We start from the raw sequence: 109,393 nt of genomic DNA, 5'->3' as shown, positions 1-109,393 counted from the left end.
TAAGACTGCATAATGTGGCGCAAACTGTAGAGAAAATGAGACGGTGTTGAAATGAGACATACTTTCTTATCCTCAAAAATCCTTACAACCTGCTTATGACACACATGACCAGACTGACCTAGTTAGGAGGCCCCGGGGCAAAAATGTTCGCCCCCTCCTGTCTTCCCTTTGAGCAATGTGTATGCACCCTGTCACCTCCACCATTAAAGCTTGTGCAACAAGTAATCCTACGCTGGAATACCTTCTGTTAGCTTCTGGTAATTGTGATTATTTTACACAGAAATTACGATTTGATGCACGATTAGTGGGAATGATCATTTTGGCATCACAATTTTTATTTAAAAAACTATGAAGATCCTGATGTTGTGACACTTGTTGGAGTCTGTAGCAAACAAACATATTGTGTTACATGTGGATAACAAGATTTGTAGGTCAGATCTTTTCTACAGTACCACAGTACTGCATTATGCTGTTCTGTCACACATTTGACCTTTAGCAAAAAATTGCAGCTTCTGCAGTTTGGATACTGCATCAGGCCATACTGTGATTTCAGTAATATTTTGGTTAATTATGCTGCCCTGCTTGCACTGTAATTCCTTTTTTAACTTAGGGACTTGGTTTAGATGACGTTGTACTTTAGTGGTTCAAATACCTCAACATATTTGTTTTGTAAAGTTGCTTAAAATAATAAGCATGCAGTCCTGATGTGTGCAGGACTCACTCCAGCTGGGCAGTTATGGATATTAACCCTTGTGTTTTGTTGAAATTGGTTCCCCTTCCTGATTGTTTGCAGTCCCACAGACCAAACTGCAGCAGACATTTTTATCAGAAAATAAAGATCTTCATTGACTGCTTTTTTTTTTAAAGCCTAAAATAAACAAACTGACAAGACAATTTCATACTGTTTTACAGTTTTCTTTGGAGCTTATTTCCCACTGAGAACAGCTTGTTTATTCACTTATGGCACAAATTATTATTTCTGAGTTTGTTTTAGTACCTTATTAATATTGTAAATATTACATTTCCTCTCCAAAACTACATGGTGCCCCTTTAAACCTGATTACAATCCAGTATGTGGAAAGGTATTGAAAAGGGAAGTCGTTCCTTTCCCACAAACTGGGCATGCAAAATATGAAAATCAGCATATTGTACTGTTATCACACCAAACAAAGAAACATGTTATGTGTTATATGTTGTAATTGTTAGGCGTGAACAAAAATATACATTAATTATGTTTGCCATAAAGTCATTCACAGACAAAGTATCCTGAAAAGTACTGTCCCCACAAATCACAGATTAAGAGCGTAAGAAGATGCACTGTAGTCATCATCATGTTTTCTGAGAGCCCGAACAGGAGCAACAAAAGTAATGGATGTGATGAACATCAGATTTATAAAGCACAGACCTCCTCCAGCATGAAGCTGATGGGAGGATGGAAGAATGATCTGGGAGGTGTGTTATTAGAGCTGTTACTGAGTTCATGGCACATAATGTGATTTACATATGAGTTATGAACTTATCTCGCAGCACTGACTCACAGTAACTGGCTCCTCATGGAAGAGACGGAGAGGCGCAACATTACCTAATTGTTATCCTGTCAGAGGGGGGCGGGGCGACGGAGGTCAGATGATGACGATGGTGGTGGTGATGATGATGATGATGCCTGAACTGCTATGTTATGAGGCAGCCGATAGGAGCTCTCCTTTGGATGGCAGAGGGGGAGGGGAGGGGTGTCACAGAGGGAGGCGGTCCCAGGAACACACACACACAAAAAGGGCCCCGCTGGTTCAAGTGAGGATAGGGACCGTCCTGAGCTGAACTCAACGTTACAAATAGGAGCTGCGGTATTCCAAGTGGAGCAGAGTGGAGGTGCGCCACACCGATGATAATATTAAGTAACAGCGCCGAGTGGAGCCGCAGTGTTACAGCGCAGAGAGACACGGAGCACAGCCTCTTCCTGAAGCGGACAGAGACGCGTGGAGTGAACTGATCATTTCTTCACAGGTAAAAAAAAACGAGCTTTCTAAAAAATAGACTTTTCAATATTTTGATGTCTTTCAAAAGTTTCTTTTGTATTTCTTTTGCTTGAATATCATTTCGCTAAATAAAACAACAATATGAGAGATGGTGCATGAGAAGAAGCGCACCTCTCTGAGCACTTTATATCACAAATAGCCTTTATAACTCACTTATAATGGCATGAATATTAAATACAACTGCGGTTCTTAATAGTGTTTTACTCCTGTGTTCAGTTGTAATTTAAAGCTGATGTTGGATAAGTTATTTTGCATCATGTTGTGTGTTTTCGCTCATGCTATTCTTTATACCGTGTTTTACTCTGGACCTGTAGAAAAAAGTTCCGGTCTAAGTTTTTATTTTATTATCTATTTATTTTATTTTATTATTTTTTTTAATAAATAAAGCATCTAAGACGTAAGTTGCAACTTGTTAGGAACAATGTTTCACTTGTCAGATGGCAGTGATGCTGCTGAGAGTTAAAGAACAGTCGGGTCAGCTCACACATTTAAAAGCAGCCAACAGGAGATCAGCCTGTTCCTGTCAAACATGTGGGTCAGTGCTGATGGAGCACGTAAAACATGCAGACCGGAAACCGATCATGAATGACTTGAATTGGCCTAAATAAAGACACAGGTAGATTATAATGAAGGACAAGAAACGCCCCAGAGATGAACCCATAAGTAGGTCCACAAATGTAGGTTATGGTCTAAGCAGGTTAATGTCGCACAGTAATCTGGATTACTACATCTTGTATTTAAAACGGCTGCTGTGGGATCATACTGATGCCTAAAGTCTGGCATGGCTGATAAGTTTTGTTTTTACTACACCTATTGGCCCATATTGAATGTACAATGAGGCTGGCAGGGTTATGGTACAAGTCGCTCCCGTTTTATTGGAGAGATGTAATGGGGTTACATAATATTGTGTTGTAATGGCTCTTGCATAACCGCTAAATCCCTCTTCTTCTTCCATCACTGTGATCACTAGGTGGCACTGTTGCTGCATCCTGAGAGTCCAGCGAGTACCCGGCACCACACAGCTCTCCACTCCTGAAAACAAGGAAAGACTCACTTAACCTCTGACAGGCGTGATGTATGAGGAGGAGGTCCAGCCAATGAGGGGGCAGCAGGAAGTGTCAGTGCTCCAGTCTCTGGACTCACCTGCAGCAGTCAGTCCAGGTGGAGGAGGAGGAGGAGGAGGGCCGATGTCCTTCACAGATGAAGCTGTCTCCATCCTGACCTCCAGCAGCATGCTGGCGCGCTCCCTCCTCGGCCGCACCTCTGCCGTCAAACGCAAAGAGAGCCCTTCCTCCAGCATCCGACGCAAGCGTGAGTTCATCCCCGTTGACAAGAAGGACGAGGGCTACTGGGACAAGAGGAAGAAGAACAACGAGGCAGCTAAGCGCTCGCGCGAGAAGCGCCGTGTGAACGACATGGTCCTGGAGAGCCGTGTTCTGGCCCTGCTGGAGGAAAACGCTCGTCTCAGGGCCGAGCTGTTGGCTCTCAAGTTCCGCTTTGGCCTGGTCAAAGACCCCTCCAACGCCCCCATTCTGCCCCTCACTACAGCTCCTCACCACACCTCTCAGACCATGACTCCTCACTATTATCTCCACAGAGGGGACGCAGGCCTCCCCAGTTCCTCAGCCTCACACACCAGCAACCAAACAGGCCAGCTGAGCACCAGGGGCTCCAGGGACGGTGGCAACATGTCGGAGGACTCAGGGTTCTCTACGCCAGGTGGCTCCAGCGTGGGCAGTCCGATCTTCTTTGAAGACCGGCTGAGCGACCATGGGAAACTATCACCACACAGGGCGGAGGAGCTGAGCTACGACCTCCACCACTCCCCTGCTGATGTCCACCACACTACAGGGAGGTTGGACCAAGCTGAGATGATGAAAAATCTGCCACACAAGCTACGTTTCAAGACGCCATGCAACGGGGACACGGGTGACGCCGCAGGGGACAGACGCAGCCCCGCGCTGTCGACGGCAGGGCGGGAAGGTCCCAGAGAGGCCCCTAAAGGACTGAGCGGAGGTGAAACTGGAGCAGGGCACTGCACCGGCTCCTGGCTCCAGCAGCTGGAGGGGGAGGAAGGCAGGAGGGGGAGACAGTCCCCTCAGTACAACGCCTCAGCTGGCGCCTGCAGCCTCCAGCCTCCTCTGACGCAAGGACAAACTGAGGTCCAGGGTGAGAACATTCACCTGAAGTCGCAGCTCAACTCTCTGAGCGAGGAGGTGGCTCAGCTGAAGAAGCTTTTCACAGAGCAGCTCCTGGCCAAAGTCAACTGAGGAGCAGTTTGCCAACGTCTGGACTTTTATGGACAAAGAGTTGCTGTAAGTGAGCCTCGAAGTTCAAACACAGGAGTTCATGCAGGACTTTTAAAACTCAACCTTCAAGTCTAACAAACGTTTAACAATGTTTTGTTTTCATTTTAAAGACTGTATTATACTGTAATAAATGTCTATAAACATTCATCTCATAACCTTCTGTTTCAAAACAACAATCTGTACTACTGTTGACTGTGTACTAGTTTCTCAACTCCATACACTGTGACAACTACACACAACCTAACACTGTTTACATCACTCATTACAATGCAAGCTTGGATTTACCGCCTCAGACGACAAGTTTCTGTGGTTCTGAAGCCACATTCAATTCAATTGGGAGTGAGCCAGCAGTTTGTTAACACAGCGAGAAGGAGGAAGTGTTTGCAGTATTATAGCTAAGAGTGGTATGACTTACTGCAAGTTTCCCACCGCTGAGACCGGTCTGTCAACACAAGCAGAGACAGACAGTAAATACACACAGAAGTAAAACTATTAGCCGTCCAAAACCCTCTCGTGGTCTGAAGGCTTAAAGAAAGGTCTGTTCTGCATCGCACCCAAAACACACGTTAGGCTTGTTTATCATTGTAATGGCTCACACGGTTAAGAAGCTCCTTTTAGACGTACTGTAATGTACTGTTTCGGTGTTCAACAACTCACTCTAGTCCCTGTTCACGCCCAGTTTGAACACATTTTATTACTGTCATGTTATCTGTACTGAGGTGATGACACATTTAATGTCTGCTGTCTTTCTGTACATTTTTCATATTAAAAATAAAGACGTGAAAGATTCAACATCATGCTGGTGAGTCGATCATTACTCGAGGAAACAAAGTTTTTAGGAGTAACAGAAAGCCTCTGTTACAAACCTGAGTTGCTGGTTGAAAGTAATGGGCATTTAGGAGGCAATGGAGGTCTAATCAAAGGTGCTACTGAGTTGCATTATGGGAAGTGTAGTTCTTTTGAGCTCGATCCATACAAGAGAATAAAAGTCGCTTTGATTTTGGCTACTCTTTTTTTTAAAAAATACTTCTCTTGTGAGTCATTAAAACTTTTCAGAGGTAAAATACTGAACCACTGGAGCACAACTGTAAACCCTAACGGAACAATGCCAAACTGCTATCTCTTAAGTAGCATACAGCAAAAAAGCCAAACATAAATAGAGCCTGGAGTCCGGATATCTTTTCACAGATAGTGAGAGAATAAGTGAAAGAGTACAAGAGATGGGTAAGGCCTGGCTGACAAGTGCTGACAAATGCAGGCGTTGAGCAGAGGAGATGAGCACTTGGCAGGGTTGTCTCCCACAGTCCCTGCAGGCGTCAAGACAGTCTGACAGACAGAGACAGAGACGGTGGGTGTGTCTGCTATTACTCAACAGTTCTATTAGAAACCTTCAACACACCAGAGCCTTAATTATAACAGCTGGAGGGGAATTCTTGTAAATTGAAGAATGGATGGTATGAACTTGATGAGGCGACATTCAGATTCTTGTTGTTCTCTTTGCAACATATCTATTGTCATCAGATTTCTATACAGTTTTAGGTCAGCTCAAAACCAGTTAGCGTTCATTCACCTTCCCCGAGTTGGGAATGTGTAAAAATCATGATGCTTCAGAGTCAGCAGGGGGCAGCAAAGACAACATCTTCAGCGTCACCATGGAGCCCAGGAGTCTGTGTTTAAACATCAACCACAAGATATGAATCATGCCATGGATCACTGCTATTTGTATTGTTCCTGCAGGTTAGCAAGTAAATGGGCATGGAGATGAGTAATAGTTAAATTAAGCAACTGTACACGTGAATTTCTTCTGTGTGCGTATGCAGGCAGAGGCGTGAGGAAGCAGAGGCTCAAGCCTGAAAAGGTCAACTGAATTAAGAGGAGAAAAAAATGTTTGATGCAATATGCATGTCACTAATTCAGGTCATTGCCATTTTGTTATGAGAAATCTTCTAATAATGTATTCAGCTTGGTATGTTTAATCATCATGTTGTTACTAGAAAGATTTTTTTCAACCGCTTATGCTTAAAAAAGGTTTAAATTTGATCTTTTAATGCCTTTTGTAGGGGAAAAAACTGATTTAGACTGTAATTAGATGACCTGTTTGCAACTCCCCAAGAATTTAGAAACACAAACATTCATTCTGGCTGCAGTTCTTTCCAAAATATTGATTATAAAAGCAACATTTTGCAAGTATAAACAGGCTGCGAGTAAATTGGACAAGCCTGTGGTGAAATGGAGTGGTAACAAGGTAGAGGCGAGGCACACGCTGCAGGTGTGGAGCGGAGGGAAGAAGAGAGTCTGATTTAATGAATCTACTGCAACATGCTGCTGTTACGCTACCGTCCTCACTCACATCCATGCATCCATAAAAAACCCCCACAACCCCCTCATCCCCCCATGTTCTGTTCCCCCCTTATTTTTTTTTTTCCTCCAGTGAAAGGATAAAGCCTGTTGCTAGGCAGGCAGTGCGACAGTTGCCATGGGAACGCTTGCAGACATAGCTGGAAGGGGGAAAAAACGTTGGGCAGGGTGGGGGTAAAGGATGGGGTGCAAAAAGAGAGGGAGCGATGCGGAGACAGAGAGAGTGCGTGTGTGCTTTTATGGGGGGAGGGGGATCCAAGTTCACGGCCAATGCCTCAGTGCTGTTTGTCTCCTCCAGCTAGAGGAGGGAACAAAGAGGTGCAAAGGAATGGTGATTCATATTTAGTTCACATTTGAGGCACCACATTTCGGGGTTACCCTCTGGTAATGCAGTGTCACAGGATGTAGGTGTGAAGTGGATCCTGGAAGGAATGAATCGAAGGCACCGCACACATCATTTGCTTTGTCTCTTTTGAGGTGCAGGGAACCAAATCCACCCCGAAATCTTTTTCTCAAAGAAAAGTCAATCCCACTCACGCTCAATCACAAGTATCACCTGATGAAGTGAAGTGGACATTGAAAAAAAATAGCAGCAGCAACTTGACAGATCTGGACTGATGTCGGCTTTGACATCAGAAAACTGCTCTATAATAGAAAACTAAATCAAGAACTGGCAAAGAAGGCCACTTAGCATAATTGAGGCAGACAGTTATTCAGTGTACTGAACAAATTGCAGCACAAGAACAAGAAAGTACTGCAGCGTCAAAGGTGAAAAGTCCAGTTATTCAAAATAAATGCTTCAATTAATGCACTAAACGCACAAATGTTACTTTAACAAGGTAAGATGTGGAAAAAGATAGCTGAGAAAAAATAAGACTTCATGGGGGATGCAGGAGACACATCCCCCTCAATAATTAGAGCACATGCAGTTGTCCCTCCCAAAAACAACATGAACGTAACAGAAGGCATTTGTTTTTGTGATTATTTTCCATTATATTTTGTGTTGTCTTTGTGGTTTTTTATTGTTTTGTAGTTTGTGGCAGAGCCTGTCCTCATCAGAAAAACAACCATGTGGGTTGAAATTGAAAGCAGCATATTACGACCCACCTTGACCTTTGTTGTTAGGCAACGACCTTGAGCAGCTGTGGTAATTACAAGTAGTATAAAGAATGACAAGTCCGTAAAGGGAAGAGGTCGGGGATGGACGGTCAGGAGACCCAAAGCCCCTTTCACATATGCACTGTAACTCTGGATCTATCCAGAGTTTAGCCATAGGAGATGTATGTGTGAACACAAATGTCTGCATTATCTGCCCCAGACTTTACCCTGCCAGCTCCCTAGTCCTAAGTCCGGGTGAGCAACATGTGGGAATAAAGCAGACACTTGTCCTAGTGAATCAAAGCAAATGTGGACGATATCCTGATCTAATTCTCTGGATATTGTCCGGAGTTCATATGTGAAAGGGGTGAAAGTTAAGTCACATCCATAACGTGACGTAAGCTAATTAGGTAATGTAGATACATTTGTAATGGAATTTACCGAAGCAAAGTCATGATTTTTCTTTTGGCCTTTGTATGGCTTTATTGAAAGGGACAGCTCCAGAGAGATGACAGAAAACAGACTGAGAGAGAGGGGGGAGAGCCTCTGCACATGGGACACCCGCTCTACCAACTGAGCTAATGGGCGCCCCCAACGTTGTGACTTTAACCCAAATGACAAGGTTTCCCCAAACCTAACCAAACTGCAACTGTATGACGAACATGGTGATATATGTTGTTTTGGGTGACACTGACAATCAACCTTTTCAGTTGTTTAGGTACGATGTCTTCTCATTTTCTGAACTTACCAGACTGTTCTTCTTGTTCTAATACTTGCCTTAACCCACGTAATTGATCAAAAATGTCATTGTGTTAATAGACTGTTAAAACAAATTTAGGGAACAATCGATCGTCACATTATAACGCCAGTGTGAATCAATTTTACCTGCTTTGGTGCAAATGAATGTGACAACAGGTGCAATGGAGAGGCAAAAGCAAGATAACCCCTAAAAGGGAATGGTTTTGCATGTGGTGGCCACAGACAATTGCTCTCTGCTTAACCATCCTGACTGATTCTTCTCCAGTTTTGTGTTCTGCTAGTGTCCTTGTCACTACTGGTAGCATGAGGCGGTACCTGCAGCCCAATTAGGTTGCACAGGTAGTCCAGCTCCCCCAGGGTGATGTGCGATCGCAAGAAGGTTTGCTGCGTCTCCCAGCACAGTCTCAAGAGCATGGAGGAGATACCAGGAGACCGGGCGTTACATGACAAGAGCTGGATAGGACCCAGGACTGGTATCTGCTCCTTTGTGCAAGGAGGAACAGGAGGAGCACTGCCAGAACCCTACAAAATGACCTCCAGCAGGCTACTGGTGTGCATGATTCTGACCAAACTGTCAGAAACAGACTCCATGAGGGTGGCATGAGAGCCTAATGTCCTCTAGTTGGACCTGTGCTCACAGCCCAGCACCATGCGGCTCGATTGGCGAGACAACACCAGAATTGGCAGGTTTGCCATTGGCACCCCGTTCTCTTCACAGATGCGAGCAGGTTCACACTGAGCACATGTGACAGGCGTGAAAGAGTCTGGAGACGCCGTGGTGGACATTGTCCTGCCTGTACATAATCTAGCATAACCAGTTTGGCGGTGGGTCAGTGATGGTCTGGGGAGGCATATCCTTGAAGGGTCGCACAGACCTCCATGTTATAGCCAACGGTACCCTGACTGCTGTTAGGTACCGGGATTAAATCCTCAGAGCGATTGTCAGACCTTACGCTGCTGCACTGGGCCCTGGGTTCCTCCTGGTGCAGGACAATGCCCAACCTCATGTGGCCAGAGTGTGTAGGCGTTTCCTGGATGATGTAGGCATTGATGCCATTGACTGGCCCTCTCCTTCCCCTGACCTAAATCCAATTGAGCACCTACGTTATGTATTGGTGCAGGCTGTCCAGGAGCTCACTGATGCCCTGATCCAGGTCTGGGAGGAGATCCCCCAGGACACCATCTGTCGACTCATGAGGAGCATGCCCAGACGTTGTCGGGAGTGCATACAGTCACGGGCCATTCACACTACTGAGTCACATTATAAGTTGCCTTGATAAAATTCAGATGGATCAGCCTGTGATTTCATTTTTTTACTTTGATTTTCGTTGTGATTTTGAATCCAGCCCTCAATGGGTTGATGATTTTGGTTTCCACTGACCGTTGTTTTGTTATGTCATTTTGTTCACAACAAATGACATCAGAGATCAAGGGTTTTCAACTTGAATAATCTGTTCATCAAGATCGGACGTGTGATCGAAGTGTCTGAACTTTTTTGAGCAGTATATTTTGTGAAAGTACCAATATTGTTGCAATATATTTATGAAGTGCTTTTGAGAAGATGTCAAAATATCAAGATATAAATCATGTAGCACAATATAACCTAAAAATATTGCAATATTATTTTACAAATCATAGGCCATAAATTAAAAAGGCACAATTTGACACATAAGAATTCACCAGAAAGCAGGAAATAAAGTGCTAAACGCTAAAAATCTCCTGGATGGGGTCCCCCAGCCCCCACTGAATATATGTCTGCTCCAAATGTTTAAAAAAAAAACTCGACCTTGCACTTACTCATACACACCCACCCCTTTCAGTCCAATGCCAAAGATAGATTTTTAAAAAAGAGGAAATAATGAACACATCCGCAGCAGACGTCAGCCTTCCAGGCATCCATTCAAGCCCTTTTTTCTCCAGTTTAAAATCAAAGTGCACTTTGCTGCACATTTACTGAGACACTGAGCAGGCCTTCACCATCCCTGAGTCAGGAGCGGGATGGAGGAAGACGGGTATCTGTTGCTATTGTCTAAATCGCTAAGTGCACATGCAAATTATAATCTGCTTTCCTCCCTGCAGCAAAAAGGGAGCTGTCCAACTCTTTTTGAAACTATCACTAAGCACATTGGTCTCTCTGGTGCACTCCCCTGCATGCCACGGTGACAGATACCCATTCAACTGTTTGAGCTTATTTAAAAGCCTGCTCTTTATTTACCTGAAGGATGGTGTGAAACCAGACGAGTGACATTAACAGAACAGTTTGCTCCCTTGCTCTTTGTGTGAGTCTCTTCCATGCTTCATGCCTGCCAGCATGACACACATTCCTGCTTGTGATCAAGATGAATCAAAACACAATGTGCTTCAATTACACAATACGGTTGCATTGTGGCCAGAGGAGCTCGCTCTATTAGTTTATTCAACACTGTGTGGCGGAAGTAGATTCAGATTATTGCAACAATACAATGACAGGCATGTGAGTGCCAGGAAAGCTTCCTGACTATTAAACCAAAATGTTCCACTTTGCAGTCATGCGCTTACAACAATGACAATAGTGCCTGTGGTTTCCTCTGGAGTACCACTGTCACAGTAGCTGAAAACACAATAAGTCTTTACTTGGTGGTCCATTAGTGCAGCGTGTAGGGGCCGTGGGGCAAGGGGTGATAAGGCAGAAAAAACCCTCCAACAAACACATGTTGATGAGTAGTTACTGTACAGGATGTGGGCCCACGTCAGTACTGATCCATACTTCTACTCTATTACATTTCTGTGGGATATATTGTACCTTTTACTCCACTACCATTATTTGCAAATATGATGATTTTTATTTCATACAAAACATAAACTTTGTCTAAATTAATATGATAGTTATTTCTAAACTGCATTCATTTGAATATATGTATTCATCAGCAACTTGGCAAATTAAAGTATAAAACCTAAAAGTAGATGAAAAGATGAATAAAGGCAGTCAAATTGTGTGTGTGTGTGTGTGTGTGTGTGTGTGTGTGTGTGTGTGTGTGTGTGTGTGTGTGTGTGTGTGTGTGTGTGTGTGTGTCTGTACATACTTGGCCAATAAGCCAATTCTGATTTTATAAGTAGCATTTCATGTGTGAAATTGGTTGAGCTGGAGCTTATCTTATTAAGTGTGTAGTTTGCATTCGGCTGGGAAGTTTAATCTTTAACAATATATCATATTCTACAACCTCATATTTCAAAAGCTGAAGCATCAATTGTATTTAATGGGTAAAAGTAGTGGGTAATTACAACTATCAGACTAATGTAGTGGAGTAATAAGTACACAAACTCCCTGTGAAATGCAGTGGAAGTAGAAGTACAAGAAGGAAATACTCAAGTAAAGTGAGAGTACCTCAAACATCTCAAGTCCAGTAATTGAGAATATGTACTTACCTTTTTTCACTGGTCCAGCAGTGACAGTCTGGTAGTCTGAGCCCTTTAACCTGTAGGAAAAGAGAGTATTAGAGTATTAATGTTACACTTTGTCACAAGAGAAGAGGACCCAAACGCAGACAACACACAGGAGGCAGGAAATAGGGGAACCAAAAGTGAGCTTTAATAAAATAAAGGCTGAAAATACAAAACACAAGAAATCAAACGGGAAACAAGAAACCAAACTCAGAAACATACCAAAACAGGAGGCACGAGGAAACACTGGAGGAAACACAGTTTAATGCTGTGGCTGGTGTTTTTGCAGTCCAGGCCCTGTTGGGAGAATTGCCGAGAGCGGTGACTGTATAGTTGTGACATCATAACCAGTGGCGTACTCAGGATGTTTGAGGGGTTAGGGGCGAAAAAAATAAAAAGGGCACCAGTTGTATGAGGTGGGGCACCTCGTGCAGAAAGTTGTTACGCATTTACAGTGAAGAGAAGCCATGTTATCATGTTTTGTCCCTTGGGAAAGGCACCCTATGGAGAACTTTATCACATTTTATTTACCATAGGTGCATCCAATAGGGCAGGGGAAAACAAGATGATTTGGCACGCAGTTACTCAGAAAGTCACATGGGTCTGTTGGACAGACTCTGGTTCAGTACAACCTGCACAAACAATGAGAATCTGCTTTTCCCAAAGCACCGGCTGTGGTGGGTGAAACAGCTTATTTTTATATTTCTTTGCTCACGGCTCGCCTCTATGTGTGTTTCCACTGTGCTGCTGTTTGTAATGTCTAGTAACCTTATTATGGGTATCACAGGCCCTCATCTGACTGAGTCTGGCTTTGAGCCTAGTCCCTCCCCCTCCAGGCCTCTCTCCTCCCCCTGCATCTCCTCTCCTGCAACGGGATTTGAAGGCGAGGAGAGAGGGAGGGGGCAGAGCCGAGAGAGAAACAAAAAACGTGACTAGGCACCCAAAGCGTCCTGTTATGCAACAACTGACCTACTAACATACATTTAGAGACTCTGAGAGAGAAGCAGAGACAGAGAGAGAGAGAGGGAAGGAAATAGAGAGAGACAGAGAGAGAGAGAGAGAGAAAGAGAGAGAGAGAGCAAACATGACATGAGGAGCGCACTGAGCACAAGAAGCACAGTGTTCACACTCTCGCATATACCTGCACTAATCGCAGAGCTGGTGTTTTGAAAGTGACGGACAGTGTGTGTATGAGTGTGTGAGGGCAGCAGCCGATGCGCAAAGCGGATTGTTGGACAGGAGCAAGGCTGTGTGTACCCCTGTGGACTCAGCTGTAGAAACCGGTAAGTTTGGCTTATTTTTATACCTGCATCATATATCAGTGATGTTAATTTAAATGTGTTGGATATAGTGCTACACATTGTACTTTGAATATTTTTTATCTGCATTTTTGCATCTATTTTTTTTCCTTCTTTTTGCTCTACTCCCTGAGTGTTTGTTTTGGTGCCTGGGCGCATCTTCTCAATGTCAAGGCGAGGCTGCTTCCCCAATGTGGAGACTGTGTGAGGGTCTGCGTGTGTGTGTGAGGAGGGGGGGAGGGGGGTATCCAGAGGTTATGGGATTCCTTCAGAAAAAGGTGCGGTGTGTCTGGTGGAAAACAGAGGCGAGTGTGGATGAATTGGAGCGGTGGCATGGTTGTAATGAGGCAGGGGCAGCACATCCGCGCTGTTTGTGTTATGGTAGATTTAATCAGTCATATACTCACGACTTGTTGTGGTGCGTTTAGGGGCTAGTTTAGTCTGTTATACCAGAGTCGGTTAAATGATACACCTGCTTTCAGATAATTTTTTTTTTAACACGAATTATAAAGGTAAGAAAATGTTATAAACTGATCCCATAGAGGGGAAATATTATATTATTATAAGCCTATTATTATGAGGAGGCATAAAGAGAATATTCCATATAAGTAACGTTCAATGTCAGGTTTATATTTACACTGCGCTTGTTCTGGGTTAGTAGGCTATATGCAGACAACTGGAAAAATCCCATGCAGGCTCCGAGGACACACTTCTCTCTGTCACGTGTAGCAGCTCTTTGTAAAGGTTAACGCGGCTGTGCAGCCCTCCGGGTTAACCCTTTAGTAGGCTAGCAGTCTGAAGGAGCACAAAACAATCCAGAGCAGGCAGACAGGCATGATCATCCGTCCCGGATACATGTGGACATTTCGGTGTGACTTCTTTCGCTTTGTTTCACGACCTCGGCTCGGACCGACGGGAGCCTAAAATAGAAAGACGGGATGAAGAATGGTGAAGTTCACGAGCTCTGATTGCAGCCGCGTGCCAGGTGAGGTGTGGAAACCAGAACATCTGGATCAAATGTGGGTCAGACGTGTCCCGGTGTTGCCGAGGAGCTCAGTTGACAGCTACTATAGAAATGTACATTTATTGAAACAGGCGGATGAAAATGTGGAGATGTTTTTTTTTTTTTAGGCGCATATCTTTGTGAGTCAGTGGGGGAATTTCATGGCATGGATGGATCCTTGCAGTCGCCTCGGATGACTGAGGATCCGATTAAATATGCATGAAGACGATTTGTCAGACAGGGCAACAAAGGAGGCATGCGGGGTAACATATTTATCACAATGTGCTGCTATGTAAATGATAAGCCGTATTTTTTGCTTTTTTGTTTTTTGGCTTTGCGCTCAACATACTCAAAGGCGCATTAAAACAATACATCATGTTCTTTAAATTGACTTGAGCCGCTGTTTGGCCGCAGTCAGCATTGGTCCAGTAGTGCTGTGAAATGTTGCCATAACTTGTAGGCACATAGATGACAAAGAAGGGGCATTTGATGTGATATTTTACTCTTTGTTTTGAAAGGGAAAACTCCCCTTGGCTTCATTTTCCACACCGGCTTTGTGGCTTACAGACCGCACGTGGGCACGGTCACCCCCTTCCTTGTATTGCAGCTTCACCGTGCATTGAGCATCGGATGCAATAATTCATGTAATTCACACATAACAGGAGTGTGAACAAGCAATTTTCTAGGTGAAAGAATAATTTCAGATTTGTTGTGAAGTGCCCAGGACAGCCTGTCTCTCCTCAGGGAGCGTGCCTGTGAGCATTTTACGCACTGTAAGTTGTGCGTGTGCCGCACCTGTACTTTAATGCGATGTAGGGAACATTGAAGAGGTTACTCAGGTTGCATAATAAATGAATTAAATAATTAAAATGGATTAAAGAATGGGGCAGATTATGCAATCGGTGGAAACCCATAGTCTGTGGCTATGCAGCGTTGCGCTTTGCAGCGGAGCGACCGCTGCCAATTGGTTGGCGCACACACTGGGTCTCTATGCCAGCGATGAATGTAGGTCACATTAGTCCTGTGGGAGGGGGGGCGGCTGAGGCGCACCACCGCCGCTGACTAGAAAGGCAGAATCAAAACCCCACCAAAATAAATCCTCGCCCCGCCATAACAAAGAAACGAGGCAGGCATGCAGAAATAGAAGATTGGCACACTGATAAGAGTCCCGCATGACCTAAATAAATATCATCTAGCTCATCAAAACTTATAGAATTTTGATAATAAATCCCCTAAAATCTTGTTTTGTCAAGTATTTTTTATCCTATTGCATCACTGAAATGGGCTGCTGAGAGAACCGTGATTATTTGGGTTTAGATTAAACCCAGTCTGTGTCCACCTTTACTAAATAAAACCCGAGAGGGGAGTTCACACCCAGGAGCATGGACTTGGTCTTCATTCTGGCCTACTTTGTGGCCTCTTGACTTCTCGGGGTTTCCTGGCACATGTAAGATGATAAAAGATGAGGGCCGTGCTTTGTTATTGTGCTGTGGTTTTGAGCCAGCACAGAGGCGAATTACAGCATTTAGTAGGCCACGGGAGCACATGTGACTGGTGCAACACATGGACTGAGTCACTCTGCTGTTTTTTTTCCTTTTCCAGAGAGGGGTTATATGGCAGTGTGTTCGTGGAACAAGGATAGGACTCCGCCTTGCTGGCAGGCTGCCTGATTTCTTGGCCCCCCTCTCTCCTTCTCTTTCTTGGGAAGAAAAAAAGTCAGCTCTCAGACTTGGAATTCAAGCGGACCCCACCCATGACCCCCAACTCTGCACCACGTGCCATCCATAGCATACTTCCCAGGGGTGGGGGGGGGGGGCAATAGTTTCATCATTACCCTCTTTCCTCTGAAGCATGAGGCCCCCCCTCCCCTGCTTTTTTTATTTTAGACCTGCTCCCATTTCCTGAAACTCTCCACAGGAACACGTGCCGGGGTTTGAACTCAGTCCACTGTTTCCAAAGCTCATTGCCACATTTAGACTCGCCCGGGCCCTGTGGTCGTGTGAGCGGGTGCAACTTGGATTCTTTTACTGTGCTATCATTCCACAAGTGCCACAGAGACCTGGTGATGACACGTGGAGAATATATGATAAATTGGAAACGACTAATCTAGGTCAGGGAGATGTGTGCAGAGCTAGGTTCGCTTCCTTCAGTGGGATCTATTTGTGTATTTGAGCCGGAAAATTTGATTTATGCGTGCATATAATGGCTGTATTTTAAGTTTTCCTCTTGGCTGCTGTGATTCATTCGTCATGTCCCTGCTGTTGTGGCTTTAAGCATATCCGAAAATGTAAATCAGCAGTAATTTTGGTGACAAAGAGGGTGAATGAAATGGGTTTCCAGGCTGAGCTGTGAGGCACAGTCAGAACGTGCTGCAGGTTGGTGTGATTCACGCTCATTCATACAGTTGGAAATTGAGGGGTGCAGACAAACAGCAAGAAGCAAGAGCCTCCACTGTGAGTTAATTAAACCGAAATATGCAATATTACGCACTCGGTGACGTCAATCACCCTCCTTTTGTTGCTGAACGATGTTTTCTCACCATCTGCTTTTGGCCGTGTCAAGCCACTGGTTCAGAGGAAGGGAGAGAGAGTCTGATATGATTGGCTGTTTCCCCCCTTTTGTTGCTATGGGTGACACATTCCTTCTATTGATGCAATACCAACATTGTCGCAATTGCCTCTGGTCCCCCCCCCTACCAAGCTACAGTATAATCTTATCTCCAGCCCTTTCTCTTTGTTTTAAGTCTCCCTCATTGATTCCCTCCATTTCTTTGTCTCCACTCCACTTGCACACACCTCTGTCTATATTTAGACAATGCTCTAATTCTCTGCGCCTCCTTGTTCTTTTTTGTCTTTCCATCTCTTTTTGTCCTTTTTCCCCCTGATCTCTCTCCCGTCTCTCGCCGCCTCACCTCTCCGCAGCTCGGTTGACCTATATTCTAGAGAGCCGTACAGTGGAGACAGCCAGACTTGTGTTTACAGAGTGCGGTCGGTCCCCAGTTTCTGGGTCAGTGGGACATGCTGAGAAAAAAGTCTCTCACTTCGTTCTTTCTCTCTCCCGTGCCCAGCAGCCACATGTCAAAGGCTCACAAGGATAACCTCAAACCATTTAGTCAGGCAGACGGGGAAAATCCAGACACTTCCAAACAAATATGGTGTTAATGTGATGTAGATTGTCCAATTAGTTATGATTCTTTAGATATAATTTTTCAAAACAGTCTGCCTTTGTCTGGATTTTAGATGCAAAAACCTCCTTTTGCTAGAATCTGGGCTCAAATCCATATTCGTAGCAAGGATACGCCTGTAGTTACGTAATGGTGTCAGATCCTGACGAAGAGCAGAATATAACCAGTGCAAACACCTTGCCAGATTATGAGATAACAGATTCAGACAGTGTAATAGTGCTTATACAGTTTAACCTAGGAGCGCAGATGTTGAGTAATACACAGTTAATGCAGCTGGTAAGAATGGATGGGATCTACTGTGACTATTATTATGCATACATTTAGATAGAGAACACCAGTACATAAGTGAGGAAATAATGTTGCGCACTATTTCGATACGTTTGACCTACAATACTCGAGTCCACAGTCACAATCTGACTGTAGGTTAGTTACAATCTAAAAGAGAGAGATAGGGAGAGACAGAGGGAGGGGAAGAGTCATTTGTTTGCCTTTGTCATGCACTAAAAGTACAAGTCATGTGGAAGCACGGCAACAACACGTGTGACCTAATTATTTTTACAGAGCGAGTCTAACCTGTGATATTAACAAGAAGCAGGTCATTGCCACATATCCTGTTATTTGGGTCTCTGCTGTTGGAACTAGAGGAAAAGTCAGGAATATACCAAAGATATTAGGATTCATTCTCAGGGAACCATTGATATCTGCACCTAATTTTATTGTAGTTGAGATAGTTCATCTTATGCCACGCTGCCCTACATGGCTAAAAACAGAATATTGCATTTAAAAAGATTTTCTTTTTAATCCATTGGTGTTATGCCCTAATAAGTACATCGTTCTGGTTTTGTCTGGAGGCCCACCTGTTCAGGTCATTACAGTGGGTTCCCTGCTGTATTTGAGCTCTGAGTCACCTATTTCCATAGTTATGAGACTTTTCCAACCACCCTCGTGTTTTACCCAAATGTTAATAGGACATGTTATTCCTGCCCGTGTCCCGCCTCCCGCCTCCTTTCTTTCCAGCGGCCCTTGACCTATATTTATCAATGCCCCACCTCCCAGCTGCCCCCACACCTCCAAATCTCCTGCCTCAGTCTCAGCCTCTTTATCCTTGACCTGCACTGGCTGCTGCCTTTGTCTGCCTTATCTGCTCACTCTGCATCATTGATTTGGCATTGAGTTTTCCTGGCAAAAGAATGCTGCCACATTCCTCCACGGATGAACACACAGGGGGGCAGCTGTGTTTCACCAGTGTTTGTGGAAAAGGGGTTGGATGTACCTCACAGAGGGGTTTTTCTTTTCAGGAAATGTTCTAAAACTGATCCTGGGTGGGAACCCCATCAGCCCTGCATCTGACTCAATGCTTGCTCGGTCTGGCCCAGATACTCATCAGGCAAACAAAAGGAGCTAATCCATAAACAGTCCAGTTTTGTGCTCTCAGCATGTGTCAGACTGATGCAATTTATGTGGTGTGACACTATTTCATGTGTGCACTTGCCCCATTTGCCCCATAAGTCCTTTTTAATTACCAGTCTTTCATTTGTGCCTTCAACTGCCTCAAAAAATGTGTGCTCAGACATTTGCACATATGTAAAAAAAATAAATAAAAAAAAGATTATATGGACTCCTTCATAAATACTGGGTGACAAGATGAAAAAAGCCTTGCAGTGAACTCAACGCCCTCATTACATCACAAATGTCAACATCAGCATGGCAGGCTAAGGGTCAGGGGTCATAGGTTGCAGACGGAGCAGATCAATAGCTGGGCCAAGAGGTCAGACAGTGGGGTCTAGCAACCATTTATTGGTTGCCATGGGTGACACTGCCAGTTGAAGCCAGACATCCTAAAACAGCAAAGGAAAGCTGTTAGGATGTAGAAACTTGTCTTTGATTACAATGCATGCTTAAAAGAATAACACCATTAGGAGAAATGACAAAGAATGCCTTAATAAAAACAACTTCTGTCTAAAGCCTGATGTGAGAAAATGCACAATGGAGCACTTGCAGTCCACATTGATTAACATATTTTTTGTCTGTTTTTATCTCTGCAGCCTTTCATCTTGCAGTCAACCGCAGAGAGAAGCGAGACAGACAGAGGGAGCGGGAACGAGGCTCCCCGAGAGACTGACAGGCTGAGGTAGACGGGCCGACCTACATCCTGCTGTTTGCATGGAGAACTAGGACACCTCTCCGCCAGCTTAGCTCAGTGTGCTGTTTTTATGCTAAACCTTCAAAAACCAACAGCAGAAAACCGAGAGGAAAAAAAGACATTTACCTCATCGGATCAGCTTTAAAGGACATTTGTGCTTTTTCAAGACTGGTCTGATCCATTGAGGGTCTATGATACTTTGAAGCGTCTGGACACTGAACCAAAAACCCTTCAAGTGGATAAATGAGGGTTGCTGTGCTGGCTAACTCGGGCACTTGAGTCCCCATCTGTCATAACCACACTGAATCTGCAATAAACAGACCAAGAACTTTGGGGGAAAACTTTCAAAGATTGTTTTCATCACCACCCCTCCTTCCCTTGACCTCTGACCTGGTTCTTCCCCAGTCACCCAAGAAACATTTAAAACTGGCTGCCACAAGACAAGAATGGAAAATCTGACTTCAGCTCTGAAAACTTTAAACAAAAACTCAGGGAATAACCTAAACTGCCTTGAGACCTTTGATGGTTACGAAGAATCTGATTCTGTTCAAGGGAGTCCAACTCGTCTAGGCCGCCTCAGCAAGCCCAAACCCAATATGACCTGCAGACGAAAGCGTGAGTTTATCTCTGATGAGAAAAAGGATGCCTCCTATTGGGAGAAACGCCGCAAAAACAACGAGGCTGCCAAGCGCTCCAGGGAGAAGCGACGTCTCAATGATATGGTTTTGGAGAACCGAGTCATTGCACTGAATGATGAAAATGTGAGGCTCAAGACAGAGCTGCTCCAGCTGAAGCTGCGTTTTGGCCTTATAAGCACTGCCTCCTACATTGAAAAGAGCCAGCAGATTGGTGGCAACAACACGGGAAGTGGAGGCTCCTCCTCTACCCCTTCAAATCAGTACTACTCCAGTGGTTACTCTAGTGGTTCTCAGGTGATGATGAACTCTGATTCCTCCGAAACAGAGCAGTCGGGACGCAGTGAGGGTCACAGGCAGATGGTGAAATACTCGCCACGAGGCTCCCTCTCTGACATGTCCGACGGCTCCTCCAGGGACAGCCCTGAGCCAATGCCTTTTGAGATCAAACAGGAAGGTGACAGGCTAGAGATGGACATTGCCAATGGCACCACTACCCAGATCATGTTTAATATCCACCGTGGTCTGGCCTCCGTGCCCACTCATCACCAGATCCAGCAGCATACTCAGGAGCTGGAGGCTGCATATCACAGCCAACACCAGCAGCAGCACCAACTTCACCAACAACCACCAGCCCATCAGGAGGCTGTTACGGCTATCAACACTGTCAGTCAGCCTGCCGCTCATCCACCTGCTGCCCAGAGGAGTGTCATTCTTTATGGCTCCAGCAGTGCCTCCTATCCTGTAGACACACTGACGAGGCCCAAGGACATTGATCTGCAGGCAGCCCAGAGGCAAAGCAGTGGCAGCAGCCAACTGTCCCAGGCCATTACAGAAAGCTCCACAGAGACACTGGCTGAGGTGACGAAACAGCTGGAGAGGAAGACATTAGACTCCCCGCCATATGAGCTGCCAGACAGTCGTAATGAGGCTGGAGAGAGACAGGTGTACAGAGTTTGCCAACTTCCCCAGCAACACCTGCAACAGGAGCAGCAGCAACTCCAGCAAGAGAGCGAGTCATCTGCAGAGCTCCTCCACAAACAAGTGGAGGGGGTCAACCACTCCCACCTATACCACCATCTCCAGCAGTCACATCATGCTTACCTCAGTGCCCAAGACGAGGAGCCACCTGTGCTTACCTATGAGGGTGGGCCCAGGAGAGAGCCTTACTACCAAGGCCAGTCAAGCTCCTCTGGCAAGGACACTTCATCCAGTGATGGTGATCCCCGCAGCTCTGACAAAGAGGCCTCCACGGATGACGATGAGTCCCCCTCCTCATCTTGCTCAGATATGGGCAGCTACAGTAACCAACATCTTACCGGCGTCCACCAGCCTGCCTCACCTCTGCCCTACTCCCAGCTGTGCTCTCGGTTCCAAGGCCGGGATCCCCACGGGGAGGTGAAAGGCACAGCATTGCCTCACAAACTCAGACTCAAACACCGTGCCATGAGCACCGGGAGCAGCGGCAACTGTTCCGGACAGGAGTCCCCGACAACCCCTCCCTCTGCAACGCCGCCTCCCCTGCCCCAGCACCCCTACCTGTCCCTCATGCCACAGCAGAACATTCAGAGCCCTGGTGTAGCCTGTAAACAGGCTGCCTCAGGGGAGGGGGCCAGGAAGGAGAGCGGGAAAAAGGACACAGGTGGACGACGAAACAAGAGGCGAGATTAGGTTACATTCTCTGAACTTGTCACAACTTAAAGGAAAGACATTTGTCCTCTAAGAACTACCCTGCCATCATGCCTTTGCCCTATAATCCAATCTCCTTCTTAAGCCCTCGGGACAGAAAGCTGGGCTTTTCTACTCCCCTACCCCTATATCACCAAAAAGGCTGGACATCTTGTAGGGCTGTATCATATTTGTATATATTGTACAGATTTGTCATTTCTTACATCCTTTACATACTTACAGAAGCACTTTTGTTTATGTGATGAGAGGAGGAATGGAACTGCCTGTTTTTCTACTTTTGTCATCCAACGTTATACAGCACAGTACATCAGCATACATCACCATTTTGATCACGTACAAACAAGAATGTAGGAAAAATGAAAAGTTTTGAGCTTTATCAGTACTATAAATTTGGTACATATCTGACTGTAGACAAACATACACGTGTATGGCTATCTGCCTTAATTAAAGTCAAATGCAAACGTACACTGGGGACATTCCCTCGACCAAAGAAGCACCAACACTACAAATATAAAGTTCCATACCTCTTCCCAGACCCTACCTCTACCAACCCATACTCTCCCCAACCATCTCCATTATTTCACAAAAGATCGCCATCACCTTTATTTTTTAAGCACTTGGTTTGTATATTACTGTGATATATGAATATATGTATCTATTATAAATATATATTTTACAAAGACATTTGAATACAAATCCAACAAAAATGCGACAAACATGCAATGGTAAAAGAGGGTTTTGAAAGTGACCATCATATTATGAATCACAATTACTGTACAGCCACATTGTCCACATTGTTGCTACAGGACCCATTTGAATAAAAACGCCTCTCTCTTGATTGTTAAGCTTTAGCATTAATCATTTGTTAATGCCCTGTTTACACAGAAATGGCCGTCCGCATTGGAGCGCCAACAGCACTGAATGGAGAACACATTGTTTCCTGAGGCCAGAGCCTCATTAAAATGTTTGGATTTCTTAACCTTTAACCAGCCTTTAAATATTTGGTGGAATTCACCAGCTGCAGGCTTTAAGCCTTTAGTTTATTTGAGCTTTATCAACCATATCTTGTTGTTGTTACCATTCACTGGCCCAATGTATTTATTTCCCTCTTCTCCACATGCCCATCACTGTAAAAAAGCCCACAGGAACATAGACGGAGAATGTGTACAGACCTTTTTAGATACATACCGCAGCCTTGAGTTTGAACTGTAATGTAGGCATGGGATGCTTGGGGGCAAATGCAGGAGATCGCATTCATGTAAACACACTACAGTGCACTGAGTTCTGAACAGGTTCCTCTTGTGTAAACCAAGACAGCGTTTACATGAAATGAGGTTTTGTAGTGTGACCAAACATGGCCCTTGAGATTTATATTAGCACCCAGATAATTGAGTCATTGTGAAATAAAAGCAAACTAAATTCTCTAACCCTCCAATGGACAGAGTTCAAATTCCCCAACAACAATTTGAGCTTAAATTAATCAAGAAAATGACCTCCCTTGTGTCCCATGTGCCTCCATTTATCATTTCAGGGGTTTTTCATCCCTTTCTCATTGTAGTTCTGCTTTTGGGCAGTGATGAATTGCCTGCACTGGATCTTAGTTTAACAAGTCTATGTACCATGTTTGGCTTTTTGGTGCTTGTGTATAAATGTAAAGCTCCCCCACCCTTGAACAACACTGTAATGTTTATTTCATTGGTTTTATATCCTCTTTTTTTCATCAAGGTGTTGTTCTGTTTTCCTCTATTCTGTGTTTTCTCTCCTATTGACTGTGATGACATGTATTTGCCTCATTCCTCCTCCCCTTCCCCCTTTTCTCAGTGTGTATTAATCAGTAATGTTTGTGGTTTTGCTGATGGTTTTATGAAAAAGACAAGAGAAAAAAAAAGAAACAGGCAAAGATAGCGTGGTGTGTAGAGATGGGTGGTGGTTGGTCTGGTTGGTCATTACCATCGCTTCCTTTTGACATGAATATGTATGTAAAGACACTAATGTTCATTGTGGAAGATGGGAGCATTTCAAGATCGAAAAATAAAATAAAAATAATGTTGACAATATCAACATATCATGAAACGGGCCTGTTTTTCTCCTTCTTTCACCAGTGTTTGTGTGGTTTAGCACAATGACACCTGTTTGGATGTTGCACACACGTATAAATGATTTATAAACTGACATTGAACTGGGCAGCCACTTCGATCTGTCGAAGACTCTTCGGTTTTGGCCAGCAATGACTGTCAACATAGCAATCAGTCCGTGGGCAGCACATGCACACTGGCAGCCTGGCTCGTCCTCTGTGGTGGTGTTCTATAAACCTTATGCCAGAACCAACAGTTAGGTAATATATTACTCACCGATCGACGTAACAGAATGAATCACCATCACTGACCAAACAGAATAAATGAGGGCAATAGAGAATATAGCCATACTCGGTTTTAATCTTCCATATTCCTTGCAAACAGTTAGAAAGTTTCTTGTAACCGTACGTCACATCATATAAAAATGTGCCAGTTTTCTATAATGTTTCAACTTTTCTTATAAACTGAAGATTTAGACAAAAGTGAAGCTTGACAGACACACCCTGTATCCATTACGCAGAATAGCCTTGTATAGAAACTTACCATTTCCCATGGGCGACACATTCTTTTTTGGCATCAGAGGTTAATCTGAAATGAGAGGCGCCTGCAGTGACACACTTTGCCCGGTGGGGCCTGCGGACTCCCTGGCAAGCTTGTCTGATGTAACAGTGGCCTACTTCTACGAATAGACATGAGCTTAACGCATGAACATACCATCAAATGTTGCACTCACGTTAGGCAGAACCCCTCACACATCTGATTATAGCCTCTGGACTTGAACACCATGGTTGTACCTCTTTGATGTCACACCACTTTTGACGCACTCCACATGACCTTCTCTGGACATTAAAGGGACAGTGTGAATGACTAGCTGAACATGAATAAAGTCCCTCAGCAGTGAGACATTCCTACAAGGCCAAAAGATCACTTCAGTTGTGACAACAATATTTAAAGCAGAAGAGCAACACAGACTGGACGATGTTTCCAACTAAACAGCCTACATCTGAACTGAGAGAGTCAGCTGTGTGTGATGTGCAGGACAAAGCCGGGGCAGAGACAGTCTGAGCCTCTGGCTGCTGCTGCCAGCTCAACTGTCCCGACAACCTCCTGGCCAAGTCCCACTGCATTCTTTGTACTGACACAGAAAAGTCTGCTGTTATCACACAGTCCACACCTCCAGGCTACATGGTACCATATTGTAGGAGTTTACAGCATGTATATGAATAGTTAATAATCAACTAACATCTGACCTTAGTGAGAATATAGAAATCAATTACAGCACATGTGCATTCCATTCCATAATTATGTGAGATAGTAGTGGTGTTATTACACAACTGCTCCCTAGATAAGGGTTAATTATCCCATAAGCACCTGCAGTCCATATTAAATAATAACTCATTCTCTTTGCCTCTCACCCTGTTATAAACCAAAACGGGGTCATGTTCATAACAACATAAAGGGCAAGGGGAGGAGCGGTGAAGGGGGACTGAGGAAGGAGGGGGGGATACGGGAGGGGAGGGAAGTTAACCCAGTGCACTAACTTGATCTAAGCCTGCAAACAAAGCACCTCTTTGAGGCTGACGCATCAATGCCCTTCACAATGCTCTCAGTCTCTCCCTCTCAAACACACACACACACATACCAGTGCACATTTCCTCACACACATGTGCAAAAAGAAAAAAAAAAAAAGCACTACCATCCCCATACCATAATGGCTTTCGGGGGAGTCAGTAAATGCTGAATTCCTTACAATGGCCACCCTACGCAGTACCCATGGGATCGTACCAAGGTGACACTCCTTGCAGCATTTTGCTGCGTCTCCCATTTTCCTGATGTGACTTGAACGGCTGCTGCACCGGAGCTTGCATAAACAGGTCAGGAGGAAAAGTAGGTCAGTGTGCGCGGCAAAGGGAGGAGAGAGGAAAAGGAGAAGTACAGAGAGGGAGAGGGAGCGCGCTGGTGGATGGATCGATGAAGGTTATGGCTCCATCCGTGTCACTCTTGTTTGTCTCTGGCAGCAGAGATGCACTTGGCAAACAGAGCAGAAACAGGGCTCTTGTGTTACCTGGTTCCCCCATCGCAGCACGGGGAAACTTTAGGTTAGTGGAGCAGGGGGAGGGAGGGGGGGCGCCTGGGACTGCAGAGATGGCACACTAGAAGCTTCTGACACATTTCTGGGGCAGGTTCCAGGATGCCTGCAGAGCCAGATCAGATTCAGGTAACATGACCGAAGAAATCCCCTGTATGTGTACTGGGAACTACAGCCGTGCTTTGTATGTCAAATCTGTTATGACATACTGTAACAGGTGTACAGTGACCTGCACTGGATGCTAATAAGAAGCAAACTGAGGAAACACACCTTAAATTTTTTTTTAAGTGTTTCCATCACTGACACCTTCTTATTTGAGCCTGTGGACATTATCAATAGCTTCTAAGCAAACACACCTGTGCAGGCAAACATGCAGTACATGTGTACATGCAAATATACTGCATACATACATTGTACATAAGAAGTGATGATGAACACAGTTTCATCACACTGCTGTTGACATGACCTACTTATTTATCATTCACAACCCTAGAGGCACGATTCCCAGCAGTCCACTGTCTGATGCTGGAAGTTCTCCGTACATGGCGCCCTAAACCTACAGTATTGTCAATTAAACATTATCATTACACAAACCGAACAAAACATAGTGGTTTCTTTACAAGCGAGGGTGCATTCTTGGAAAGCTATTCCAGTATTAAAAGCCTGTCAAAAGAAAAAGCAAATCAAAGAGTAAAGATCATGAATCTTTTCTGCTTACACAACTAGCGTATAGCTTGAGGCTCAGAACACATCTCACCCCTTATTTCGAAGAGGTTACAGGCAGAGGGAGCGTTGTCTGATCAGAGGCGGCAACAATAAAGAGGTTAAAATGTGAAGGAAGAGCGATGAGAAGTTAGAGGTTGAAAGAAGTGAGGGATGAGAGAAAGACACGAGGTAAGTGTTGAAAAGGGAGTGAAAATGGGAAATCTATTCAAGGTTTTTAAGTAAGCAGTTTGAGTTGGAGGTGAAGTGACAGTCTCTTTAGTTTGAGCAAAGAGCAGGAGGGAGCTCTGAGGTAACACATTAGATGCTAAGTGCAGTTGTTCACCGACATTCAAACTGGTCTGAAGCGGCTGCTGGACTGAATAGAGCTGGGGCAGGGAGTGGCCTTGCCCCGATTTAGCTTTGAGCCCACCGCCCCGCCCTCTCTTCACTGTCTTCATCATGCTCTCTGGGTCACGCACAAACACACACACACACAAAAGACCTTGTTGACCTGCAGCCTCAACTGCGACCCTCCCTCCGAAGTGTGAGTCGACTTAAAAAGTGATGTAAAAGGTACCGGAATGTCACAGACAAACAGGTTAGTGGCTTATTTTCCATGCATAAACAATCACAAGCTAAAAGCTCAGCAGATTTCCAATGGTGTTTGTGTGTGCATGCATGTGTGTAACATCATGTGATGAGAAAATGGGAGCAGTCTGAGTGAGGAGAGAGAATAAAACCTGACTCATCTAACAAGTAAGTTAATCCCCAACCTCTGATTCAGTTATCACTATATTTATATGACCCATATTTTAACAGCACTCACAGTCCTGATATCTGGTGTCGGAAAAAACCAAATGCCAGAATAAGCTCTCGCCACCCACACCTGCAGTGCAGCGGGATCCCCACGACTAGTCCTCCCCCCTTAGCAAAGCAAAATGCAAATGCAGCAGTGGACCTGCTGCTGACTGGCACATAGCGGCCGACCTGGGCAACGGCTGTTTAGCTGCAATGCCAGGCTCTGCCAGCTCCTATTAGACTGTAGGAGAAAACATCCCAGAGGGAGAGATGGAGAAAGAAAAGACAGGTGTACGAGCACGAATCTGCAATAAACAGATTTTAAAGGGGGCGTCAGTGAGGAGTCAAATGAAGAATGATGATGGAGGCCCAGAGGGCACGGAGAAGGGGTGGGAAAGCACTGCAGGGAGGAAAAACAAAGAGCCGACTGTGTAATACGCCTCATGGGCTTCCTTCCTGTTGGACCACAAGGCCATCGACTGACTGCAGCCATAGGGGAAGAAAACACACAAAAAAACAGAAAAATCTGCTAAGCATACCATCTCACTGCGGTCCCACCCAAACACACACACACACACAAACAGCATTCCCACCTGCACCTCTCTGCAAAACACTGGGTTAACTCACAGAAGTGATGTAAGAGGTGGGGGAGTGACACAAATACCGCAAATTCTGTTGTTTATGCATTCATCAGAGCTCCACCCGAGCCCTACACAGCCACCCACATACTCACTGCAACACCAGGTGCCACCTATCTAAGTTTTTCTTGGACTTTGGTATTTGTAACCCTGACAAGACGACTCACAAACGTGTACAGTGATCTACAAAAATGTTACTATGCACAACTTACTCTGTAAATGTGGATTTTAATTGAATGTAAAAATGATACAGGCTTTACAAATGTTAATAAAAATATATGTATGTATGACAAAAATATAGGTAAAGTCACATTTCACTGCACAGAGGAGATGCCTGGACTTGTGAGACTGATACAGACACACAATCTATCAGATGTCCTGAGAAGGGGTCTGTTGTGTAGTACTTATGCTTCACGAACGTCAAACATTTACAATGCAAATGCATGTTTAAACCAGCTGTGACTAACTGTGATTTCTAAAGGTCAAGAAGATAAAACAAAGAGTGAAAAACACTGTTCACCAACACTGGACGACTCCAATAACACTGAGCACTGATGCTGCCCAATGTCAAATGATATATATACAGAACAATAAAAGGTAAAAATAAGTTTAAGTCCATTAAATCTTTCGCTTTGTATTTAATACATAGTGACTTGATTTATTGATTGTAAATGTACTTGCACTTTTCCTCTCTAAATCTGAGCGGCTGAGCATTTATTATCATAACAACGTGATGGTTTATTGGTTTTTATAAGGAAAAAAGATTAAGTAACTGGAAAGGAATGTGTTTGTTTAGTGTGATGGTAAGTCATAATACATTTATTGCAAAATCCAGCAAAACACAACAATGACACTGTGACATTTTGCCAGAGTGGAGGAGAGCTGACATATAAAAGAGCCAGTGTCGTAAACGAAACTGTGCTAATCTTATCTAAATATTGACTTGATGGCTTTCAAAAGGTTTATGGGACACATCATAATGAAACTCTTACTGGTAATGTGTAATGAGTATTACACTACAACGGAAGTGCATGGAGCCACTTGCAAACAGATAAAACGTTTCCGTATCAAAGTCTTTCCTTTAACATGTGACACTTTTGAAAAACAACACTTTGGTTGTGATCAAATCCGTTGTGGGGTTTTTTAAGTTTTGTGTCTGTTATGAAACACACCTTTTTTTTTTCACAGATGGCATATCTACCATCAGTGTTGTGGTGTAGTTTCGAACACACTGGGGAAGGTATTACACAATATTAGGCAACCTGCAGCCTTTAGTTATACTTGAGTAACATACGGCTGCCTGTGTTACTGTGGGGTCCGGGCAGGGCGAGTGAGGAATGTTTGTTTTGATTTTAGAGGGCTCAGGCAGGGGGCCCAGGACTGTACGGTATGAGTGTGTGTATGTGTGTGTGTGTGTGTGTGTGTGTGTGAGTGTGTGCACGCGCGCCTGTACGTGAGGGGAGGGTTAACTCACGGCAAATTACCCTCACTTGCCTTGCCTCTGTTTTTGTTTTCAATTCCTCATCCATGGCTAAAAATTAGGTCAGCAGTCACATGTGATGTGTTTCAGCCAGGGGAGCAACGTGAGGCGGAAAAAGGAAAAAAATAAACACGAGGCATTCTTAACCTTTTTCACAGACATGTATATGTCAGTCTGTAGCTAAGCTTTACACTTAAAATCTCACAGCTTCACCAGCTATCTGCGAAATGTTTGAAGCCAAACCTTCCTTACCTCAAACATTTCTTTTGTCTTTTACCCGAGCTTCACAGAAATGGCAGTTGGCCATGTGTTATGCATACTGTTGACTTTGGAAGGGCTCCAGCCGTAGTGACCTTGTGGAAAGTCACAATCACAGGTGTTGCTGGTGTGTGTACAGGCTACACCTCTGATATGAGTGTTTACGGGCAATGGGAGTGTCAGGAACGAGGAAACAAAGAGAAGAGGACAGGAGATAAAGCGTCACAGACATCAAATCGGACATTCTTTAATGATGCATGTTTGAGATCAGTGTGAACAGCCGTCTATCTTGTCTGAAAGGAACGGCACAAACACTACTAAAATGACCCAGCATACATTCATTTGTTGTTATCTGTGAAATAGTCCCCCACATGGTTTGTGTTAAACTCAAGGATTATTTGCTATGGAGGCTGAATAGATGACATCTGCAAAGGGACAAAGAAAGAACAGTATAAATACAGTGACACAGTTGATTCAGAAGCTTTAGCTGACACTTATTCTGACACTTGTTCCAAAAACAATACAAAACTAAATTAAATGCCAATGGTCTTTTAACATTTCTTAATGTCAGTCAGCTAACTCGTGCTATATGTATTATTATGTGGGTGTAGAATACGTACATCATTGATATTTAGCATTCAGACCCACTCTTCATAAGGTGGCACGAGGCTCATCACAGCAGGGAGCAGGGAAGTGATGATAGAAGTGATGCACAGGGCAGAAGTGGGGCTTTTGAAATTGCATATATACCACCAAGTGACAGCATAACTTCCCCTTGCACTTTTCGGTCGCTGCATCTGACAATTTCTGAGAGTTAGCCTTTCAGCTGTGATGACACATGCACATGGCACCGCCTGGCTCCTTTTACCTGGAAGCAAAGATCTTCACCAAGAGGGGGTAACATACACGGGCGATTACGCAATCACTCTGATCACACCCGGCTTTACAGGAGTGACTGCTGCAGCAAACACATCCAGATCCCTCACTGGCTTCCCAACTTACAAACATGTTTTCTTAATGACGCTAACTTGATTATGATACCGAGTGAACTACCACTTTGTTTTACTTCATTCATTCAGCCTCGCATCGTGTTCATATTAGCTGCTTTCTTTGAGGGGGTATCTTTTTGTTCGGTTTTACTCTATAACCTATCAGTGGTGACTGACGTTCTTCAGTGGATAATGTTGGATAGCTGTAGCTAGTCCCACTTACTGTATCTCATAACTTTGTCAGAAAAAATAAGTTGATTTAGGAGTTTAAAACGACCTGTGCAGCTGTGTCCAACTCATCCATGCTTGTAGCCAATTTTATGTCACTATTTTGCACGATAGTTCGATAGCCAGCGAGCTATGTAGAAAGATGATGTGCCCATGTTTGATCCTGCCTACGAAGCTCAACTTTTTCTCCAACTGAGGGAAAAACAGCTTTCAAAAAATTTGAGATGTAAGCTTTGACCGTTTACATCCGATTGCCAGTCCCAACGAGGCTAGAAGTCTCGGCCCATCCTTGCTGCTCAGTGAGCGTGTACTTAGGAAGCATGCCAACATGCTTACAATGGCAATGTTACATGCTGATATTAAACAGGTATAATGACTACAATGTTCACCATCTTAGTTTATCAGTTAGCCAACATTTGCTAATTAGTACTAAACACAGAGGCTGATAGTGTAATTTGTTTTCCAGACTTTCTATCATAAACCAAAGGAACTTCATACTACTTCCGTCACATTACTCTTTCAGACATTAACGTTGTTCATTTTTAACGTTTGTAACTTTGTTACATCACATATGTTTGTCTGATTTTATCAATTGAATAAAAAAAGTTAAGTTGTTACATGCAAAAATATTTCTCAAGTTACCATCTGTGTAATCTCAACATCCAGTGATGCCTGACAGCCATCATTTCAACCAAAAATAGGTATTAGTAAATCAGCCCTTTGTGGATATCTACGCAACGCTAAAAGCCTGCACACTGGAAGCAGCTGTTAAAATGTAGGTCAGCTCCTCCCTCTTTCTTCAACACGGTCCCGCCTTGCTCTCACCAAATACATTTTCAAGCGACAGAGCCTTGAGTGAACCCAACACGCCATAGCAAAGTAGCTGAGGCTGTGGGGGTAACAGAGGGGGGGATAAAGGGGTTTACCGGGGGAGGTTGATCGGGCTCCCTCAAAGGAGGGCATGCCCAATATTCAGATTTGGCCCTCCCAACATGGCTCTGCCTTTCCGCGACCCCACCTCCTCCCTTTTTTCCGACACGACTTCTGAGGAAATCTCCCTTCTGCTCCAAGAATCCTGACCATATACAGCAGCCTGTGGGATAACAAACCAACAGACTAAACTGTAGTCACATGTCTCAGCTGGCTTTGATTCCGCCTCAACGGCCAACTACAGGAATGTCGTGTCTCTGCTGCGACCCCCTCTTAGGGGAGCGGCCGTTATCTATCAGCAGGTTCAGTTAGCTTTCCCCAGTGTTAACGCACAGCCATGACTGCACTTCTGTGAGGCAGGAACAAGGCCACCTTTTAAGGAGACAGAACAAAGGTGGTATTTGAGGTCTCATACAGGAGTGATGGGATGGAAAAGGAGCAGATGATGGGGTGCTTTTTATTTTCTCCTCAGACTGGAATGTGAGCAGAGACGCTGTTCGGGGCCCCCCGGCAGCAGCTGACTGCGCCAGTGTGGGTGGGTGACTACAGCCTTCCGTTATGAGTCTGCTGTTCAGGGCAGTGTGTCACATACTGGGGGAAGCACACTTTCTCTCCAGCACAGCACTGGCACAGAGTGCTGCAGCTGAGAACGTTCACGCAAACGGGGAAGTTAAATCATAGGTTATGCATCAACAGCTGAGCAGTATGAAAGTATGAAGGGGGAGGTGTGAGTCGCCGAAGCTGATGAGTCATTTTCTTTAAGATATAATATATGGTTTGTGGAGAATGAAAGTGTACGTAAATTTAAAGTTCAGTTGGACGCCGACAAAGCGGTCCATTATTAAACCTCACTGTTTCCTGACACGTTCAGTTATTTTAAAAAGTTTGGAAACAAAGCCAAGTGATTGACGGAGCACTAGAAGAACAGAAATCATCCTAGCAAGCATGAATCACATATTGGGGCCGCAGTGACAGAAGTGTCACACAAGGCAACAAGGCGACAGCATCACTGCGGTTCACAGTGGAAAGGAGATACATTGGGAGGGGAGACAAGATAAACTTCCAAGTAGGGTCTCCCAGAGAGATGACAAAATATGATCTGAAAGCAGAGAAGCTTAAATGCATTCAGTGGCCTGTTACGCAACGCAGAACAAAAAGAGCCCATTGTATTAGACTGACAGCACAGAATAGCGCTATCTAATCCACAGTGGCCTTTGCACAGAAAAAAGAGAGGCTCAGACAAATGCAGGTTGTTTACATTGTTGTGTGTGTCATATTGTTCCGTGGTTATAGTTCTTGGCTGACGGACAGGCTGCTGAGGCATGTGGTGTACAGCGTCTTATCCGATTCACATGCACACATACACCTTGACCTCCATCCAGTGACACACATCGCAGCCCAGTTGACATACATCTTTGGCTCACGTTGTCTGTTACATTGTTGTCGGATACAGACACACACGTCCACAGCTCCATAGTGTGTCAAAGTGTAACTGATGCTTCTTCCCACACACAAAGCCACTGAACCTAGTTTCTCATCCAGTACGATCCAGTTTGTCACAAAGCAGCAAACAACGGGCCTCAGGTGAGTGAGACCTGAGACGATCGTGAGAGGATATCCCAGAGACCCTAGTGTAAGATTGTGAGAGGATCAGGTGTCAGAGAAGAAAGACTTGGCCATTTCCTAACAGGGTCAGAGGTCAAAGCCAACACTCGACGAACATCACAGGAGGATTATAGGAGACACACTGGCCAAAGTTCTGCCTCAAAGCACAGAAATATTCACATACACAATAAATACAATCCACATACAAAATGTTTAAGCCGTGATGGAATGTATGTATATCAGCAGTCTGAGTTAGACAAATCAAGTTGGTATCTTCACAGACATAGACGCAACTACCAGCATGTATCTCTCTGACTATGAGTATCTCAGGAAATGTCTGCGCATTGCACATTTACATGAACATTGCACAGGTATATGCACACAGATCCATCTAGCGTATAAAGCATTTATTTTCTATTTAATCTAATTTATTTGAGTGTCTTTTTATTTTTGTTATATTTTTAATTTACCCCTTTCTGCATTTCTACACTCAGCTGCTGCTTCTGTTATTTTTTGCACGCTGTTCCCTTGTGCTGCTGTGTCGAATTGAAATGTCCCTATCAGGGATAATAAAGGAACATCTTACCTTATTTAAGAGAGTCATTTTGTAAGATATCCACTTGATTTGGCTAACTCACATAATAATGGCTGTAAACCTCTGGGCATTAGAGTCTAAAACTATGCTAGGTAGAGTCTAAAGCTACACTAGCCAGAGCTTAAAAGCTATACTTGCTAGTATATATATACAGGGCCCTAATGTGAGGAATGAATTGCCATCAAGACATGCAGGGGCCCATAAAGAAAGCCTTTGCACAGGCTCCTGAATTGAAATATATAATACATATAATATAATATGTAATGTGGAAGTAAAAAGAAAACACACACAAAAACTAATTCATAAACGTAGAAATAAAATATACTAAAATGTTATAATGTATTTTAGTTACAGTTGTAAAAATAGCACAGTCATCTATTGTCTCTAACTATGGTGGGATCTATATGAGCACATAATGGATGCAGGTGCAAAGAGAGTGTCTGACTGACATGTTTCAGGATATGTTATCCCTCCCCACAGTGGCGATGGCTTCCTGCCACAGACAAAGGACTGGGCCATGTGCCTGGATTCCTCGTAGGCCTCCATGTAGATCTGGTTTATTGTGCCAGCCAGGCACTATCTCGCAGACAATGACAGGCCTTGTGTTGCAGTCCATGTCTCTATAGCCCATCGTTCTTTATCACATGCTCTTCTTCTTCTCTCGCTCAGTCTTGGTCACTGTGATCAGCTTCCCCCTCACTAGTCCTCTTCCAAAAAAGAGATACGCTGTAACAACTGGTCATTGTTCACACAGACATCTGCAAGACCTTGGAGCACAGATGCATGTCAGTGTTTTGTAAGAGAAAGAAACAGGAAGGTCATAAATGTGCAAGGACTGTTTGTGCAATATGTAAAATATCTTGTAATATCTTGTTTGGTAATTTTGTTTTCAGTGGGTCTGTTTTGCAAAATTACTTAATGTGGTGAAATGTCAACACATGAAGCTTAAAGGTCCCATATTTTTCTCTTTTTCAGGTTCATATTTTAATTTTGGGTGGCTATGAGACGTTTGAATACTTAAGCAGTATTTATAGATCACCAAGACCTGCATTTTAATCAATAAAGCAAAGAAAATCTCACTTTCTACAATATGGGACCTAATCTATGACATTTTTAATATAACACACACAGGCACACACACACACACACTCACACACACACACAGTCACACATCCGGCTTCTTGAATGCACTTAAAGCATCTTTCCACTGACCAGAGCCTGAAAAACATGAATTACATGCTTTTAAAGAACACCCTGTGACTAACTGACATATTTAATTAATTTTCAATGACGTATATCAGGTCTGTATGAGAGTCCTCTGACATTCTGCTGATCCATTTAGCCATTCATCTGTTGAAAGTGTGCACACATTTCCTCATATAAAAGATGGGTTTAACATTTATATCAGCTTTAATTTATTATAATAAAGTCACCACATATGAATCTTTTGCACCAAGGTCTTGTTATATCTATGTATCACCACGTGTGGTAGGACCTTGGTGCACATACACAAGCATTTATTTGTAAAGATAAGAAATAAAAAAAGTAATAACGAGGGCACAAGGACTTTTTGATAACTGAGTAATAACAGCCTTGGTCAGCTTGGACAACAATTTCGTGGTGTATTAGTAGAAGACTTTATTCCTGCTCTAGTTTAATTAATTATGAATAAATGAATCACTGCATGAATGCACCCTTCCAGCCCCACACACACACTCATACAAACAAATCCAAGGAGAGAGCACACACCCAAAGAATTATCAAGGATCAATTCAGAGTCTTATCTCAACAAACTACTGTACTATGCTATATTAATAGCAGGTGTGGCATTGTATCCGGCACACACACTCATATTTAAACTGTATCTTACGGTCCCCTTAATTTCTGGGAAACAAACACCAAATATGTGTGGGCTTGTTTTAGTGCCACGTGAGTTGTTGGTTAAGTAGGTCAGTCAGTAAGTCAGGAGTGGCAGGGAAGGAGTGTACAAACTCCATTACCTCATGCAGTGGATTAGTGTCAACAGGTCCATCCATCTGTCTCGAGCCGTCCCGGTTCAAGTGACTGTAAGGAGAGCAGAGGGAACTGGTGTTCCTGCCCTCCTGTTTGTCCCCATAAAGCCACACAACCACCTGTAAGCAATGCACACAAAGATTTGAGTGTGTTGCTACCCGTACGAGAATGTGCACACACATACACGCACAGAACCTGTGGTTTACAGCACACTGGGTCAGGCCAGTAAGGTTACACCTGAAGCTCTCAATGCTGAATTAGTGCAAGCAGCCAGCAGCCAAAAGGAGTACTTCCTGTTTCTTGTATAGAGTGTCAGAGGACGAACTGAACTGAGAGACAACAACAAACGAGCAGGGGGGGGGGGGCTTCCTGGTGCAATAACCTCATAAACAACCCTTCAAGTGTGTGCTGGAAAACACATATACAGGAAGTGTACAGTTGCAACTTCTCTGGTTAAGCCAGTAAAATGATAAAAGTTGCAATGAGGAAGCTGTTGTCATAACTGAGTGTGATGATGGTGGTTTTTAACCACTTTGTAGCAGCACAAACAAACTGTAAACACAACACTAACAAAGGATCAGATGCGGTGCACGTGTCAGCAAACAGTTGCTTATTTTCATATCTAGCAGTAACCATTAATTTCGCTTCCTGTTTTGTCTCCATCAACCCAACTCTCCTTAAGCGATATTTTTGGTCTCCACCAACTTGTGAGGGTACTGACGTCAAATTGCTTGTTGCTTTGTCTACAAGAGACTGGAGTAGGCCTATGTCCTCGCCTCAGCTGGTTAATCTTTTTAGCGTCCTTAGTAAGGTTGCCACAGTAATGAAATTTTCCCCTACTAATAAGCAGCATTGCGTTTTAGCTTTTTGCTTTGACAACAAATCCTCCGCCATCATCGTGTCGGTCAACTCTCCTCACATTCGTCATGCTGTAAGTGAATCGGATTCCCGCTTCTGAGTGCCGCGACTCCGCTGCAGGTGCTGCCAAAAAGAGCAACCACCTTCAGCTGACAATTGTAGAATCCGTCGTCCGATTTACTGTTGTTAATCGGTGTACGCCCGAACACTGTGTAACACTGGTAACATCGAGTACCGCAACAAGCCTAATCCTCAATAGAGCTGCAACAATAAGTCAATTTATCGATTAGTCGATCGAAAGAAATATATTTTGATATATAATTAAGTCGGTCGTTTTTCAAGCAAAAATGTAAAACGGTTTCTTCCTATTTCTTTCTTAAATGCAAAGATTTTGCTGCTTTACTTTGTCATTTATGATAGTAAATGAAGAGTCTGACTGTCGGTTGGACAAAAGAAGCAATCTGAGGATGTCACTTTGGGCTGATGATGAGCGTTTTTCACAATTTTTCGACATCTTGTAGTCTTAATGAATTGATTAATCGTTAATGAAAATAATTGTTGATTGCAGCCCTAATCCTTCATAAAGAGCACATCACCTTGATATATACATGACAGAGAGACACCCCTACAATTACATAACTTGCATCAAAGATTAAAGAGGTGTCTCGGTTTCAAAATTAACAGATGTTTATGCCATGTTTGGAATTAACTGCTAAAGCTGCCTGTTAGCTGCCTGTAGAGATGTTTATGCAATATTGCCGTTAGCAGCACGGTGTCTCAGTGGTTGTCAGTAAAAAGCTGGAGCATGCTGGAGTGCTCACAGTAAAAAAAAAAGAAAGAAAGAACACAACACATAACATAACAGACACAGAAAAAAAAAATAGGTCACTGCCATCCAGTAAAAAAAACTGCACATAAAAGTCTGAGAGCCTTGAGACCAGTTGAGAGAAAGAAGGAAGTGAGCGGGCAGAAGTGGACTTTAAATGTACACAGTGACAGCAGAGGAGTCAGTTTACATTAAGGGCCTCCCTGCTCCTCCCCGCCACTCAATCCTTCCTTCTCTAATCCAAACACCTGGAGGGAGGAGGGAGGGAACAGCAGGCCCCATGTGAGCTGCTGCTCACATGCAGTCGGCAAGCAACGTGTTACAGTAACACCTTTACTGGGGCCAAGGCGGGCAGTTACATAAAGCACAGACACACACACACACACACACAGGCGCGCACACACAGACACAGATATATATACACAAGCACACTGCCAAGGAAATGGGATGAGGCGGTCGGGTTTGCAGGTGGGTATGGGAACAAATTGGAGCGGAGGGTTTATAGTATCAGCTGTTGTTTGTGTTTCCTGTTTCACTGCTTACATGCTGTTTTAAAGGGTGCCACCATAAGCTCCATCATTGTTAACACACCGAGATGGCTGCCAAGGCAACATAATGTGCGAGTAGTTTACATTCAACAGGTTTATTGGAAGTGAGATTGTTGCAGAGGAGGTGAAAAAAAATCCCAAAGTGTGATTACAAGAATTTAACACAAGTAAAAAAAAAAATGTAATTTTACAGTCCTAAAAAGATTGGGACATATTCTTATTAGAAAATAACAACTACAACTTCAAGTTGTAGTTCAAGTTCACTCTGTCTTACTATTATTGACACAACTGGAGTCAGGCAGACGGACAAACAGGAAAGAGACCAGAGGTAAACACACAGGCTGTATTTCCAAAAGGCTTCTGCGAGTGAGAAATATGGGTTAAGCAGGGATTTCAATTCGGTCACTGAACCTGTAACACCAGGTTCTGTCACAATGCTGCCCATGACAATGAACAGTACAGCTGAATCACTCCAGCCTCAGCCATGAGCAAATAAATGCTACAATACTAGTCTTCGTCACTGTCTGGGAACTAAAGACTGGCTGTAAAACTAAGGTCCAGTACGTGCGCTCAGTGAGAGGCCTCTCAAATTTGATTTGATGTGCGTTCCTGTCCTCACACTCACCCAAATTCTCAGAAGCCCTCTTGCACTGGAATTCGTGGCGCAAGTCTTCAAACAGACAGCGCCTTTATTAATAGTAGCCACAGCCAGAGCAGTTGGGACATGTTTACATTCAGCTCAAGCAAGCTGCGAGTTGCAACAGAGGCGTTGAAAAAAGCTCCAGCAGCAGATTAAGCTATACTTCATCTGGCGAGAAAGCAGCTAAATATAAATACAGCATGAAGAAAAATATGGTTGAAGAAAGGGGACATGATTTATGTGAAATGCAGAAGTGGGGAAAAAAACAGCCCACCTCTTGCATGTTAAGCTTGTTGTTTTTCAAAAGAAACTAGGTTATCGACACTTGAAACAGGGAATAATAATGGCTGCCATTGTCTGTGAAGCAACAGGCAGAGCTGAGGAAATGGGTGGATTCTTGGTAAAAGGGTAGAAAAAAGAGTGGGAGAGAGAGGGTGAAGGGCAGCACGTGAAGGCAGGGAGTGTGTTGACTGAGAGCCATGTGCTTGGGCCAGGCGTGTAAGTGACTGAAGCTGTTCGACGTCACTGAATGAGTCATACCGGAGGAGGCTGGTGCTCCACACGTCTCCATTCACATACACGTAAATCCATCCATAAAGGTAATGTGTGCAAGGACGCCGGCGGTCTAAAAATAGACAAGCACACACAGGCACATAAAATAACACATAGCACACGCTTGCAAAAAACACTCCAAACAAGCACACTAACCAGAGAAGCAAGAAAAGTACAGGAAGGACATTAAACTCTCCTTCGAGTCATAATGGTAGGAAATGCAGTGACGTCTCGACTGGCCACAATATGAAAGATGCATGTGAGAGAAGTCGCACATGTCTTAACAAGGACTCAAACATGACTGATGTAGATGTTACCAAAGAGCAGCAACATACAGTGTATACAGCATATATTACAGTGTACTGTAGTATATGAATGAATATTATCTTTATTCAAGTATCATTTACTTAAAGGTACCCAGGCCTCATGGGCTCTCATACAGTATATTACCTACAAAGGCAGGAGAAAACAAAAGGAAAGCAAGGCCATACATGGTACCATGTTGTTATTGTGTGTCTCTGCAAACCATGGGTCATATCACCTCTATATTATATGTATATTAGCTGACTCGCCAACCACTGCTTGGCATGGGCGTTTCAACATTTGTAAGTGTGAAACCACTGGGTATTTTTAAAGAGACGTCAGGAAGTTTTCCAGCCTTGTCTGCTTTGACAGAACCCGGTAAGCCAAAAACATGATCCCTAACTAAGAATGTTAATGATTAATCGATTAATCGCCATTAATAATTTAACTGATTAAAAATGTATGAACTGACAATCAGAGATGGGCAAAAACACAACTTATAAACACTTGCTTATAAAATATATCAAAATAAAACACAAAATACTGGTATGAGAAATGTATTTGATTAAAAAACAAGTAATTTGTAATCGAGCACAAACCATGTCATTGGTTAAAATAAATTAATATGTCATATATGATTAATAATTAACCAATAGCTGATTGTTAATGCAGCTGACTATTTATTAAAGAAATTACTTAACTTTCCGTAACCAAGTGGTTTTTGTGCCTAAACCTAACCACACCATAAAATTAAAGACTGAAACCTAAAGAAACGTTAAGATTCAACATATCTGTGGGTTGCAGAAACGTAAATTTATTCTGGCCAATGTGTTGACATTTAACACTAACTATGTTAAATGTATATACTGTAATCTAAATTTGTCAGTCAGTGTCCAGCAGACATTTTCACACAGGTGAAACTTCCTGTCCTCCTCTGGGACTGGATGGAAGAGTCCAATTGCCACAGCTAAAGCCTGAACTGAGCATAAATAGATCTCTGAGCTCTGGTCAGGCCGAGGGGCTTTTTTTTTTGCCCGGGATGGTGAGTGTGCTTGATAACACAATTTTCTATATAATCTTCCATTAGCACAGACTTAAAATAACTAACAGTACAACAACTTGTTTCCACAAATATACTGTAAACCAAATTTAGAAGATAATAAATCTGCTGCCCGCTCAGCTCCTGTCAGAAGAACTGCAAGTACCAACTGTAAAATTAGAAAGTCTGACCTCAGTGCCTGCTGGCTTGATTTCAACTATTAAATCGTTTATATAGAGTACAAGCAGAGTAAGGAAAAGAGCATATCCTCCTGTGTCACACCAAAAACAGTTGGAAACCAACCTGATCTGTAGTTCTTAATCAGCAAACATGCAACTGGAGCTTAATAGGGGGCTTAATCACTTAATAAGGCTTCCCACTGATACCAGATTTCAATAGTTTGAGGTTGAGAGGATCATCGGAAGTCCTCTTCTTCAGGAAGGATGGGTGCAGCTTAGCATTCAAAATAGTCAAAAAAGCATGAAGAGATAAGCTGCAGCACATCACTATAGTGACGTAAATGTATAAATCATGTGATTAAAATCTTCTCAGGCTGAACAGTAGCTGTTTTGGTGTGACAAGTGAACACTAGAAAAAAACACTTCTGCATTCATTTCAGAGGTGAGGGTGGAAAAAAGTGCGCAACTCACGTGGGTGGCAAAACATCTGTATGTGACTCTAAATATGCATGCAAAGACCTAAATGTCTGCCCGGCATGCATATGCATGAGCGTGTGCGCATATGGCACCACCAATCTGCGTCCTGCCAAGAATATCTAGGGGTGCAAACAGGCCCGACTGTCACTCATGGTGATTCAGTGTTTGTATACATGGTGTGAGTTTTTTTTTCTGTGTGTGTGTGTACGGGGTCGGTACCTTCCTTTTCTGAGAATGGGGAACAAGGTTTATCAACAGCGTGCAGAGGCAAATAGGGCCTTCGAGCAGGCCCTGTTACAGCTTTTACGACTTCTAGCACATGGGTAACATCTATATAAACGGTGAAAACATGGCAGTAACTCACTGACACCATCACACATGTAACACACAAGCTGCCGACACATGCCTCCTTCCTCTGGCTGTAAAAACAGCTGAATGCCTTTCTCTTCCACAGAGGGGGGAGCCAACCAGGCGAGGCATGGGGCAGCTGCACGTCGTCAGCTGTACGAGCTCAACTCGAGCACAGATCAGAGGAACCGGTTGCCTAATATTTTCATAGCTTCTACGGCCTCACATGTGTTTGCGATCAGCGTGGTTACGAAATAACTACAACAAAACAACAGGGATGTTTATAAAAGATAATGACAGTAATGGTTATGGAGGTAAAAATGGAGGATCATGAGCTACTACTAACAGAAGTGAAGCACGCACAGCTTTGTTTTGTTTTGAATAAGCTGCACTTCCTTCCTCCCACTTCCTTCTTACCTAATACACGCTCTGATGTCATCATACCTTGGATGAGCCTTTTAATACAGACGAGGCTCACCGATGCCAACATTTTATGACCATGTGTGGATCATTATATTACATTTATGAAGAAACAAAAGGCTCAACAGGCCAGAGACTACGTGTGACTTAACCACAAGACACACACCTCGCTTTAAGAATGCCAGCAGGCGTGAACCGAAACGTCTCTGACTTCCTCAAACACTCTTGGGGGTCAACAGAGGACAAGATCATTGATTTTAACGACAGCTAAAGTCCACGTCTCATCAATCCTCGTTAGAGACCTGCAACACCGATTTCCGGGACAAATGGAGATAAGACCTTGAACGTCCCCTTTGGCCTGCAGGCTGCAGATGAATACCAGTTTGGATCTCTCAGGAATAAGGACAGTATTGATACAGTGTGTACCATGCAGCTCACACACAGCCAAGATCACGGCCGGACATTGCAGGCATACATAATACATGAGAAAGTATGAGATGAGGGGCAGTGTCCTGTTTCTCCTCTAGAACTGCTGACCTGTGCATCCCCCCCTCTCACACACACACACCCACACATCATGAGGCAAGTCCTCGTCTAATGAATCCAAAGCCGTAGCCCTCTGCTGAGTGTGCGTCTGCTGCAGCCAAGAGTGGGTAAAAGGGCCAGCAGCACTCAATAGAGGACACACTCTTTACAGAAATCCCCTCCTGCACTGATCAAATGCTGGCAGCATGGAGCATGTGTCATTATGTTTTCTATTTAAAAGAGATGGGGTTACATGGGGTAATATTCAGCTTTAATGGAAGGAGGTGGAGGAAATGGTGCCCGGGGTTTCAAGTTATGTCACAACCACCTGATGTTGTTGCACAAAGTACCTCACAACTGCACTTTACTGCCACACATATATACACAGGGGCCAAGTGTGCTCAGGCTCAGCAGAGTCAGCTCAGACTGCCAACATGCTACTGCTCCCGAGTGGTGTCTGGATGCCAGTGCAGTTTATTGGTGAAATAGTTCACCAGGAGCTGAGCACACGGCTCTCCGGCGTCATCTGGTGGCAACATTTCATCGACTTTTGCTGCCATGGGGTCTGTACACATGGGCTGAACAATTTTTTAACTTAACTGGGGAAACAAAGAGAATTAAAGTTGCTGGAAATTTTAAAAAAAAAAGACTTCCTGGAGTTACCCTGAGGATATTTGAGTCTGTTCAGAAAATAAAAGCAGACACATAAAGGGTTTATTCACTCTCAGAACAGACTCAACCATTCAGGAAAATTGTATGCAGTTCTTTTTTTAAAAACGTAGATTGGAAAAAATGTGGCTGACACCCTGTAAACACTGGAAGAGGTTTCACAATATATCCTTGTAGCCTCAATCCCCTTCAACAAAATGTACTGACTTATCCGATATTTGTGTGTTATGTTTGAGAGAAACTGTTAATGATCTTTTTTATGTGTGTGTCTGGTTTTTTTTTGGTTTTTGTTTTTTTTTAGCTAAATGAATTGAGTCACTTTATTTAAATTAGATATATGATAGCTTGTATTTTATAGCTTGACATCATTATTGGTTAAGTTTCCATATTAATTGATTTTTTGAAAATGTATAAGCAAAAAGCAAAAAAAGAAAGTTTTTTTAATAATCTTCACCTCAGATTTGAAATACAAGCCATGAGATCCAACTGAAACACAACAAGGGGCCAAACAGGGCCGTGTGATATCTGTGTCGCTTGAGTGAAAACACTTTACCACAAAGAGAACACAGCCGACATTTTGGAAAAGAAATGTCATGATTGCTTCTGTACACAAACCTGTAATATCTGTATCAAACCCTGACCTAACCCTGTTTTAGTCATCGATTTATTTTATTTTTATCAAATGTTTTCTTTATTGGAACAGACCGGTGTAGTGAACATATGTCATGTTCTATGTTGCCTATTGTATTTGAGGTTCAATACAGAAAAGAAGACATAGAATTATTAATTGATTTGGTTGGTGTATTTTCAGGTCAGTTACAATAGAAAAATAACTTGTCCATGTGTGACAGTGTGTCATTATTATTATTTTTATACATATATTTTTATCACGGCTTTATTAATAGAGATGACAGGAATGAAGGATGAGAGAGAGGGGGATGACATGCAAGAAAGGGCTGCAGATGGGACTCAAACCCTGGACCGCTGCAGTGAGGACAGAGCCTCTGTATGTGTGATGCTTCCTCTACCAACTGAGCTACCAGGGCACCCAGACAGTGAGTCATTATTATGAAAAAATGTATTTCCCCACACGTACTAACTCAAAGATACACAATATCAATTTTGACTTTTTTGCATTTTTTTTAGCTTTGAAAAGTAAGCCACTCAATGACATTTCATAAAGGAAACACTTTACCCCTGACTGGCCACATCAGCCTTAACAGCAGAAACCATCTGAGTGAAAATGCACATCAGGCACTGGATTTTTTTTTTCAAAACTGTTTATTACACTTTGTTTTACAATTCTGACAGTCTCTTCATTAATCACAAGAGTGAACAAAAAACAGTTTTATTCATAAACCACGAGTACCAACCATTCAGATCTCAACTGCAGAGAGGATACTTCAGTGTGAGAAGTAATTCATGTTTCAGATCTGTAGGGACGGATCGGCAGGTAGAGGAGGTCACTGACACATTTGTTCCTCTCTTCAACACTCGAAGGAGACTTCCGAGTGATAACATTTTACAGAGTGTGTCTGTTCTTTGTATAACTTCTCTTTTCAAATGATTCCCGGAGCTTTAACTGTGTGAAGATATGATTATTATCTACGATATCACTTAAGTCTTGACGTCGATTGACGTCATTGAAATTATTCCATTCAAATTCCTCGGCTTTAAATCAAGCCATTTAAGCATCAGTTACATCCAGGCATTACAAGTCTGAACCTAATTTATTATTGGAATTTAAGTTAAAAAAAACCCTTTTCATTAACATTTTAAACATTCTCATCAGAAAATAAGACATCTCTACAATTAAAATCTCATTAATCACAGCTGTTTCAAAATAAACTTTGTTTTCATTTTTTCGAAAAAGTGTGTTCCTGCCAGTCAAGAGACAACTTAACACCACAGCGAGTCATCACATGTGTGAATTAAATGAAGGTGCAATCAGCAGTGGGATCACAGTGAGGGTGAAAATAAATAATCATAAATGTCAAACTTGCTTAGTCATGGCATGAACACCCTTATCTAAATACAGTAGCAATTTGCATGTGAACATCGTGTCCCATCCATCAAAGTCTCTGCTGCTGCCGCCATGGTTACCCAGGCTCAGGAATGCCATCCTTCCAGTCGGGGCAGCCAGTCGGACATGATGAGTATCACAGCAACGCCAAAGGAGGCGGCCTAATACTCCCCGGGAACACAGTGATCCCTGGTGAGAACGTCCCCGCCCACTCCTCAGATGGAACTGGCACGGCGACACACATGCACGCTGGGCGGTCTCATCTCGAGTGGCCGACAACCTGCCTGCCGACGGGTTCATTACAGACCGAACGCCCCTTCCCCTTTCCCTTTTCAACGCACAGGTTATTAATGGCACCCAGCTGCGTTGGGAAATGGCCATTTGTCAGTGTTCAGGTGACTGATGTTGGCACGTGTTGCTCTCTGGGGGGAGTGTGTGTGTGCGTTTGTATGTGTGTGTCTCCTCATGTCCATACAGCAATCAAAGGTGACATTTAGCAGCAGTGTCAGAGCTAAAATCATGTATTTGAACATGTATCCAATGCATTTAAAACAATGGGAGCTTTACCAACATAACAAAGGAATGGGTTGATTTTTTTTTCTTTTTCTTTTTTTAAGATTCATGCCTTCAAGTCTTTTCCAACAGGAAAGTTGGATGTTTCTCAAAGCTCCGTCAGTTTCTGCTGAGGCGAGCATTCTTCTTCATAAAGTGCTTTTGCATCATCTTGTCAGTTACCATAAAAATGTCTCTAAAAGTCATCTAATCTGTCTTAAAATTAAAGACCATTTCCAACGAGCGTCCCATCAGCTAAGTCCATCCTCCTGGTGCAGAACACAGCCACTACTTTGTGTATCGTCCGAGACTCGACGTTGCCCTCAGTGGCTTCTTCTGGCCTTTGGAGAACTGGCGCAAAATAAAGTCAAAGTTCGCCGTTGTTGACATGGCATAGAAGACGTTCGCTTTGTCTGGTATGAGCAACTCTGAAAACAGAAACACAAGATAAAGTGTCAGAGTGGTTTGAGTTTTGTTTCAGGACTATTTGAACAGTTCTTCTGATAGTAGAGTCATTCTGTCCTGACCTCTGTCCTGGGATATGAGCTGTGTCAGGGTGAAGTCCCGCCAGTTCATGTGCTCCAGGTGATGCTTCTCCAATGCCCTTTGGATCACCTGTGCAGTTTTGTCCTGGCTGGTCAACTATGAAAGATAAGGAATTATAAATCATGTTAAACACACTTGTTTAAAGTCACTTTTATATTCACTGCAGAATGATGTATGTGCATAGTTGGACACTAGATGGCTGCTTTCACCTTCATCTATTAAAAGAAGGAAAGTCTCTCAGTGTTCACATTAAAGGGCAATTTTGCAGGATTTATTGGCATCCAACTGTGAGGTTGCAGATTGAAACCAACTGAATACTACTAGTTTCATCCACTAAGTGACCGCTTTTATCACAAAAAAGTGAAAGGTCCTCTCTGGAAGCAATATTTGGTTTGTCCATTCTGGGCTACACAGTGGATCCACTCCCTCTGTAGATACTGGACCTTTATTATGTGTTAATACAGGCATGATTTCACGTCACAGCTAGTTTGGAAGCCAATCACAGTCCAATATGCAACTTATGAAAGTCCCTGGTGCACATGAGAGTTGGATGTTGAGTTGCAATGAACAATATTTTCATATTCAAAGATTCTGGATGCTTCAATGTGTGTGAATGTAATTTTAAGAATTTTTAAAGAGGTAATTGAACTCTTCTTTTCTTCCAAGAAGAAAGAAGCAGAGGAAAGAGGATTTTTGCTCTATTCGTTGACACATTGTGGAATAAAGAATTAATTCTAAAAGCAAAAAAATGATCAACAGATAAATGGATTATAAATAATAATCTTTAGTTGAAGCCATATTGAAAATGCTACTTAAGTAGAAGTAAATCTACAAATGTACAAAATAAGATCACATTTAAAACACAATGTAAATCAAATATGTATGTTATTACCTGTTGTCATTATATTATTAGTAGTATGTGTATATTATGTGTTTTACGATGATTGAATGATGAATGATGAACATTTCTGTTTCTGTAAAAAATGGATTTGGTGATAGTGACATAAAGGCCATTTATAGTCAAAGAAAAAGTATTTTACTCCTTCACAAAAGGTCTGTCTCTGTAGGGATCCTTTCTATAATGTTGTTAGACACTTATAATGATCTGAGACCGAAAAACAAGCACCTTTAGTGGACGAACTTTGATGGCCGAAGGATTACAGGACCAATTCCAAAACTTTCTGTACCCATTAGAAATTTACACACCAAGATATATAAAGCACTACAGTACATTACAGCAAATAAATCATTAACTCATTCATATTAAATATCCATATTTAAATATGGACAACAACACAAAGTGGTGACGCTGTAATAATACCTGAGGATAAACTCACCAGGATGCTTTTGTACATGTTGCCGTTGTTGTGGCCCAGGTCCACGCTCACCCGGACTATACACGAGTCGGCCACCTGACGGTTGTACACCGGCAGGGAGGTCATGGAGACGGAGCGTTTGTGGTTGGATGACAGGATGGACTTCGGCCGAGCACCACCGCCGGACGCCAGTGGAGTACAGAGATCCGTCCGGCAGTCCGAGCAGGAGCCAGAAGGAGTAGGAGAGTCTGGAGAGGAAGCCGCGGAGGAGCACGGTGAGGAGGAGGAAGAGGAGGACGAGGAGGAAGAGAAGGCCTCGGACACATTGTTGCAAGAGCTGTGAAATGACTGCAGAGAAGATGAGAGGAAAACAAGAGAAAGCATATTGATTTGAGTGACGCTGGAGATATGGCTACGGCATGTGTTGTGTTTCAGAGAACAAGTGAGCAATAGAGCAGCAGTGAGAGCTGTACTTGAGCTCAGCTGAGGACCTCCTCAACTGAATTCCACTTGTTGAGGGCTTGTGCTAGTTTCGATGGCTCTTTGAAGAGGCTCCTTTGTGAAGGGAGATTATGTAAGTTTCCCAGATTTTAAAGCCATTCAGTGTTTCATACTTCTTATTACAAATGCTTCAGGCTGTGTTTGACTGCTTAAAAACAAGACGATTGTTTGCTAAGTGTAAATAGTGGATGTTGTGCTGAGGACAGAGGCCTACAGATGAAGGCACGGCATCACAAAGCTCTCAACAAAGACGCCGCTGTTCGCACGACTGAGGACAAAGCATATACAGAATACAAGGCCGCGAGACCATGAGGCAGACACACACACACACACACACACACACACACAGCTGTTTACCTGCAGTCTGATGGAGCAGGCTGAGTTCGGGGAGGAGAGGTCCTCCATCTCAGATCCACTGGATCCAGAAGATGTAACGCTGATCTGGTCAGCAGGGAGCTTTTTAGATCCATCGCTCACTGTGAGCAAGCTGAAGACAGAGAATAAACTTGAGCTTGATCAAAGAAGCCAGAAAAACTCATTTTACACAGATAATAGTGCTGTTTTATATATAATCACATAATATTATAGAATTTCTTTTCCTTTTACTGTGTATCAACACTTTATACAACAAACCGTCCTGATTTCTTTTGTGTTGTGCGGTCAACAAATACTGCACTTGCTACTTAACACTTTGTATCTGCTGTGACTTGAGCGTTTAAGTTTTTAAGTGTTGTGCGTGCAGCTATGTGTGATCAGTAAAATGTGCATGTACTTTGCGTGTTTGAATATTCAAATGAGACCACGGCATGATACTCACGAAGAGAGTTTCTTTGTGAGCGTGCGGTGGCTCCAGGGTGTTGGCGAACACAAGTCCACTGGCGGCTCCAGCTGCCTCGACAGTTCGTAGCTGGAACAAAAACTTAAATGAGTACTGAAATCATGTCCTGAGGAAAACTTTTCTCTTCTTCGTCAGTCTACAGGCACTTCTTTCTGAAGCATTTGTTGAAGTCACCCATCTCATGCACTCTAAGTTTTTTATGCTCAAAATAATACCCAGGGTGCACTTTGGTTTTCAAAAGTAGACCAGCTCTTTGGATGTAGCATGTTTATGGTAATCATTTTTAAAAAAAATATTTTGATTAGTTTCAGGAGGCTGACTGAGTAGAATAACGTAAATAAATATCCTCAAAACAAAAGTCTGATGACTCATGTTTTTCCTCAGAAACAGACATAAAGCACATGTTCAGACTTTATGACATTTTATATTTTCACTACTGTGCTGGTTCGAAGTTTTGATCACTGCCATGGTAATAGACGTCTAAAATCCACATTTGAATGTTTCAGGGCTTTTTGTTTAACTGGAAGGTGATGTTGTGTCAGCTGCACCAAAAAGAGCAAGGAATGGAGCTCCTCCATACCATGTAAGAAGACCAAGTGAATGCAGGTGATAGAAGCATCCAGAACAGAGCAAAAATGTGGACCTGCAAGTTTGAGGTTGCGACGAAAGCGAGCTTTCGCACTTGAGTGAGCACGACAGCTCAACGCCTGCTCGCTCGCCTGACACTTTGGAGGCGGGGAGTGGAACAGACAGAGGATGACGTCTTCACCTCTCTCCCGTAAGTTGGAGGAAAATTGATTGCTTGAATATTTAGAGGACATTCTCACTTAAGCTTTGAACCCCCAAAAATGGCATTTAGGAGAGCTCTATATTCAAATAAGTATTGTATTATAAATGTGATTTGATCTGATAAGGCTCCGACAATGCCTTTACTCAGTCTGATGGGACATTTTGATCAATTATGGTGCATACTGCCTCTAATGATGTATCTTTGAGAGGAAAGTAATTAAAGCAACACACCTTCATTTGATTACAGGGAGAATTAACTCTTTTATGACAGAAGAAGAATTTTTACAAGGCATATTTCGGATTCTGTAACTAAACTTTTATTGAGCTTCCAGCAGGCTTTGCTCTGCTTGTGACACGGGTATGTTATGTGAAGGGGTAAATAAACCAGCTCACCTCTCCTGGTCAGTGAGCAGCTTGTGTCCCTGCAGCCACGCAGCGATTCTGGGGTGATGGGGCAGGTTGTACTGGGAACAGGACGCCTGCAGCAGGCGGATCTGTGACAGAACCTCGAACTCCTGTGGGGAGAGAGAACAGTCGCAGGATAAACAGAGTGAAGGAGAACGCAAGATGTCCAGACTCCTCACATCTGTGCGGTTGCATAACCAGCCTGTAGCAACAGGGTACAACACGGTGGTATTTGGAACATTTACAAAGCTGCAGTAAAGTGTTTCCATACAGAGACGTGTAAATGTTTAAAGAAAATAACCAAAAGGTCTCCCAGCTTTCAGAATGTCATGTGGAAAACAACAAAAAATGTGTCTCTGCGTTTACTTTGGCAATGCAAATATACTGCACACACCCAACCACACAGACACACACTGACAATGTGATGTGGACACCTTGTACTCTGTGTTTCTGACTACTGTGGGAAAAAAAAGAATAAATAAAGGGGATTACGTAAAAGATGTCACAAAGAGGAACAACTCACCCTCCTCCTCTTCTCAAAGTTTATGAGCCCGCCCTGTCAAATGAACAGACGGTTAGTACAGTGCTGATTTATTGCATGTATCAATGATTAGTTGCATCAAGAAATGAACGGAAACACTATATTTAGCATTTATAAGCAGTATAAATCATAATAAATGGTCTATATCACCATGTTATGTAATTATAACCTTACATAAGAAACCTTTAAAGAGTTCATTACTTGTAAATAACTTCACCGCTTCTGAATCATTCATAACTGTGTATAAATTCATTCATTCATTCATAACTGTGTATAAAAAGACGAATCATGTCAACTATTGACATTATAACATCATCATATTGTCACCCTCTTAAAACTCAAGTTATGAGTATATGATATTTATTAATCATTTCACACAAAAAGGTTATGACAATAGATGACTATTTACAAAACCCTTGGGGTAAAGATATGTCTTACAAAAGCTAAAGCTAAAATTGCATAAGTCACTCTGTCTTGTGACTTGGGCAAAATAAAACGGCCTTTGACATAGGCCATTATACTACAGGGGCAGGATCGCATGACCTGTTCAACTGAGGATTTAGGTGATTTTACCAGAGGTGGCCAGCATCATGAGGAGACAATTTAAGCAAAAAAATAATTTTGGCCAAAAAGTGACTTAGGCCATTATTTTAGGAAGGTGACGATATGGTATGTTCAGGTATGTTCATCGTTTCATTCACGTTTCACATAATTCATTGTTTCATTTCATTTTTTTTATTTCCAAGGTCAAGAAAGACACTTTCATATAATTAAATATGATTGCAGCTATGTTATACTGTGACAGTGACTGTTGATATATGAGTTACAAATGCTTTGAAATCCGTTTTATCTCATTAAAAATATTATGATGGAAATTGTGGTGGTTTTTCTTCTTTTACAATTTCACTTTTTGGAAATTATTTAAAGGGCACAAGTGACTTTTTGCAATTTTATAAATGTCAATTAAAGATTAAGAATACGAGTTACATTTTAATTAAGGTATTTCATATGTCTCCACTGTCACAGTGAGAAGGCCTCCCAGCTGCACCTCACAGCCTTGAACCGGATGCATACTGCTCAATTTAGGTTCTTCCCAGCGTCACACTTCTATGCGGGCTTTTGTCCAGTATTTCCCCATTCACCTTATCTGGACCGAGCTCATCTGCTCAGTGCATCCGGTCTTATTCTTACACTCCCCAGGAGAGGCATTCTCACTGCCAAAAGCGGGTCTTAGATCTATTTTGGCAAAAACATACTGTATAGCAACCAAATATCAAGTGTTTACATACTGCTTATGAATGCTAAAAAGAGGGGATTAAAGTAAAGGTATACACACTACTATGCCCTGGGGTAAATACATAATATGATGAGATGCTCTACAGTTCAGTATGAACAGTATGTACCTCCACGGTGTCCAGCAGAGCTGTGTCCAGCATGGTGAGGACGGTCAGGTAGGTGCCCAGGTAAGGAACCACTCCACTGGAGGTGCTCTGCAGAGAGACGTGGAACACACTGCTTATTAGAGTCACAGCTGCAGGGTCATGTTTCACTGCATCTGGTTATTTGTGTCTTTTGAATACAGTCATTAGCTGTTTTTAATTGAATGCGTCGAGATGGGCCGACATTCACACAAGGAAAGCAGCACTGTGGGTTCATGTTACGGCCCAGGAGAATGTGCATATGACTCATAAAAGACCCTGGACTAGTCTATTATTACTGTCCTATAATCCTGGTGATCAGAGGCCATTTGAAACTCGCTCTGCACCGAGCGAGGCTAAAGATAGGTTTGGGTATCTGCCATGCCGGAGATACTCCACCCACACTGAGGGAAATCAGCTCTCTTGTGGCTCTAAGAGTTGTATAAAATGGAGGAGATTTTTGCATGCGTCTTTTAAAAAACTAAACCTCGTTGCCTCCGAGACAATATCACATGAATAATGATCACATTTTCAAACATTCCTAATGTGAAACGCTGCATTAGATGTGGCGGAAAAGTAAGGTCGCTGCTTAGTGTCTAGACCTCAGAGATTTATGTCACTGGGCTTCGTCTCATGTCTTCAAAACATCTCATCTCTCTTTTCTCATCCCGAGGCATGTCTTACCATCTGTCTGGGGATCGGACACCGCTTGGATATCTTTGGAGAAATGTTATCCACAGTCGCCTGGCCTCCGTCCTGTCAAAGTAGGTCATACAGAGCCACATTCAAATGAAGGTTACAGGACAGTATGTAGACCCACTATTCACAAAAACATTTTTTGAAACATTTTTAGCAAATTTGCATGATTATTTTCCTCTGCATGCACGTGTGCTCATGTGTGCTCACGTGTGCTCACGTGTGTTCAGGTAAATAATCAGTACGTTGTTTGTTTGCAGGAGCACGTGAGGGTTTTAAAATGAAGAAAGTGAGCCAACTGTAATCTGGCATATGAAGCAAATACTTTAAGAATAAGATTTTATTACACATTAACTTAAAGATCCTGTTTAATAATTATCTTGTGAAAGGAGGGAGGCCACTTCCAAGCCTTCTCTCTTCAGTCTTTGTGTGCAATATCAGTCCAAAAAGCAGCGATTAGGCTTTAAGTAAATGTAGGAGTAACTGTGTTTACATAGGTAAAAGCTTTTTTAGTAAAAGGCGATGCCGAACACAACAAACATGAAAAGTGAAAAGAAAGAGAAAAACAAGTTAACAAAAGTCAGACGATTTCTTAGAGAAGAATCTCTTTGAATGTTATTGTGAAGGAGCGAACACAAGTTCAAGTTTCTTAGTTGTTGTGTTCATAGTGAGCCGATCTATGTGTGATCTATTGACTTTACAGTCTTTTCACTGAAACCAGACACAAGCCTCCTCTGACGCAGTTGCCTAAAGGAGACGACATAAAAGAAAAAAGGGAACATAATGTGCTCGAGGCCTCTAGTTTCCCATTAACACGCTGGTAAACATTTCTGTAAAAATTAACTACAAAAAAAATGAATCTATTTAATGATTACAAAGAAAAATCCATGTACTTTGAGTGCTTGGGAAGACAATCATTTCCAAACATGTTTCCTGTATGTGGAACATTCTTGGTGCTGCGTTCTTAATCGACACTGAGATCACTGAAGGCATGAGTCCCCGTCTCGAACTGACTGTCAAGGCTGAGAGTCTGTAACAGCTGCTGAAGTGGACTGACTCGTTTGCATTGGTAAAACATAAAGACTTAAATGCATAGGTAGGTCAAAAAATGAACTGTATGCACATCCAATGGAAATGTATAGGAATGTCAGTTACTTTTGTCAGATATATACAGTATTTACTGTGGACCACATGATGACAAGGATAAACAATTATCATGAGGAGTAAAAATTGTGCTTGTGTGGAGTACAAATGTTTTGGGTTTTTTTAATTCTGAGAAAAGAAAAGAAAAAAAGTATTTTTTACATATGGAAGAGGAGGTTCCAATGATTGACGCATCTAAAGGTTAAAACACTAAACTTCTATCTAATCTAATCTAATCTAGCCTGTTTTTTTGTGCAACAAGTCTTCTTCTTACCTCCACCAGCAGCTCTCTGTTGGTCAGTACACAGTTCTCATCGGGGAAGGTTTCTACCAGGTTATCAAACGTGGCCATGCTATCCCTGCAAAAAGAGCACAGACAACATGTAGTACATATGGAGTCCAAAATAAAATACTTTAATCATTAACTGTATCACACATTAAATGGTGTTCTGTCACTACTGGTCCATGACCAGTTCTTTATACCATAAAAAGGACAACATGAAGTTACAGTATGCTCCAGTTATCCTTGACATTCTAACAGCTTACTGCTGTGTTCATGACCTGACACTGAATATGGGTCACCCAAAAGCGAGACATTTGCTGACTTGCACTGTCGCTGACATAGAATTGCATTTAACGAGGGTTCAGTGTACTCATTAAGTGACAGTTACATAAAACACAATATAAACATAACCATAGAGATATGTTGTGGCCTTTGGCTTTAACCCCGCCCTACCTGCTCACAGCAGCCCAGGTCTTTCTCAGCCTGTAAACTGCATTGGACTGAAGGGCCGACAGGATCGCCTTGAGAGAGGAGAAGTTCTTCAACCGACGACAGTCCTGTAGAAGAAATTACTTTCATTCAGAGGATTCACTTAACTTCAAATCAAATGTTCCAGTAACCACTCCTTCAGTTGAGGCTATTTTTTGACTAGTCTTGTCCAATACAAACAGACGTACATGTGTTCACTTTTTTAACATACCATAAAAACTTGAGTCAGAACTTGAGTGCAGCCTAACTCACTTTAATTTCAACTGACCTGTGCTACTCTGATCCACTTCTCTATGATGCGGGCCCTTTGAGCTGGAGTAGTGGCAGGCCGGCGGGAGGAAGTGGGACTGGAGTTACCGTCCGTCGGCCGGCAGAGCAGTGACATTATGACCTGGTTTGTGATGGTGTTGAACTGTGTAATGGTGGCACGGATGGTGGGAGACATGTTTTCCTTCTTGTCTCTTTGGGACCACACGCAGCCCAGACACTGGTAAGGGACCACTTTGACAAACAGAGCCTGAAACGCCATGAAAACCAAACATCAGTCTTAAGACATCGATGTATAACAATAGAAATGTGTATAACTTTAAACATATCCTCTCACGTACAGAGTCCATTCGGGTGAGCTGTTCGGCAACAGCCACAGCAGAGAAGTTCATGATGCCACCTTGATCCAAAAAGTTTTCACATCCTGAATCCTCATCTTCAGAACCCTCCTCGTCCTGCTCCAGATCTGCCTGGCCTGGACTGACATTTGTCTCACCCTCTGAAGAAACACACAGTGAAGGAATCAGGGAAAAGTGAGCGTGGCTTTCTGGAGAAGGATTTCACTTGTTGACAGCCGTCATGATGGTATGGACTATCATGTTATGTGCTAGAGGATCACCTTCTTTCTGGAACTTCTTGAGCAGCGCCTCAGCCTGCGCAGCCAGCGAGCAGTAGTTGGGCTGACTGCGCATGTTGTCGTGGACTGCAGAGCTGATCCTCAGGTGATCCAGCAGCAGCCTGAGGGCCGCGTGCAGGGGAGGATCTCTGAAGTCCTCGCTGTACTCATCCAACCATGTCTGGACAAAGGCCAACAGAGGGCTGAGGAGGCAGCAGGAGAATCATTATAGTTTAACTATGTCATAAAAATGAACAAGCACACTGAAATGTAAACTCAAAATTCATGCGCTTACCTCCTGTAGCATTCACTGTTGTCCAGATCTGAGGCAGCACTGTCTCTATAGGGGGGAAAAATAGCCTTAGTCATACTAGGCTGTTTTTATATATATATATATATATTTTAATGATTATTTGTTCCTACCGCTGCAGCTATCCTAAACCTGACCTCAATTCATGCCAACCGCAGTCTAAAACTGCTCTGTGCATAATTGCTGTTGTTGAAAGCCTCAAGATAATGAGCACCTGCTAGGTACTTATTATTACATCAAAGCTGGCAGGAGATGGTTGCTTTGTCAGGGAAACAATGTATAAAAAGATCCTGAGGCAACATGTTGACTTTGCGTGCGCTACAACCAGAGTTGTTTTCCCAGAATCGAGGACAGAAGAGACGACTCTTCACCTGTGGCTCTTCATCGCTTTTAAAGAGGAGCCTATACGCTCCGATCAGGAGAAGATAACCAGAAAAAGGATCGACTATCTTAAAATATTAGCATTTTTTGTAAGTTAAAAGAGAGACAGACACCCAAAGTAAAGAGAAACTGAATCTAAATCATGATGCAGTGAGGGGGAACTTAAATGTAGTGTCTCATTCAGACAACCACTAAAAGGAATAATTTAACATCTTGGGAAATGTGCTTATTTGCTTTCTTGTGGAGGATTAAATGAGAAGATTGATACCACCCTCATGTCTGTGCTAGTCACAAAGAAGGCCCAGAAGACCACAGTCAGCTGTTGTTCAGTAGGTTCAAGCTGCGTCCATCGAGTCACACATATAATCAGCTGAGATGTGGAACTCATTGGTCCCGGCTGCTACTGGGAGGTTGAATAACATTATGTAATTTCTTGTTGTTTGTGTGCTGTTGATTGCTTTACTGCTGGCTGAGCAAGAAATTGCCTTTCGGGGATGATAAAGATTAACTTGACCTTGACCAAAAGCTGCCAACCAAAACCTCCACAGCTGACCCTTTAAGGTGTTTCTCATTTGTTTAATTCCATACAACGTCGTCTGCATAAAAAGTGTAGCTACTACAGGGAACTTTGAACTTGTTATGAAACAGTTTCAATTTTATACTGACCCTCTGTATGATCTACATAAGCAAACAAGTTGGCTATTTCTATACAGCTTTTTTAATTTATTGAGCCTTAGTTAGTTGTTATAGTTGATATAGTTATTCTTTATTTGCAATAAATAAATGATATATGGGTTCAATAAAAAAAAAAAAAAACAGTAAACCAGTCATACAGTGGTAGCAAAAAGTGACTGTACCTCTGGAAAAGCAGCTCTATGAGCTGGGAGGTACCAGTGAAGGTTCTGTACGTAGAAAGGAGGATCCTGCCGTAGTCCAGCTCCTGGCAGCCAGGGTCAAGGAGGTGATTCACAAGCAGGTCCAGGGTAGCAGCCTTCAGGCGCCGCACCTTGCAGGTTCGGTACTGGACAAATGCACAGCATGGACTGGTCTCGCTGGGGTTGGAGGAGGGGACGGGCTCCCGGCGCAGAGTGACCCCATATACTGCACCATCCTCGAACTCCTCACCCCATTCCTGCACTGGGTTCTGGGGATGGTAGAGGTGGGAGATAATGTTTAAACACCAACATTCACTCAGAGAGTTGCTACCTTCAAAAGTCATGCGTGTGTCTGAAAGTATACAGGTACGGGTCAAATACACAAATATATATAGAGTGCTGTTACTGGTCACAACATTAGGGTCAGGCTGGGCAGTGGGGAGGTAAATATAGCAGCACGCCTCTATGACCAAAAAGCCAGATGAGCCTACACACACACAAACAAGTGACACAACTCCACTACTGAGACTCACACTGATCCCCTATGAACCACAACAACAACATATTATCTGCTTATACTCATCACCATCATTCCAGTGAGTGCACAAACAGGTTAGTGTGTAAAGATGATAATTATCAGGTGCTCATCTACGTCTCATGCAGGTGTTTAGTCACCGATTCAACAATTTCCCAGCCACACAGCAACCAGATACTTCCCAGAGGGTTTGTAGGCTCACATGAATGTTTATGGACAAATACAAGATTATCAAAAGGTTAGCACATCCAATAGTACATCACAGCAAAATGCCAAAACAAATGCAAAACACTGCCTAAATGTCAGCGAATGTCACTCATCCTCTCATAACCAATAAAAAGGAGCCTTGGAGGACTGCAGGGTGCTTGTTTAGCACCAAGTCTCGTGTTTTTGTTCAAACATACTGTAGATTTTCATTACATATTGCGACAGGTCAGGTCAGAGCTCATCTGATCGTTTGATCTAAGTGAGAGATATTAATCAGTGTTGGAGCGATCTCTCATCCAGAGTGCTCAACAGCACAAGAGAACAGGGTTTTAAATTTGAATACTGAGCATCTAGTCCAGGCTTTCAGATGTACAACGACACAAAGGCTGTAGGCGTAATTTAAAAACGTCCAAAGGAGCCACTGAACTGTATGTCATTTTTATTTTGATGTTATAAAATTTAATCAATGAATAACTGCTCAAAAGTAAAAGGAAACAAAACTGAAATGGTTTCTTCTTGTAATAAGTCTACCCTTCCAGAATCACAATCAAATTCAATAGGACCCCGTCATCAGTCACCCACTCACCCTCAATGTCTACCTCCTCCCTTAATGTCAGTGCTGTCATTTTAGTACCAACAGCAGTTTCACTCACATAACACAAGATATGCTTTCAAGCCTAAAGACGGCCAAATCAACCATCATTACCCTCCATTAAAGGACCACTCGAGTGATTTAGTGTCACACTTTCACATCATTAGGAATGTTGTGAGAGACACACTAAAGAAGAATAATTTAAATTGAAGCTACTGAGGCTGAGATATCCTGACTTTTTGTTCAAGTGAAGCTCTAAATCAACTGGAAACTGCATTTCCCATAATGCAACTCAACAGCATTTTTCATTAAACTTACCCTGCCTACGATAAACCCAATTCTTTCAAGCTTCATGGCCCAATTTGTAGCACATTTTCTGTTATGAATTTTCAATCTCCAAGCCTAAACCGAGGCAACCCTGATGACATCACCGTGACATCATCGGCGTTATTGTTTCAGACTTGAAATGTATACAGGACAACAGAGGGGATGATGCCAGCATTTTCACGGCTTCAGTATCGCTCCCTCCCAAGTAAAGAAAACGTGTAAAATTGATGAAGTGCTCCTTTAAATGCCTATTGCGTTACATCATAAAAACATGCGTCAGTAACATGTCTTGCATGACTCCCGTCTAATCCTTCTGATTAATATGATGATAAACAAATGTTTATGAGGCCCTGGAATGAAAGCAAGTAATCATGTGTCTAATGAGCGATTTGATCTCAATCGTTATGTCACATACTACACATCCTCCTGCATCTTAAAAAAAAAAAAAGTATCGTGAACTTCAAGTTTCATGTCAAAATCATGTTTGGACGACGGGGAGAGCGAGCATTACTGACTAAATACTGCAGAGGAGATGAAAGACACTGCCTGTGCTCATAATAAGTATCTGAATTCAATTATCTACATGAGAGGCCTCGTCTCCTCTTATGTAAATGATTATTTAAATCCTCTATTTAGAGACAAATGTTGAGCCGCAGTGCATGCTAGTGCTAACCGGTATCACACAACCCTTTTGTCCCTCATAGAAACTAGGATCGTTTGTTAGCTACACAGATAGTAAACTGTGCATTGTGTCCTACTGTTACTCTGTGTCAGCGATGGTGGTGCTAAGCACTGACAGCCAAGTCTCAATCAGAAATGGAAAACTTAAGATTTTTCATACTAGGCCTCTTTACACGGTCCCTGCAGAATTTAATATGAATGAAAAAGCAGATCCTGGAGCAGCAAGAGGATGCATTTGACCAAAGTCAGAGACTTAAGGGAAGTCAGCACAGTTATAGACTTTGTCTTTTGCAGCCTCTCATGTGTTAACATTACATTTGAGTCATAGAGTAAAGCATTTTTCTGAAAAATAAATACGAGCTAATGTTGAAATGGTTGAAAAAAGGTCGTTAGACAGCACTTACCACAGTTATTAAGCTACTTACAGAATCCTCATAGACTCTTGATGTAAAAACATTTAGTCTGCTGATCGATACAAAAGATTTTTAAGTTCTCTTCTTCTGAATGCAAAGAAAGATGATAGCTGACATAAGGCACATGTCCTTGCATCCAATATTAGTTAAAGTGATGTTATTTCCAACATTTAACACTGTCATGCAAATAAATTGGAAATATTATATATAGCATTTCAGCAGACAGAATGATTTTTCATCCATATTCGGGCTGCAACTATGATTATTTTCATTGTCAGTTTCCTCAATCAATCCATTAGTAGCTTGGTCTATAGAATGTCACCAAAACAGGGAAAAATGTCAATCAGTGTTTCCTAAAGTCCAAGATGAAATGTCTTCCGTCGTCCACAACCCAAAGATATTCACTTTCATAAAGGAAGTAGATAAACCAGATCATATTCACATTTCAGAAGCTGAAATCAGACAAGTTTGACATTTACTCTACAAAAAATAACTCAAACTGATTAATCAATTATCAAAATAGTTGGCGATTATTTTAATAGTTGACAACAAGTCGATTAATCGTTGGAGCTGATGGATAAAGAACTCTATAAACACCTTCAGTGCAACATTAAGTGTTTCTAAAAGACTCAGCTGTATTGTTATTATATTGGAGGCACAACATATTCTCATAGATGCACTGAATACAGACCTGCTGTGGGATAAATGTAGTTTACAGAGATCATAATGAGCCAGTACATGAAGGAATCACTTCACATATCAGTGAGAACATGTATTTTCCTCTAACAGCTTGTATTAAAGAAACTACTCCTTGGTTAGCCCTGATTGGATCAATGGAAATAAATCTAACTAATCAATTAATAAGAGTTGACTTCATTCCACCATTAGTGTATTCTTAAATCATAAACAGCTCTCTTACCATTGTTAACTCCCATTTTCCCATCTCGTCCGGTGGCTTAAGGAGTCTCTTCCATCTTGACAGGATCTGCTGGACTGAAAATAAACTTCCACGGTGTGACACACAGACTTTACGGCTGCATCTTGTTATTATAAAAACGCTTTTTTAAACTCTCTTGTTCGGGACTACATGAACGCGATCCTGTTACAATTAAAAAGACGACTTTCACCGTGAAGTGTTGTCTACATTTCACGCCTGCATAGTAAAGCGCAGGGCTGCTCCCATGTGTGCCGACTTGTTTTCCTCGGTGCTCCCCGGAATGATGAGTGTCCACCGGCTCCAGCGACAGTTTCCCCCCTGACTGAGGACACTTCAGCTGAAACTCACCGGGCTTTATAGTGGGAGTGACTCTGTGCTGCAAGTGTTGACTGTAGGAGGAGTGGCAGGAGGGGTGTGTGTGTGTGTGTGTGTGTGTGTGTGTGTGTGTTCATGATGTTCCAACATTTAAAGCAATGATGTGTAAAATATGCTTATTCGCTTTCTCAGAATGACAAAAAAACAAAAAGATCAAGTGATCAGTTAAGACTGAGTGAAATCCGGGAAAGAGGAGTGTGGGTGTGGGTGGGCGTGGCCACGACGCAACGTGGGCGTGGTCTAACAATAAACGGTCCCTAAAATAAAGTTTCAGTTCATGGCTTTTTGTCATTAGGAGAAAGAAACACAATGTTTTTGTTGTGTGTTATCAGTTACAGCAGCCAAAAACAATATAATGCAAAGGTAAGAAATAGAAATAGAATCGTATTTACATAATATCTACAAATATAAACAGTGTAATTATAAACAGTGTGACCGCCTGCTGGGGAGGACTGAATCTGGCATAATTTGAAATAAATGAATAAATGGTTAAATGGATTAACTAATATGCCAATACGGAAATAACTAAATTTTTGGAAAAATATCGGGGCAAAATGCAAAGGGAGACAAATACATATAAAGATAAATATATCATAATAATAGATAAATATTTATTAATGACATTAATAAATAAAATCAAAATTTAAATGGGAATAAATAGTCGGATCAATACAAAGCTACAATGGAATGGCACTCAGCAGAGTACATTCCTCTGCAGAGGCCAAACAGACAATCAAGAAGAATCCAATAACAAATAAAACATATTTAAATCAATTTTTATTTCTATTTTTGGATCCGCATCAAATTGTACTCGCTCATTGATACCAGCCACCTAAAAGATCTGCGCATTATTCCCTGAGAAATTATCAAAACTACTGAAAATCACCCTGTTTCACAATGTTAAAGCAAGGGAGGAAAAATTCCCGGATCCATCTTTTTATCTGGATCTGCAGCAAACGGTAATGGGGTCTAGTTTTTGTGTAATATTGCTGACAAACCAACAAACCAACAAGGAAACAGATACAGGTGTATTATGTGTTTTGTTGTTTTTGGTGCCTTTAATGGCATATTAATTCAGTTTTCGAGCCATTCATTTAATTCTTTATTTTTTTCTGATTCTAGCAGTTTTAGGCTAACCCTAACCCCCTGGGCCCTTATCGTTGATAAATCACATAACACTTCCTGGGTGGTGGCCCAATGTGCAAGAAAATGTGATAATGTGCCCTTTAGGGTGGCCTTCCAGGGGATAAAACATGATGCAGTGCCATTTAGGCTGCCCTACATGTGTTATATGTCACATCTGAGGTCAATTCTGTTTTGAAACACGTCATGCCATTCGGGCCTCTTCTGCTTGTGGATCGCCATCATGCTGTCTGAAACCACACTTTGTTTGGTACAGTGTAAAAAAAGCAGAGCTGGTTGAATGAAGGTTTTACATCACACTTATATGTGTGAAAATGACTAGTTGTCACAACAGTAAGTCACAAACTCCTGCTTGTAGGTACGCGTCTTTATCTGAGATTTAAGGAGATTACAGAGAGACATTCCCCCCCTCAGTAGGTGACTGTGGAAACAGCCTTCAGGAGTCAATCTTATATGTAGCACATACACTTTTCTGCTGAGTGACAGTCAAACATGCAAGTGAGGCAACAATAAGCAAAACATATTTGAATGAAGGGGGGAGTTTGAACATATTTCCATCTGGTTGTCTCCATGCTCCTCCCCTGGAGAACATGATGATTTAAAGATGTTTTATGTGTGATCTGCTAAAAATCTTTGTGTTCCCTTTTGTCCAGTAGATTGGTTGCAGGACTTGAAATAAAAGAGCGCAGACATACTAATGAAAGTTCAAAACGCTGTCAGGATCGTATGACTGTCGCCTGCTGTGATCTATAACACTGATGAGATGACAGCAGTACATGAGTGACATCACTGGAATTGCAGATTTCTATCTCTTACACACTGAATGCATAGTTAAGAGTCCTGATGTGCTGCTGCTCATAGGGAGGGAAGCTGGATAAGCAAATAACATTACACTTTAAAGGACAAATCTCAATATTTCAAATATGTTTCAACTTAAAATATTTCGCAGAAAGCCGGTGTTACAAACTGGAGGTACAGAGATTGAAAGACATGGGTGATTACAAAGCAGGGAGGACTGGTAAAGGTGCTATCCAGTTGCATTATGGGAAATGTAGGATCTAGTGTTTTTGGAGCTTGACATACAGTAGGGACTAAAAGTCAGGATATCTCAGCCTCTCCTTCAGTTTTGACTATTCTTTTTAAAATATGACTCTCACAAGTCCCCCAACTTGATGGAAGTGCAATATCAAATTAAAATAACATATAAACTTATTTATAACTTATAAATATAAAATAACAATATAAAAGTGTCACCAGACTGATCAGGTTTTCAGGATCCTATATGAACTGAGTACAAAAACAGACCTTTATTATGGGGACTTGACACTGAAGTAGGTCACTTTTATAATTTCATCACGCCTGTGTGACTGTGTCCTACACAACAGCCCTCATTTTCTTTTTATTCTCTAAATCATGAAAATCCCAATCTCTTTAAACCATGACCCGGGTCACTGATGGATGTCTGAGTGTGTGTGTTTATGTTCCAGGCAAATTTTTCACAATCTGACCTACATGATACCAGCTTTTCCAAGAAAGTGAAAACATGCTTAACTTTTCTATGAAAGATGCCTGTTGTTTCCTGAGTGTGACATTTTGCCCTGCGTATCCAGAGCTGATGTGTAGTCTACCTCTTCCCATCCAAATGTAACGGACAACAAACACACCACATGCCCTTTATTTAGTCAAGACAAGACCTGTCTCATCCGGTGACATTCTGAGCCGCATGTGCACGTTGTACCACCAACTAACGTCAAATCTTACAGTGTCGGGTTCCAACTGATGTATTAAATACGCCTGCATCAAACACCACAGGGCTCATATTTTAATCTTTTGTCGTCACAGTAGCACTGAAACAATTGACGCAAGTGTTTCCTTTTCATCTAAAATCTTGGAGCAGATTTAGTTTCCTTTATCCAGCCTGATCAGTTACACCACTGAACCCTCTCAAGCATTTAGGTGTGGTTCATCCCCCGAGTGCCTTTCATTGTTGATAGAGATGGCATCATATATAAGCCCAGGCAGGCTGCAAGCACAAATATGACACCTAATGACCGCACCTACACCTGCTATTAACATGTCATCTCTTTTAATAGGCCAGATAAGTTCAATTAGAGGGCATTTCTGAAGGTTTGAGCAGTTCACTTTGAGATTAGTGACTGTTTTTTTCGTGTTAGCTTGAACATTATCAGCCGACTTGAGGGACAAAGCCGCCCTCAGGTGAACAAAACTACGAGTCTAGCCATGATAGCGGCTCTGCAAGGCTGTACTTAGGGCCAAATGCTAATGTCAGCATGCTAACGATGCTAATCAGCATATTAGCATCACATATGCTGATTGAAGTGTAATGTTTACCATTATCATCATCTTAGTTTGTCATATAAGCATGCTATCATCTGCCAATTAACGTCAAACCCAAATGTCATTAGTTTTGCACGTATTTGATCAAAAACCAAAGATTTGGAAAAACTGAAACTTTGACTTGATGATGACACTAAATAAAAGGTTTTCTACGATACACTCTGAGGAGAACATGAATGTCTGTACGAAAATTTCTTACAATTTGGTCGCTGTTGATCTATGTTATCAAAAAACTAAAATGTCAACATTATGAGGATGCTTCAGGAAAATCACTGGATCACCCCAGTCAGTAGAAATCTACATCTGGGGACCATGAATGTGAAAATGTCATCCAATAGTTGTCGAGATATTTCAGTGTGGACCAAAGTGTGGAATCAACCGACTCACAAGAGCCAAGCCCCTCGCATATCCAACAAAAAAAAGGCTACATCCTACACAGTCCGCAGGTATTTCAGCACACTTCCTCCTCTGCATGCCATCCATCAAGAGCTCTTCAAATTGTGCAAGACTCTTGAGCAGCAGTCCACTAAATATTTTCGTGCCGCGAGAACACCTGTCACAGATTATAATCCTTGCTTTTAGTGCTTGCTGTGATTGGGCCAAAGAGGAGCATTTCTTAAATCGGCACACCCATTATGATTAAAGATGTGTTTTGTCATGTGTAATGTGTCATGTGTTGCTCTGGTGGAACATGTGCGAACAGTTTGTCCCTGGCATCAAAGAACAACAATTGACAGAGAGGTGTGTTGGCTAATGGGTCACTGCTCCCGTCAGAAGTTAATTCAAATATAAAATTTCAAGAGCACAAGTGATAACCTATAATTCAGCATTTAATCTCTGGGTTCAGGAATCCAAAGACCTCAGAGGAAGGCTGACGCACAGTGGATGCAGCAGTGGTAAGGAATGCAGGCAGACAGTCTTTTATCAACACATCACAGGACACAAATACCTCTGAGCCTCATGACAGGGACTTGCCTTCAAAGCAAAGCAAAGCAAAAAAGTATGTTCACTGACATTTGTGTTCATGGCTTCAGCACATTTAAGTTGGAAGTTAAACTGACCAAGTTAGTGCTTTAAAACTGCACTAATCAATATTATATTAACAATAGAAAGAAATTGGTTTGGGGCTCCCCTCTGCTCTCTCAAAGCTCTCCAGACAAACAAAGTGGTGAGTCATTACCTTCATTACCAACCTTTTAAACATAAAAATGCTTGAAATGGAACCGTACAGAGGTACCATCGTAAAGCTGTTTCACATTGTTCAGGGTTGCCATGGCCACAGTGTGGCACATATCAAGTACATACCAGTCACACTCTCAAGAACTCCACCACTCCTGCTAATGACTCAACCACTCAGGCTGTTCAGGTGTCCTCCATGGAGACTGGAATGAAATAAAACCCTCACAGGCCAACGAGCCTGGTTAACCACTCAGGACCTGTGACGCAAAACTGCAAAGAAAACAGCATCTTTTGTGGATCAACTCTTGAATTAACTTAACTGTTTGACTGCAAATAATTGAACTGAAGTCATTATCCCTCGGAGTACTGATGATGCTAACGAGTCAGCTAGAGTGTGTTTACTGCGTTGATGGAGGTCACGGTGCAAAGGTTCAGAACTGTCTACAATGAATGAGCCTTTGGGTGAGGTGTGGCACAATAATAAAAAGCAAAAATCAAGCCTTCCTTTAGAAGCTACCTCCATTCAAACCACAAAGAGATTGATACCAGGCCAAAAAAACACAATGAAGGTAGGTAACATTGCGCAAGTCACTGAAAGAGAATCTTTCAATTAGTTTACAAAGAGGAGAGTTGGACTACAAAATGTGGTAGAAACCTGTCAACTTATCTCCATTGACTTGATTTTAGTCTAGTTCTAGTGGTATATGTCAATTCACAGTGGTGTCAAATGCCACTGCCACCATTTCGTTGGAAGATACCTGTCCAGCAGCATACTGGGTGTATGTGTCATATTCTTAGTTGTGTGCCATTTTGGCTTGGTTTTTAGCTGCTGTTCAACTGACACTCCCCAGCAGCACGACAGATCTTACTGGCACTGGTACTTTGCCACTGCAGTACGCCATATGAAAACAACACACCACTTACATTCCAATGACAGGTGCCATTTTTCACACACAGACATTGTGCAACTGTTAGCTTAGTCATCATAACATTAGCTAACAGTTGTGAGATAGACACTCATTGTAGGCAGCTGTCACTGAAGCTAATAGGGCCAGACTTAGCTACTATGGCTAACAGCAAGCAGGGTAGCCACATTTGACCATTGACACTTGCTATAGGCTAAAGGACATTATGTTGACATATCATTTTTATTACCTCTGTTTTCACCTCTGTCAGTTTGTTGGTTTGTGAACAGGATGACACAAAAACTACAGAACAGATTTTCACAAAACCTGAATTGAGGATGTGTCTTGGCCCAGAATAGACCCAATTACCTTTTGGTGGATAAAGGGATTGATCAAGGATTTTTTTTTTTTTTTTTTTGACATTTTCGTTAATTTCTCAGGGAATAATAGATCTTGATGAAAATAATCAGGCATATTAAGGTGGCTGATATCTATCAGTGAGTACAATGTGATGCTTTCCTAATTCAAATCTGGAAATAAATATGTTTTCATAGAGGGGTAGTCTTTTTATCAACATGGTAACAAAAAGAGCTGTAACTGTAATCTGTAACTACCACCAACGTGCAGCTATGATAATGGGGATTCAGAAAGGTACCAACAGTGATAAGGCTTGATTGAATTAAAGGGGTCTGTTGGGCCTTGGCAGAGGTATGCGCTCTACAGGGTGCTTCTGCATACCATTACCACATAATATCAGTGAGAGTTGTCACATGCCAGTCCGTAGCGGTGAATCCCCCTACAGCAGGAGGGGCATACTTTCATTAATTTATTCTATTATTGTGACTGACACACTTTATGTCTAATAAAGTAGTGAGGCATACTGCTTATTTGGCTTAAAGTTCACTATTGCAGCTCTCTTTGTGCATTTCATTCCTTGTTACAGTGTGTAAGCATGAAGTCCTGTTTACGGTCTAATAAAATAGACCAGTAGGTAGACAGGCCAACCCAGTATACTTGTAATTTGGTGTCTTTAATCCACCAATAGGTCAAAGTGACAGTAGTGTCTGAGCCCCAATAGAAGTAATGTGCTGTTTGTTGATTTCCGTCTTTTATTTGATTTTAAGAAAGATGATTGTAATCTAAGCAGGGTGAAACGTTCCTGAACCATCAGGTGACATTTACACACAGCCAGCATGGAGGCCACACGGCAGATAAGCTCTTCCTCTGCTCTACTGACTTGACCGGCGCTTACAACACACTGGGACAAACTGAACACACTGCACAGTTAACACACTCCCTCTCATGGTCGATGACAGAACAGCAGGTAGAATGACAAGGCTGTTAAGAGAGCTGTTGGTGAGTGCGTCATCATGTACAGGTGTGTACCTGTGTGCAGTATGTACCTGTGTGTGGATGGAATGCACTGAAGCTCAGGGGTTGGTGCGTTCATGACCAGTCGTGTTTTGAGAAAAGATGCAGGTGAGAGACTAAATGAACACTTTTTTAAAAGTTGAATTTTCCTCACAAATAATTCCACAGTTCAGCAGAATTAAAACAACTAAAACAAATAATCACCAGGCTTTTAGGCAACAGAGAGACGGGGAAGGTCCCATTTCTCAATCCACTGATATATAGGGCCAATAAAAAATGTATTTACTCATTTAAATTGCTTAATATTGTTGTAAAGAGCCACTTTAATGAACACATAGCACTAGCATTTTAATATCACTCAATATGAGCATCATATAGCTACACAGTGTTGGAAAAGCCCTCTGTGATGATGCAAACATTTTTCTAACTTAAAGCAACATTATGCAACTTTTTTAAAAACCTTAGAATGACAACTTTACAATTATTTTGATGATAGCATCTTGTAAAAGTGCCAAAATTGCAATCGTCAATTTCTATATAATGTTGCTTTAAAGGCAGAATCAGGTCAAAAAATAAAATTGTATAATGACAGTGGTCACTTTGAATACATCTATGATACATCAAGGAACACAAAAAGAAATGCATAAGTTAATTGTTTTGTCATTCATTTTGAAAGATGTAATGGATTAGTTGCTTAATGGCTCTTACTATAAAAACTACAGCGCTTAATTCTTGGATAATGTCAATAGAATAACACATAAATGTAAATAGCACTTACTCTCCCAGGATGATTCTTTGACAGAGTGAAGCTCAAAGCCCAACTGAGAGCATAAACAGGACCTGTTTCCCCACTTCTTAGAAATGGACTTGGCAAGTTTTTAAAAAATGGAGCAGATTTGATTTATCACCAACACCTGAAATATACCTGATCAGCAAAGATTATGGTGCACAGAGCAACATCAAGACAAGGCTGGGAACAGCTCCAAGGGCAGTTGGAACCATTTAGGATGGAAATGAATAAGCGGTTAAAAGAAGAGATGGCCTCACACGATTATGTACAAAACTATGCTTTATTTCAAAAACAGTCTCAATTCAGTTCCATAAAGATTAAATAAGAATCAAAGCATAACCCTATACGTCAATTGTTCCTTTTCATAACTCTCTCCATATGCTTGCTGATAAACGATGCACCACAGCATCCGATGCCAACGGTCTAATTGTAAGTGTAAATACACCTCCTCTATGCATGAGTGGCAGTTTAATGGCTTTGGTAACAACAAGATTAAATATTTATCCAAATAAAAAATACGATTACACATTTAAAAAGAAAAACAAAAGGGGATAAAAGTACGAAGTAACAGCTTTAATAGATGATATTTAAGCTTACCTTCATGTAACACTTAAATATTAAAAATAAAACATGCTTAAATTTGGCTGCATCTTTGATAAAAAATGTACAACATATTAAAAATGTGTTTGGGTATTAACCACATTCAGAATATAAATGAATCATCTCCAAATGTTTCATCCGGACAAAAACTCAAAATTGTTCATAAAACAAAAATTAAATAACATGACGAACCAAAGTGTCTGATTCATAAGACACTGAGACGTGTGGGAATGAAACATTTGGCAGTAACCAAACACACTGGGTGACACCACTCGTCGCCTGTAGGCTTCTGGTGACTAACGGCATTAGGTTCTTGTCCAAGCCTGTTTCCCAACTCAACAAAACCAGTCAGTTTTTAGCCCACAGTCTCACCTCACTAGGGCTTTAAATGTTACAGAAGGTGCTTTACTCAGCCGGCTGGGTCTTGTTCTTCTTATTCAGGACTTTGCGGAGGCTCTCAGGCATCAGGTAGGGCCTCTCTGCACTGCCATCATTCCTCTCAAGATCCTCCACTGGAAAGAGATTCAATAAAATAGCATTAAACTAAGGTTATTAAAGCCACAGATGTTTTTCTTTTTCCTTGTACATTTTTGCAAAAGCAGAGACAATCTGCAGCCTGAACAGAGACAAGTACTTTTGCAAGAGTGACTGGAAGACAAAGTTAAATTAGCTTGTTTCCAGTTCCACAGAAATACAGCTTCATTTGTATTAAACAAACGTTTATAGCTTTAATCAACAGTTCAATCACCAAGAACATGCATCCATTTCAAGACAATAAATTCCTTCATTTTATGCAGCGGAGACTTGTCAGCTCAAATACTGTTTATTTAACAAACTATACTGCCAAGCACACATTCCTTTGTAAAGAGGATGCAAAACTACAACTGCTTGTTTTACAGTAAAAACGTCAACACAATAAAAGAAGAAAGCAGCTGGCCTCAAGAAAATCGCCAGCATTCATTTATACAGATAAAAAACCTGCTATGGCTTAGTGTCAACAGAAATAAAAGTGCATTGATAGTGCAACATACTAAGTAGCACTGATGATTCTGATTGCGTTAACTGTAAACAACAAGGTAAAAATTTTAGGTCAAAGGTGCAAACAGACCAATTAACACTGTAAATGAGGCACATGAACGGCTTCAAGTTTCTATTGGCTAGTGGCAGTGGGAGGAACTATTAAAAGGCTAAGACAGAGATTAGAAATGTCAGTTTACCTCAGAAGAAGCCATTTATACAATTTCCAGACATTTAGTTGAGCAGGTTTTCCAACACGGTCAAGAAAGAATACAAACCAACTACAGACATGTCAAGCACCATGATGTTAAAAGTGAGGAAAGACCTGATGTTAAGAGAATTTTTCTCAACTAACTGAACTGAATCAACCACTGAAAGACCATTTCATCATCTAAATCAAGTAGCAAATTATGAATTAATACCATATATACAATACACACATTTTAATGCACTCATTCTTAGAGACATTCTAAATGTTCAATTGACCATTTGCTAACCTGCCTTGTTACTGTAGCTATGCCTTTAAAGTTCTCGCACAGCACATTTGCAGTTCATACTGACAGAGTTTGAGCTTCTGTGTAAACTTTCCTAAATCCCACAAAGAGCAGGATAGAGACCAGCTTCCACACCGTTGGGTGAATTTGCTGAAATACTCCTTTGTGTTGGAACTAACTATGTGTTAGAACTATAAGCCAATGTTTTTGACCCGCCCTACTCTGCTTCTGATTGGCTAGTGCTAGTCTCACTTGTTGGTTGGGTTGGTCAGGTTTAGGTATGATGAGTGATAATTGGTTAGTGTTGGAGTAACAATATTATGGCAGCCAATCAGAGGCAGCAGAGGGCGGGTCAAGGTGAACATGCTAATGACAAACAGTTTAATCCATTCCATAAACTTTTGTTCTCACAAGCTGACACAGGGACACAGTCTTTCAGACTCTTAAACTTTTCTAGAGCCACATGCACACTGCTTCTGCATGTCCAAAGCGTGAAAGGCCTGCCATGCCTGATTATGGTTGCTATGTAAGCTATGATTGAACAATCACTGTTTTGTGAAGGGGTTTAGCAAATGGCCAATTAAGGTGCAATATGTGTGATTTTTAGTTGAAAAGATTTTATTTTTTTTTTAAATAAAATTAACTAAAAAAAATAAAATTATAAACAAAATGTTAAAATGTTGATGTCATGACCTCATGTAATGTGTTTAGGGTTGGGTACCGAACTCTGTATTTTTAAGCCGTAAGGGTACCAACCGAATTATGTCGGTACTGTCGAGTAGCAATTCACATTAAATCAATCTGTGCCAAATTTCAGTACCTGAGTGTCCATCTTTATTGAAAGAAAGACAGAGTGAGATGTCTCCCCAAAACTCACTGACTATGTCTGAAATTAGCACATGCTGTTTAGTTACTAAAACAGTATGATCATTAGTATGTCTGTCAATGCTAACACATAATGGGAATTCAAATTAACAGCGCAACCATGGTAAAAGTATATTTACAAACAATCCGTTTCAATTCACATATTTAACATAAAACGCCATGTCTGCTCATATTTACAGGCATATACAGTATTTAATATGCTTTGGAAACTGAATTATAAATGCTGACTTCACAAAATGAACTGAATCTGCTGCTGTAACACTGAGCTGCTACAACAAGCTCAAGGGGTCATAACACAAACTCAAAAATTCCCAGTCATTTAAAATACAGAACACCACTAGCCGAGACCGTGCGTGCCAGGAGAGGGCTATTATATCTATTCTTATAGCACTGGGTTGATGAGCAGGAACAGCTAAATGTAGCAGTTTATTTTAAAACTTATTTTATATTACAGATTTATATGCAGTACATCAAGATGCTACTGAAATAAAACTTAGAACGACTGACTGATGTAATGTGCATTGTTACTGGAAGTGAATAAGTCATCTGGTTACAACTGAAATTACTTTTTTTGTTATTACAGAGAGATTACCAAGAGAAAGTACCGTATCGAATTCCAGCTACAGGTATCAGAACCGGCATTGGTACAAATGTGAACGGTACCCAACCCTAACTGTGCTGTAGCGATATCTACCAAAGCAAGCTAACCCTGACCTGTCCGGTCCAAAGCTCCTGCGCCAGCAGTGTAAACACCAACACTCCACTGGTGCTCTGAGCTCCCAGTCTGAACAGCAAGATGTGTCAAAAACCAAGCTAACTAGCCAACAGCAGCTACAGTTAGCAGCATAAAGCATATCTGGTGATATGCTGCCCCTTTTTTGTTTAGATTATGAATTAGACAGCTAGCCAAATCTTACACATTGCACCTTTAAGGAAACAAATCGATCAAATAATATTTCCCTTGTCTTGTGTCAATGGACCAAAAAGGTCAAAGGAAATATGCATCACCTGGCTGTGAATAAAGAAAACACTGAATCCCTGCTACTTTAAGGCCTGGTGTCCTGTAGCTGTACCACAATCTGCCTCTGTGACATGAGTGGTTAAGTGAGAAGCAGAATTTCCCAGAGGGCAACAGCAAAGTACCAGCTCCTTACTATAGTCATTAACATAGTCTTTAACTTGAACAGTTAAAAAACTAATGACACTCGCAAACAGTGTCTTTGCCCACAACACTCCTCTTCTCTAAGCTGCGTCCTCCTCCTCAGCCTTCTGTGGTTTCAACTGGATGTCTTCGTCGTCCTGTTGCTGAGCAGAAGAAGAAGGCAGATCCTCAGCCTTGTTCTTCCACAGAATCTCATGGAGCGTTGAGGACATGTAATAAGGCCTCGCTGCTGAACCGTCATTGCGCTCCAAGTCTTCACCTTATTGTGTGTGAGTGTATATTTATGTGTTAACAGGTGGAACAGAAAATAAGTATTGAAATCAGGGTAAAAAAAAAAGGTGTTATCCGGCCAGTAGGAAGGGGAAAGGGAAGTTTGTGAATTGTGGGAAGTGAGAAAAAAAGAAGGGAGAGACAAAAAGAGAAAGAAAGTCAAACAGCAAGCAAGCAAAAGCACCCACAGGCATTACAGATTTTGAAAGATAACAGTTCAACACCAAGCAGCAGCAGCAATTTCCAGATTAACACCATAAGCAACAGACTGTTAATTTCAAATGGTGTTTAAATTTTCAAGTGTAGCACACCACATTCATGCAATTTAGAATTAGTGACAGCCCAACACCAAAAGCAATGTGAGACTTAAAGAAGTGAGGAAGGTTTTGCATTTTACATCAAGGCCTGTCTTCAATGCAACATGTCAGCAATGCTTGGTTTCTGTTATGTAGTCTATCTGACACTTGTTTGGACAACGAAGAATTTATACAAGGAAGTTAAGAATGACTGAGGTGTTACTTACAGAAACAGAGGAAAAGAGTGTCCACACACATGGCGTACACACTGAAGAATCCATGGGCAATGAGGTAGGAGCCAATCACCACCGTCTGGTAAGAACGACAAGAACCGGACGCTCATATTAAATTCATAACATACACATAGGAACATCTTGAGTCAGGGACAACAGAGTTATACACCGATCCTGTTGTATTTGATTAGAGGACCATCAGACTCACCAGGATGGGCACCCAGTAGTAGTGGAGATGAGGAGCTGTATTCTCAAAGGCCTTCACTCTCCCAGAGAAGAAAAAGAAAGCAAAGATCCCTGTGGAACAAAGACCGCAGAAAGCTCACACTTTAATACCTCAAATCCTGTTAAATTTTTTGGTAGATGGCTGCTAATACTTGTCTCTCTGATAGCTGTCATACTGTACTTTATGAACAACAATAGATATCCACAGTATCTACAGTTCAAGCCAGTGAAAATAATACAAACACCATTGATATTGCTCACTTACAGTAATACAGCTATAAGGTAATTAAGCAGGACATATTTAGACAATACATTATATTTTGCATGTACAAGTGTATGGATTGGTTAACAGCCATTTCATTTATGACGCAGCACCTGTATACAGAACAACCTCTCGGGAAAACTTGCATATAATCTCACATTTTTTCGTCAGGGAATGCTTCTCTAGTCTAGAATAGTGTGTACGGTCAATAAAAAAATTCAAGCATGAAAAATAAGACTCACCCACGAGCCCAACAATGAGCAGTTTGCCCAAAAACAAGAGGAAATCTGTCACTTTGTCCAAGACAGCCACCCTGAAGGATTAAAGAGAATAATTTATTCTTTACAAGAAGAGAGACACTGACAATCATATAAATTAAAAACAGGAAAAAAAGAAAAAAAAGTTGAATTTATACTTGTCAAAACACCATGTAGACTCACCTGATCATGTTCCTCATGAGGAGGAAGAAGGCATCTCTGGCAGAGGTGCAAAAGTTTTTGCCATAAATTGCCACCTAGAGGCCAAATACATCATTTCATTCAAATGATTCAACATTACAAATTCTAAGTTTGTATTTTAATGATGTGCTGAGGGTAGTGAAATAACCAAACACACCACATACCATAATGTAGGCATTTCTGTTTAGGAACTTGATGAATTTCTCCAGACACCAGAAGCAGCACTTCAGACAGCACAGCAGGAATTTGGTACACTTATTTTGGGCTCCTGTGAATAATGATTGACAGGTGAATGAAGATTCAACCAACACTGGAGACATATCTTCCACATTATCCCGAGGATGCATTAGGAGTTAATTAAGATCATTTTTGAGCGACAAACTAACATTTGCATTGCCCCGAGAGTCAGAGAGCTTCATTTCCTTGACTCAAGTCTATGTGCTATCAAACTATGGATTATAATCTTGAGCCGACATGTAATTATAATCAAAATTAGTACCAGACCTTTCAGTTTGTGGTCCAGATACTCCAGCAAAACCCTGATGATCTGAATGATTGAGAGGATAAGGGAGCCAAAGGCCAGAGTTCCTGTATGATACCTAAAACAAGATAAAAGTGATGCTCAAGCAAAGTACGAAAGCCTGTCAGCTGAAAGAGGACCTACTGTCGAATCAGAATCTCTGTTTTAAAAATAAAACAAGTTACAAGAGAGTCCAGAGGAAGTCAACACACAAGGAGAAAAAAATACACTTTCACACCTGAGAGATCTCCCGAGGGCAGAAAACACTGGGAAGGCAGGCATGTCATCTGGCTTGACGAAGGCCCAGTAGTATGAGGCGAAGGCCCCGGCCAGGGTCATCTGTCCCAGAGCCGTGACAAAGTTGGCACACCAGAAGAAGAGGAAGACGTTGTAGAACTGCAGGCCGATCAGGTATTTGTGGTAAACGGTCTCTCCACCGTAGAAGGCAAAAAGGCACTCAGAGTCAGGGCACTCCTTTTTCATGGAACTGGTAGTGTAGTTCTGAAGCACAGATACAGGTTACATACACACCTTGTAAACACAGACACTTGACACTGGACTGACAATCCAGAAGACTTCCATTTAATGTGATGGAACAACCATTATTATTCACTCCAAATAAGAAGGGCTGGATCAAGCAGTCTGTTATGACTCAAAAAACCTCATTCACAAGTGATAATGTAAGAGATTCAGAAGGTCAATAAAGGTTATTAATGAACAATGATGTTTTCTAAAAACTGTTGTAAGGTAGAAAAAATGGTGACTGGAGGTTCCAACATGAATTGATAAATAAAATGAGAAAACTTACAGCTGGGTCACATGTTGTCCTTGAGTGGTCACATGCTGTATCGTTAAAAACTTTGTAGATGGGTTCATTTGAGGTAGACAAGAAGCTGATCAGTGCTGTCAAGGACAACCTACTAATATGACATCACTTTATATTCATTCTGGCACAGGTTTGTCCGAAGTAACTTACATGTTTCCGACGGACATGGAGGAGACATTTTGGGTTCAGTGTCAGAAAACTCACATTAATGGCTGACGTGCTCTACCCCCCAAGCTTCATTAGTTATCCACGTGTTTTTAAAATGTATTCCTGCCTAATACAGTTGCACACACTTACATGGTTAGCTGCTACTGGAAAACTAAAGTTAAATCAAAATGTCCCGAATCTACCGCACTTACAGACTTACAAACGTAGCGACTGCATTCCTAAGGAGTGGCTACGCCTGTCCAAATCCACAATTCATCAAGTCCCAAGGAGCCTTAGGTGGACTTTCTGCAGACTACCAGAGATTTCCCTTAGGTCGCGGACTTGACTCCAAAACATTTTTTTTGGGGTCGTCAGCATTTTTCCTTTTTGAAGTTTAAGAGTTTTAAAAGGCAGAACATAGTATTAGCGCTGTGTATCAGCTACACAAAGCAGCAAACACTGCAAATATCCAATGTTTGTCATGTATCATTTGAAGAAACACTTTGCTTTGCAGACAGGGTCAAAATATGTAATTCATATCCATGTAAACTACTGAGGTCTGAAGTTCCAACTTAGTAAAGATTAAAGAATTGCATCCAAATGTTTGGACTTGTGGCTGTTTGGTCTTAAGAGGCACTATGTCGCCCTCTGCTGTCTAACTTGGCCTTCCTCATAAACTGAATGATTACTTTGTAGATTTTCACAATTAGTCAGAGTTGCCGATTACTTCCATTACCACAGCTATGCTGCTGTTTGTCAAGACAAGGATGATTCATACTTTTAATTGCTGATGTTTCACAACATATGTTTTTCTTTGAAAATACTCAGTCCACTTTAAGAGCTGGTTAAATGCCTGGCTCATGGGCAGTTCTACATGTGCTGCTGAGTCTTTATTATCTCTATCTATTGCTCTTATGTTGTGGCTACAGTCAGCCCTAAATAATGACGCACTGACTGACAGTAACGTGAAAGGATACACAGCTGTAACTGCCCAGTAGGCGATGACCATGGCCAGGAGAAGGAACGTGAACAGTGGGTAGAAGAGAGAAGACATCACATGCCCGATGGCTCTGTAAACACAAAGCATCATCACAACCAAGTCAAGGAAAAAAAAAAAAAAAAAAAGACCACATCCATCATTACTCCGAGTTACATTTCAATGACTTCATCTGTGCCTGTGCCATTAGCCTGACACTTTAATCCATCACCATGAATCACAGTAAAAGGGTTTTTAACTCTGAACAATTTAACATCGTAACTGTCATCGATCTGTTTTTCCATTTCATCCCATCTTCTTTTCTAATAATGCCTAAAGCTCTAATGTGAAGTCTGACCTGCTGGCTTCTTTGATGAGAGCAACGGCAATGAGGATCCTCTTCCTGAGGAAGATGAGCAGTAGGATGATGATGAGCTCCACAATGGCCAGGATAATCACTGAAGGAGAAGGGTGGCAGAAGGAGAGGTGACATGGGTGTCCCAACTTTATAGCAACATGTCAGAATGTAGAAACGTGTAGATTGCTGTGTACTGACTGAAGGCCAGCCAAGTCTGTCTGATCTGCAGATACACTGTGAAGTCTGTCTGGAAGCCCAGTTCCTTTAGAGTCACATCAGCACCCGCTTCTCCTTTCAGTGCAGCATACTCCATGTAGCAGTGGAAGATACCTAAACAGTGGCAAATTATATTTTAACTAAGCAAATGGAAGCAGTGTGTAACAGAGCCAAAACAAAAAATGTGATACAAAAATCCTCTAATGTGTATTCATGAGAAAAAAACAGCACTTTTAAAAAATGTAAATGGGGCAGCACACAGCATCAGTCACATCGCTTCTGGGAAAGAACACAGGGGATTTTTCCAGAAAGCAGGTTCAGAGAAAACTGAATTTGTTAACCATGAGTTGAGGGAAACTTGTCGATATTTTCCATTCTTTTTCCCAGTATGGTTACATCAGGACAAAGAGGAAAATGATCATTCATTGTCCCCTATAAAACACCAATGACTTCAAGCCTGAATGCATATATTTTGCACCATGCGAGCAAGAGGGAGCGAGGAGCAGGGAGATAGCAGCGGGGAGCTAAACAAGTTATGATAGGGAGCAGAAAGATTGTTCTCTCACAGGCTGGAGCATTGATGGATGCAAATTTTATCATCTGTTAAGGAAATCTGGTAAATGATGAATGGAAGGATTCTGCTGAATAAAATATGTGTGTCAATTGACAGACTCCTTTCCCCAATTCAACTGCTTGTTGCTGTTTTTGATGATGAAGAAACATAGCCTGCAGCTCACACATGAACATCTGTAGCTCCTCTGAAATAATACAGAGGCTCTGTTCTTTATTTACCCATTGACATGGTGACACTTGTTATCAGACCTCCACTGATGATGACTTTCTTTCATTCAACACACGTGCTTAACGCAAGATATGTCCCAATATCCTACAAGATACTAATTCAAAAGAAGATTGAGTATGTAGTGTGTTCACACTGTTAGTGTGACAAAAGGAAGTGTGCTCGAAACGGTCAGTATGGATACTAAAAACCCAGATACTTGAGTCTGCTGTTGTTGAACACAATTCACCCACAATGCAATGCACAAAGGAAATGGAGGGACTGCTCACAGCTAGGAAAAATAAAAACTAATTGTGTCTACAATAAAAAATCTCCAGGAAACAAAGAACAACTTATTATTTATTTTACATTATTATTTTTGTTCATTTGAAGTCTGACAGCACAAGTCCTGTATTTTTTTTTGTATAGAAAGGTAAAAAATGTTAATTTATACTGCAGCCAAAGGGGTATTATATGCAGTATGGAACTGGGAGTTCCAAAAACTCTGAACACCTGTTGTGGAGCACACATTACATTCAGAGTTTGTCAAACCTGCTTGCTGAAAGAGGCCCCTAGAGTGCTGACCTACTTTGAGGCGAGTATGAAAATGACTAAGCATTGTGTACTATGGCCCTTACCGTATCCTATGACCAGTATCACCAGGACAATCATAACCCAGACCATGATCCCTGCCAGGAAGCGCAGGAGAACGATGAAGAGCAGGCTGGTGAGCATAGCAATAACCAATCCACTGGAGAGAGTTGATGGTGAGAGGAGGGGAGGTAAGGACAGTCAGCGAGTGAGAGGTGAATCCAACTCATGTTTCATTGCTAGAAACCTGGATTAAAGTGACAAAAGATGCTGCAGGAAGGAGATTTACAACTGTAGGTGAGTGACTTACATGAGGATCCAGTACCAGGACTGTGTGTAATCCTCAAAGATTTTCATGACCACCTGACGAGCTTCTATAACCACAGTGGCATTCCTGTGGAGAGATTCCTGTGTGTTTATCCATTTAAGCAGTGTGGGATTCCTCGTCAGACACGGTTTGTAAAATCTAAATGTGGCAGGTTGGGACAAGCCAGGCCACGGCCATTTACAAATAATGACAGAAGGGTATTTACTCTGACATATACTCACTTGACTCCATCCACAAGATCTTTGGCATCTCTCATGTTTCCATTGCCATCATCAAAGTGGGAGTTATTTCCCACGGTTATCACCCCTCCTTTCGTGTCCAAAGCTGGGAAACACCTACGAGTGACTGAAGGAAAGTAGAAGAAGAAACAGCAAAAATTAAAAGGAGGCTGGTCAATTTGAATTCTTGACATACATCGTTATATGTCGCAACTTTCCAGATTGATATACAGGTCCTTCTCAAAAAATTAGCATATTGTGATAAAGTTCATTCTTTTCCATAATGTAATGATAAAAATTAAACTTTCATATATTTTAGATTCATTGTACACCAACTGAAATATTTCAGGTCTTTTATTGTTTTAATACTGATGATTTTGGCATACAGCTCATGAAAACCCAAAATTCCTATCTCAAAAAATTAGCATATCATGAAAAGGTTCTCTAAACGAGCTATTAACCTAATCATCTGAATCAACGAATTAACTCGAAACACCTGCAAAAGATTCCTGAGGCTTTTAAAAACTCCCAGCCTGGTTCATTACTCAAAACCGCAATCATGGGTAAGACTGCCGACCTGACTGCTGTCCAGAAGGCCATCATTGACACCCTCAAGCAAGAGGGTAAGACACAGAAAGAAATTTCTGAACGAATAGCCTGTTCCCAGAGTGCCGTATCAAGGCACCTCAGTGGGAAGTCTGTGGGAAGGAAAAAGTGTGGCAGAAAACGCTGCACGACGAGAAGAGGTGACCGGACCCTGAGGAAGATTGTGGAGAAGGGCCGATTCCAGACCTTGGGGGACCTGCGGAAGCAGTGGACTGAGTCTGGAGTAGAAACATCCAGAGCCACCGTGCACAGGCGTGTGCAGGAAATGGGCTACAGGTGCCGCATTCCCCAGGTCAAGCCACTTTTGAACCAGAAACAGCGGCAGAAGCGCCTGACCTGGGCTACAGAGAAGCAGCACTGGACTGTTGCTCAGTGGTCCAAAGTACTTTTTTCGGATGAAAGCAAATTTTGCATGTCATTCGGAAATCAAGGTGCCAGAGTCTAGAGGAAGACTGGGGAGAAGGAAATGCCAAAATGCCTGAAGTCCAGTGTCAAGTACCCACAGTCAGTGATGGTCTGGGGTGCCATGTCAGCTGCTGGTGTTGGTCCACTGTGTTTTATCAAGGGCAGGGTCAATGCAGCTAGCTATCAGGAGATTTTGGGGCACTTCATGCTTCCATCTGCTGAAAAGCTTTATGGAGATGAAGATTTCATTTTTCAGCACGACCTGGCACCTGCTCACAGTGCCAAAACCACTGGTAAATGGTTTACTGACCATGGTATTACTGTGCTCAATTGGCCTGCCAACTTTCCTGACCTGAACCCCATAGAGAATCTGTGGGATATTGTGAAGAGAAAGTTGAGAGACGCAAGACCCAACACTCTGGATGAGCTTAAGGCCGCTATCGAAGCATCCTGGGCCTCCATAAGACCTCAGCAGTGCCACAGGCTGATTGCCTCCATGCCACGCCGCATTGAAGCAGTCATTTCTGCAAAAGGATTCCCGACCAAGTATTGAGTGCATAACTGAACATAATTATTTGAAGGTTGACTTTTTTTGTATTAAAAACACTTTTCTTTTATTGGTCGGATGAAATATGCTAATTTTTTGAGATAGGGATTTTTGGTTTTTCTTGACTTTTTTGCCAAAATCATCAATATTGAAACAATAAAAGGCTTGAACTACTTCAGTTGTGTGTAATGAATCTAAAATATATGAAAGTCTAATGTTTATCAGTACATTACAGAAAATAATGAACTTTATCACAATATGCTAATTTTTTGAGAAGGACCTGTAGATAGATAGACTGAGATCCAACTCACAAGGTTTGCTTGGGGTCAGCATGGCAGGACAGAGACCTTGCTTGAGGATCTCTGGTATACCCTGAAACAAAGTATAAAGAAAACAGGTGAGCAATAGTGTGGAAACATTTCAACAATCACAATAACAGAGATAGAAAAGAAAAAAGAAGCATCCATGAGGTTTAAATTCAGACTTTAAACTCACCATTGACTTAGTCACACCTTCCTTGCAGAATTTCTTGTAGTAGTCAAAGTCATCTTTGTTGCTGTAGGCTTTGAGTAATGTCATGAACTTTTCAGGGCACTTCTCCACACACATCTAAGGAGGAAGCAGCATTTACAGCAGGACATGGTTACATTGAGTGCAGGGAAAGCATTCACTGGTTATGGTTTTGAGTACAAAATGCAGCACAGCAGAGAGATTGATTGCCAAAATAAACTATTTTGGAAATTCCTGGTGATAAAGAGGACACAAAAGCAATCGCTGTATCCAAAACCCACACTACGTACTAATTCTGAGCATATCTTGTATTTATTGGGTTTTCAAACTGGAAAAGACTCAAAATAAAGTACACTCTCCCACAGAACTATGTAAACAGGAAGTGGAGGAGGTGCTCACAGCTAGGAAACATTTAAAATCGGTTGAAAACAAAAAAGGAAATTGCTGGAGAAGAATACATGTCAAAAGAGTGAGTTTACACCTGTGTGGTCGGACACTGGAACTCCAGCAGCACCATGGGGCTGGCACACTTCATGATGTTGAAGTAGAACAACAGTGGCTTCTTCCTGTTACAACATATAGTACATACAAAGCGGTCAGAGGAAGAAAACGCTGACAGAAGAAGCTCATGTTAGGAGTGGTTTCATGAAACACAAAGGGTGTCTTTCAACTGTTAACATGTGCTAATGGAAAAGGGCATGTATAAAAAACATCAAGAACATCAGGAGATTTATTTGCAGCACATTTAATGGAATTGAATCATCCAGTCTCTTCACTTAAATATGCTGGATTGAGAAGGTGAGTTTGTCAAAGAGAGGTGGAGACTTAGAGAGTCCATGAATCCACCTGATATTTTTTTCCGTCCTCCACATACCCCACCGGGAGCATTTCAGATACAGGAATGTTTTGCCTGCCCGTTTTTGTTTACTTGGTCATTTTTTCCCTTGATTTTTTTTCTTTTACCATCAGGAGACTGCACAGGGCGTTTTATTTTGAAAACTGACCAAATGTTCTATGCTGTTTCTGTGTCTGAATTCCAGGCTCTATCTGCTCCTTAGATGCCAAAACAGACATATTTTAAGCGAAGCAGAGCGGGGAGCCGCTTCTGAAACACACTGTGGTGGAATCGCAAGCATTGTCATGAGTGTTTGTGATCAGCTTCAGTTGGCACACCGCTGTCAGAACAAGACACAGTCGTGCCCGTTGGAATCAAGCTGTAAGAAGGATTCTGGATTTCTAGACTTAAAGTTGCATATAGAGGCTTCTCCATTAGATCATATGTTCTTAAAGAAAAACAATTTAGAATTATAGATGGATGTGTTAAGACAATTACAGACTGACTGAGTAAATCATTTGTTGCTTTGCCTTGACAACAGAGATTCAATCTATATCGAAAAATATAAAGAATATTTTAAAAAGATGATTTGTAAAAGGACATGTTTGGCACATTTGCAATGTTTGTATCAACTTAGACCAATGGCAATTTGTAAATAGCATTTTTAAAGATTTGTTGAATAAAGCATGGTGTTCTTGTGTGACATGTTTTAATGTTGATGGACATCTAATGCATTGAAGATTATAGTGGTCTGCACATCGCTGTGTGTGTGTGTGTGTGTGTGTGTGTGTGTGTGTGTGTGTGTGTGTGTGTGTGTGTGTGCTCTTAAAGATAAAGTCAAAGTCCAGCAGAGAAACAAGGACTCTTATAATTATAATCTAAACTTAAAAGGCAACTCACTCGAGTGGGGTGCCAGCCTGCCCACAGAACTGCCCTCTGCTGTCTGTGGGATAGATCACCTTCCTGGGGTCGCCCTGGGACCAGGCTGGAAGCACAAACATAGAAGTTGAAGGTTACAAAGGGGTTTTCTGTATTTCTATGGGTGGCTATTTTTATATGTAAACCAAACTGCAGTGCCGTTTCCTTACCCAGTATTCCCACTGCAAAATAACCCAGTATGGCGATAATGAAGAGGATGCAGCACACAATGTCTGTGCAGCCCCTAAAATAGAGAGAGTATAGTTTGAAGCATTGAAGCAAACTCTTTGTAAACAAAATATGTTCCAGAAGTAACATCAGGTCTCACCTGTTCTGGATTGGACCCTTGAAGGTCGGGTCATACTTCCTTGGCTCGCCTATGGAAAAAAAAGAAAAGTTTTTTGCTTTGTGAACACTTAACCCATTGCTGTGATGAAAGGTCTACAGCAGTGCGAGAAACATAAAAAGTTAAAAACAGTGATGCACCTTGCACCCAGTCTTTAAAAGGAGAGATGATTTAATGTCACGTAACAGTACACCCCCGTCTTCCTCCCATTCTTCTGTCAGATGACTTTTCCCTCCAGGCAGACACGCCTGGCAACCCAACAAATTCCTCCCTGGTGACTAAGTCGAAGCAAACTCATGTCAAAGACCAAGCCAACATAACTGGCACAGCCACTAGAGGGGGCCTACATCATTTTATTGCATAACATCTAGTTTTACAAGGCAATCATGTCATGTCAATACAGGATTTATGTCAGAGATAGTGTTACTTTTGTTTTTCTGGAGAGAATTATGTTATTTTTGGCTCTAATGATAACAAGACTTTTTCCAATTAATGGACTTGTCAGAAGCTTCCCATCTGAACACGTTTATTTAATAATCTGATGCATACATGTATTGCAGTGCCATGAAGTAAAAACACTTCTACAGGGTTTCACTGTCAACAGTGTCATGCTTTTAAGTCACTGAGATTTTGAGTGATCAGCTGATGTTCTGTGGGTAATTATTGCAGACAGAGGCAAATAGTTAAGTTTGCTGCATGTTATCTGAGGTCAGCGTGTCAGAAGCGGGAGGCAGAGTGTCTATTATCTAAGCAAATTCATCAGAGAACGTTAGTTTCACTTAGTGGTTCAGTTCTCTCCAGAACAGAAATTTAAAAAGCATGAAAGCATTGATCAAGGTCAAAGATTATCAGGCTGCACAATCACAACCAACACAAAAAAATGCTTTTATATCCAAAATCACCAGTATTTTGACATCATGGCTGCCTTGCTAAGGCTTCAAATATTTCAAAGCACTAACCACAGCATGTGTACATATGTAGCACTGGAAACCCCGTAGAGTCTAGACAGTGGAGTATGATATTCTCGGTGGCGTCTTTGCATATTAATAATGTATGTGGGCCAGAGGATAATGCTGCGGGAAGCATTTACTAGATGAGCTCTTGGAGAAGGTTCCTGTTAGAAAAACCGCAGTTGATGCATTTCATATTTCACAGTGTCATATCAGTATTGTCACTCTGAGGTGCTATTTTTTCAAAGTTTCACTGCTTTGGTGTTTGAAATTTTTCCACTGATGAATATAAACAAGTAAAGGAATCTTTCAGACACATGTAGCCGTGAACCAGTGCCAGACTAAAAGAATCATTGATTGAGTTTCAGATGAAATCCTGCTCTCTTAATGATTGTCTGAACACACATTAGTATTTGTGCAAAGAGAAAAGCACTGATAAAAGAGCTCCCGGCTCTCACACACCTGTATAATCAACAAACTGCCAGCAGTGGCAGGTTCCACACAAACACACCCAGCCATGTTGACATGCTGATACTGCTGCTCCAGTTTCACTCAAAACAATTTCCATACCTCATGAGACAGATTCAGTTTTAAAGCAGTAAGAAAAGAAAAGCCTAAAGACAGAACAATAATCCTCGGCTCATCTGACGTCTCTTAAATTGACACAGACAGAAATAAGCTGTGAATTGATAAAAAAACATAAACATAAAGAGCATTACCATTCTTTCCAAAATATTCTTCATCCTCCTCAGGCATGTTGAATTTCCTCTCAGGAACAAATGTTGAAATGTTACAGAGAACTCTTTTACTCTTTCCCCCTTTATCTGGCTGACTGCTTCCTCCCTCTCTGCTGGTTTAAATGAGCGGGGGAATCAGGTATTGTGGAGAAAGAAACCAGTCCAACCTGTCCCTGAATAGCTGTGAGCCTGGGCAGTCAGCAATGCTCCTCCTCACTTCGCCTCCATGTTTATCCTGAAACAACTGCTTCTTTCCAATCTGTGCCCCACCTGTGCATCTGCTGCTGTCTCCTCCCACTTCCAAAAGACCTCTTTTTGTCTGTTTTTCCACTTTGCTTCTGCCTCAAATAAGCCTTTCCCACAGGCAAATGAAGTATCTACAGGAAGGTTACGTGTGAACGGGAAGAGGCGTGGACTTGTGAAATTCAGGGTAGGGACTGCTGATGTGTATGAAGAGGAAAACCGAGTTGCTGTTACTAGAAACATGTGTTTGGAGTAAACAAGGAAACATTCCTCTGGTGGTGGTGTGTGTAGCTGCAGTGGAGGAGGAGTGATTAGATTCAGGTGTGCAGCACATGGTTTGCTACAAATCCAATCACCTGCAGAGAGCCGAAGCACATAATGTTAAGCTCCAAAATATAAATCATTTTGTGATAATAATTGCCTTTAAACTGCCTTATGGAGAAAATAATATCCCCTCAAATTTCATCCTCTCAGAGTGATTGCTCCCATCTTGTGGGAGCATGACAGTATTACACTGGGACCGATTGAGAGAAAACAAAACTCACTCTCTGTTCTGTATTAAACAGCCAAAGGCAATATGACTATGATACATGAATTTCTAATTGTAACAAAGAGTCCACAGACGGACTACATTTTTTTATTTTTTACAAATGCTGACAGAAACAAAGTTCAGCTGAATGACTGAAAGTTTCCATTCTGTCCTTGTTATATGGCCAATATTACTGTGCATGGGAAAATTACCATCAGAAGCCTCGGCTGTGCTGCAGTTTCTCTAACAAAAATTTCACCAAGGGACTCTGAAACAGAGACTGGTAGTTTCTAGATTTTGATTTCTTGGATTACAATCCAAGACATGACACACAGCAGACAACACATCACAACAATAGTTCTTACTTCCTATTATTGTCCTTTTACTGTTGAACTGAAACTGAAAAAATCCAGTTCCAATGAAAAATAGTAATCACCCCCACACACATTTCAAGTAATTTATCAAAAGAGGTTCGGTTACAAAAGACCTTTCCCAAGGATGCTCAGGTAAAAAACTGTATGTGGGAATGACTCTTTTCATTGGAATTATCGACTGTTGTTGGCCTAAAACATATAAGATAACAATCACAGGTGCAGTGGCCGATGTTATTCTGTTGTGTCACATCTATTTTGCATTGACACATTCATGAACTACTGGTGAAACCCTGCCATCACTTTGTGAGGCTACGCAAGTACTGAAACATTCTTCCCATTGAGTAAGTAGTTGTATAACAGACTAAAAAGGCTTTTTGAAGCACTTTCCAATTTAAGCATCTTTTTCATGTGAAAGAAGGTTGTATTCATAAATTTGTATGAACAAATTTGTGCTCCGTGAGCAGCTGAATTACTTTTAGACTGAAGATCTCTTTGTTTCCCTGGCAATACAGAGGATATAAATACTGTAACAGCAAGAAAAAAAACTACTACAAAAAAAACATCTGTATTAGCGTAGGTTGTCAGCCAAATTCTTATTTTAAGCTTCTATGTCCTTATCAGCCTGGAATTTCACAGTGTATACCTAATAATCTTTTCTTTGTTGGCAGAGAACAATAGTTTTAATCCGTTAACAGCTCTCCAGTGTATCTAATCTAATTCCAAAGCACCATAAAAAATGCAATGTTATATGTCTAAGAGCTTTGAGCTATTTATGAAATACCACAGTTTTTTTCTAACATTTACGTGGGCACCCATTTCCAGAGAGACAATCTGTATTCGTATTGTGCTTTGGTGTGTTTTGATTATAAATGTGTTAGTATTAATGTGTCTATTCATTGTGATATTTATTATTTAACAATTAATTACTGCTAGAAAGAAAGATGTCTTCATGTCATCATAGTTTATGTTCTTTACTTCGTGTTTTGTTTTCACAGTAATTTAATCAGAAGTGAAACTGAAGCCAGACTTGATGTCTTGCATTGTTTCTTCTCATGTTTCTTCCTCAGTACATTGTTTACTTTGGACATTGTCCCATGTGTCCTGACCTTCCTCAGTTTCCCTGCTATATTGTCTTACCGCCTCCCTTCACATCCTTAATCTACAAATAAAATCTGGTAAACCTTTGTCATGGATGACATCTCAGTTGGAAAAGCACAGTGAAATTAAGGATTGCTAAATTCAATTTAGCTGATCTGTTTCAGGGTCCTGGGACTGTTCATGCTGGCATACTGTCACACCCTGCCTTACTGAATACCCTCAAATAGAAGAGAGCCATCGTTAAATCTATGAGTCACACCTGTGCTTTCCCTTCTATGACAAGGGTTTCCATTCTATTATAAGGCTTAGGAGCAGCACCCCAGCTGTTTTGGGCACAACCTGAGCAAAAGGGACGTGAAATCAATGTGGAGAGCATCAAAACTGACGAAGTTACTTTCCCCAGGTGAAATGGTTCTAGTTCTTAGACTTTTTTCTATTTGTTTGTATATGATTGGAAATTGCTCATTTTTTTAATCAATAAACATAAAATGTCCTTTATTATTGTATAGGGCAAACACTGTATGATAAGTCAATCTGTCTGCAGTGACAAAGCTCTACTGTTAATTATCAAACTTGATTATATTTTTAACAACTGATGATAATACTTGGTATGCTCGAAACAAAAGTAGCCATGTTGCGTTTTATTGAATTAACATCAGCAAAACTTATTTGACAATAGACACTTTGACATGTCAACATGTCAAAGCTGGAGAAGCACAGGTTGAATTTATAACACAAATGATGACTCCCTGCGTGTTTGTGTGCTGTGAAAAAGGTCTATGCAGCACTTTTGGTCACTGTAAACTGATTTGTGTAGATCTCCATCGACATGTATTGCTTTGACTAACAGAAGACATTCACATATCGCTGTTAAAACCTTCCAACTCCAGGATCCTGTCAAAGGCCACTGGTGAACTCAGAAATGCAATTGAGTTATGTAACAGCGAGACCATATGTTTTTTTGCTTTTAGTTCCAGAGAACTAAATGAAGCTAAAGTCAAGGTCAGATAAGTAGCTGGTGGGTGAGTAAGTAGAAAAGCCAAAAGTTCTATAGGTCCAAAGGATAAATCTTAAAGGGTTTGATGTTAAAGCCAAAGAATACAGTAGGCAGACTGTAATGGCATCTAGAGGTTAGAGCTGCTGCCCACCCTGCACAGCTCCCACAAGTCTTTCATTACTGACAGAGGGTGTGGAGTGTTTAAGTTCAAGCTCAGATCTATTTAAAGTGTTAAAAAGGAAGCAACACCACAATCACACACAAATCTACAGTATACACAGTAAAATGTTGTATTCTTACAACAAAATTTAGTACGTCTGTCTCATATTTGGGAGCCAGCTAGTTTATAAAGAAGCTGCCATCTACTCATGCAACATTTTCACACAACAACCCCCTCAGATAAACTCACAATCAAACCTTATCTCTGCTGTCCCACCCAGTGCAGCTATTAATGTCTTTCTGAGACACAAGTGACAGAAATTGAAACCAACAAACTGACACAAGTGGGACTCAGGAAAGAAACACAAACACATTATCTAGACTAAATAAGACCACTGTCCTACTGACAACAGAATAAGAGACATTTCAAGGAACATTCGAGTGAAGTTACTGGAGCTGTTAAAGTGCCAAAAATTGTGCTGCTTTCCAATTAACAAAGAGAGACATTCCTTAATAAGAAGGACGGTCAGCAGGATCAGCCAAGATCAACAAATGAAGCTACTGACTGGTAAAAGAAACTGACTAACACATCCGGTAAATAGCTCACTCGTGATGGTCCTGCTTGCACATCCAGTCTACTCTCCATCTGTATCTCTTCTTCTCTCCAAACTCATTTTCCCTGACCTTAATAACCAATCAGTCTCACACTGCTCTGAACATGCCTTTGTATTGCAGACTGTTGGCAAGCCGGCAGAACCACTAGACAGTAAGAAGAGTCACATGATCTGGTGTGGGTTGTTAGGGTATGATGAAGCACATTTAAATCGAAACAGGTGGAGAAGTTGTAGGGCTGTGTGTTAGTAGTATTGGGGGAAAACTTTAGAGTACAGGAACTGAACTGAAAACGAATGAAACAGGGGAAAAAAACTCCAAATGCAGCTAAAAAAAAACAAAAAAAAAACATGAAAGAGTGAAGCTCGGCATCGAGTTTCAGTGCACGGCTCCTAAATATGGCTTATAATTACACCTAATCTGCACCAGGGCATGGCTGCCCGGCTGCTTCAAATCCTGTCATTGCGGTTTCTTGATATATCTCAGCCTGAAATTACTCCAACATGTGAAACTGTGGTGGATCCCAACTGTGTGTTCTGAATGAGTCCCCCTATGGTATGTTTAGATTATAGAATGCGTCCCCTTCTTTTAGCTAGATTTGACTAAAGTCTCACGATGCACTCAGAAATATTAATGTGTTGAACTTAAAGGGACCATTCACCCCGAAGTCAAAACATCATAGTTTTCCTATTACCTGTAGTGCTCTTTATCCATCTAGTTTGTTTGGTATGAGCTGCAGAGTTTTGTAGATATCAGCCGTAAAGATGTCTGTGATCTCTTTATAACAATGGAACTAGATGGCACTCAGCTCGTGGGGCTCAAAGCACAAAAAAAAGCATTTGAAAACTCAACAGCAATGACTCATGACCCAGTTACTCAAAATAATCTTTGAACCTTGTTGTGACTAGTTTCCTGTAGAAACTATTCTTTCTACCGAGCTACACCTGCCAACCGTATCGCTACACAGAAGGACGAGAGGCTAGCTAACGAAGCTAGCTGACGATACAACTCAGCCAGGGCAGATGCCATTAATGTTAGCATCACACGCTGTCACAAGCCTCACCTCCATGAGCAGATACACACTTCCTTTAATGCAGTGTTGCAGTGGGCAGGGGTAGTTTGAAAGAAATGTATCTTGATTAACTGGGTCATGATTTTTGGAAAAAATGAATCTTTGAATCTTTCAAATGTATTTTTTTGGCACTTTGAGCATCAAAAGGCGAGTGACATCTAGTTCAGTTATTTTCGAGAGAAGGCAGACATCTTTAAAACTGGGCAACTCACACCAAAAAAATCTAGTTGGATAAAAAGCACGACAGGGACGAGAAAAAAATATGTATTTCTGAATTTGCGGTGAACTGTGCCTTTAAAGTTTTTAGAAGCTGATGACTCAAACCAATGTCATTTCCTAAGTGAATTTGCAGCCACGTCACAACCATCTTCTCCCATGGGTCTAAATACAATTATGTTCCTCCTCTATGTCTTCCTTTTTACCATCTTGCTCTGCGTACAACTGTCCAAATCCTCTGCAAACATTTAAGTATTTTGGTTATTGGAAACAAGCACATAAAGTACGGTTGTGCCTTCTGTTGAGGGCTGGGAATGTAAGTCAATTAGCCATCATGTGGCAGGCAGAGTGGAAAAGGGTGTGTGCAGAGTGGAGGAAGACAACATTATGTGAAAGCCACATCATGAAAGCCAGCATGCAGAAGAAGTGCCTCGTATTGTTATTCAGTGCTAATTGTCAACATCCTGTAAAACATGATTATCATGTTTCTGCAGAACAATGAAAAGTGCTTTTAAAAACTAAAAGCCCATTTAATTTAGTATAATGAACGAAGGATGCGGCAGTAAACATGCTCCAAAAACAGGCTTTTTCTTTTTTTGTGAATTGTTGTCAAATTTCCCTGCCCATGAAAGAATAACATAAGATGTATATCACATCCAACACACAACAGGGTGTGTCACCGTGTTATTTATAAGGGATATTTGGGAGAAGGAGGGGATAATTACAACCACACGGTGGCAATCCAAGCAAATAAAGAGGTATTGTTTTGAACAATTGAACTGAGCATAGTATCTCTTATATGACACTACCAATAGAGACTGAAAGCACGTAGCACATGTGTGAGGTATTTTCTAATAAGCTCTATACATAGCTCCTGCTGCCTGCCATACCAGACTGAGGAATGTGGCAGCAACTGGACAGCACACGATAAACTGGGACATTGTACACAGTGACAATATACGAGGCAGTTTGTGCCACCACCTGCCTCACACAAAACGTGACGGACAAAAAAACTTTGCATTCACGCGTTGTGTCTGTGAGTCCAAAGTGAAGACACAGATGTTAGCTGATATTTAGGTTGGCATATGGCGTGAGAGAAAGTGGTCCACTAGTACCAGCTAGCGTTAACTTGCGACAAAAACAGCAGAAAACAATACACGTATTGCTGTAAATACGAAAACAATTTCAAGTAGCGCAAGTATTTGAGCTACAGCAGACATTTCACGCTAACGTCCAGGGCCAAAACAAAAAACTAGCTAACCTGCGTTAGTAAATGTGACGTTAAAGGGGAGCTATCCCGGGACAGACTGAAGTGAAGCATGCCCCTGTTGGACTTGAATTAATTACCAAATTTCGGTTTCTCCTCCAGTTCCATGTTTACAGAGTGTTTCTTCTGGGCCAAAGGCGACCACTACAGCATATTCCCAGCCTTGACAGAGGTTTTCGTGTAGCGCTTCTGTCAACTCCAACACTTCGAAGAAATCCGCTCCAAAAATCTTGTCTGCCCTGCTAACATTTAAAGGGAGATTCCTTAGGGGAACGTGCTGGCCAATGAAAACGCAGGATACCATGATTGACAAGGTCCTAAACCAATCACCGAGCGAAGGCGGGAGTTTAGAGTCCTGGAGACTGGGTTCATTCTAGCACCGTTAACTGATCGAGGCGCAACTGTCCAATGAGCTGCTATAGCCGAATGATATGAAATAGCAGTGCACCAGATAGAAATTAATCTTAATATTTAATAAAACACAACAAGGTCCAGACCACGTTTGTTTGTTTGTTCATCATTACTCATTCACAGTGAAAATGTGTCTTCATCAGCCAAACGTGCAGCGAATCAGTGACACAGCACAACTTTTGTTGGTCTGATGAAATTCAAGACAACATTAATTATAAAAGCAATCTATTCATTCATAATTCAGCTTACAGGCCCAACATTGCCTGATCTGACTCTGCACTCTGTGAGTCACGACAGCTGCTGGTAGGCTGCAGAGGTGGAAGACGTAAGATCCAAAATTACTCCAGTAAAATAAGAAACAACAGAGTGTTGAAATACTCAGTTACAGGCAAAACCCTGTGTTCAAAAAAGTATTCAAGTAATTTTTCACACGTACTATATGAAAAATGTACATAGGCCTACGTTTTTAGAGCTTGAATCATTCACCATGCAGAACGGCCCCTTTCAGAGAATTATAATATGTACTGCATGGGTTGTACTTTATTTTAGTGGAATTAAAGGGACAGTCGCTCAATATTACAGGTCCAGTTCAGTGTACTCTAGATGGAGCTTTCCACAATCTGAAAAAAATAACCCTGATGATGTCATCATGGTTATTTTGGCATAGGCTTGGAGTTTCTGTAGGAAGCCTGTGTCACAAACAGGGGTCGTGGAGTTTAAGAGACATGGGCATTCACCAGGCCGAGGGTTGTAACAAAAAAACACTATCGGGTTGCATTATTTATAAAAGTCAGGATATATCAGGCTCTGCTGCTTTGATTTTCACCATTCTTTGTAAAAAAATCTATCTCTTGTTAGTCTGGTTAGTCAACTTTAAGAAAGTGAAACAGCAAAATGCCTCTTGAACATGCATCCTACATGCTGTAGCCAGTTGGGATGGATCTAATTTTAGCTACTTAGTCTATGGTTGCATATTGCAATATATCATGTTGTATGAGCTGGCCCTGTGTTAAATGCTATCAAAGTAACAATTACTGTCAAATAAATACTGTGGAGTAAAATATATTTTGATAATTTTCAAAGAGACAATTACTATAATGTGTGAAGTATTAAAGATGTCTGCAATTGAATTTGTCAATACCCAAACCAAATACACGAAAGTAGCAAAATCACTCTTAAAATAATCAATTAGAAACAGAAATCTTGATTTAAAAGTTATATTTAATCAAAAAAGTGTGTAAAAGTTACTTTAAAACACTATGCAGGGAAAAATAACTTGGCCAGAGTTTTTATTACACATTTTAGTATATTGAATTGTTATTACTAGGAATTATGCTACTATATAGCATTGTAATGTATGTTGTAGCTGGCCTTGGACCAAACTGTAGCTTGGGTAGTTTAATTCACAGTATCAGAGCTTATCCTATTTCATGTGCTTGTGTTTTATAAATCTTAATCAGCAAAGTAATTGATAACCGTGCTGCCAGATGTACAGATAAAGGTGAGTGAACGCACCTTTTCCCTCTGAAATTTAGTGAGTAGAGGTGGCATAATATTAAAATAGTCAAAAGTAACATACAAGTACCTCAGAATACTATAGCACAGTAAATGTTTTTGTTACTTTCCACCACTGTAATAAACACTATTTTTTCTTCTTTCTGACCTTTATTATACATATTATTACATATTAAATATTTATTACATATTTGTAATGTAACTTTTTATTTGAAAACAGTTAATAAATGTTTTTTATTATTGCAACAGCCAGAGTGGTTGCAGTAAAACCGAGACTTTTCTTTCCACAATCAAAATGCTGTGGAGATTTATTTTATTGGATGCTGCACCCTTGTGGTACTGTTAGGTCATGTTTGTCCTTGTAGAAAACAAGTTTGCAAGACAAAAGGAAAGAAAAACTCTCTTGGGAACTTGTCCTTGAATATCTCTGTCAGTAATCAGCATACATGAGTACTGGTATGAGAACAATAGAAGTACTACTTGTGTCTGCTGTCAGGACCTTTAGGGAAATTGGCAGCAACTTTCATCCTTCCCTGCTTTTTTTATTCTGGGAACTGAAACATAATAATAGCCACAGATGTCCACTCCTCCAAAACTCACGCCTCTGCTATTGAGCCAATCAGCGTCGTCTGCGGAGGCTGAAGTGTCCTCTGAAAGCAGCCATCTTCAGTGATGATGGCTATACAGATAATATAATATAAAGATAAACAATAAAGAGAGTATTCATGTTTTTGATCTTAGTCTCAGATCTGCCTTCACATGGACAAAACGGTCGAATTTGCGCAAGAGTAGTTGACCAAAGTTAATGTTTGGCACATGATTCAATGATGCTGCCACACTCAATATGGCACGCAGCTTGGTGCGCATTACGTGATGACGTCAGGTTGTGTTTTGACGCTCAGTGCCGCTGCGCTGTCAACCTGAGAAGCAGAAAAGGGAAACCAGGACAAGGATTGTTGTCCCCTTTAACGCAGGTAAATACTCTTTATACTACGACCACCATGCTTTTACCGCTACTCTCAACACACAGCGCTCGTACAGTACAATGTAATGTACACTATTCGTAATGGTCGTTCGTTGTGCTGGTAACACTCAAGTAACGAGCTAGCTGGCTGGAGCTAGCACCATTAGCTTGTTGCTACAGTAAAGTTACCTAAGGCCACACAAGCTAGTTTAGCTTGGCTACAAACCAAAGTGGGTTGGCTTTCTGGACTGGTCTGCTTGCGTTACACTTTCTTCACTTTTCTTCGTTAGATATTTCATTGAACATTTTGATATGAATCATTGAGAGTTAGTAGACAAACGTCTTCTGATGGGACAGTTGTGAAATGTGCAATACTGCCATTACTTCCACTGCCCAATTACAGGGCTGACTAATACATTTCACTTCAAGTTACCAGTTTTATGAATGTAAATAAATGTAGATAATGTTTATTTTATAGATTAATCATCATGGCATTGAGAAGCGCTGTGTGCCGCCTGTTGGTCAACCCTCAGAGATGTGCCTTCATCTCAGCGTCCAGGGCCCAGGGAAGTGCAGCACCTGCCAGATGGGGTAAGTGTTATGACCTGGCATGACATCATGCCAGCCACAGTGGTAAAATACTTTAAAGGGACAGTTCACCACCCACAGTTACAACTTTCCCTTCCAGGTAGGTTCAGTTTCATAAAGCTCTCATACCCGCCCACACGGAGACCCATGGGAGCCTTCTTTTATTTGAAGCTATATTCGACACTGTGGAGTCTGTAATTTGACAAAGACAATTGTATATAATTGTATTTAAAGATTAAGGAAGTGTATCTAAATGTAACCTAGGCAGTTTTAACTGTGCTATAACAATATGTAGTGACTGTATTTTCTTTAACTATGTTGGATATTTAGTGAAAATAGTGTTTTATTTTCTAATTATGCATTTAATTACATTTTTTTCACAAATTGAGTTAATTAAATTTCTTGCATAATATACATTTTTCTGGTTTGAATTTTCCACAGATGCAGAGAAGACTGAGCAGAAGTTTAAAGCCCGTAGGTGTTCATAGCTTCTTATGTCTGACATCTATGCCAGAGATTATATTTTGAATTGAGCCTCTCTCCAGAACGTTTTTCTTACGATGTTAATTTTTGCTCTTCTTCAGCTAAAGCCCAGTTCAACTGGCTTGATGCCTTGGACCTGGATAGCCAGCTGACGGAGGACGAGATCATGATCAGAGACTCCTTCCGGACGTACTGCCAAGAGAAACTCATGCCCCGCATTGTTATGGCAAACAGAAATGAAGGTGAGTCCGTTGGTTATTTCTTGATGTTTTTTATTCAGCATGAGTACCCATGTCGCATTCACATGCCTAATATCTGGTTTAGGTGTTTGTAAGTGGTCATGCTAAACGCAGATTCTTAAAGCTACAACAAGGAACTTTTATTTTTGTACATTCTGGCAGCCTCTTTGGACATACGATGACAAAGGTGAAATGAAGAAAACTTTGTTCTAATATCGCACAGTAACACAAGTCTAAAGAGCAGCTTCTTTCCTCAGGCTGTGAGACTCCTTAATTCATCCACAGCACTCCGCAATAACAAATCGTTTTAATTGTATTACTTACGTCGTAAATGTACCCAGTGACAGGCATTAAGAATAACTATTTTAGTTATACATACATTGCCAGTGTTCTTGCTGATGGTCTCTTTTGCTGTAGGTCATAAAGTAGTCACTAGTTCATTTAAAATGTTTCATAACCAGTTCTATGTAGTAGCTTTAATGAGATCTTGATATGTAATGTGTATCTTGGCCTCATGTGACAGCTAGTTGTATGTATTTATTTATTTATTTATTTTCAGTGTTCCACAGAGAAATTGTGTCAGAGATGGGAGAGATGGGTGTCCTGGGCCCAACCATCAAAGGTGAGTTTGTCAATTCACTTTGACAGGCATACTTTGCACAAGGTACTGCATCTATGTTACCAAGTTAATCCAACATCAGTAAATGCCCTTTAATTTGTATGACCTAAACATAATGGACCACGGATGTGTGTTTATTGTAGCATTTTATTGTGAACTGTAACTTCTCTCACATAAATGACAGTCTGAAATGGACTTTGGCCATGTGCACACTGGACTTGTGTGTGTTTGTTTTTGAGAAATCTCTTGAGTGTGTTTTAGCCCAATAAACCTTCCTTGATTTCCTAACATTGATTCATTTAATGCTTTACATTCTATGTTTAATAACACTGACAATAACTCCTCCCATGTCTTCATATAAAGGTTATGGCTGTGCTGGGACAAGCTATGTGGCCTATGGTTTGATCGCCAGAGAAGTAGAGAGAGTGGACAGCGGCTATCGCTCAGTCATGAGTGTGCAGTCGTCACTGGTCATGCACCCAATCAATGCCTATGGCACAGAGGAGCAGAAACAGAAGTATCTCCCCAGGCTGGGTAAGAAGCAACAACAATTTTATCCCTCTCAGTCTAGTGTCAGGCAGTTTATTTACAGCAATAGATAGGTGAAGATGAATCAAATGTTAATCCATTAACCAGAAGAAGCCAATGATGAGTGACTGAGCTCCATGTTTATTCTCCTCTGTCACTCCCAGCTCGTGGAGAGATCCTGGGTTGCTTTGGCCTGACAGAACCTAACCACGGTAGTGACCCGGCCGGCATGGAAACCAGAGCCAAATACAATCCGTCCAGTCGCACCTACTCTCTCACCGGCTCAAAGACCTGGTGAGTCCTGGGAATGTGCCAAATAAGAAGATATGTTAATTAAATGTTTGTATGCAGATATCTCCCTTTAAATTGTTTTCCTAAATAATATATCTTTTACTCAAGTTCAGGGGGCATCAGTCACACTGGTTTTAGAGAATAGCTTTTATCTGTTTGAGCAAATGAACCCTTCATTTGCTGTATGATCCAAGGAAGCAGTATAAAATATAATTTGCACCAATGTAATGCTTTTTCCCCTGGTTTGTTTAAGTCACTCCAGATGCTGACTTTTTTTTAGTCACATTAAAATCTGCATAATGATAAATAGAGGAAACAGTGTGATGTGTCTACTTATTCAAGTACCAGAAATTCTGACCAGAATAATGATGACATGGTTGCAGAAAGGCTCTGATGTTTATGTCATGTATATGTACACCCAAATATTCTGACTGAATTCCCTATAAACTGCGTGGTACGACCACTGGCAGATGTTCTTTTTAGTGACCTTAGTTTTATGCTTTGTTTTATTTTATTTTTTTCTTCATCTATTGTTTAAATTTTTCGTATAAAATATCTGTTTTAAAGATAAATGTTTTGTTGTGGCTCTATATGTCATTAGTTGTCCACATGGTGGAGCTGTTCACACTTAAAGTACTGAAACTCACAGAGACACTGCCTTTTTTTCTGTAGTTTACTAAAGTCACATTTGATGAGACTAGGGGGAAGTTATTTAATAATGTCATATGAATAAAAAAGTCCACAATGCTTTAGGTCCAAGACAAAAGTAATATTAGAAGAAAGACTACACAAATGTTCACAGCATTGTGAATTTATGAAGAAAACAGGTTGCAGTACCTTTTTTTGTAGTTGGTAAGTACAGGTCTGACTTCACATACACAAAGGCATATCCCTGACACTCTGTGCCTTCACCTTTAGGATCACCAACTCCCCAGTGGCAGACGTTGCTGTGGTCTGGGCAAAATGTGATGATGGGAAGATCCGTGGCTTCATCTTGGAGCGTGGCATGAAGGGACTCTCGACACCTAAGATCGAGGGAAAGTTCTCCCTGAGAGCCTCGGCCACTGGCATGATCGTCATGGACGAGGTGGAGGTTCCAGAGGAGAACCTGCTGCCTAACGCCACCGGCCTTGGGGTGAGTGGAATGAAACCATCAGTGTTGTTGGTGATACTTGTACAAAAATAACACCTTTGCTCTCTTACATTCATAATATACACACGTGACTCTCTTTGTTACTGTACATATTACACAGTGTGGCTTTTACAATTGAAGCACTTCAAATTCTACACTACATGCAGCAGTAATTCTTCATCACTCTGCTTTTGCTGCCTCCAGGGTCCTTTTGGCTGCTTAAACAACGCTCGGTACGGTATTGCGTGGGGCGCTCTGGGTGCTGCAGAATTCTGTTTCCATGCAGCTCGACAGTACACACTAGACAGGTCTGTGTAATGTGTGTTTAGTAGTCTCTATGCATGGGTATTTTATAATGTTTTAATTACACTAAATTAAATTAAATGTTAAAAAAAAAAATACACGCATTTTTAGTTAAATTTTGTGGATTTGATTATTTACTGATAATCATAAGGATATTGTTTTCTATTATCAGGATCCAGTTTGGCGTGCCGCTGGCGAGGAATCAGCTGATGCAGAAGAAAATGGCTGACATGTTGACAGAGATCACAATCGGCCTACAGTCCTGTCTGCAGCTGGGAAGACTCATCGATGAGAAAAAGTAAAGATGACTTTGTCCTCTGACTGAGGTGGAAGTCTTGTCATCATTTCTGACTGTTGCTTTCAGAAAGAACAAATATCTGATGAAGTATTTCACAATGTGGCAACTGTGTCTCTTGGTAGTTAACACTAAACACAAAGCACACCTGAGGCTGATAGGATTAGTTCTGCAGGTATTTGGTCATAATACAAAGTAATGATGGGGCTAGAAAGATGGAGAGTTAAAGGATAACTACCGTTTTTTACAACCTGGACCTTATTTCTAGCAAAATATATGGTCATTTACTCACCCAGATAACTTTGGTGTCATTTGGCGTCGTTCGGACGAAATTAGATCCAGTGTAGCGCCGATATATCCATATAATGCGAGTAACGGGGCATCGACACACAGCCTCTATAACGCATTATCTGCCACGAAACTAGTTCATTTCACCAATATTTTGTTATGATATGCTAATGCTATTCCCCTCTGAGTCCGGGCTCGTCTATTGTCAACATCCGGGGTCTGTAGGTTGATCTACTACCTCTGACCTGGAAGATGTCGTCTCTGAGCTGCGCGCGCACCCGCGACAGCCCAGCTTGTTTACCTATAGCTGCTACTGCTAGTTTGACCCCGGATGTTGATAACGGACGAGCCCGGACTCAGAGGGGAATAGCACTAGCATATCATGACAAAATATTGGTGAAATGAACTAGTTTCGTGGCAGATAATGCGTTATATAGAGGCTGTGTGTCGATGCCCCGTTACTCGCATTATATGGATATATCGGCGCTACACTGGATCTAATTTCGTCCGAACGACGCCGAATGACACCAAAGTTATCTGGGTGAGTAAATGACCATATGTTTTGCTAGAAAAAAGGTCCAGGTTGTAAAAAACGGTAGTTATCCTTTAAGGGATCACCAACGTTCATCCTCTGAGGACCATGAAAAGTACCAAAATCTAATGGCATTCCCTTTCTGTAGTTGTTACGATACTTCAGTCTGGATGAAAGTGGTTGGCAACCAGCATAGCTAACCCTAAAACTAATGCAAAACAAATATGTGTGTGTTTTCTTAACAGAGCAGCCCCAGAGATGATATCCATGCTGAAGAGGAACAGCTGTGGTAAAGCCCTCGACATCGTCCGGCAAGCCAGAGACATGTTGGGAGGAAATGGCATAGCAGATGAGTATCACATCATCCGCCACGTCATGAACCTGGAGGCTGTCAACACATACGAAGGTGAGGAGGAGGAGTAGGGATAAACTGTTTGTTTGAATTTAATTGCTTCATGATACTTTTTGAGTATATTAACGCCACCTCCAACTGGCTTCCTGTTGATCCTGTTGATCCTGTCCTCCAGGTACTCATGACATCCACGCCCTGATCCTCGGCCGAGCCATCACAGGGCTGCAGTCCTTCACTGTGGGCAAATAGAGCCCACCTCTCCCTGTTGGAGCCTGCTGTTAAAGATGAAATCCGCATGACGACTCTGCAGCAGAGTATTTAAAATAATTCTAACCTGTATAGTGACAATGTTTGTTTTCTCTCAGGTTTGTAGAATATATATTTGAGTGCTTTATTTTGGGTGAAAGAACAAGTCCCCATTTTTGGTCTGTCTCTGAACTTGTGCTTTGTTGTGCAGTGTTGTTAATGCAGAAGTCAATTTTTGAAAAACATAAAGGGCTATTTTTGTACTCTCAATCACAACACTTTAACAAGATTTCTTTTCAGCTCCCTAATTCCCAGTTGTATGGACAACATTGTATAGACTGTCATGGACACTACTGTAGCGAAGTTTTAACAGATCTGAATGAGATGCTGCTGGTTACTGATGTATGCAATGTTAATACTGTAATTATAAAACAACAAAGCATAAATGGCCACAACTTGTTTGGAATTACCTGTGATGGTTTTTTGTTTATAATTTGATCTCATTATGCAGATGTTGTCATTGTGTAATTGGTCTAAAGGTAATCTCACACAGATGACAAACTACTATTGTTAGGTACATCATGCTGATTACCTCTAGCACTTTACTGGCTCCATCACTAATATGTCATTAATTTCCATGGTTTGCCAGAGGTCAAGAATGTTGATCAGAGCTTTAATAAATATGAGGTTACAAGGTGTTTTTATTTTAATTTTTTAAAACACAAGGGTTTAAAAATATGTTTGGGTCATTTGTGCTGCATCTATTTTTTTAAAATGGACTGTTGATGATGAATTGAGGAGTCTCAGCCTGGGGAATGAAGCTGCTCCGTAGTCGAGGGATATGTCAGCAGACACTTTTGTATCTTTTTCCAAATAGCAGCAGGATGAACAGACTGTGACTGGAGTGGGTGTTGTCTTTTAGTATCCTTTGGGCTCTGCAGACATCTGACCTCACTGATATCACTGATGCTCCGTAGATGGGTACCAGTGATGTTCTGGGCAGTTTTAATCTCCTGCTGTATAGCCCTCCTGTCGTACAATGTATTGAAGTATTCCCAATGTCTGCCGGGGTAACCATGACACAACATAAATAGATAAATAAATAGAAGTGGAACCAAAAAGCTCTGAGATATGACGTATGAAGCTACATGCTGTACAGTTTCCTCAGCAGTGAAAGAAATACTCAGATCATAGTAAAATCAAAAGTCCTGTTTCAAAATTTCACTTAATTACAAGTACAAAAGAGTCAGTAAAATGTACTTAGAAAGGAAAAGTTCTTGGAAAAAACATCATTTAGACACTTTCTGAAGAAAAATCTTCACTGTAGCTGCTAAGCTTAAAGTGTTGTGCATAAGCCCGAGTGAGTGAGATTTGGGAAGGCAGAAACCAAGAGACCTGTGACAACTCTGAGAGGGAGCTTCAAAGGCTCTTGAGGGTAGAGGATAACATAAATGCAGTCAAATGGAGGGGGATCTGGGAGGAGCAGGTGCATTAAGCTAAAGTTCCACAGGAATGGCTTCATTGAAAACATCACTGTTAATGTCCTGGAGTGGCAGTAACAGAGTTAGTCCAATGGAGAATTTGAGGCTGCTTCCCTGACAAAGCTTGAGCAGTTTCACAAAAAAGAGTGAAGCAACCACAGCCAAAGGTGCATCTACTAAATACTGAGTTGGATGCAGTGAATACATGCAGAGATGTAGTTTATATTCTGTATTTGCATTTCATTTAGATAATGCCATAGACAGCTTTTTCCAGTTTGACATTCATGGGGCTTTTTCTCTGATTCACGTTTCTCTTTTTATTATCTACCTCACTTTATGTCCTGGACAATTAAGCAGCCGTGAACCCTACAAAATGTTCCCAGCCCTGAGCAGATAATCTCTGTTTTGTTTTATTTTTTTCTCTTTAAATCCACGAGGGCATGAAGGATGTTAAACTAGGCAGTAACCCCGGACAGATAAAGACCTCCATCCTCTCCAGCTTCACTGCATGTCTGCCACTGTCACTTTGAGGTGAAGGGAATTAAACAGCTGCCAAATCCCTGCCTGTACATGATGCCCACTCGTGTTGTACATGGCTCTTACGTAAGGAATTTGCTTCTTTTTTTTTTTTTGGACCACGTTCTTTCATCTTTCGGCATGTGTAGATATGACTCGCTGTGACTAACTGTACCCTTAATGGACCCAGTGTGTGGACAGTCAGAAGCTGGCATGTTGCTTCCCTTGTGTTTCTCCTTCTCTCTCATCCACACATTAGCAGCAGCCATGACAGTCTAATACTCTGATGATTAGGAAGCTTTTCATCTGAAATAATCATCAGGATCATGACCCCAGTGAGCTAGCAGCTCTGACACAACGAGTGACAAACATGCTTATCCCTTCACTACACCGAACCACAAGATTATGATTTATGAGTTGGGATTTGTGTGTATGAGTGGTGCGACCTTTGTGGGATTGGTGAAGGCACATCTTCAGTTTGAATTGATGTAATGTAACTTTGTGCTTTGTCTTGACCCTGGATGTGGTGGCAGATTAACCTCAAAGCAAGAGAAGTCTGGGTTGTTCCTGGTCTACCTGCTAGAAACCCTGAATTGCCTGTAGATGACAGAGTGAGTTTGGTCATCTGTTAGCCATGTCATAGACTTCAGACAGATATTTTTTTTAATCTGGGCCTCTTGAGGCAAGAGAGCTGACTGGGTGTCCCCCTCAGTCCTGGGAAATGTTCCTAAAAGTAAACCATTGGCTGGATAGAGCGGAGTTTAAACCCAGTTGAGGACTTGGTGACTAGAAGTAGAATCCATCAGGGGGAAACACACTGAGCAGATAATGTGCTGGAGGGTGTTTGACTGATCCTCACCTCATCCTCACCTGCCGAGGAGCTTTGGTAGGTCAGCCCCCAGTGGTGCTAGGCAGGATCTAGCTGAGGGTCTGACCAATGGTAGGTCCAATCCATGGATGTATTAAGAGAGCTCTGCCACTCAGCCTTGCTGCCAATTCTTCCAAGTAGTCAGCTGCGAAACCACAACAGAATCAATCTCTTTCTTACACTGTAACCCATGCTAATTATCACTTTTTGTAGCATGTATTTTAATCAATGAAGGTTATATATTTGCAAAATTTTCTGAGCCTTAAAAAAGTATTTTTTTACACAGTGAGAGACCACTCAACACAGAAACTAAATTGGAAGCTGGTAAAACTGTCTTCTTTATCTTATGTGACATGCAATATATATATATATATATATATATTTATGTATATCAGGGCCCTTTAGCATGTGGCTGCTTCCTCCTGCTGTGGGTCAAGAACCGCCCCTTTAGTTTCTGATCACTAGTAGCGCTATGGAGCAGTGTTTTCGCAAGTGGGTGCCCAGGCAGTGTGATTTTAACATACTCTCAGTATCACACTGTTCCACTGCTTGACAGTTAACGCGTCAACAAACACAGCAGTTGTTATAGCAGATCTTGTGACCCGAAAAAGCTGTCTGGCTCGATAGCGTACCATCCTACATTGATTTCCTGATTTATTTTGAGGCCTGCATCTTTCCAGTCATTCCAGAAGTGTTGGCCCTGATTCACGTTTTGGTGCCATTACATAGAGTTTCAAGCACATTTTGATGATTGTCATGATAATACCGTGAATCGCACTTATTTTAACCTGGGATAACTGTGACACGATGATGTCATATCGTCCCATACCTAGGCTGCACTTTTTTTTAGGCCTTGTGGATAAGCACAATGTGTTTTGGTCCACAACAATGTAGTGTCATTGTAGCACACAGGGCACCTTTAAACCACCGAAGGTCTGTATAAACAAGAATTAGCAGCTCTGCCTGGGTCTTCAGGGTCAGACATCTATTTTCTACCCCTGCACACTTAACACCATGTGCGTGACTCAGGCTGTCACTCAGACTCATTATGTCGTAGGCCACACTTCAGTTTGTGTTGTGGTTACACTGGGCTGCATTGTAAAGCATTGTGTTCCTTTATTAAACTTTCCACTCACCCACATCCAAGCGCCCCCCTGACATCAGGGAAACTCACACCAACATGGATCAGCGCAAATAGCTCCTGATTGATTTCCTAAGAGACGGCTTCTGGGTAACTTGAAGGAATTAAGGGCACAGTGACACGTAAGCCTGTAGAGGCATGTGGACACAGGCGCAGCGGACTGTGCTGCGAAGTGGGCGGACGCGCCGGCTCAGGAGCGCACGCAGAGGACGCGCTTCACTTCAGCACCAAGGACAGAGAGGAGGAGGGTGCAGCAGCTCCTGGGCACTTTACAGGGACGACCGTCAAACTGCTGAACCTGTGGGATGTATTTAACCGAGGAGAGTCACTCACTCAAACATTTGGATGGATCTGGAGCTTCAAAGTAAGGTCGACGAGGCTGGAAGATGAATGCAAACTGTTAAATGCTGCCACTCAGATTTCTTCATCCATGTCTCTCTCCTTTTTTTTCTCTCTCTTTGCAGAATTGGAGGATTTGTCTTCTTGCTCATGTAACTCTGCTTCATGTGAGGAGCATCACTCTCATGTGTGGAGGACGGTCCAGTTTTAAGTGAGGAGCCAGAAGTGGGAACAACAAGAAGTCCCTCATCATGGATGGCTATAATTTCAGCGGCTTGAACTCCACTGATGAAGCTCAGGCTTACCCGTACTCACTGACAATAGACCCTCTGTACAAGCAATACAAGCCCCCACCGAAGGAGCTCATCCCTTTGCCGAAGGCGGTGGTGTATCTTCTCATGGCTGCCCTGGTGGTTGTTGGAGTTGCCTATGCGATTGTTGGACATCTCATCAAGGATCTGGCCATTGACATAGCAGGTAGTGCTTTCTGATGTATACAGTTCTGCCAACCATGTAACATGCACACCGAGAGTTAGATGTATGGACTGTCATATGTAGAGCTTCAGTGGCCTACATGTTGATGGTCAATGAGACAGGCAGGCTACACAACATCTGGTTGCATTATAATGCAAAGGCAAGGGTCAACCATCAGGGCTCAGTCTATGGATCAGTGGTTCCCAATGTCTTTCCCCAAGAGGTAGCCTACACCCACAGCCCCATTAGTTCATTTAAAGCAGCTGTAAGTGATATTTTTTTAAATTAAAAGTGAAGTGTTGAATAGCGCTTTATTCAAACAGTGTGTTCAGTCAGTAACCCATGTCCCTTCCCATGCAGTAAAAGAGAAAAGACATTTTCTGGTATCCCTGCCCAATTTATCCAATCAGGACAGAGAACTACATAAAGAGGCGGTCATATTTACTGGCAATGGCAGAACAGTGTAAGCTTCCAGCTCCAATTCCAGCCCTCACATTGGCGGGTTACACTACCGAACACGCCAAGAAAGAGGCAAAGAGAGCTGCCTCGAAAAAAGGAAAGGGGTCGTGCAGCGTGGTGACGTAGAGAGGAGGGAGGGGATCGCTGCCTGCAAAACGGACAGGAAGTCAGCTAAAACAACAACGCTTACAGCTGCTTTAATGTAATGCATTTAAACTATACTTTCAGCTGACGACAGTATTTGAACTGTTTATTAATTACTTTGAGCAAATTATTCCAGCTTTCTGATTTGTGTTGCTATAGCAGTACTGGTCCATTCCTACCACACCGATAAAATAAAAATGAATTAGTATCATGTTATAATGTGATAATTTGTTAACATAAAATGTTACATGTTATAATGTGATAGCTTATTGTTATAACTTAAAATGTTGGAATGACTACTGAGTACTGAACATGTTGACAGACGTCGCAGCAGTGATCCCACAGCAAGATGGTCTCTAGTTTTTAATCAAGTCATAATACCTTTGCTGCCCCACATTATACTGGCACCTGCATAAGTCCTCCCAGGGGTACATGTAGGCCTTGTTAGGAATCACTTATTTAGGGTATTGTCTGTAGTAATCAAGAGCAACAAACTTCAGCAGCCACTGACCCTTAAATCTTTCTTTCATTGGTGGAATTAAGTCTACAACCCCTGTCTCCCTTCTTTAGATTGTGTGTTGGGTCCGGTTAATGATGAAGAATTGGAAAAGGAAAACAACCCGCAGCGCACAACCTTCAGCCATCCTCCTCCAACGCATCCATTTCCTCACAATGCCTTCCATGTGTGGGACCAGGATGACGTGGTCATCCCTCTGCCCCACGACGAGAACCCCCAGATCAGCCCGCTGCTGATGGCTGCTATCCCCTACATCCCGTCTTTCTTCCCGCACCAACACAGCCCAACAAGTTACAACTCTATGAACTTCTCTGCCAGCCCATCCAGAGAGCTCAACCTCCCGAGGGAGGTCTGATTTTGGACAAGGATCACGATCATGAACAGCCTTGACGACCAGCGACCAAGTGTTGGAACCCCAGCACACATAAGACACATGCAGATATGACTTCGAAGTGTCTGATGTGGCCGTTGTCATGCAATGTGTAGAAACCCTGTCTTATGTTTCCCTCCTCTGCCAGCAGATGTACAGCACCCAATTACCTGCAATGATTACACTGTGTCCTCCTGTCTTGTGCATTGATGATGATTTATTAGAATTATGCATCCTGACGTAAGACTGTTGTCTCTCACACATCATATATAAAGAGTCAAACACCATGAGGAGGGGAACCCAAGGACATAAAGGGATAACTGGAGAAGATCACTGGATATTTTCTCTATGTGCCTGAGCTTCAGAGAGGAGCTGATGTGTTAGATTAAGTTTAATAGACATTACATGTTGGTAAACGCTGTTACTGATACGGCATACCTACTGTTTCACTTATTTGTGGATGAAATAAAGGTTTTTCTCAGCAAAGTCTGACACGTGGCTGTAAGATATAATAGTGTAGCACTCAGTAGAAAATGTGTGAATGTTACTGATTGTATTTCTGTTACACGTTTGTTACCACTCTTACCTCATCTTGGCAGGGGTTGCTGCCCTATACATAGTCCTGGCATTAACAAAGCTGCTTCCAGCCCGTAAACAACCAGCTGGCTGTCTCACACACTCCAGTAAGATGTTATTTCAAGACACTGAGGGATTAGCTTAAGTGGAAGACTTACGGGAGTTCCAGCAATTCAACATGTACACAAGTTAAATCCTGTAGCCTTTATGGCAGGTGTCACACGGACTCACGGGTTCCCCTGTCTGGTACGCAGAGCCCATCAGTGCAGCTTATAGGACATACAGTAAGCCCACAGTATGTAGCATGCTGGGAAAGTGAGCTGATTTCTCATGTAATACCAGCTCACAGCAGCTTCTGACTTCAACGTGCTCTTAAAAAGGGTTTGAAGAAAGTTTGAAATCACTGCTCAATTTGCGGCTTTGATTTTAATCAATTCAAAACTAGTTGTAACGCTATTTTTAAAGCTGTGAAAATATATATTTGAAATGCAGTCCAAAACAGAAGAGGTCTTATTTTTCCACACGGCTGGGAAGAACAAGCTTTGTACAGACAGAGGTGAAAAGATGCTGGACTTTTCGATCCTTTGCTGACCGACTGAACCAAGAGACTCTTGATTCTCATTTACAACTCCTGTCTAATGTCATGTGCCACTTCTTACATCAGCAGCTTAGTAAGTTAATTTGAGCATTGGCCTGAAGGTGAACCTCAGTGTGGAGCAGTGTGGCAAGAAATGAGAGCAGGGTGACTGTTAAACTCTATTCAACATGTGATGTAAGACCAGATTTACACTTACAGAAATTACAGGGGATGGAGGATTAAATGCAATTTAAAAAAAAAACTGTTAATCAGCATGTTACCATGACGAGATGTCAGACAATGTTTAATGCAAATTTGGAGGGACTTTTTGGCCATATTTCAG

At 41.7% G+C, this 109,393-nt stretch overlaps 6 protein-coding genes across 9 annotated transcripts; 4 read left to right on the top strand and 2 right to left on the bottom strand.

Annotated features, from left to right (window-relative positions):
* Positions 1-1,756: 1,756 nt before the first annotated feature.
* nfil3-6 (nuclear factor, interleukin 3 regulated, member 6) lies at positions 1,757-5,137 on the top strand. The gene is made up of 2 exons (XM_084370958.1): positions 1,757-2,004; positions 3,007-5,137. Exon 2 carries the CDS (start codon positions 3,110-3,112, stop codon positions 4,304-4,306), a length of 1,197 nt encoding a protein of 398 aa, XP_084227084.1. The 5' UTR covers positions 1,757-2,004; positions 3,007-3,109; the 3' UTR covers positions 4,307-5,137.
* Positions 5,138-12,987: 7,850 nt separating this feature from the next.
* LOC311268038 (uncharacterized protein) lies at positions 12,988-23,999 on the top strand. 2 transcript variants are annotated; one of them, XM_084371373.1, is made up of 2 exons: positions 12,988-13,263; positions 19,511-23,999. In XM_084371373.1, exon 2 carries the CDS (start codon positions 20,055-20,057, stop codon positions 21,912-21,914), a length of 1,860 nt encoding a protein of 619 aa, XP_084227499.1. In that variant the 5' UTR covers positions 12,988-13,263; positions 19,511-20,054; the 3' UTR covers positions 21,915-23,999. The 2 variants fall into 2 exon arrangements, with proteins under 2 accessions (XP_084227499.1, XP_084227500.1); XM_084371374.1 differs by lacking the exon at positions 12,988-13,263 and adding an exon at positions 13,812-14,263.
* A 20,991-nt stretch (positions 24,000-44,990) lies between these two features.
* Positions 44,991-61,732, bottom strand: LOC311268442 (ral guanine nucleotide dissociation stimulator-like 1). Its single transcript, XM_084372112.1, has 17 exons — positions 61,383-61,732; positions 57,691-57,977; positions 56,438-56,482; positions 56,146-56,345; positions 55,868-56,025; positions 55,528-55,776; positions 55,224-55,327; positions 54,762-54,846; positions 53,333-53,404; positions 52,634-52,720; positions 51,213-51,245; positions 50,678-50,799; positions 49,475-49,564; positions 49,015-49,144; positions 48,178-48,504; positions 46,822-46,936; positions 44,991-46,722 (listed from the first exon to the last, which is right to left on the bottom strand). The coding sequence occupies exons 1-17, from the start codon at positions 61,404-61,406 to the stop codon at positions 46,583-46,585; spliced, it is 2,268 nt and encodes a 755-aa protein (XP_084228238.1). The 5' UTR covers positions 61,407-61,732; the 3' UTR covers positions 44,991-46,582.
* An 8,050-nt stretch (positions 61,733-69,782) lies between these two features.
* Positions 69,783-93,035, bottom strand: LOC311268071 (choline transporter-like protein 2). Of its 3 annotated transcripts, none has more exons than XM_084371439.1 (22): positions 86,218-86,582; positions 84,531-84,579; positions 84,373-84,446; positions 84,185-84,269; positions 82,931-83,015; positions 82,435-82,548; positions 82,251-82,311; positions 80,385-80,508; positions 80,146-80,229; positions 79,883-79,995; positions 78,449-78,580; positions 78,251-78,350; positions 77,894-77,986; positions 76,752-76,836; positions 76,182-76,444; positions 75,928-76,022; positions 75,588-75,691; positions 75,406-75,479; positions 75,208-75,278; positions 74,687-74,775; positions 74,473-74,557; positions 69,783-70,633 (listed from the first exon to the last, which is right to left on the bottom strand). In XM_084371439.1, exons 1-22 carry the CDS (start codon positions 86,252-86,254, stop codon positions 70,527-70,529), a joined length of 2,124 nt encoding a protein of 707 aa, XP_084227565.1. In that variant the 5' UTR covers positions 86,255-86,582; the 3' UTR covers positions 69,783-70,526. The 3 variants fall into 3 exon arrangements, with proteins under 3 accessions (XP_084227565.1, XP_084227564.1, XP_084227563.1); XM_084371438.1 differs by lacking the exons at positions 69,783-70,633; positions 86,218-86,582 and adding exons at positions 70,634-73,938; positions 92,883-93,035; XM_084371437.1 differs by lacking the exon at positions 69,783-70,633 and adding an exon at positions 70,634-73,938 and having other exon boundaries at positions 86,218-86,584.
* Positions 93,036-95,614: 2,579 nt separating this feature from the next.
* LOC311268091 (glutaryl-CoA dehydrogenase, mitochondrial-like) lies at positions 95,615-102,286 on the top strand. Its single transcript, XM_084371465.1, has 12 exons — positions 95,615-95,702; positions 96,171-96,283; positions 96,722-96,754; positions 96,865-97,005; positions 97,562-97,624; positions 97,985-98,155; positions 98,314-98,443; positions 99,359-99,575; positions 99,777-99,880; positions 100,048-100,173; positions 101,236-101,396; positions 101,518-102,286. The coding sequence occupies exons 2-12, from the start codon at positions 96,181-96,183 to the stop codon at positions 101,589-101,591; spliced, it is 1,323 nt and encodes a 440-aa protein (XP_084227591.1). The 5' UTR covers positions 95,615-95,702; positions 96,171-96,180; the 3' UTR covers positions 101,592-102,286.
* Positions 102,287-105,789: 3,503 nt separating this feature from the next.
* LOC311267850 (uncharacterized protein) lies at positions 105,790-108,708 on the top strand. The gene is made up of 3 exons (XM_084371094.1): positions 105,790-105,958; positions 106,059-106,410; positions 107,581-108,708. The coding sequence occupies exons 2-3, from the start codon at positions 106,185-106,187 to the stop codon at positions 107,880-107,882; spliced, it is 528 nt and encodes a 175-aa protein (XP_084227220.1). The 5' UTR covers positions 105,790-105,958; positions 106,059-106,184; the 3' UTR covers positions 107,883-108,708.
* Positions 108,709-109,393: the final 685 nt, after the last annotated feature.

This window comes from Pagrus pagrus (genome assembly GCF_965226575.1).
Source record: "Pagrus pagrus genome assembly, chromosome: 13".
NCBI lineage: Eukaryota > Metazoa > Chordata > Actinopteri > Spariformes > Sparidae > Pagrus > Pagrus pagrus.
This window is presented reverse-complemented; position numbering and strand designations above follow the sequence as displayed.

Coding starts and splice junctions, on each gene's coding strand:
- nfil3-6 (XM_084370958.1), top strand. CDS start 3,110: ATGTATGAGGAGGAGGTCCAGCCAATGAGGGGGCAGCAGGAAGTGTCA.
- LOC311268038 (XM_084371373.1), top strand. CDS start 20,055: ATGGAAAATCTGACTTCAGCTCTGAAAACTTTAAACAAAAACTCAGGG.
- LOC311268442 (XM_084372112.1), bottom strand. CDS start 61,406: ATGGGAAAATGGGAGTTAACAATG. Junction 56,026..56,145: donor CAAGAAGTTCCAGAAAGAAG/GTGATCCTCTAG, acceptor GTGTTTCTTCAG/AGGGTGAGACAAATGTCAGT. Junction 55,328..55,527: donor AGTGGATCAGAGTAGCACAG/GTCAGTTGAAAT, acceptor TTTCTTCTACAG/GACTGTCGTCGGTTGAAGAA.
- LOC311268071 (XM_084371437.1), bottom strand. CDS start 86,254: ATGCCTGAGGAGGATGAAGAATATTTTGGAAAGAATG. Junction 83,016..84,184: donor CAGGCTGGCACCCCACTCGA/GTGAGTTGCCTT, acceptor ATGTTGTAACAG/GAAGAAGCCACTGTTGTTCT. Junction 73,939..74,472: donor CACTCTTTTCCTCTGTTTCT/GTAAGTAACACC, acceptor ACACACAATAAG/GTGAAGACTTGGAGCGCAAT.
- LOC311268091 (XM_084371465.1), top strand. CDS start 96,181: ATGGCATTGAGAAGCGCTGTGTGCCGCCTGTTGGTCAACCCTCAGAGA. Junction 100,174..101,235: donor AGACTCATCGATGAGAAAAA/GTAAAGATGACT, acceptor TTTTCTTAACAG/AGCAGCCCCAGAGATGATAT. Junction 101,397..101,517: donor GGCTGTCAACACATACGAAG/GTGAGGAGGAGG, acceptor CCTGTCCTCCAG/GTACTCATGACATCCACGCC.
- LOC311267850 (XM_084371094.1), top strand. CDS start 106,185: ATGGATGGCTATAATTTCAGCGGCTTGAACTCCACTGATGAAGCTCAG. Junction 106,411..107,580: donor TCTGGCCATTGACATAGCAG/GTAGTGCTTTCT, acceptor TCCCTTCTTTAG/ATTGTGTGTTGGGTCCGGTT.